General features: G+C 43.0%; 4 protein-coding genes across 7 annotated transcripts in view; 1 reads left to right on the forward strand and 3 right to left on the reverse strand.

Moving 5' to 3' along the window:
- Positions 1-4,131: 4,131 nt before the first annotated feature.
- LOC310783287 (kinetochore protein NDC80 homolog) lies at positions 4,132-18,516 on the reverse strand. Its single transcript, XM_083644113.1, has 17 exons — positions 18,429-18,516; positions 17,916-18,008; positions 17,130-17,213; positions 16,707-16,833; positions 15,968-16,134; positions 15,496-15,598; positions 15,250-15,342; positions 14,760-14,853; positions 13,683-13,783; positions 12,655-12,799; positions 10,651-10,856; positions 9,968-10,123; positions 7,597-7,674; positions 7,383-7,475; positions 6,806-6,936; positions 6,011-6,113; positions 4,132-4,848 (listed from the first exon to the last, which is right to left on the reverse strand). Exons 1-17 carry the CDS (start codon positions 18,434-18,436, stop codon positions 4,723-4,725), a joined length of 1,908 nt encoding a protein of 635 aa, XP_083500239.1. The 5' UTR covers positions 18,437-18,516; the 3' UTR covers positions 4,132-4,722.
- Positions 18,517-19,774: 1,258 nt separating this feature from the next.
- On the reverse strand, positions 19,775-85,404 carry LOC310783402 (nipped-B-like protein B). 4 transcript variants are annotated; one of them, XM_083644263.1, is made up of 49 exons: positions 85,164-85,404; positions 72,541-72,611; positions 65,889-66,041; positions 65,116-65,281; positions 64,199-64,299; positions 63,885-63,996; positions 63,287-63,450; positions 62,222-62,370; positions 61,408-61,498; positions 60,909-61,130; positions 60,298-60,555; positions 59,995-60,170; positions 58,233-58,443; positions 55,749-55,925; positions 49,671-49,847; positions 49,220-49,381; positions 48,899-48,999; positions 48,677-48,763; positions 45,045-45,276; positions 44,659-44,810; positions 44,399-44,479; positions 44,088-44,188; positions 43,025-43,154; positions 41,741-41,823; positions 41,223-41,355; positions 39,626-39,769; positions 39,224-39,310; positions 38,567-38,787; positions 38,254-38,356; positions 37,965-38,063; positions 37,470-37,616; positions 36,811-36,945; positions 35,194-35,292; positions 34,966-35,019; positions 34,759-34,867; positions 33,968-34,098; positions 32,748-32,888; positions 30,077-30,170; positions 29,040-29,194; positions 28,578-28,668; positions 27,896-28,069; positions 27,273-27,463; positions 25,371-25,478; positions 24,903-25,103; positions 22,909-23,055; positions 22,339-22,721; positions 21,984-22,158; positions 21,169-21,366; positions 19,775-21,052 (listed from the first exon to the last, which is right to left on the reverse strand). In XM_083644263.1, the coding sequence occupies exons 3-49, from the start codon at positions 65,950-65,952 to the stop codon at positions 20,690-20,692; spliced, it is 7,080 nt and encodes a 2,359-aa protein (XP_083500389.1). In that variant the 5' UTR covers positions 65,953-66,041; positions 72,541-72,611; positions 85,164-85,404; the 3' UTR covers positions 19,775-20,689. The 4 variants fall into 4 exon arrangements, with proteins under 4 accessions (XP_083500389.1, XP_083500387.1, XP_083500388.1 ...); XM_083644261.1 differs by having other exon boundaries at positions 59,410-60,170; XM_083644262.1 differs by having other exon boundaries at positions 63,885-63,999.
- A 3,936-nt stretch (positions 85,405-89,340) lies between these two features.
- LOC310783097 (excitatory amino acid transporter 1-like) lies at positions 89,341-112,046 on the reverse strand (the record flags this gene model as incomplete). The annotated part of the gene is made up of 9 exons (XM_083643887.1): positions 89,341-89,548; positions 91,096-91,230; positions 91,760-91,954; positions 92,836-93,069; positions 94,097-94,365; positions 96,651-96,693; positions 97,330-97,534; positions 110,320-110,457; positions 111,863-112,046. The coding sequence occupies 9 exons, from the start codon at positions 112,044-112,046 to the stop codon at positions 89,341-89,343; spliced, it is 1,611 nt and encodes a 536-aa protein (XP_083500013.1).
- A 20,358-nt stretch (positions 112,047-132,404) lies between these two features.
- Positions 132,405-144,179, forward strand: part of LOC310784253 (G-protein coupled receptor-associated protein LMBRD2B-like) — a 13,252-nt gene continuing 1,477 nt past the window's right edge. The window contains exons 1-15 of the mRNA XM_083645270.1: positions 132,405-132,604; positions 133,583-133,680; positions 134,796-134,894; positions 136,256-136,423; positions 137,309-137,519; positions 137,853-137,927; positions 138,103-138,216; positions 138,726-138,909; positions 140,598-140,779; positions 141,741-141,874; positions 142,124-142,229; positions 142,443-142,540; positions 142,918-143,021; positions 143,491-143,537; positions 143,750-143,858. Coding sequence (XP_083501396.1) covers positions 132,431-132,604; positions 133,583-133,680; positions 134,796-134,894; positions 136,256-136,423; positions 137,309-137,519; positions 137,853-137,927; positions 138,103-138,216; positions 138,726-138,909; positions 140,598-140,779; positions 141,741-141,874; positions 142,124-142,229; positions 142,443-142,540; positions 142,918-143,021; positions 143,491-143,537; positions 143,750-143,858 — 1,903 coding nt within the window. The 5' untranslated portion in view covers positions 132,405-132,430. The remainder of the gene's footprint in view (positions 132,605-133,582; positions 133,681-134,795; positions 134,895-136,255; positions 136,424-137,308; positions 137,520-137,852; positions 137,928-138,102; positions 138,217-138,725; positions 138,910-140,597; positions 140,780-141,740; positions 141,875-142,123; positions 142,230-142,442; positions 142,541-142,917; positions 143,022-143,490; positions 143,538-143,749; positions 143,859-144,179) is intronic.

A 144,179-nucleotide genomic window follows, 5' to 3' on the forward strand; every position in this document is an offset into this window, starting at 1 on the left:
GCAGGCACTTCAAGGCTCTGTAGATTTAGAAAACAGTCCCCAGAGGAAAAAAATGAATACATTAACAGAGGCAACTCAGGTCAGCTGTGTTTCCTGGAACACACTACACCGGCAGTTGTTGATGCTGTTTTTGTGCTGGTCCACATGCTACACACTGAGACACAGATGTGTTTTTGTCCTGGTCCACATGCTACACACTGAGACACAGATGTGTTTTTGTGCTGGTCCACATGCTACACACTGAGACACAGATGTGTTTTTGTGCTGGTCCACATGCTACACACTGAGACACAGATGTGTTTTTGTGCTGGTCCACATGCTACACACTGAGACACAGATGTGTTTTTGTGCTGGTCCACATGCTACACACTGAGACACAGATGTGTTTTTGTGCTGGTCCACATGCTACACACTGAGACACAGATGTGTTTTTGTCCTGGTCCACATGCTACACACTGAGACACAGATGTGTTTTTGTGCTGGTCCACATGCTACACACTGAGACACAGATGTGTTTTTGTGCTGGTCCACATGCTACACACTGAGACACAGATGTGTTTTTGTGCTGGTCCACATGCTACACACTGAGACACAGATGTGTTTTTGTGCTGGTCCACATGCTACACACTGAGACACAGATGTGTTTTTGTGCTGGTCCACATGCTACACACTGAGACACATATGTGTTTTTGTGCTGGTCCACATGCTACACACTGAGACACAGATGTGTTTTTGTGCTGGTCCACATGCTACACACTGAGACACAGATGTGTTTTTGTGCTGGTCCACATGCTACACACTGAGACACAGATGTGTTTTTGTGCTGGGACACAGATGTGTTTTTGTGCTGGTCCACATGCTACACACTGAGACACATATGTGTTTTTGTGCTGGGACACAGATGTGTTTTTGTGCTGGTCCACATGCTACACACTGAGACACATATGTGTTTTTGTGCTGGTCCACATGCTACACACTGAGACACAGATGTGTTTTTGTGCTGGTCCACATGCTACACATTGAGACACAGATGTGTTTTTGTGCTGGTCCACATGCTACACACTGAGACACATTATGTGTTTTTGTGCTGGTCCACATGCTACACACTGAGACACAGATGTGTTTTTGTGCTGGTCCACATGCTACACATTGAGACACAGATGCTTTCAAACGTTTTGCTTCATTTGCTGTGGGTGAGCCCTAAGTGACATTTTTGTATATAAGCCTACTGTTCACGAACAAAGATCTTTCACTGGAACTACAAACAAGATTATTACGCTGCTGTTTTGCATTTGAGAAATTGGCAATCGTCTCCTGTTCACGCTTGTTATTTAATTGTAGCGTTAGTTTTCTTTAGCCTATTGATAGCGCTACTACAAAACCCATGTAAAAGTTAAAATAAACATATTGAGTTCACAGTCAGTCTCATGTTTCCTACAGACATAATTCTTTGGACAGGTCTGTGCATAGCTAGCTCTATGGCTCCGTCATAACACTCTAAAAAGGCAAATCTACCTTATGTCTAGCCTAGGGCCCCCAGACATTCACATTTCTGTACATTTGTAATACATCAGTGACATCATCAGTGATGTCACATGAAACAGTATGCTGACTTTTTTCCTCAGAATTCTGACTTGAATCTGAGAATTCTGACTTTAATCCCAGAATTCTGACATTAACCTCTGAATTCTGAGTTTAATCTGATCATTCTCTTTTTTCATAAAAATTCTGACATTAAACTCAGAATCCTGACTTTAATCTCAGAATTCTGACATTAAACTTAGAATTCTAACTTTATTTTCAGAATGTTGACTTGAACTCGGAACTCAAATTTGTCACATTGTGGCCCTAATCCTCTTCGGTAGTTTTAAATTGTGTGTGGTGTAAAATAATAATAATAATCCCAGGCCACTGTACTAATGGGTACAAAGATATAGCCTAATGGCAAATAGCTATTTGATATTTCTCTCTTTCTCTGTCTATTCAACCAACCAGTGACCTGAACACTCATTATGCCAGTCAGTGGTGTGCTGTCCTCTAGTGGTCTCAGTACAGCTGGACGGTCAGTAACCAATATACAGGATGTGATGTAACTAACCCTTAGAGCTTATCCGCTCTACTAACAGTCAAATGATAGCCACAGCCAGTGAGCTCATCTGTATATGGTAAAGCACCATATTGACAGCATGGGAATGGGAATACTATGAATACATTTGAGATCACTTGTTACGGGTCACGGGTTCACACAGGGTCTTGGGTTCTAAAATGGCCTAAATAACAGAAAATGTATCAGGCACATTCATTACATACTTACTGGACAATGTAAACAAGTAAAGGTAGACGACCACTTGTCACAGAAGCCCTAATATGGTCAACTGCACCCATCTGTTTGCAGCTTATCACAGTTTACATTCTCATCAAATATTTTCTACATATTCTTCATGTCTGCTCTACCATGAGCTGCGGATTATTTGCTTCTCACACACTGCTTCCATAAATATCTCAAGACATCTGGTTCACTTTAGTGCATCTGATGGATAGGAAACTTCATTAGACCTGGAGCTGATGACACCTTGCATGAGATTTTGCACCTCTTTCCAACTTTCATGATAGAGGGCCACAAAAAAAAAAATCTCGCTACCAGAGGGCCAGATTATGACCGTGCACTTCCACCAGTAACCTACTGTAACACATCGCTCCCAATTATAGCTACTAATTTGATGAAAAGGACTGGTAAGCAAAGTTTATTATACCAACATTTATATTTTTCATATTGAATTGAGTAATTCTTCCATTCAGATGACACCAGAAACCTTGCTCTAGCTTTAAAACAATCCACTACAGCAATTTGATGGGGTACATCACCCAAATATGTCATATTAACCAGATTAGTAATGTTGCATGTGCAATGTGCATCCAGGAAAGTTTGTTACAATAGTGTTAGCTCAAATGCTAACGTTAAATATGTGGATGGACAATGCTAACGCCATTGTGGCATGTTCTGGGATGTACAGTAAAATAAAAACAGATTTGGGTGGTCTAACCTAACCAAAAACATCCGCCTTGTATTGTTTTTGTTGGGGGGGGGGGGGGGGGGGGGAGTTGACCCAGGGGCCACACATGAGTTGCCACCCACCCCAGAAGTAGAGGAACAGCTTTCCCGTATTAGCTGTGCTTAGGTAAAGACAAATCTTAGACAGGGATGCAATGTATAGTGAAAAAGGTGACATACCAGGGCAGATACAAAGCCAGTCAGAAATCCTTCACTTAACTGTTATTTTAGGTTGAAAAAGGTGACTAGTTTGCATCGCTCCCTGCTTGGAAGACCTATAGTCCAAAGGGAAGGGGGGATATCATGTACAGTGAGTTAATGTTCCTTTGTTCCAGCTTTACATGAGACTATCACAACACCCACATCATCTTGGCACACTGCAAACAGTTAAATGCTTAGCTATTTTCAAAATGTGTTCAGACCAGTCAATAGATCCCATCTTGCATGTCAGTCGCTACACTACAATCATCTCAAAAAACTTTTGATCAAATATAAAAGTGCAAAACATGCAGTTCCGTGATCTTTTCTCTGGTTACTTTTCTTTCCACCATTGGCTCACAGACGTTATGCATTTTAAATAAACGGACAATGTATGATTTCATTTGACAACCTACACATTTTATTTTCACAGAACTTGAGCAAAACATTTTTTTTATTAAACAAAAAGGCAGATGCATAACCACATCACAGCTGGTCATATCACTTGAATTTCCTGCCTCAAGACTTATCAGTTATCACCGATGCAACACTCTTTGTATTCACAAAACACATGGCTGCTGTATTTCAAAAATGATAAATTGTATACAGTACATTAAAACAAAATTGCTGTGTGTAAAGGAAAAGTTTGTCTCTTGTAAAAAACCTTTAGTAGAGTAGAAGGAGCAAACTTAAAAAATTCCACAGCGACACTGCTGTTTTGGTAGAGAAATGTTAAAAAGCCTTTATTTGGACAGAAAAAACACAAAAAAAAAAAACACGTTGTGCCGGTGAAACTCATCGCTCTCATGTGAAAATAAACGGCTGGCGACTGTGTATTGAGGAATCATGTGCTAGTCTACAACTCTCCCCAGATCGGCAGAGGGGGTGGCGCAATGACCGGGACAGCAGGAGGAATTGGCCAAGTACAATTTGGGGTGGGGGGAAAGGGGAGAAAAATACTTTAAAAAATCATTTAAAAAAAGTAGTAATGAAAAGTATCTCGGGTATTTGGTGCATAGAGGATGTTTGGGCAACTTTCTATCTATTACAGAAAAGAATACATCACATCTGTGGGTTTGAGGCTGTCAATGAGGTGAACAGGGGGACTACCATACCAGTTTGATTTTCCAGCCTAAAATTGTAGCTCCCTAGAGACTGAAGATGGGGGATCCACAGTCTGTATAGTGCAAGAGCGCTTTTGATGACATTAAGACCTACAGTAATTATCACTTTATTTGAATGTGATCTTAGCTCCCTCCTTGATTGGCTGTCTTAATTTCTTCTATGGATAATACAGTAGGTTAGCAGTACCTGGCCTGCTAAAGCGTCAGCAACTGAACCATTAGCAAGCAAAGCTTACAGAATATATAGGAAAGAAGCACTGCTTATACAACAATGTGCATTATAGCAGTCCATACAAAACTAATAGATGAAGTAGTCAGAAGTGTGTTATCTGAGGTTATCTGTCGAGTTCAGGTCTGCATCATATCATTGAAGGTCTGCAGCATATCGCGGAGCTTTTCGATAGCCGCCTGGTCGTCCTCCGTTGCCTTCATGCAGATACGTTGCACTCTGCTGTGCAGATCTTCCAGGCACTTCTGTTATGGGAACAAGAACCAAAAGGTGAGACAAAAGGAGGGAGAATCCCTACGTGCTGACTCAGCCTGGAATTGTGTTTTTTTTTTCTTTTCTTTGACCTTTACCGAAATTCATATATCAATCAACAGGGAATCAATACAATACTATACAGTACATGGCATGCAACACCTGGTAAATATTCAGAACAATCTGTGAAGATAAATGAACGAGCACTAATTATTTTTGGTTAGTCTGAATAAAGACAAAAGCACACCTATTGTGCTTTGAAACATTTTTTATCTAATCATATTTAATTTGATACAATCAGACTTTCAAACAAACTTTTGTGCAGGAAGATTGAGACACCGGAGATGTTTAATGGCAGGAGCAGACTACCGTACACAATATTTTGTCTTTCACGATGTCACCATGTCAGATTAGGCAATCATACTGCCGTAAATGTGTCTTTGCCGGGAAACTGGCAACACTACAAGTCTGACCCCGACCAGGGCTGCAAACGCTCACGCAGAACACTGGTAACGACACGCACGCCAGAAATCCATTTTCTCATGCAGTGAAAAACGAAATCATAATTGATAACCTCATGAAGCAAAAAAAAAAAGGGCTGAACGTACTCCCCAACGATGTGTTCTTATCAACCCTGTACTTAACTTGTGACGGGAAACAAGTACGGTACAGATCCTATACAGACGCCCCCCGACACGCATTGTTCAATTTTGTGCACAAACGCTGCGATGCACAATTATCTAATTCCACTAACATAAGGTGAGAACGTTACCTACCTTTAAAGTTTATAGGACAGTAGAAAAGCTGTTATTGTTTACAAATCCCATTACTACTAACACAGGTGAGCTAGGAGCAAATTGTGGAATGTTAAAGGGATAGTTCTAATTATTTGACGAGGGGTTGTATGAGCAATTTATCGATAGTCAGTATTACCTGCAGTAGAGCCCTGTCAGTGTGGGTGATCGACCAGTGACAGTGTAAGAGCGCATGATACCCAGCAACGAGGTTAACCACATCTCACTAAAATAAAAGTTTATCTCCAGTTCCTATTGCTAGAAATGTTTAGGCTAAGTTAAGAGGTCTCTTGGCATATTCTCAACATGTTTTTGAATCCATGTTTTAGTCAATAAATGTGCAAGTTAGACAAATTCATACCTCGATATTCCCCAGTTGAGTGGCAGCAGTGGTGAAGATTGATGTCAGATTGTTGGCTACCGTTCGCCTCTCTTCGTTGGTCTCCTCCAACACCAGGTGGTACCTGGGGAAGAGAGATCACAAGTCAATCTCTTTGTTGAAATTAGAGCCCGCCCCGACTGATATACGATAACTGATATTTCAGTATCGGCTGATAGTTTGGCAGATATTTTTTATATGATAAGTTATAGACTGCATGTTGTGTATATTTGATCCTTTTTCTTAACTCAAATTATGTATATTTGTTCCATTTGTGTTTTTGTATTTCAAGCTATTTATCTATCCATCTATAAAATTGAGTATGTGGGCTCGGTTTGTTTCAAGTTCTGTGTTCGGCCACAGCTATGGCGTTTTACATGCAATTGGGCTGAAAGCTTCAGGGTGTGTAAAGCGTACACGTTAATTAGGCTAATTAGCTAATGATGTGATGTCATAAGGGCGCACACGCACGCAAGGAGGCATTGTGACAAGACTGATCAGTGATCTCACACAAGACTGATCAATGATGTCATAGGGGGGGCACACACACGCACTGATGTCATCAGTGATATAATGGGGCACACACACAAGGAGGCATTGTGACATCACTGATGTAATAACATTTAGTGAGCAACACACACACCCGTGCCAATAGGGCAGGCGAGGCCACGCAGCAGCCGAGCTACGTGCGAGGCCGCGCAGCAGAGCTACTTTTATTCTGCCGGGTCCATGGCAAAACAAAAACAAAAAAATCAGTAACAACAAAAAACCACTAACTGCTGATGCATTGTCGTATGTTGTTTCAGAGCTTCATCGTATCCGTGGTTAACCTTCTTCTCGAGAAGCTTCTTGTGGTTTTCGACAGACTCCACCTCTGCTTGCCACTTCTGTTCCTCATGTGCTTGCTCCTACACACACAAAATAAAGTATGCATAATAGTGCACTATTTAGCTAATATTTGTGTGTACACAATGTAAAGAACACACACACTTGCTTCTATAGTGTATTAGCTTTCTTTGTGAACAGAATGGAGCGTTTTTGCTATATTTAGTGGTAGACAAGACTGATTTAACATGCACTTAAAAAACAACTAAAACTACAACTAAAATCATTGCCAGTTGAACAGTGAATTTCATTCCACGTTGTCTCGGGCCTACCTCTCTTGTAGATATTATAAGCAGGTATATTTAATGCAGCAGATAGCGAGTTGTGTACTGCATGCATACACAAATAGCCTGCACAATCTGTGTTTTGTCAACAATACGCATCACTATGGTATCTACTACTAGTGCACTAGGGCCAGTAATGTGGGAGGCCAATGCAAATGGATTCGACTGTACTACATGTACTATACCTGCATGTCATGATCAAGTTGCTCATCCAGCCTGCGAATCTGCTCTTTCAGCTGCTTCAGGTCATTGGTCTTGTCCAAGAAGTTAGAATTCACCTGGAAAATACATTTTACATGCCACAATGCAACCAGACTCAAATGCAGTTGCTGTATTATTATTATTATTTTTACTTATCCTAGATGTAATACAGTTTAGCAGTAATCCCAAGATCGTTACCTGTTCACTAGACTCATCCAGACTGAGCTTCGTCATGGCCAGTCGACGGTTTTCCTCCTCCACATTAGTGATCAATTTCTAAACATGAGAATGGACTAGACTTAAATGGAATAACAAAATCAATCCATCTTCAGATGCAACAGGATGACACATTTTTGTACGCCTCCGATGGAATAAACATTTGAATATAGGCTACAGTATGCATCAATACAATTATATGCAAGACCAAAGCCATAGATCGCTCAATGAAGTCGAATAATGCCCATAATCAAGATGAACAATAGTAATAAAAATGGAAGTATTGTCTTTTGCCAAAAAGATGGGCATCAAGGCATCAACTCTCATAATTACACTATAGACTACCGTAAATTCCGGACTATAAGCCGCGGCTTTTTTCCCGTTTTTTGGCCCCTGCGGCTTATATAACGGTGCGTCTTATCTATGGATTTTTTCAGAAAAAAAAAAAAAAAAAAAAAATCTCTCTTTTTTAGCACTCTTTCTAACTATAAATCCACTTCTGTTTTAATTTCCTCTCTTGCCCTCTTTTCACCACACCGCGGACACTGTGTGCACTGTAAAAATAAACAACGGTGGTGTTGTGTTATGTTGTTTTGTTGAAATGTTACGGTAATACGGTAAATGGGAGCTTCCTCAAACAGCCATCTCTTTCCCGACAATCCCCTCTGTGCGTGACCACTTACATATGGTAATTACGGTAAGCAAACGGCCACAAGCCCATCAACTCCCTCCCCCGACTACCAGGAGAAAATCACAAACTTCGGCGAATTCACACAAAGGAAGATCAAGGAATATTCCATCGAACCGGAGCAGATCATAAATATGGATGAAGTGCCTTTGACGTTCGACCTGCCACTCACTCGGACTGTTAACAAGAAGCGCCCTGGAGGATTCTTTCACCAAAAAAAAGCTTTGCTCGTTCTCGACAGCATGAGAACGAGCAGTAGATGATCATGAGGTGGTTTTTCAGACGTGTCGATATAGCAGTTTATCGCAAAAGTGTAATGGAAACACATTTTTCGCATTTGCACGTCATGTGACCCATATTATCCCTTGGAAAAGGAGCGGAAAATAAGTTTGGTAAGTAAGGTTCGATAGCCGTGTCAAAACCTCCGCAGCAAGTGGAAAACTTTGAAGCAACGCTACCTAGCAGAAAGACGAGTGTTGTGCAAAAGCGTAGCCGGGCAAATTAGATAATGTTTAATGGCAGAAATCGGTCCATGGTGACAGCAGGCTGCCTGTGTGCGCGCATTTGGCACAGCGGCGAGATGAGAGGATGAAAAGCACACACTGGTGCGGTGGTGCTGTCTGAAGTGAATACAGTGACTGTGAGTAGGCTAATACATTGCACACGTTTCAGGTGCAATTATAGAACCAAATCAGCCTTTTCCCCCCTCCATCTCTAAATCGGACCAGTTGTAGGCTATTAGGCTACCTTTTTTCCTCTGCCTGTCGCGCTGACTGCATTCACGCAGCCAGCAACATTTTGCGACTCATTTTCTTTTGAATTGATAATCAGGCTCGTTTATATGCATTGTAACTTCATGTTGGGATTTCCATTGACCATTGGTTGGATTTGAGCATGCAGGGGACGGGATATGGGGCAGATCCCCGTGCGTAATCACTGTGGCAGCTGCTGCAACGGGGAATCACTCAAACGCAACTTCAATGGAAACGCCTACAAGTCGCAATTGTACATTGTCGAAGTTGTAGAAATATCGCAATTCTTTTGCGAAAAACTGTAATGGAATCACAGCTATAGATGAAGAGGAGTTCGTTGGTTTTGAGTGACAATGAAGGAGAGAGGAGAGTGGTTGACGAAGCCACCCTGAACCTGTTCGTTTCCGACACTGAAGATGAGGACTTTGGTGGTTTCAGTACGCAGGAAGAAGAGGAAGACGAGCATTAGTGACTTGACTTCTCTGGTTACAGGTTTGCTGCACATATAGCCTATTGTTGTGTGATTTTGTCTGGGGATTAGTGACCTGACTTTTGTTTTGTTTTGTTGAAATGTTAATAAATGGGAGCTTCCCCAAACAGCCATCGCTTTCCCGACATTCCTCTCTGTGCACGAACCCTTTCATATGGTAATTAAACATCAAAACACCCGCGGCTTATAGACCGGTGCGGCTTATAGAAGAAAAAAATAGTCAATTTTGGTCCCGCGGCTTATACACCGGTGCGTCTTATAGTCCGGAATTTACGGTACACCTAAAACAAAAGTATTAAATATATTGGGACTCAAACTGCATTGGCAGATGAAGAACTGTTATGTATATGTTCTTAATTGTATTAGTTATTATATTCAATCTCTTACTCCGAAGCATGAATGTTTATGGAGAGTTTTAACTACCTGCATCTGCGTTTTATGTGGAACGATGGTGGCGGGTCTAAAGAGTTCAGAGGTGGCCCTGATCTCAAAATCATAGCCGCAGGCGTTCTCCGCAGACACTGGTATCAGCTTCAACTGGCGTGCTAGCTTGTGGTACTCTACTAGCTTCGCCTCCAGCTGGGATAGTGAGGGATGACAGGGATGACATGCAGTACAAGGGAGAAAATAAGTCAAAGGTCAGGATGTGCATCATTGAATTGAAGATTATACTGCAAATATAGATTGACTATGCTTAAACTGATTATCACACAAAAAAGCTGATCCACCATATTGCAATTTCATGATCAAATGAATCATTTTCCATTTAAAGCCCAAAACATGGCGCATCATATGACACGTCATGTGCTGCAGTGTGGGGGTTGTACATAGAAAAAAGTAGGGGCAGCTATTGTTGATGTGCACTGTATGGTTGGTGTACTTGCTCTTTAAATGGAAAATGATTAATTTCTCATCCTCGTGAAATTACATTATTCTGGATCAGCTTTTTTTGGGGTGATCCTTCTTCCCTTCATATTAAGGAAGAAATTAGCTTAATGTAGACTCATTCCATCACATGATGATATGATCCGAGCATATCATTAGACTCCTAACCAAACACCATTATCAATGTGGCTCCTCCTTGCACACCAAGGAGGAGTACAAACCTTCTCTTTCACTTTGGCCAGGTCCATCTCTTCATTCCACACAAGCTTCTCCGATTCCTCGAGGGTCTTGGTGAGCCTGGTAATGGTCTGCTGGAGTTCCCTCTTCTCCCGGTTGATCCTCTCCACATCAGCCGGGGTGAACTTCTGCTTCTGCAGGAGCTGCTGCAGTCTGGTCTGCTCCAGCTTCAGAGTCTCCACACGATGGGCTATGGAAGGAGAGATAGAAAGAAAGACATACAACATACAGTATCTGCAGTTTCAGTATGCATGTTGCTGGGCAATTCTCAAAGCTGTTGTAAAAACAATAACAAAAATATCTTAAGACCATTATTAAAATGAATTTGACACAAGAACTTGAGATTAATAGCCCTCCGCTTCTCTACCCTCCCCCTTATTTGTAGTAATTCATGTATGCAAGGTGTGCACCCATGCACCTCTTTTATTGAAAACTCAAAAACAATTCGGGTAGGCTACCGTATATGTTTAAAGGTACTTCACTGTATAAAACATGTCTCATGGGTCTTTTAGAAACAGGTTATGAATTCTGTTGGGATGGGGGGGGGGGGGGGGGATGAAATGCAGCCTGTGGGACTTCTCTATAAACTATGCACTGTTTTGACAAGATAAGATGGTAAGATGATCTGTTGGGATCTCTTTGGTGCAGTGGATTTGTTTTCTGTTTTGCTGTAAGGTTTGTTCTTCCACATTCAGGTGGTGAGGTGGTGCTGTAAGCAGGCAAATTAAATGAGTGTTACTTTGTGATATCACAAAATCACAGAAGTCAAAATGGCTCATTTGGAAGCACTTTTTCCTTACATGGCTGGTGTGGATTTATCTGGGAACCATGTGTTTTGAGAATTCCATTGTGTTTATATATCACGCCCAAGTCCTTTATAAGCAAATAAATCTAGTTTTACACAAGATGGGACCTTTAAAATGACTACGGTAATATGAATCTACTGTGCTACAAATATGGCTCTGCAGTACACCCGTGCAGTGTATCGAGTGTAAATGTTGCATTCTCTGCACGCCAAACCCGTATGGACTGTATACTAGTAGGCTGGCCAGAGCAGCGGGCCGGGGACAGACATTTCTGCGTTGGGTGTGTTTCCAAGGCCATAAATGTAATTTAAAATAGTTCACCAACAGATACAAAAACATGAGCTTTGATTATACATGTACATACAAAGAACGGCCACGATTGGATTTGGGAAACACGGATAAAAACAAATGCCTCTCCTTGGAGCTCCAGGTCTCCCCCTGACAGCTCCTCAATTGCAGCCTGACTGCGGACACTCCGCCCCGGGGAATTGGCGCGGTGGAGGCTGCGCAGCCATTGTGCAGCATGGCCAAGTTCGACCATTAAGACAGTTAACGACAGTTAATCCTCTCTAATTAGCTAATTAAATAATCCACCTCCATTAGGTCACCCACAGGGGGTGCTCTTTAGAGTTCCTGAAAGATTCCGCGTGATCGCATGTAAAATGGCATAGCTGTGGCTGAACACAATTCTGCTCGCCTCACATATTTGGCATCCTTATTATAGGACTTGAAATAAATAAACCTGCTGTTGTAAAAAAAACAAAAAACAAGATACACGCATCATCTGTGACCATATGCAGTTAAATTAAGTACAGTAGCAAAGGGCTGAGCAAAAGCTACTTGTGTGTTGCTTATATGACATTTAGCTACAGGTTTTAGAACCATGTTGCTTGACGGAAGGTAACCATGCAAGTATTGTATAAGATGTATTGAACATTATGCACTCCACATCATGCCAAACAATGCTTCTTAGCTCAGGACACGAGTCCCATTAACCTATATTAACCAGTAGTAGTCGAACAGATTAAAACATGTAGTTTAAGCACAGAAGACATAACTGTAACTTTCAGATCCCCAAGTTATCAGATTCCCACAGGAATCTGTGTGTTCTGCCAAAGAAAAGACTGACTCCATTGGTAGAATGAGCTCTTAGTTCCCCCCCCCCCCCCCCCCCCCATTTACCAGCGGCCTCCTCGTCTTCCTTGAGTTGTGAGGCTTTGCTCTCCAGGGTGGCTAAGTGGACCTCCTGGTCGCTGTGATAAGACTGGAGTTTGTTGAGATCTGTCTGCACTGTCAGCTTCTGCCTCCTCTTGGTCATCAGAGGGTCCTATGAAGGAGGAGATGTTAGCTGTCGGTAAACCTGTCTTAATACATTTACCGTAAATTCCGCACTATAAGCCGCACCGGAGTATAAGCCGCAGCAGCAAAATTGCCTGTTTGTTACATATATAAGCCGCACCGGACTATAAGCCGCAGGGATTTTAATATATATATATTTTTTTTGTGTTTTAATATTTAATTACCATATGTAAGGGTTCATGCACAGAGGGGATTGTCGGGAAAGAGATGGCTGTTTGAGGAAGCTCCCATTTATTAACATTTCAACAAAACAACATAACACAACACCACCTGTGTTTTTTTTTTACAGTGCACACAGTGTCCGCGGTGTGGTGAAAAGAGGGCAAGAGAGGAAATTAAAACAGAAGTGGATTTATAGTTAGAAAGAGTGCTAAAAAAGAGAATATTATTTTATTTTTTTTGAAAAAATCCATAGATAAGCCGCACCGTTATATAAGCCGCAGGGCCAAAAAACGGGGGAAAAGCCGCGGCTTATAGTCCGAAATTTACGGTAGTTGTCGCATACACTGAAAACATATGTTTAATGTTCGTGATACAACTCAAGAGTGGAACCTAGTACACACCCTGCTGTAGCCTGAGGGCTGATAATATTTTGATCACAGCTAAAAAGCAGTGCACTTCAAATAGTCATAATGATGTCTCCTTTTCTTCTCCTTGGCAGTTTCTCTCGCAGCAGTGGAGCATTGATTGAGTAAATGAAGGCAAGAGACTATAAAAGTGGCAAAGACTTGTTGCTTGCTAATAATGACAGCAGTATGCTGATGTTTCCGTGTGAGTAATAGCTGATGTTTCTAAGATATTATTCTTGTATGGGGTGTAGAATGTGTCAATATAAAAATTATGCTTCTGACCTTTTGGCTCTCTTTCTCCAGCTGTTCCACCTGAGCACTTAGCATTCTGTGCTCCTCCCTAAGCGAAGCCACCTGGGCCTCGTCAACATTGTAAAGCTTCTCTATGGAAGATGGACATACAAAGTGATCAATACTTATTTCTTGTTCCACACATTTCTAGCCTGGTATCCCGACCCATATGAACCGCAGTTGTCAGCACTCTTCAATATGGGTCTGGACCCAAGCCCATCCACTGGCGATTATTCAGGAGTCAGCCGGCAGGACTAATCTAACATTACCGATGACGTAGCATTACAGAGTGCTGCAACATGTATGTTAAATAGCTGTTAGCTTAGCTACATTAGCTAAGCCCACTACCACTGCTGCTGTAACCACTTCACCGGGCTCAAAACACCAACGTTTTGCTTGTTAACCAGGTTGAGTCAGTCATTCTCTTTCCAGTAAGCTCATCAGCTTTGAAATGCATTGGCCGGTTGTTCAGCTGCTTGTGGCTTGCAGCTAAAATTAACGTTAACAGTTGCCGGTATAGGTACCCGGATGTAGCAGACAAGGAGTATTGAAGGCAAGAGACGAAGCTTGTGCTTTTTTTGACAACAGCGCTCCCACCTTGATGTTGCAGCGGAACAACCTATTGGCCTTTAGTTCTGATCAATTTAAGTTCTTTGTCGCAGAATCATCAAAGTTGTCCTGCTTTGCTACTGCGATTGGTCAAAGAGTTTGATGATTGATGATTTTGAACAGACAGCAACCAATCAGTTGGGGCTGAAAAATACATCACCGAATCAAGTGGCGGATCGGCTTGAGTTCAGACCCTTAATGAAGGATTCATTGGGGCTGGTTACCAGGCTAACACATTTCAGCAATATCATGATGTACGGTATTCATTTTTTCGTTAAAAAGTGAAATACATTCCCTCCTTATGTCAGGGCTCTTGAAAAGAAAATAACAATTATACTTTTTTTCCCATTCAGATGAACTTTGTGACATTGATTTAAAATAGATTGGCATGAAACTTAACAAAAACACAAATGCATCGATACATGGCACCTATTTTCAGAGATGTAGTGAAATACTTACTTAATTTAGATAGGAATGCATGGTCATCAGCTTCATATGTGTCGGCTCCCTGCAGAAACTTGGCGTATGTCTCGGCTGTGTACTCTAGGAAGAGCTGCAGGAACAAAGTCAAAGAGAATAAGACGAGACAAAGTGAGACATGGATATGTACAGAAGAGCAAAAATGAGAAAGGGTGCAAATACAGTATAATCTTAATTTTATACAGAACACTGCCTGCTTTGGCAGTGTGATCATTAAACAGCGAAGCAGGAGTGTGGAAAACATGGGTGTAGAACTGTAGATCCAGACATAATAGTACAGAGAAGATCAGCTCATAACTAGGTCTCAGGTTGGATCCCAGTGACAAACATATACTGTTGACATGTCCAAGCACTCCCGTTGTCTCAAGAATCAGCTAAAAGAAGACAATTTCCAAGTAAATATATATTGCCAATGCCTATAGTATTCTATGCTTTTATATTGCTGATTATAACACTGCTGCCACTGTACCTTGTTGAATTCGGCCCCTTCCTCGATATTGAGATTTTCTTCAGAGTCAAAGTCAGTGAACAGCAGCTCCTGCTGACCCATAACCCTGGAAATCTGACACAGAAACACAACATGGATCCACAGGAATTGCATAGAATGCTTCAGTCTGCCCAGGTCTTCTCCAGTCACTTCTTTATGGTGTCAAATCACACCACACTGAGACAATATTGAGGAGGCTTTCTGGATCATTTGTCGTTTGCTCCTCACCATGACAGTGTCAATTAGCCAGATGACAGCACCCAGGACTTGGGGCCAGGTGTGTGGAGCTCCAACAGAATACATCAAGCTCTTAGAGAGGACAAATGGATACCTAGAGAGAGAAATAGAGAGTCAGCCACCCAGACTATTTTATTGTGAGATGGGACTATGGGAGAGGCTCCCAAGTGAAGGCTAATGGAGCTTGTTTCTGATGAGTCCCCACATGACAAGACTGCTAGTATGTTTTAATGAGCCTAGTCTCTAGGTGGTGATTTTTTTTAATCTCAATTGGATCGTGATGAAATAGTCATTAAAAAGCATACATGTCAATTCTGTTTCATAACAATAAAATAAATATTTACGTAATATATTAAATTGATTGGGCAAGTGGACAAAAATGATGTTGTATTGATGTGTGAAAGACCCCCCCCCCCCCCCCCCCCCAAAGAAAATAAAGAAAGAAATAAACAAATAAACATACCCCAGGTCTTTCAGGATACGTGGCACCTCCTCTTCTCCTTTTGATGTTGGCATCTGAAAGGTTTCGTCCAGCTGGCTATAGATGAACTCAAACATCTTAAAAAACTCCTTGGTGGAGGGAGACTGGAGCATTTTGGTTGTCACTTGGAAACCGTTCTCTGTCAGGAACTACAAGAAGCAAAAAAGATCACGTCAGGCTCGATAGATCCAAAAGAATGGAAATTGCAATACAATTGCACAAGATTTTTCTTTCTCCATAAACAGTGGCAAGAAATGCTACACACTTGACAAAAGGCAAAAGAGTAGATCTAAGCAGCTGCGTTGACACGGTCCATTTTCGTCTCAACCCATGCGAGCAAACATTCTTGGCAATGGGACATATCAAAACAATAAGCACAACAGACTGATGGAAATCTCAGTGCTGAACTGAGATGTGCCTGTGCTTTGCTATAGACGGTTTTAACTCGACAACAAAAACATTCTAAATTTCTAGCAGGGGGGAAAAAAAATGGGAGATTTAATTCCAAATAAATTGCTCAAGCTCCAAGCACTTTATACATCAGACACCGGTGTAGACCAGACAGGTAGAGACCACATGAATGAAATCCCGATAAATACACCGATAAATACAGAGTAAATTTGCTAGTTTACTCGCCTAACAAAAAAGTTTGGGCAACATTAAATTCGACAAAGTGAACACAGTGTGTATATACAGAGAACGAGAAAGAAAGCCTTCATACCTCACGCAACTGTCTAATACACTGCTGCACAAAGCCCTTATCATGCAGAGGTCTGACATCCTTGAGCTTCTCAGCTCCTCCAAAGCCTCCAAAAGTACTGTGGCGAGACATGCCGGCTCCACTAGTCCTGCATTCAAAAGTTCACAATAAATATATATCGAAGATGCTGGATTGATGACATCAAGGAGTCGTCTGGCATGAGAATGAGGTGCTGATTAGGGTGGCTGGCAACAGGCAGGCGATGCGTTTGTGATGTGTTCGACACCAACGGGCAGTAGCCCATGGAGATTGAGTGAGTGAAGTACATACACAGGTTATGCAGCTACTTGGTAACTTCTGTAGAGTACTCAAAATGATAAATAATTAATGAATGAGACAACTATCATCGCTTGTCTGCTTTCCGTTTCATGGAACTTTACATACCGGGGACCAAAGAAGCTAGTCCGCCTTTCCGAGGTCACAGAATGAGGTTTGGGTATGTTGAGCTTTCCAAACAAAGGCTGCTTACTGGAAAGAAATAAAACCATACTTCATGGTCAATAGTCATAGGTACAAATACACACATAATGGGAGCAGTGTGTGACTGCATGAATGTTTCATAGCTCTTAAATTCAGCTGTTGCAGGTGACAACATGTTCCGATTGTTTCTGTCTTTCTAGCTGAACAAATCTCTTCAAAAATCATCCAATTCAACTGCCATCACAATTACTGGCTTGTTTCATTGGTCAACATATCTTGATAATCACAAATGTTTGTAAATATACAATTTGTGCAGTATGTATAGTTTTACCTTGGGCGAAAAAAGACATGTATTGGGCACTGAAATTGAACTATGGATCTCATGTCATAACAGGGCTAAAGTATCATTTTCTTTGAAGACAGTCATTGGTGATAAAATGGCATATTAGAGTGGCCTTTTGTTGTGGATTTAAACAATGTGTGAACACAATTTGAGAGGAATAAGCCTTTTGTGCACATAGCACATAGTCAGGTTTTATTTCAAAACCTGAATGATGGGAGCAAAAACAAGTACTGCGTTTATTTTTGGTTCTGTTCTGTACAGCGCACACACACACACACACACACACACACACACACACACACACACACACACACACACACACACACAGCAGTGTCTCGGCTACATTGTCTGAATCTAATGGTACAAAATAGTGTAAAGTTTACACAAAGTATACACTGTAAACCAACCTCTGAGGCGTAGTATACATGCTCGTCCTGTTTGTGTCCGTCACCCGCATAGGCATGTCCGACAGTCTGCTGGTGGCTGCTCTCTTCCTCCCACTGAACATAAGTCACACAACAACAAACATGCCTCCAGTAAGTTAGCTAGCGTTACATTGCACATCACCAGTTTGAATTTCACTTGGCCACAGCTGTGGCTGTCAGAACACTTTAATATAGCGTTACGTTAGTTTAACTTTACAACAATGAATTGAGGCGCAGAGTCACATTTTCGACGTGCTGCACGTGCTACGCTGAGAGGACGCCCAGCTGCGGCGACCCCCTCGGCACAATCAACGCTAGTATGTGCTTGGTCAAAGTACAACGCTTAATTTGTAAGTAATGTAATGTTAGCTAACGCCAAGCTAACCGAGGACGGAGGGCTAGCAATGCTAAACAAAACACAATACTGCGAATTAGCTACGTTACGTTAGTTTCCGTCAAACTATAATGCCTTTGACGTTTCATTTCAAAACTTACCGATCCATTTCTGTCGAATGTTGAAAGTAAAATACTCAGACGACAATGTACGTTCTTCTTTTAAGAGACATTCATAAAAACCGCCAACCAACCGATGAAGGGCAGATACGGAAAGTCGCTTGGACCAAGCCACTTTTATTCTTCTTCTTCTATTGTTTTATGGCGGTTGGCAAACAGCTTTTTGTGCATTACCGCCACCTACTGGATGTTGATGTCTTCTTCATAGTGGAATCTATTTACAGTGTAGACAATCATGTATCCACCCATAGTGCTCCCATTCACGATATATATGTCCATTCTACGACTCAGTCGGCGGGAACTCATCCCTCAGCGCCTTCTCGATCTCCTCTCCGGAAATGTCCGGAAACAACATTCAAGAACCTTCTAGCTGCATCCATCATCATTTTAATCTTTTCCTTTTTTCCCTTGATCTGCTCAGCTCTGCACAATTACCGGTAATCACCATGGCCATGAATGTCAAAAATCCTTTTTTGTCCACACAAATGATTTGTTCAACTCCCTTCTGTTTCTTCTCTGGTTCCTTTTCAATTTCTTCCATTTTATCGCTCTCATTCTCCACTCTTTTAACAGCTTCAGCATATGACATACCCTTCTCTTTTACCTTAATCTGATTCACTTTCACAAATTTTACTCTCCTTGGGCACTGACCTTAAAAACATATTTGACTACTACGATTGAAAATTCAAACTACTAGTGTCAGTTTCATTACAGTGTCCAACCAAATTGCTCACCTTCACCCAATTGTGGCTTTCAAGTACATCAACTCATTTTTAGCTCTTACAAACTGACATTCCATGTAAGAGCTCTGTCAGAGCTAGAAGTTAAATCAAAATGTAAAAAGATGGCTGTGCGATGATTACAAGAATATGAATTGGTAATAATTAAGAGTAACTTGCAATTATGGCCACACTTGAGGGTTGGCACTTTTTTGATAAATAAATAAATGCATGGGATGGGGGTATATCTCTCCATCTCTTCATGCGAGAGACACAGAAATGATCTACTGGTTTTGAGTGATAATATCAGTTAATTTCCAAGCCATCTAACTCGAGGCAAGTTATTCAAGCACTGTTGTCTTGTTATTTGACATTGATCAGAGACCGAAATAACCCCAACGAAGTTCCTTGCTTTTCATCGCAGCCCAACTTGAAACAATTTGTCCATCTTTGTCTGGTGGGGTGGAACCTGTTTATACCTGGTTTAGAACAGTTGAATTTGATCAATAGCTTACTATTGTTATTGCACCTGCATTAGGTACAACATCTTATGATACTATTGCATTACTTGTTAACGAAAATATCAGATTGACACTTTGAGCAGACAAGTGACAAAGAGAAGTAAAAAATTTATTGCAGTATTTGTTCCACAAAGGGGGTCTGAATCCCCTTTCCTCTTATTACTAGGGTGACCTAATACAACAAAATCTACATTTACAAAATATCCTCCTGCAATAGGCCACATACTGCATGCGTAGTTCGAAATAGAATAAATTATATCCAGAGGACTCTGCCATTGTACAGCATGGACAAATAAAAGTGAACAAAAATAAAAATTCTTGTTTTTTTTCTTTTTGTTTTTTCTCCAAAGGTCTAAATGCTAAAAGGAAAAACCATCAGGGTGCTAGTAGTATAATAAACTCCAAAAACACTTTTTAATAAGAACATCAAAAAGACTAATTTCCAACATTCACTTAAGGTTTTATTCTTTTTTTACAGCTTTTTTGTCTTCAGAGATATAAACATTTTAGTTTTTGTCGTGTTAAACTATGATACAGTGGGAGTAGAAATGAGCGACTAGAATCTGCTGCACAACAGCGAAGGAGCTCCCACAACAATGTTGACAAAACATTTCCCTCCAGGTCTCTTCTCCGATAGCCTTTTGCAAGGGATAATTTGCGTGAATTATTCCTTTAATGCCTTCTGGATTCTATCCTCTGCACTTGTACACAAACAAAACGAGCAGTCTCTCTAATAAGTCATATTATGTTTTTGTTTCATTTTCATTTCTGCAAGAATAACGCATGTAAAAGTATGTAGTGTCAAATATTCTTGCCCTCTTGTGTTTTCTTACAAAAATGAGGAAGGAGAGGAGGAGGGTAGGAATCCAGTGAAGTTTGGCTGTGTTGTTGGAGGTGGCAGGTTGAGGCAGAGCAGGAGCGGGGAGGAGCAGGTGTCTGATAGATAAAGTAGAAATGGGGCAGGGGACCAAAACAAAAAAACAAAACAACAAAACAGGGGCCATTAGCTAGCCCCTCCCTCCCGCGCTGCATACATCGAGCGTAAAGTCTGCACTACTTTGTTGCTCAGTTTGTGGTTGCTGGTCAAGGCAATCTTTTTGAAGATGATGTCCGACTCCTTAATAGTGTCCACCCAAGGCACCACTTTGCGGCCATCCCGTTTCTTGGCCTCCGCCCAGGGTCCCGAGTACGAGCCGGCCATCCAGTGGATGCTGTATCCATTGGAGGTCTTCTGGATGACCCGAGCTATCTGTGGTCGGTCCTTGTACTTGGGGCAGCTGAGGGCAATCACATCCATAGCATCCACTGTCTCACTCATACGCCCCGGGTCCGAGGAGTCGCCCAATCGCTTTGACCTTCGAGAGGACTGGAGAGAGGGGGAAAAGTTACATGAACATCTTAAAAAACTCAAGGAAAATAACATTTCATTTTTGTTCTCCGCAAATGTAAATGTATTCCATGAATACAGTGTGTCCAACTCACCCCGGGGTTCCTCTCATCGCCATCACTGTAATCATCATCCGTCTCTGGTCCTGCCTGATTGCGTGGACTGGGTCCTGACATGGGCCCGGAGCCTCCCAGCAGCGCATTTATGGCTTTGTTTCTGATGTTAGCAATAACAGACGCTTCTCCTTCCTCATCCTCCTCGTCTGGGTCCAGATGTTCCATCAGAATCTTGAACTGTGGAGTGAAAAGAGGAGGAATTAACAATTAGAGTAAGACTTTGACCTCATTTGACAATTCAGTGAGATCAGGCAGGACCCCGCGGCAGTTAACTAGCATGAGTTGTGCCAAACAAATGTTAATATCTCAAAAAGTATCACATCGCTTATATTTTGACATTCTGAGTGAGAGCAGAATTAGCTCAAGAGTTTGATGTATAATATGCATGTCGTGTTAAAGTTGTGTGAACTGTCGCAGTTTTTATATTGAAAACACGGTCAGCCGGCTAGAGTCAGACGCTCAAACTCAGGCTCCATAGGGTTCCATTGCCGTTGCCACCCAGTGACGCGGTTTGTTTACCAAAATGCTGCTCGGCTGATCCCTCGTATAGGCCTACAGTTTATAGCAGCATATATTGTTTTATATTATTGATTATGATGAATCCAAGAAGTGTGATGTGACTGAAATATGTGACCAAAGTTTTGAACCAAATTCAAGGAAGCGTTCCTTCTTTAATAGCCAAACCAAGTGAGTGATGAGAGGAAAGAAAATATTGGGAAGATGAATTGGCAATCTGTAATTCTGTGAATTAAATATTGGCAGGGCATCAAAACTGGTTAGGCCCTATTACTTACATCTAGGTACTGTTTGACAATCCGCCTTTTGACGTCATCGGTGAGTGAGGCGTGAGCCATGTTGTTGGAGATGAAGTCGATGGTCTGTCGGGGGTGGAATTGAACGTTGCTTTTTCTGTTCACTGCCTTTTCGTACACCTTGGCTGACTCCGTGGGAGAATACTTCTGAATTTTACTGTTGGGGGTTGGGAGGAGAGGGGAAAAAAGTGTCAGTGACGGGGGATAGAATTTCTTATATGTTTTACAAATAAATAGTTGAATGAATGAATGAATGAATGAATACAAGTAATCTATATTGAAAAGTTACGGTATCCTTTTAGATAAAGCTTATGATAATATAATTCGTAGATCTTACCTGTCGGAAAATCCGTATTGGTGCTTCAGATGCTGTTTGAGCACCAGCAGCAACAGGATGCCCTGCACAGCGTTGGCAAAGTCCAGGAGAGCTGCGGGATTCTCGGGGAGGCGCCTCAACACTTTTTCTGCATCGTCCGCGTTCAAATCCTCCAGATCGGACTCGGACTCTGAGCTCTCGGAGGCCGCCACGGGTTTTCGGGCCTTTTTGGGCCGCCGTACCACTTCTTCATCCTCACTGTTGCTGTTGCTGTTTCTACCATCGTCACTACCGGCAGAGTCGCTGCTCATCTTCTCCTCTTCATCCTCCCCATCTGATGTATTCTTCCACTCCTTCTCCTTCTTCACCTTTTTCTCCTTGCGCCTCGGTTCCTTTAGCAGAAGCTAGGACAGGAAAGAAGCCAAACTGAATTCAAATCTTTAAACGGGCTCCATTAACCCAACATGTATTACTACTACACGTTTTTTTCTAACGTATGCTCTTAAAAATTCTTCAACTGCATATGCTGTTGGGAAGCAACCCCAACCTGCAACCTTTAGATGTGAGCAACTTTCAGTAATGGTTTCCTACCTCTTTGAAGGTTTGCAACAAGTTGCTGCCAGACACAGACAGGGTGATGTCTATGTGGTGCATGATGTAGAGAGGCTCCTCCTGGCTTTGGTATGGGAAACAGGCCAGGTTGTCAGCTATAAACAGCAACATGTTCACTTCTGACTTCTGCAGAGACAAAATAAGAAGAAAGAGCGGGAGAGTGTGATTAGGAGATGGTAGAAAGCACGTTTGGGTTGGGTAACTGTAATGACCCATCGCTCACATGGCAAAGTTCAGTTGTAAGCATTTTTAAGCTTGGCAGCATACTGCGGGCAACCGTAAAGCAGAGTGTGAGGTAAATATTGAAACTATGATGGCATGTTCAACTCTGCTCAGTGTTTTTGTGTCATGAGAATAGCAGTTTCCAGTTTGATAGATCAGGTTTTAGAGGTCTGAAGAGGTTAATAGAATATGCCAATATGTAGTAGGGATGCACCGGCACGTGACCGGAAATGGCCGATTTTCAGCTGATCGGCCTCGACCGGTGACGGTCAGTCCACATAGCCGATACTGTGCGCCAGTCAGCTTTCCCCTTTTTTTGTTTGGTCAATTATCTGCAGCTGCACGATGCACGCGTTCACGTGACGTGCGCACACCCCAAGCAGCCAAAAGGAAACACACGCCAGCATGTCCTCCTCATTGTGGAAATTTTACAGTTTGTCACACATGCAAGTCGAAAATAAGCCGCGGAGGGGCAGGGTACGTTGCCGAGTCCCGCTCGGCTGGAGTCCACTCCAGTCTGAGCGGCTCGCTTCACCTCACCAGCCCCTCTCTCTCCCCGGCCACAGCGCAACACAGCCGGCTTGGCGAAGTGAAGGTACTATGGAGCCCTGTGTCCAGTATATGGTTACATTCCCCGACCAGCTGCAGTCCGCATCACCGCTGCCTGCTGCAGATCAGCTGCTGCTGCTATCTGTCAGTCACGACTCACGTTGAAACGTCGATACAGGAGAGGACTATTTGTTTCGTATTGCGAATAGAACGATGAACATAATAATAAAACGAATCAGACCAGTGTGCAAGGTTTTCTGTGCGTGATGATTTTTTTTTCTCGGATGGCGGATAAAAAAAAAAACTGTGTAAACTCTGATATTCAAACTGAGTCAACTCAAACTCATTTCCTCATCTACTCAAGAACAGCTAAATCCACAACTGTAGAGTGGGCATGGCTTCGAAGGTCTGGGCTCCAGACCTATAGGCTATAAACTCCTTGTCCATGGATAACATTTTGATGTTTATTTATTTTATTTTATTAGTTTATTTGGCAGGGACATATACAAAAAAATCATTAAACCCCATAGGGGAAGAGATGCTTTGTAACAGATTTAGCCATAGGCTACTTTCCATCTGGAGCCCCTGTTCTGTTGCACCTTTTTTCTTTTGGAAAAGTAAATGCATGATAGCTGTGGGATATACTGGAATTAATTGTTTTATATTCATTGTATTTACACAAAAAAGAAAAGCTCTGTCCAGTAACCTGGAACACTTTTATTTTGAGATGTTTTTGAGTGAGATCGTCCTACCTCATGCAAATGATAAGAAATGTGACATGAATCTTAATTTTCTATTAAAGCAAAGTAAAAAAAAAAAAACGTCAAAAAATAACCCGTCAATTATTGTTCTTCGAAAGAAAATCGGAATCGGCCAAAATCGGTATCGGCAAGTCAGACTATTCAAAAATTGGAAATCGGAACCGGCCAAGAAAATGGCAATCGGTGCATCTCTAATATGTAGTTGAAACTTTTGTTTGTTTGTAATTCGTCTTGAAAATATCTATATATTATACTATTATACTATACACGCCAAACCCTTTGTCGTCTCAATAAAAGGTGTTGCTAAAAATCAGGTGTTGATTCTTACTCCATCGATTTACTCCAAGACACTCACAGTTGGGAAACATGTTAACAAACACTACGTTTATTTTCACAAGCATGTGTTTTAACGGCTGCAAAAAAGAGTGCAGGATAACTCACAGAACTGTCATCGAAGAGGTTGAGCAGTGAGATGAGGAAGGCCCTCCGGTGCTGCCGGTTCCCCCTAACCATACTGAAGAGGTGGGCGCAGAGTGCTGTGTGAGTCTCATCATGTCGGAAACCTCTTATGATGGTCTTACGGGACGAGACGATGGCCTGCTGCACCTGGTATGACATCTTCATCCCAGCTACTGCCTTCATCTGAGAAAGATAAGAAGTAAGGTTAGACTGGCACATCTTGGGCATGCCATCTCTTCAAGAGCCAAGATGTTGCGAGCTTGGTTGAGTGATCACCTGATGGTCACTTAGTATTGAGAGCTGATAGAGAAGATCTGATAATTACGGTAACCATTCCGTCAATTTGTAACTAACTTTTTAGGTACAACTGACTTGCGTAAATCAAGTCCTCAAGTAGCAAAGGGAGTTATTCATTTAGAAAGTGGACATGACTGAGAGACTCAAACTCACATGGATGAATCCGGTGTACTTCTTGTCAATCTCCACCAGTTGCTGGTCAGCTTTGTTCCTCATGAAGGGGTCTGGGTCTGTTCCCATGGCGATGAGGTAGGGGACACACTGCAAACATAGGACAAAAAATAAGATCTCAGTTGGGATGCATTTGATGTTTACATAACAATAGGGGTGGGCAATATGACGATCTTAGATCATAAACGATTATAATGGCTCCACGATTTGCCTTTCCAGACAGATCATTAGTATTGTGCTACATGCAGTGCACATTCCATTTGTTTGAGTTTGGGTCCCAGGGAGACACAAAATGTATCTTTTGGGTCCCAAGATGAAAAAGTTTGGGAACCCCTGGGCCTGAAGATGAATTATTGTAAACTCGGCGTAAAAATGAATGACATGAAAATATTTATGAAACTAATTTCCATGACTTTTCCAAAACAAAAAAAAATCCAGGGCCTGGAAATTGTATTTTAAATTACCGTAAATTCCGGACTATAAGCCGCACCTTTTTTCCCGTTTTTTGGGCTTTTTTGGCCCCTGCGGCTTATATAACGGTGCAGCTTATCTATGGATTTTTTCAAAAAAAAAAAAAAAAAAAAAAAAAAATCTCTCTTTTTTAGCACTCTTTCTAACTATAAATCCACTTCTGTTTTAATTTCCTCTCTTGCCCTCTTTTCACCACACTGTATGACACTGTATGACACTGTGTGCACTGTAAAAAACAACACAGGTGGTGTTGTGTTATGTTGTTTTGTTGAAATGTTAATAAATGGGAGCTTCCTCAAACAGCCATCTCTTTCCCGACAATCCCCTCTGTGCATGAACCCTTACATATGGTAATTAAACATAAAAAAAAAAAAAAAAAAAAACATTAAAACACCCGCGGCTTATAGTCCGGTGCGGCTTATATATGTAAAAAATAGTCAACTTTGCAGGTGCGGCTTATACACCGGTGCGGCTTATAGTCCGGAATTTACGGTAGACTTTTCCAGGTTTTTCATGACCGTACGGACTCTGGAATTAGTTTGGATGTACTTGTACTGTTCATTAACTTGCAAAATAGTCTTAAAAACCAAGATGAAAAAGAATCGTGATCATGCATGGTAAAAAATCTTGATATATTTTTGCCATATCGCCCACCCCTACATAACAATCTGCATACATGTATATGCGTTATGGGTTAAAGGGGAAATAATAGATTGTTTTTCTGCCATAATGTCTCTATAGGGCAGTGCTGACCAATTTGGGGCCCGCGGGCCAAATTTGGTCACGCTCCGTTTGTTTTGGCACACCACGGATTTGGGCAAAAAAATGTTTTTTTATCCAGAATGCAACACGGGCAAGTTATCAGATATCTGCACTGATTGCAAAGGGTGGATGAGCTTTTTCATGTGGTGACTTTGTGAAACAGTGTCTGAATGTGGCTGCGGATACTGTGTTCACTCCTGAGATTGCATCCCTGCAAATTGTCATGGCAAATTGTTTACAAAAGATGGACAATAAAGCTGATTTTCAAAGTACCTTGAGGATTTTTCAAGTTGTGAATTAAGTCAAATTTTGATTACAAAGGTGGAAAATACAACTGTTTTTAACTGCGTGTTTACTGATTAAATGTTTAAGCTCCCCACAAATGCAGATGTTTTTTTAAATATATATAACCAATTGCAAATTATTACAATTACCAAACAGATAAAAAGTAGATTATTATATTGAAATGTTATTTTAGATTTAGAATGTTAATTTTCTATAAAACACAATACATTTTAATGTAATTCCACAACGTTTATTTTTGGCCCTCGGCCCTCCACCCAGATTGAGTTTTGGCCCTTCATGGGAAAGAATTTGGGCACCCCTGCTGTAGGGAATTATTACAAGTATAAAATCTGCCTCCCTTCTTACCTGTACTGGATGGATGAGACCCTGGTTGAGTGTGAGAGCAATCACACTGAGAGCGAAGTTACGTACACTGGAGTGGGTGTGGAAGAATGCCTCCAGCACCTGCTTGAGATAGAGCTGCATGATGGAGCTGCTCATCCCTGAAGAGATGTCCCCCATCTCCTTCAGATCCTCCTGCTTTGACAGTTTCTTCCCTGCAGGCACACACAAGTTTATAAAAATTATTCTGTGACACTCAGAATAAAACAAAATAAAAGGGGAAAACCTGCACGGATATAATTGTTTACACTACGGAATGATTTGTAGCTGGATGGTCTTAAACTGAACTAACAGCAGGATGCAGTGCGTTACCACTTATAGACAAGTTCACAGCAACACAATAGAAGTAGAAAAAGAATGTAGGCATCCAAATTAAATCAGATTAATAGCTGCAGAAATAAACAACCAATTAATTATTGCGTGTAAAACCGTTTCAGAGCCAACATAATTGTGTCACCAAAATGTCTGCTGGTGCCACCAACAAAGGCTATAAGCAATAGTCTGGAGCCCTGCGGATGTCAAATGGGAGCATCACTGCTACTACTACTACTACGACTACGGCTGTGAGCAGGCCTTCGTGTCCGTACATTCTCTGTCAGCTTCCTGCATGCGCGAGTCCTCCTCCTGCAGGTATGTCTGGAGGTTTCTGAGGATCTGCATCTTGAGGTTGATGGACGAGGTGCTGTCAGCCAGGACACCATTGTACATGTTCTTCACGTCTGGAACAAACATCTGGCTGGGATGCATGATCACAAGGAAGCCTGAGAGAAGAGAATGGCATGGAGCAAAGACATGTTAGAATAAGCTAAATGAAACATGTCATCCCCCACAGACAGACAGCAGTGGCTTGGCTAAGTAATCAGTAACAAAACCACTACCTTGTTTTGAGCTGACACACTAGACAAACTGATTTGGAAAACACATGGCACACACGACACATTTCACACACATATTTTTCTCTCAGTCATACATTATGCTCACACTGCAAGATTAGGACAGGGTATCACACATTTATCCATTCATCCCACTGAGTCCTAATAAAACACTGACATCACAAGGCTGGAACCAAGCCAACCAGTGACCTACTGAATCGGGAGTGACCATCAAACATTTCACTTAAGAAAACTTCAAAAAATAAGAAGCACTTTTTTCATTGCTTTTCTTTTTGTTTGTTTGTTTTCTACACTCAGTCGCTCCTTCTTTTCTATGTGCAAACAATATGGTGACCGTTAAAACTTCTCAGATACAATCTAAGCACTGTCTTCTTACCTAAGCCACTGATGGCTTTGGTTTTGACCTCTTCATCCTCGTGTTTGGTGAAGTACAGCAGCAGCTCCAGCACTTTCTCCTTAATCACGACCTGCACACAGACATACACACATGGTCAATAAAGCTGTGTGAGAGACAGTGTATCCTTATTTGTTGTAGCAGAAGTGGTATGGCAACAATGCATTTGGTCCTGGCTCCCACTTAGGATGTAGTGCTTAAACTATTCTAATCCATGCCACTATATTCTAATTTATTTAGTTTTAAATTATTTTCAACAGCGGCTGTTTTCTTTTGCTGTGGTGTCGGAGACACGGTATTAAATTTGACTTAATATGAGTAATGTCTGTGTTTGGACAACATCCGTAAAAAGAAAAATCAGAAAGAATTTACACAACAGGCAAAACATAAAAAAGAATATTGCTCAGGTAAAATATAAATAATAAATATCAGTTGCCATCCTGCCTTGGTGGTGCCCTTAAACTCCTCCACATCAAAATCAAAGTGTCGTCCCAGGGCGCCCACAGTGAAGAGCGATCGCAGCAGGAAAGGCTTGCTGGCTGCCAGCGTGGTGCTGTTAGGATCCTCCTGATGCTGAAACTTCAACTTGTTAAGCGCAGCTGGAGTAAAAAAGAAAGAAAATAAAACATTCTTAATTACAGAGCCATACATCACTTACGTTTCCTAGTTGTTACCTCTGCCAACGAGTTGGACATGGTGTGTTTGTCTGTTGGGTTAAAACGTTATGAATGGATTTGCACCAAACATGATTTTTTTAAACCTTTATTTATCCAGGGTAATCCCATTGAGATGTCCATCTCTTTTTCAAGTGGACCCTGTTCACATTCACACACATATTCACACCTGGATGCTGACCAGTGAAACCACAGTCTGATCTGTTGGCCACTGAGCAGCTTCACTGGGGTTGGGGTTAGGGGCCTTGCTCAAAGGCACCTCAGTGGTGGTAAGGAGGGGCTGCTTTTTCACTTTCCCCACCCAGATTTATCCTGCCAGTCATGGGGATCGAACAGACGACCTTCTGGTCATAAGCTCACTTCTCTAACCTTTAGGCCACCACTGACTGCCCCAACTGTGTGGAAAGGTTGGTCAGAGAATAAGGAAGAACTGATTCACTTTTCAGTCAATTGGCTAAAGGGGGGATGACAGTGGCTAAGCTAGGACATTTGGTTTCTTACATTAACATTTTTAAGTTATATTCCCTGCCTTTCAATGTGAGAAATGTGTCAATTCAAAGTACAATATTGCAGACTGACGTGTAACACTTGCAAAAACTATATGTACTGAGTGTATGGGGTCTCTAAGTTGCTATACGTGCATCTCTAAACTATATGTACTGAGTGTATGGGGTCTATAAGTTGCTATATGTGCATCTCTAAACTATATGTACTGAGTGTATGGGGTCTCTACGTTGCTATATGTGCATCTCTAAACTATATGTACTGAGTGTATGGGGTCTCTACGTTGCTATACGTGCATCTCACCATAGAACTTGTGGAAGCAAGCCCAGACAAACTTGTAGTTGTGGGTGACTTTGTTAACAACAGCTCCTAGACAGCTCACACAGTGCTGGACCACCTAGGAGGAAGACAGAAATGTAAGTATTGAAAACCAACATTTCATCTATATACTGTAACTGTGTTGGATTACACTTTACATTTTAAAACCAAGACTCAAGCTACACTGGTGTTCTGCCCTAAACTGCAACTCAAAAGTGAGGGAAGATTAAAATGAAGGACCAGCCACATTTCTTGGCTGTTATATTGCCAAAGGGTCACTGCCTCACTATGGCAGTGATAATGACAATCCAGAATATTTTTGCCAAATATTGTGATCCGTTTCAAAGCAAAGTCTTGTTTTCACTACTACTGTCAATTACTCTTAATCTTATGGTGGTCCTTATATAGAAACAATTACCGTAAATTCCGGACTATAAGACGCACCGGTGTATAAGCCGCGGGACCAAAATTGACTATTTTTTTCTTCTATAAGCCGCACCGGTCTATAAGCCGCGGGTGTTTTGATGTTTAATTACCATATGAAAGGGTTCGTGCACAGAGAGGAATGTCGGGAAAGCGATGGCTGTTTGGGGAAGCTCCCATTTATTAACATTTCAACAAAACAAAACAAAAGTCAGGTCACTAATCCCCAGACAAAATCACACAACAATAGGCTATATGTGCAGCAAACCTGTAACCAGAGAAGTCAAGTCACTAATGCTCGTCTTCCTCTTCTTCCTGCGTACTGAAACCACCAAAGTCCTCATCTTCAGTGTCGGAAACGAACAGGTTCAGGGTGGCTTCGTCAACCACTCTCCTCTCTCCTTCATTGTCACTCAAAACCAACGAACTCCTCTTCATCTATAGCTGTGTTTCCATTACAGTTTTTCGCAAAAGAATTGCGATATTTCTACAACTTCGACAATGTACAATTGCGACTTGTAGGCGTTTCCATTGAAGTTGCGTTTGAGTGATTCCCCGTTGCAGCAGCTGCCACAGTGATTACGCACGGGGATCTGCCCCATATCCCGTCCCCTGCATGCTCAAATCCAACCAATGGTCAATGGAAATCCCAACATGAAGTTACAATGCATATAAACGAGCCTGATTATCAATTCAAAAGAAAATGAGTCGCAAAATGTTGCTGGCTGCGTGAATGCAGTCAGCGCGACAGGCAGAGGAAAAAAGGTAGCCTAATAGCCTACAACTGGTCCGATTTAGAGATGGAGGGGGGAAAAGGCTGATTTGGTTCTATAATTGCACCTGAAACGTGTGCAATGTATTAGCCTACTCACAGTCACTGTATTCACTTCAGACAGCACCACCGCACCAGTGTGTGCTTTTCATCCTCTCATCTCGCCGCTGTGCCAAATGCGCGCACACAGGCAGCCTGCTGTCACCATGGACCGATTTCTGCCATTAAACATTATCTAATTTGCCCGGCTACGCTTTTGCACAACACTCGTCTTTCTGCTAGGTAGCGTTGCTTCAAAGTTTTCCACTTGCTGCGGAGGTTTTGACACGGCTATCGAACCTTACTTACCAAACTTATTTTCCGCTCCTTTTCCAAGGGATAATATGGGTCACATGACGTGCAAATGCGAAAAATGTGTTTCCATTACACTTTTGCGATAAACTGCTATATCGACACGTCTGAAAAACCACCTCATGATCATCTACTGCTCGTTCTCATGCTGTCGAGAACGAGCAAAGCTTTTTTTTGGTGAAAGAATCCTCCAGGGCGCTTCTTGTTAACAGTCCGAGTGAGTGGCAGGTCGAACGTCAAAGGCACTTCATCCATATTTATGATCTGCTCCGGTTCGATGGAATATTCCTTGATCTTCCTTTGTGTGAATTCGCCGAAGTTTGTGATTTTCTCCTGGTAGTCGGGGGAGGGAGTTGATGGGCTTGTGGCCGTTTGCTTACCGTAATTACCATATGTAAGTGGTCACGCACAGAGGGGATTGTCGGGAAAGAGATGGCTGTTTGAGGAAGCTCCCATTTACCGTATTACCGTAACATTTCAACAAAACAACATAACACAACACCACCGTTGTTTATTTTTACAGTGCACACAGTGTCCGCGGTGTGGTGAAAAGAGGGCAAGAGAGGAAATTAAAACAGAAGTGGATTTATAGTTAGAAAGAGTGCTAAAAAAGAGAGATTTTTTTTTTTTTTTTTTTTTTCTGAAAAAATCCATAGATAAGACGCACCGTTATATAAGCCGCAGGGGCCAAAAAACGGGAAAAAAGCCGCGGCTTATAGTCCGGAATTTACGGTAAATAAATAATCACTACTTTATTACCACACCTTAGGGACACAACCCTAAGGCAAACCTTGCACAGAATCTGTATGACAGAAACTTTTAGACTCGAGAGAAGGATTTCCACGTCCAACATTGGGCCAATCCATTCTTTTCCAACTTGGCTCACCACTAGATCCCCCCCCCCCCCCCCCCCCCAAACATTACCTATGTAACAATTACAAACACTTCAATATTGCCAAAATTAAAATCATGAGATACGGATGATCTACGATTAAGAGTTCAGCCATATGCCAAATAATAATACCCTGCAAAATCAAAATCAATAATTTCACAAGAAGAATTATTTTGTACATAATACATATCCGTTCCTAGAAATCCACTTCCACATACCGTCATGCCATATTTGATGATGAGCTTCATGAGGTCTTCTTCTATGGTGGCAAGGAAGGTCTCACTTGGGTGCTCCATCAGAGGAACCACAAGCTCCAAGATCTTCGCCACATTACAGATGACTATGAAGTCATTGGCAGTCTGCAATAGATGCAATATAACACCAATTATTATAATGAAATCCTAACAGTTCACAATGAAGTCCAGTGGCAAGACAACCACAACATTTAACCTACTGACCATATGTTATTAATTGTAACAACACATCTGTTGTTCACGTACTGTAATTAGTTACTCCCACTGCCATTTCATTGCCTTTCATCATGCCGCCGCTCTCGCTGCAACCAGAGCCATGTATATAGAAGAGTCGCGACATCTCCATTCACTCCAATGAACCAGTTTTTTACTCTCAAGAGTTCCAGGAAGTAAGGTCCTGGATTAAGCAGCACTGTCGAGTTGCAGCAAAATGGACAATTTGTGTTGTACTTTGAAAGTTTTTTTTTTTTTTTTTGAATCAAATTGTACATTATCAACTTTATTTTAGCATTCAAAAGTAGCACGAGACCCCTTCCTGGGTGTTCATTGGCTAATGAGTCACGCATTTTGGTCCTCCGCTGACGGCACTCTCTCTCTAAATTGCTCTCGCTGCAACAAGCTTTGCAGCGCCGTATTTCCTCCTCTGCTCCTTGGGCATTTCAGGTGTCGCGCCGCGGGTCACAACCATGACCATGCTCCTCGGCTCATCAGCTGATCCCCATAGTAGTAAACAATAGTGCCGCTCACAACAATAAAAGTACTCAGATAGCGAGAAAAGCAAAAAAAGAACGTGTGAAGCCACACAGTTTTAAGCCAAATAATGTGGCGTACTACTTTGATTAACAATAAAACTATAAAAAGTAAATAGATACAGAAAAGAGTGACAAAGTCAAAAGATAAAGAATGGGAGCTCTACAGGCTGCTTGCCTCAATCCACGTGACGACTCATCGACGTATCCCGATATGCGTCGACGTGTTGATGAGTCGACGCAACCCCTAATGTGCGTCAGGTTCCATGTCATGTGACCTTCCGGTGTTAATTATGACTAATGATTCATTTTCATTGAGACCTGTAAAGGCAGCATCTTCCTATTCCTTTTGTGGATCCATGTTTTCAACCCATTAAGACCGCCTGCAGCGTTGGCGTGTATATGAAAATGGATTCGATGACAAAGACGACTTACGTTGCACTTGGTGGTCAGGTAGGGTTGCATGGTCATGGCGTGTTTGACCATGAGCTGGGCCCTGATCTTGCTGAACAAGTACAAGGTGGTGATACAGGCTACCAGCCGCGTCGAGTTTACACCCTTGTTCTCTACAGAGCAGAAGGAAAAGAATTTTGAAGAAAATCTTAACTGTCAACTTCAACCGGTGCTCTGACCATAAAGTGCTGTCAGAAGTGTAAAACCATGCTCATAGGTTTTTATTATTATTAATTGCAAGCATTTGTACCAAATGTACTATAGGAAAAATGTTTGACCAACTGAAGAGTAGAAAATCAGCATGCACCTAAAATCTGATCTGTGTGAATTTTGAGGTATGGTTGGTTGGCTACTGGTTGTTTGATCAACTTCCGACCCATTTATAAATGTATCTAAATGCCCCTTCCCCCCATCTTGTCCATTTATGCAAATGGCCATGAAAAGGATCACTGCACACACACTGGTTGAAAACAGCTGGGCAGCAGCAGTCATTCCTGCAGTCTGGGATGGGCCTTTTTCACAGCAGCCATTTCTACAGTCTGGAATTATTTTAAATTGGCAAGTGAAAGCTAATCGTAATGTTTGCAATGCAAGTGTTCCAAGGGGTGGCAGCAGCAGAGCTAATCATAAAACTAGGAATTTAATCGTCCACTTAAAGAAACAACATTCAAAGGAGTATAACATGTTCCTAGGAGAAAGGGTAGTTTCGGAAGGGGGGGGGGGGGTTGAATTGCCATCGTGTGACACTATTCAAACTAGACAGAACTACATACCTGCAAGAGACTCTTCATATTTGAGGATGTGCTCCACCAGATTGTCGACTAGCTGAACACAGGCCTTTTTGGCTGGCTTATAAGCCGCATCCTCTTCAGACTTCAGCAGCTGGAATAAGAGAGAGAAAATTCTGGTTTAAAAGGCAGAGACTTGACACAACCATGTTCCCCACCGGGGGGAGCCCCGACACAACTCTAAACACTTACATTCTGAAGAAGCTGTTCAAACCAGTCATAGCCAGTGTCTTTACATGCTGCCACCTGAAGAGGACATGAGAATTAAAGACACAATGGGCAACATTCAGCATTACACAAACATGAGATAGGATGAAGATGCTGCCTATTTGTGAACGTTGAATATGGGAAATTGGCACGTCAAGATTTTTTGACTGGGAAGAGCATAATGCCAATGGATGCGACGACTACTCCACTCACCACATCAGTGATGTTGAGGATCTTCCTCGTCATGCTCTCCTTGTCATGGGCTGGAGTCGGCGTAAACCACAGCTTCTGGAATGTTTCATTCACCAGTTTCTGGAAAGAATACAAGTATATGCAGAAGTTAGGTTTAGTGAGGAATCTTCAGCAATGCTCTGCTGCATGCCAACTCTGTGAATGAGGCCTGACTAAATCAGTGGTTCTCAAATTCTTTCACATTTCACCCCTAAACTGACAAAGATTAGACCACGGACCCCCATTTGATAGGATTTTATCCCACGGTCCCCCATATCATAATAAGATTGATGCTTTTAGAGGTTATATTACAGAAAGTGTATAAAACCCATGACCAAAATAGTCTTGTTACTTATGAATGGAATTACAGCGAAAATAAATTACCGTAAATTCCGGACTATAAGCCGCACCTTTTTTCCCGTTTTTTGGGCTTTTTTGGCCCCTGCGGCTTATATAACGGTGCGGCTTATCTATGGATTTTTTCAAAAAAAAAAAAAAAAAAAAAAAAAATCTCTCTTTTTTAGCACTCTTTCTAACTATAAATCCTATATAACTATAATAAGTTTTAATTTCCTCTCTTGCCCTCTTTTCACCACACTGTATGACACTGTATGACACTGTGTGCACTGTAAAAAACAACACAGGTGGTGTTGTGTTATGTTGTTTTGTTGAAATGTTAATAAATGGGAGCTTCCTCAAACAGCCATCTCTTTCCCAACAATCCCCTCTGTGCATGAACCCTTACATATGGTAATTAGACATTAAAACACAATAAAAAAAAAAAACAAACAAAAAAAAATACCATTAAAACACCCGCGGCTTATAGTCCGGTGCGGCTTATATAAGAAAAAAATAGTCAACTTTGCAGGTGCGGCTTATACACCGGTGCGGCTTATAGTCCGGAATTTACGGTACCCCCCTTTTGGCTGGGGACCCCCTGGAACCCCCTCAAGGACCCCCATTTGAGAACCACTGAACTAAATGACAGGTATTCCGCTAATCTTAATGAGAAATGATGAATGGGAGTACCGTAAATTCCGGACTATAAGCCCCCGTTTTTTGGGCTTTTTTGGCCCCTGCGGCTTATATAACGGTGCGGCTTATCTATGGATTTTTTCAGCAAAAATAAAAATAAAAAACGGAATTCTCTCTTCTTTAGCACTCTTTCTAACTATAAATCCACTTCTGTTTTAATTTCCTCTCTTGCCCTCTTTTCACCACACCGCAGACACTGTGTGCACTGTAAAAAAAAACACAGGTGGTGTTGTGTTATGTTGTTTTGTTGAAATGTTAATAAATGGGAGCTTCCTCAAACAGCCATCTCTTTCCCGACAATCCCCTCTGTGCACGAACCCTTACATATGGTAATTAAACATTAAAACACAATAAAAAAAAAACAATTAAAAAAAAAAAAAAAAACATTAAAACACCCGCGGCTTATAGTCCGGTGCGGCTTATATATGTAACAAACAGTCAATTTTGCAGCTGCGGCTTATAGTCCGGTGCGGCTTATAGTGCGGAATTTACGGTAATGTCTAAAACAAAAAAGAAAACGTGAAGATAAAAAGCTAATTTGCTGATTACTTGATGCATGCATACCTTGATACCCTCTTCATCATTGACCCTGCGGATCATCCGTACACACATCTCAGTAACCTTGCTGAAGGTTGGCTGCTCCAGACAGATGTCTCTCAGGATCTTGATCACTCGCTTCCTCACGCTGATACCAGTGTCCTGTTGAGCGAGAAAAACGCTTGTACTTTGGATTCATAAAGGGTGTACGTACGCAATGTTGTGCAAACAAAAACACAGCCTTTGGTTTCGATTCTCAAAAACCTACACAGCATTAGGTGCAATAGCCTTATTCTGTCAATAGGTGGCAGTATGAGACCATACAATTGGCAGAGTGAACTTTTTGTGAACCCTCCAAACCATTTCCATGACAACAGGCGCAACAATTCCAATGCGTTTACTCCTACGACTGAGTACAAAGACTGAATATAAAGCTTTTTTTGTGTATTGTTGGGGATTGCGTTTCTAAATTAATAGCATATTTACCATAGCCACAATGACCTGCATTACCATATACTGCACAGTATATTAAAATGTATGCACTTTTTAAAATTGACACTTAATTTAATTACTTTGGTTACCTAAAATGTGTATTTCAATTTGCACAATGTAGTTTTCTGCTCTTCAACCCCTCATCTCTCATGGGAAAAACACAATATTAAAATGTGTCTGTGTGGGCCATTTACCAGTATCCTCTCTATAAGCATGTCATAGTACTGCTCCGTGAGTTGGGGTCTGCTGAGCACAAATCGGCCCAGCAGTTCTACAGCTGCCTCTCTCACACTGGTGGAGTTGTCCATCAACCGACCGTGGACACCGCGCTGCATGTCCGACTGCAGAGAGAGGAGAGGATCAGTATACAGCAGGACATAGTAGAAGAAGAAAAGACAGGAGGGAAACTTCCAACCACAGCCGCCACCACCTCAGACATACAGACAGAAACACACGTACCCTTGCCAGTATGCTGGGGTCCACAGCCACCACCTCAGACATACAGACAGAAACACACATACCCTTGCCAGTATGCTGGGGTCCACAGCCACAACCTCAGACAGAAACACACATACCCTTGCCAGTATGCTGGGGTCCACCACCTCAGACATACAGAAACACACGTACCCTTGCCAGTATGCTGGGGTCCACAGCCACAACCTCAGACATACAGACAGAAACACACGTACCCTTGCCAGTATGCTGGGGTCCACAGCCACCACCTCAGACAAACATTTCATGGCTTTAGTCCTGACAGCAATGGCACTTTCCCCAAGGACCCGCAGGATCTGAAAACAAAACATTGAGTTAAGGATATGAGGGTCGAAAGAAATTGATTGAAATGACTTATTTATTTCCCATTTTTGTAGCAATTGTCAAATTACAATTATGGTGTACTCCTGATGACCTTTGATGAATGAATAGGGCTGATACATATGGAAGTAATATTAATAATTATATTAATATATAAAATCTTACCTGTGTTAAATAAATATCAAAGCTATGGGCAAACGGCCTCATGGAGGCCAAATAACGCACGATCAGACACGAGTCCTCATAGTCCACAGTGTCAGAGTTCATTCTGGAAAGGATCAAAAAGGAGGAAACATTTTAAGGTGATATAAAAGCAACTGACCATAACACCGTCAGTGACAAGCAGTTTTGGCAGCAAGAGAAAAACAGACGGCAGGCTATCAGAAACAAATAAGATATACAGAATGTTAATGGTGTATTGTAGCAATACAATGGAAGAGTTTGTGTTAACTGTGATGAAGTGAATCCCTGCTCTTACTTCAGTGTGGTGAACTGAGCTGGCGTGGTCTTAATGATGTTGCGCAAGAACTTCTTGCGCTTCTCGGCACGCTGCATAATTTCGCCGGTGGTTTCCATCTCCTTGGCATGGTGCGGCCCATCCGACGAGTCGTCATCCTTCTGATTCTGGTTCCGCATGGACTTCTCAGCCTCCGTGGTGGCGTCCCGGAACCACTGGGCAATGTAGAACTTTCTGGCAAACTGAAGGAGAAAGAGTCTCAGGTTCAGATTAAGCTTACTCCCAAGAATAACATTATTCCTTTAAAATTTAGATCAGTGGAAAACTGCAATTAAGTCAAAGTCTGTTACTGGTTTCTTTGTTTTGCCTGTGGATCCTAGCAAGAGTGAAAGGGTATGTTAAAGTGGGCATTCTCAGTTGTGCAATTTGGTGGAGGATTATAGCATGTGTTGTATAGCAGGTTTCAGATGGATGTTTTCAGTGATACACCTATCTGGGGTATGCATGTTACTAATTAGAAGAAACCTTAAATGACTTGTGAGGCTGAATAACCAGATTCAATTAAATGTAATTAATAAAGGACACCAAGACACTCAGAACAGGCATATAGACTTGAGGATTTTCAAAGCTCCACCGGTGTTTGTGACCACCTGTGAGTTCAGTCTGCAGTAAACTCACCACCAGTGAGGCGTCATTCTCAGCGTTTTCTTCCAGGTAGTCCAGTAGGGCCTTCTGCAGCTGCTGGGTCTCATCAGTACCTGGGGTCTATAGGAATGTAAATGTGCCATTCACAGTATTAATGTGGAATCCAAACTTTATTTTCTTCTCAAGGTGGTTAGGCAGAGGTCCAGCATAGCATGAGCCACAATTCAATGTTATGCAGTCGCCACTCTGTAGTATACAATTATAACAGATCGTTGATTGTACAGGTTGTACCGAATCTTTTCCTAATTCTGCGATATCAACAATTTTCATGTAGGCGGATCAGGGTTTTGAAGGAATATGGATCAGTGATGAAAAACTATGAAGTAATGATGGAACATAAAATAATGGCCAAGTGAGGTGAAGGCCTTCTTCTACCTCTGCCAGGATGCGGTCAATTGATCTCTGGTCCATCTTGCTGGTGACTCCATCCTTCCTTAGACGGGCAGCCACCGTGCCCAGGTAGTCGAGAGACGCCACTCTGAGAGCCATTTCGGTCTGCTTGTTACTGAACTGGTGCACCTGGGGGAGCAGAGACACAGATAAGACACGGAGAACAGAAGAATAGAGGTCTGCAACCAAGACACTGTTGTCCCATAGTTACAATATCACGCTACATATACATAGACGTTCAATGGCATGCTTAAAAAGATAGTAAAATGCGAGCCACACTGATACTATCACTGCACCATGCTCTCAAGTTGAACTTACTTTAGTGCAGTGCTGACCAATTTGGGCCCCGTTTGTTTTGGCCGGCCACGGATTTAGGAAAAAAAACATTTTTTTTGTTTCGTTTTTTATTCCCCCCCCCGTTTTTTTTTATCCAGAATGCAACTCAGGCAAGTTATCAGATATCTGCACTGATTGCAAAGGGTGGACGAGCTTTTTCATGTGGTGACTTTGTGAAACAGTGTCTGAATGTGGCTGCGGATACTGTGTTAACTCCTGAGATTGCATCCCTGCAAATTGTCATGGCAAATTGTTTACAAAAGATGGACAATAAAGCTGATTTTCAAAGTACCTTGAGGATTTTTCAAGTTGTGAATTAAGTAAAATTTCTCTCTTGATTACAAAGGTGGAAAATACAACTGCTCCCCACAAATGCAGATGTTTTTTTTTATATATATAACCAATTGCAAATTATTACAATTACCAAACAGATAAAAAGTAATTATATTGAAATGTTATTTTAGGTGCGCATTGTAACCTGACGTGCAAATCAACCGATCCAGTTTCATGGTGTTACGTGAATCTGTTTGGAAGTTCGATGCCTTTTTGTCATTGAACACACCCATTGCCACACCCCCTTTTGGCAAGAGAATTTTAGTTTACTTAGTTATAGTTTATTTATTTGCACTGATAGTAAAATCAAGAACAAACAAAAGGAAACAAGTGGATAAAAAGATTGTGCAGGTAGAGACAGTTAATCACTTCTAAGTTGGCCCTTGACCTGTGCAAATCCATTCATAACTTTTTGAGATATCTTGCTGACAAACAGACATACAGACAAACAGGTGCGAAAACATAACCCCTTTGCCCGGCCAACTCTGTGGCGGAGGTAATGATAAAAAAACACTGTTTAGGCCAGTTTATTTCAATATTTCACAAAGTAATGCTGTTGCACTTGGAAGACTTTAGTATGTGTAGAATAAAACTTAAAAAAAAGCACAACATGAAAAATGCCCTTAGTGGCTACTTAAGGAACTACAACAACAATGCTTAAATTGCACTGAATGCACAAAAGAAGAGGATCACTTTCCAAATATTGAGCTGGAAACCATTTCAAAAAGTCCCATGTCTCTCAAGATTAGAAAAATATATGAAATCTTTCCTCCTCCCTTCATAACGAGAGTATGGTCTTCTAATTAAACTGCCCTTCATAACGAGAGTTATGGTCTTCTAAGTAAACTGCCTGGTGCAAACACTTTAATATACATGGTCACAGTTAGCAAAGCTCTGAGACTGCCACACTAACCAGTAGTCTGCCGAGCAGACTGAGCAGCAGCTCTGCAGCGGGCCACTCTGGTTTGTTAACTGTAGACAGCAGGTCCTGGACAAAGTTCTCAAACAGCGGCCGGTAGTCTTCTTCTGCCTGCTTACTGCCACACCTGGGATAGGGGAAGGGGAAAGGGCGGAGGAGGAGGAGGAAAAAACAGACAATGTGGTGAGTAGATATGGTGGATGGGAGGGGCAAGAAACAGACATTGTGCGACAGGGAAAAGGCCCTGGGAGCTGCATATTGTAGCAAAACATGACGGAAACAGCCTCTATGAGTAACTTAAAGCTTTAGTTTGGAAGTAACAGACTTAATCATCAATTGTAAAGGAAAGGAAAAAATACACCGTCTCTCTAATGATGAGACATAATTGTGGTACTATAGCACTGATGAATCCAGTTTAAGTGGCACAGCAGAGTTTTGCTACATTGAAGCATCATAATCAAACGGTGTATATGTAGCATATTTAAAGGCAGCATGCACATGGAGGTTATTACTTCTTGAGGAAGACAGAGAGGAAGTTTTGTGCTGTCCTCATGGCCGTCTCATAGGAGTTGGTTATCAACAAATCTTGATCTACCTGGAAAACAGCAACAAAGGATTCACTGAATTAGCCTCAGCCCATGTGGATGTGCTTGTGTTTGTAAATGGTATATCTGAGTGTATGCATGTTTGTGTATGTGAGCACGAGCTTGTATTTGTATGTGGCGTATCGGAGTGTGTGTGTGTGTGTGTGTGTGTGTGTGTGTGTGTGTGTGTGTGTGTGTCAGTGTTGTAGTCAAGTCACTATATCTCGAGTCCGAGTGGAGTCTCGAGTCCCCAGTGGTTGAGTCCAAGTCCGAGTAACCAAAGACGAGTCTGAGTCGAGTCCAAATTACCGGAGTCGAGTCCGAGTCATCCAAGTTGAGTCTGCACACTTGGAATTTCGTCATTCTAGGGGCAGGGGGGGAGGTGTGACCTTCTTATCCCGTAGCTAGGGATAAGAATGTCGTAGAGAGTCCTAATTCCAGGGGTGGGTAGGGGGAGTGGCTAGGGCGATGTGGGTGTGTCAGGTTTGACTCACAACATTTGCATATCATAGCAGACTGGAGTATTGGCCTTGGCAGACGTCTGCACTTTCCAAGTGCACTTCTAGTTATTATAGAAATTAGACTTATTCTAGAAATGATAGGCTACATGTATTAAAGCAACGAATAAGAAATGTTACAGTACAGTTACTGGAATTATTGCATGATCATAGAAAGGTTGCATTTGAGAGAGAGACCCCTATATTGAAAACCAGCAAAGAAACTCGCCTTTTCGTAACTTGCGACGGCAAGAAAGGCGCAGACTGGAGCAGGCCAGTGCGTTCTCAATATTACCATAAGGACATATGACTTTCTGATTGGACATTCGCGCACACAGGAAAAAGAGGAGAAGTAAAATAATCAAAGGAAAAGTCCATTGAAACTCGCAGTGGTGACGAACATCAGCGCACTCGCTCCCATCTGATGCTTAATTGCTCAGGTGAGCGCGTGCACGCGACAGAGTGGAGAAGTCCGCCTAACCAAGCAGGGACTTTATTACAACTACTAACAAAACAAAACTTCTATAAAAAAGTCTTTATTATGAGCAAGTCTGAGTCCTGGTCTCCAACTTCTGAGTCCGAATGCATCAACGCTCGAGTCCACGTCCAAGTCATCCAGTGTCCAAGTGGAGTCACGACGCCTGAAAACTGGACAGGAGTCTGAGTCCTGGATTGGAGTACTACAACACTGGTGTGTGTTTGCTTGTGGTCCTACCTTGCTGTCATACTCGTCTAACGTGTCCCTGTCGTTGGGGAGGTGAACCACACACTGGATGAGCTGCAGTACCAGGGCTGTCACCATCTGGATGTACATGGGCTCTCCGTCATTGTCCGAGCTGTTCAGCCTGAGGACACCATAGGTCATTGTTTTAGATGATACATTCTTATTATGGCTAGTGGTGACTATGAATATAGTTTTTACTGGGCAGTAGAGTGGCATTGATCTTTATGGCCGATGGGTGAAAAGAAAGACTGGACACAACATTGGGAGTGTAGTCTCACTTGAGGGGAAATAAGTAATTTGTGAAAAAGTAGAGTCTGCATACTGCGTAGAGACTTGCTCCTAGTAGATGTATGTTTGAAAGGAAATTGGCGGAAAAGATCATAGGTGATCCACTGCACCCCCTATGGTCTGAGTATGCACTCTTACCTTCAGGGCGAAGGTACTGTATGCCCAGGATGAAAACCAAACGAGGCATTACATCCTTCGTCCCACGCAGCATTCAGCTGCTTAACAAGCTTTAGCTCATAGCTGATTTCTTAGCACTTTGAATTTGCACCTTGCACCTTGTGCCTTATTGATCATGCAATTTTATGCTTTTTTATGATGTATGTATTCTATGCTTATATATTTTTATTTTTATATGTTGTGCTTTATGTGTGCCTGTGTTCTTTTTGGGCTCTCCCTGTGCATAACAAATTCCCTGAGGGGCAATAAAGGTTTCATTCATTCATTCATTCATTCATGTGTGTTTATGTTTCGGTCAGTGCAACCTTCATCAGAAACATAAACATACAATAACTCTCCTGGGAGCAAGTCTCTACACAGTGTGAGGACTTTTATTTGAAATAAGTAACTTGAACATATTGGAGAAGACCCAATTTATAATATTAATAATGATAATATGATGATATTAATAATAATAATAATAATAATAATAATAATAATAATAATAATAATAAATAGTAAGGTCATACTTTAAGCATCTCCACTTAGGCCCATTGCTTGCAAAACCCCAAAAACCATGCAAATACATACGGTAAATAAAACAGAATACCTGAAGTTCCTGAGGGAGCGTTTGCTGGTGGGCAGCCTGGCCAGGGAGGTGAAGATCTCCTCCAGGATCAGCTGCCGATGCTTCTCATAACGCGAGAACACCTGGAGAAGGTCAATAATAGGAAGGTTAGTTTTTCCCTTAAGCGTTTTGTGCAGAAGCTGGAACAGAAAATCATGCCAGTATTTAATTATCACAAAAACGATTCTGTGTATGCTACCCACACAGTGGATTTCAAGAAGGCATCTTCAATCAAACACTGACTGAATTAGCATTCTAACCCTTGTAGATGTTTTAGATAGGTAAAAGCTTACCGCTGTAACCAGTTTGATGGCACACAGCTGCAGCTCACTGACGTTCTCCACAAAGAATGGAGTAATTCCCATGGAAGAAACCTGAGGAAACGAGGGGAAGATGAGCGCAAAGAGATGAGGAATGAGAGAAAGAAGGGGGAGGGAATGGGGAGTGTGAAAGACAGAGGTGGGGAAGTTGGCTCCCACTCAAACTATTTCCTCTTTCTAAGCAATTATTTGCCTTGTTAAAAAGGCAACAGAAGAATATCTTTGGTTATTACCTGGAGGATGGTGGTGTCTGTGAGCAGTTGGATCTCCAGGAGCTCGGAGATGTTGCTGACAATGTCGCACACCTTGTTATACAACATGACAATGACACGCTGCTTGTGTGTGGAGCATTTCGCCCGCTTCGCCTTGGAGCTCAACAAGCCGCCTATATGGAAAAGATTAGACAGGGAGAGGCTATACAGACAGTAATGGAGAAAGTTGTATTTGGGAAAGAGAGCCCTGTCATTTCCAGACATCGGGGATCATTTCCTGTTTGCTGGGATCTTAGTTCCCCTCATATCCCCGGGCAGAGCTGGCAGGGTTCTTAAAAAAACACATCTGCCAGAGACCCAAGCTGAATCAATTTAGTTTCAGTCAGGTTTTCTTGCGTTCTCCTCACCTCCATGTGGGTCCACCCTGTAGACGGGGTCATATTGTGGATACAGTGTGTTCTGAAGATGAAACTTGGTGTATTGTAGCACCCTCTCTATGACGTCTTCTATGTAGACAGCCTTGGGCATGCGCATTGAGGTCATGATGTTGAGGGCTGTCAGGCAGGCATCTGCCGACTTTGTGACTCTCTCCATGATCAGGTCTCTCCACAGCCTCTCCTCATCTTCGGCATCGTGGTCCTGCGGGTAAAAAGGAAAATCACTTAGATTTGTTTTTTCTTTACAGCAAGGAGTCGTTAACATCTGCAATCTGGGAACCACCTTAGATCTTTTTTTTTAAGTCACTCTAGCAAAGAAACACTTGTGCAGTGTTTTTAATGAGAGCTTCTTTAGCTTTTGAGAGCATTATTTGATCACTTACTTTAGCTAACACAAAAGAAATATAAATCCAACATTGCCAAGGATGCAAGAAATGATTGATTCATAATTATTTTGATACCGTACCAACAATTTCCATTTGTCTGCCAGTGTTATCAGACAGAAATCCTTAAATTTGTTGTATGGATATGAATCTCTGAAGAAGTCCACACAACAGTCTCATGTTGACTAAGTGATGTAAAACACTAGACTGGCATCGCCAGAACAATTCACATTTCACTGCATTTGCAAATGCGAATTGGTCTGGAATCTCTCCGTTAAATTTCTATGTCCAGGAGGCGTTACCAACGGGCACAGTCCAAAACAAAGAATTTACATTGATAAGAAGTGACAACATTGTTCCATTGCTACAACAGCGCACAACAAATCCGCCATTTTGGCCTGGAGGAGGAGATTACATCTGATTGGCTTTCATGGTTTGATGAACATTCTGATGTTCTCTCATTGGTGCAAGGTGGTGTTTTTTCCTGCCAAAATAGTAGTAGCACTGTTGTCAAAAAAGCACCAGTGTGGACTCTTGCCTTCAATACTCTTTGGCTAAAATGCCTCAACCAACCAGAGCAACGAAACGTGTGGTACAGCGCAGAGCGACTGAAACACATGTAAAGAGACTAACGTTACTGATCAGCTGGTTTGCCAACCGCCATGAGATCTGTTACAGCGTGCCCGTCAGCGTTAGCAATGGTCTGCTAGCCACAGTTTGCCATACAGAAATAATAGACGTAGAGAATGCTGTGATTGACCAAGCAGATGAGTATTAAACAAAGCTGTGTAATCTAGGGATATCGAAAATCATAATTTTTCTTGACCGACAACCGACACTCATTAGCCGACAACTGTCGGTTAACCGAGAAGATTAAAATGCGCTATTTGACTGTCTGTGCCCCATTAAACAATTACCACAACAAATGCTTGATTTTTTTCATTAGAAAGCGTTTATTTTTTACATCTACAAGCAGAAAAAAACAAGTTGAAGCCTCCAGCCATCTAAACAAAAACATTCCTCCGATAGGCTATACTTTAGAGCTGCATGCATTGCATATTATAGGCACGTCAATTGACACGCAGCTGCCCGGTGAAGTAGTGTTTGAGCGGACGACAGCCCAGGCTGCAGGGCGCACTGACAAAGTGCGCAGCATCACTACAGTATCTTCTCCTCACTAATCCCACAGTGGTTTACCTGCTTTTGGTCTCACCCCTTATTCCTCTCTCTTCACACACGCGACGAGGGCTCTGCTCTGTGTGTACCGTAAATTCCGGACTATAAGGCGCACCGGTGTATAAGCCGCACCTTCAAAGTTGACTATTTTTTTCTTATATAAGCCGCACCGGACTATAAGCCGCGGGTGTTTTAATGGTATTTTTTGTTTTTTTTTACAGTGCACACAGTGTCCGCGGTGTGGTGAAAAGAGGGCAAGAGAGGAAATTAAAACAGAAGTGGATTTATAGTTAGAAAGAGTGCTAAAGAAGAGAGAATTCCGTTTTTTATTTTTTTATTTTAGTTACTCACAGTACTATTGACCAGTCCAACTCAAAAGATATTCGGCAGTTTCACTTTGAGCTCTTGTTCCGCCGCTGTCCATCAATGGTTATGACGAGTCTCGCTGGGTACAGTACGCCAAAGCGATATCCATTGACTTTAACCTTTTCGATGATGCTGTTGTATGTTGCGCGTTTCTGTTGCACCAACGCGGAGAGGTCCTGCCGGACGAAAAAGCGCGTACCCTCCCAGGTGAGGGGCTTCTTCCCCGCAGCCTGGAGGATGAGTTGACGGTCGGGCCAGCGGAGTAGGCAGATGAAGATGGCCCTCGGTGGCAGGCCGGGGTCTGGACGTGGCCGAGGCGCCCGGTGTGCCCTGTCCACCTCTGGTGGTTTCTCGCCTTCCTTCAGGTCCAGGATGTAACACAGGATTTTGCCACGAAAGCGTCCATGTCACCAATCTCAGCTCCCTCTTTTACATTGATCAGGCGAATGTTATTTCTTTTACTCCTGCTGATTAAGTCATCAACCTGCGTGTGCAGGGTTTCGATTTGTTTTTGCATTTTATCCACTTTCGGACTCACTGTGTTGTTTTTGTCCTCCAGTGCGCTGATGCGCTTTTCCGCATTAGAAACTCTGTTCACGCCACGGTTGCCTTATTTTCTTTAGTGATTGAGTGGATGGACTTCTGCACGTTTTCAAACTTGTTTTCAAGCTGCTCAAACCTCTGAGCGATGTCGGACTTAATCGATAGTGTTTCACGGAGTAAAAGTTTAGCCCAAGCCGTGTATCTCCAGCCTCCAGCAGGTGAGTCATTTCCTCATTCATGGCGGTGATTGCTTCGTCTTTTTCTTTCTGCTTACCTGTGTTGTGTTATGTTATGTTATGTTGTTAAAAGAGGGCAAGAGAGGAAATTAAAACAGAAGTGGATTTATAGTTAGAAAGAGTGCTAAAAAAAGAGAGATTTTTTTTTTTTTTTTTTTTAAATCCATAGATAAGCCGCACCGTTATATAAGCCGCAGGGGCCAAAAAAGGCCAAAAAACGGGAAAAAAGCCGCGGCTTATAGTCCGGAATTTACGGTACATTATGAAGACGAGTCGCACGCAGCTGTCAGTAGCCGCTTTCACACCGGCCTTGAAAGTGTCAATGAATACAGTCTACAAACAATCCGTCTCTGTCCCGTTCTGAAACAATTTCTCCGAACTGCGATGTGTTGGACAGTAAAGACTAACGTTAATTGTTACTTTTCAATCGTCAATTAGACCGCTTCATGTCTGCATCTTTAGGACACGGTAAAAACTACTGTTTGATCAGTGCGCGCTGAACGCTGTGAGATTAGCAAGGTGTCGGGTTTCAGGCCATGCTCTCTCTCTCTCTCTCTCTCTCTCTCTCTCTCTCTCTCTCTCTCTCTCTCTCTCTCTCTCTCTCTCTCTCTCTCTCTCTCTGCATGTGTTTAGGAGACGTGATTTTTTTTTTTAACCGTTTAACTGATAGTATTAATCGGTTAATGTTCTAACGGTCGATTATCGGTTAAACGGTTATCGGTTGACATCCCTAGTGTAATCAAAGGGCTGTGATTGGCTCGGCCATTTTCAGGCCGGGTGGAAATGTGTCTAAAACAGGAAGGCGGCCAGACGCAGCTGCCACAGCAAATGATACAAGCTTCAGGTTCCCAGGCTGGTAAAACACCATTTTTAACACGTGAATTGTAAGAGAGCTCACATGGTTCATCAAGGTGGTGAGCTTGGAACCGTCCTGAATGTTCTTCTCCAGGATGTTCAGCAGCTTCACCAGCTTGTCTGAAGGGATCTGGGATAACAGAGAACAATGACACTTAGACCTACATCTGAAGCAGCAATGCTGGACAAGGGGCAACAAACACCCAAAACAGTTCAACTGTACTGGGCCAGATACAAATATTGATATATATGATGTATATAGTACCCTGCTGGAGATGCCCATGGCCTTAATCTTGGCGGACTCACTGCCCAGCTCATTCAGCTGGTGTTTACCCAGCAGTAGCTCCTGAGGGATCTCATCATCATCTGCCATTAGAAAACAAATATACAGTGAAAATATTAAGTTACCGTAAGTCAATAATGTTTTGGGGAGAAAAAACAACTATGGCCAATGGTGAAGAAAAAATAGGCTCACATCATCATCAACAACATACAACATAATTCAGGAAAATCTAGAACCAATATTTAATATATACCAACATTTGATTATGGTGGCAGTGGAAGGTCAATCAGATTAGATACTTACCCATAGTAGTGAAGTCCACATCCTCCAGATTCTCCAGTATGTTGTCAATGCTGTTTAAGAACCTCTTGAATGTTGATGAGTCCATCAGCTCTTCTTGGGTCAGCTTAGGTTCATAGGCTTTCCTTTTCTTCTGCTTCTCCTTCATCTTAATTTTTCTGGCAACTGAGGAAGACAATTTGTATCTTCAGTGTTTATTCTTTGTTTTGTTTATTTTTTACTTTTGGATCATGTTGTTTTTATCTTCTGTGCCAGAGCAAGTGCTATAGGGTTAGTAGGGCCCTATGATTTCCACAATGCAGAAAATGCAGATGGAATCATGGAATTCGGTAATAAAAATGGAATAAAGTGTAAAACATGGAATATTCCAGAATTCGACTGAAATTGATAAAAAGTAAATGCATAAAGTGGGCCTAATTATTGTTGCTAAATTGTACAATGGCGTTAAATAGACCTTCACTCATGCTGGGAGGTGGTGAATCTTCCTCGGACGAGTCCCGGTAGCGACTCCCTGAGCCTCGCCGACTGTCCCGCTGCCCCCCACTTCTCCGAAGTTCGCCTGAACCCCGGCGTTCCCTCTCCTCCAAGTCCCAGGCCTTGTCTTTTTCTCGCCGCTGTCGCTTTCTTGTAGCTGTAGGCATAAGAAAAAAGTCAGATAAAAAGCAAATTCCAAACAAATGGACCCAAGGAATCTAATAATAAAACCGTTAAGACAGCTACTAACTCACATCTACAGTGAGTTGGTGACCAGAAATGAAACCATCTCAATTGCCATCCAAATTCATTGAAATTAGTCAGCAGTTCAAATAGAGGACCGCAGGAATGAGTCCGGATTCTCTGGAAGTATCATGTTGGTGCTTCAGGGGAAAAGTGAATGGGGTTTTAGAATGGGGATTTCACATAAATGCATAAAATAAGGTCTGTGGTTAACAAAAGTTTATGGGAGGGGTAATTTGTGTTCAGCAGGATAATCTTCACAAAGGTGAATCAGGTGTATGATTTATAAACTGTGAATCAGTTTATGATTTTTTTAAATCACACCACAGACCTTATTTTATGCACTTAAGCGAAATCCCCATTCTAAAACCCCAGTCACTTTTCCCCTGAAACAAAAACATGTCCAGGACTTCCGCCTTCAAAAATATGCAAGATTGTATTGTAGATGTTTTTGTTGTTGTAGAAAATAGTATGAGCAGTATTCTAAACTAGGAATAAACAAATACCGTAAGCGCCTCGCGGTTGTTTGCTTCCAACAACAAATCAAGTTGCAGTCTACATCCATGTCTGTCCAGAATCATAGAAGTACCAATACCCTGAAGCCCACAGCGCAGTGGTGTGGGCATTCAGACTTATGGCACCTTTAGGCAATGTTTGGGGGTACCTCAACAACACGGCTAATATTAGTATTATATAGTAACATAGAAAATGGTCCTACCGCTACACCAAAAACATCTCCCCAGCCACTCCCCCTACCCACCCCTCGACTCTCTATGACCTTCCTATCCCTAACTATGGCCCCTTTCCCCTAACCACACCCCGTTCCCACCACCTACATCCCACTAGCCTCTCCCCCTACCCACCCTTCATACCCCGACTCTCTACAAGCTTCCTATCCCTAGCTACAGCCCATTTTGCCTAGCCCTGCCCCCTCACTGCTCAGGCCGCCTCCCACCACCCACATCCCCCTAGCCCACCCCTCGAATCCAGACTCTCTACGACCTTCCTATCCCTAGCTACAGCCTCTTTTCCCCTAGTCTCTCAAGCCAGACGGTCTCTTCTACATTCTGTGAATGCATCATATACATACAGTGTCATGCCCACAGAGCCTGGGCAAAGGAAGTAGGCGGGACATCCGCTCGTATTTCTCCAATCACCTGCCTTTAGGCGGGACATCCGGGACATCCCCCTATCATCATTATTCTCATTATTTTTCCCGAGTTTCCCTTTCCGCGTCGGCCAAGTTTTCCCCGCTTGAAGTACAGACGTGTAGGCGGAAGCATTTGAAAATTGCGGGAGCCAACTGGTCTATTTTAAGAGACTGTGGAATGATGTCTGGATCCACTGTATGTTTATTGCAATACTCCAGCTATACACATTACATGCTATGCATTGCTTGTTACCGTAACCCGGCTAACCATGTCAACCACCAACCCGGAAACCCGCGTACTTAAATGCGGCGAGGCCTGCTTACTCTCATCTCTTAAAGGGCCTGCGGGCAATAAGGTGAATGTCTTTCATTGTCTCTGCTTTGGGACCACCACACATGCCCCCCCCCCCCCCCCCCCCAGAATTCACCTTAACCCCAACAACAGTCAACAGCATGGAGGGCGGATAATCCGACTGTAACAGCTCAAAGGAACAGTCCCACGGTCCTAAACAGTGGCCGAGAGGGGTCAGGAGGAGACCCGGCGGGGGGTGGGACTGAAGGGGGTAGCACCACCTACACCAGTTTGTCTAAGTCCAAATGGGCCGGCTTGAGGCGGTCCACCGAAGCCTGCTCTGATTTCCCCCCGATGTCCACCACAAAGTACTTGGCCCCCACCTCCAAAACACAGAAGGCGCCATCGTAAAGGGGCTGCAGGGGCGGTCGATGTGCGTCGTGCTGGATGAAAACATAATTCACTGACAGCAGGTCCGAAGGGACGTGGACCTGAGCCACATCGTGCCTCGAAGTAGGGACGGGGACAAAGGTCTTGGCCAGGCTCAGAAGTGCAGCCCGCTTGCAGGTGGCGGACCAGGGAGTCGCAGCGTTAGTAATGACGTCCGCCGGAACCCGCAGTGGCTGGCCGTAGACCAAACTCAGCAGGTGAAGCTAGCCACTGTCCGTGAGGCTGGCCCGAAGGGCGGCCTTCATGGAACGATGAAACCGCTCGCACAGTCCATTAGCCAGTGCGTGGTATGGCGTGGTACAATGGAGCTTCGTGCCTAGCCCCTCTGCCATGGCGTTCGAGTTCAGACCAGAACTGCGGGGCCCGGTCGGAGGTGAGGTCGGCTGGTGTGCCGAACCGGGCGACCCAGGACCTGATGAAGGCCTTGGCCACCTCTGCAGATGTAGTCAATGACAACGGAACAGCCTCCGGCCACCGGGTGGTCCTGTCCACCATGGTGAGGAGATGGGTGAACCCGTGGGAGGGGGGAAGGGGTCCCACCAAGTCCACGTTGACATGGTCGAAACGCCTCTCAGGAACTAGGAACGGGGCCAAGAGGGCCTTGGTGTGATGATGGGACGTTAGCACGCTGGCAGGCCACACACAACCTAGCCCAGTCCTTTACGACCTTCTTTAGTCCAGGCCAGATGAACTTCGCAGCCACCAGCTTTGCAGACGACTTCCCACCTGGGTGTGAAAGGCCATGGATGGTGTCGAAATCCCACCGGCGCCACCCGATGGGAACCATGGGCCTTACCTGACGCGTAGAGACGTCACACTTTCCCCCAGCCCCGCTCCCTTCCTTGACTCTCCACCCCCTCCCATCCCCCTAGCCACTCCTACCCACTCCTTCTACCCACCCCTTGAACCCAGACTCTCTTGAACCTTCCTATCCTTAGCTATGGCCCCTTTTACCTAGCCTCGCCCCCTTCCTTGATGGAAGGGACTGATATATGGTCACAGTGAGCTTAGTCTCATGAAACAGATGCATTGGCTCACGCAATTTTCAAATGCTTCTGCCTACTCGTCTGTACTTCATGCAGGGGAAAGTTGGTCAAAACGGAAAGGGAAAATAATGACCAATAATAGGGGGTTGTCCCACCTAAAGGCAGGTGATTGGAGAAATACGAGCGGACGTCCGCTTGTATTTCTCCAATCACCGGCATTGTAGGGATGCCACGGTGTGGACATTTTCACACCAGGTCATAAACACGTGAGAACACCGGTTTTATCGGTGACATCGTATAAAGGTTAAAAAAGAAGAAGCTCCAGAGCTCCTCAACTGTCCTCACGGTCCGGATTTCTAATTTAGTCTCTCAGTCCGACAGCCCTCAAGGTAGTCACCAATACAAGCGTGGTAGTGATGTCAGGTTAACCACCGAGAATAGTTTTGAGCTGTTACGCTTGTCGGTCTATAAATTACTCTGCATACAGTCCTTTCTCCTCCAGTCAGTCAGGCCCTCCCCTCCCCTGCTCCAACAACACTGCACCGACTGGGTCTGTCTGGCTCTGCCTCACATAAGGTTATGGACACCTTTTCTTTCAGACCCTCCTAGAGAAAAGAGACTAACGTCGTTAGCGACAAAAAAAAAATTCTGGCCATGGAATTAACATTACTAGCAAGCAGCAGTAAGCCAGGTAATGACGATAGCTGAGTAGCATGTGCTTCTATCACAGCTAAGTCTGATAGCATCAATGCTAACTATACTTACTATCAATGTTAGCGGAGTTTTAGCTCTGGTATTAGCATCAACGCTAGCGGACATTTAGCTGTGGTTAGTCTCGCTAACCCCCCCCCCCCGGCTTCCTTTGACCAGGCTCTGTGGGTGTGAAGTACAGACTGTATCTATTGGAAGAATGTAGAAGAGACCAGACATCCCGGTTTGACCGGGACAGTCCCAATTTCAGGATGGCCATCCAGAGTCCCGACAAATATCTCTCTGGACAATGAAAGGTTCCGTTCTCAACACACACTACCAAATTGTCCCGGTTTCCACCAAGAAAAAAAAAAAAAAAGTACTACATAGACATTTATCATGTTCTGTCATGTGGAATGAAGCTCCAAATTAAAAACGTGCACCTGTGAGAAGCAGAGGGCAGCCAGGACCAGGCAGCAGCGCAACAAAATGCGGCCAAATTCAAAGCTGTACAGATCCTGACAAGAGGTCTCAGTCTGGCCCTAAAAGAAAGATCCTTTTTTCCAGTAGGTATGCTGTAAAGTACTCTATCTTCTGCAAATCATTCCACTGACGTTTTGGCCCTGAAAGGTGTGAGCAGAGCAGAGCATCTTGTGTGTGCGTGAGAGAGAAAGACAGACAGAGAGAACTGATGTTGTCCGCACCAAAGGCTTTTATCTGCCATTCATTTTTCCATATACAGTACATTTCATAAAATGCTTATAAAAATAGTTTAAAGGTATACTACGCAACTATTTCATTAAAAAACATTACATACGTACACTCATACAAAAGTTTCCCCTCTAAATCACTGCCCCTTGCCTGTAGTTTCATATTGTTTTGCTCTGTTTGGGACGTTTCTGGGCTGCAACATGTTCAGAGCCCAACGTGGGGGTGTGTAGCACCCAGCCAATAACATCAGCTCAGAGCGGATCACCTCAGCAGAATGGAGTCTGTGGACTGGAACAAGGAATTGCGGTTCCTTCCCAGAGGATTTTGCGAGCTGTTTGGAGGTATGTGTGTGTTTATTTATGCTAAAGCTATGAGAAAAAAGTTTAATCCCTGCATTTCACCAAATTTGCGCCGTTCGCTCTCCCCATTTATTGTCAACCTCGCTCGGCCAGATAACACAGAAGTTGCAGAACACATCAAAACAATGTAGAAACATGAAAATACACACAGTGGGGGCAGCGTCTCTGCACATAAACACACCACCACACAATTCTATGGGTCAGAAGTAATGATTTTGAGGGGAAAACTTTTGTATGAGTGTATATAGTGTTTTTTAATTGCATAGTATACCTTTAATTTGGTCAAACCAAGTGAGTCAGCTATATTTAGAATCAGTAGAGACCATAGAACATCTCACTTGGACCAAAACTAAAACAAAAAATAATAATCTGGTCAGACTGGCAGACTATGTGGTGAATGAAGTCAGCTGCAGGAGGCAGCTATTTTCACAAACTTTTAAGGCCTTGATTTCTTTTTTCAAATTCACATACTTTCAATGATCTCAAGGACCCGTGGGAACCCTGTATATACTTTCATAAGCACATCTATCCTTAACATTCACAGACTTTTCAACTCTGTACAACTCTGTCCTCCTAATCTGTCACAAACTGTCCTGATGTCAGCAATGTAACTGTCTCATCACACAACATGTAATCTCTGTACCACAGCTTACTGTACTGTACAATGTAACAGCACTAACTTATTATCTAGTATGTCAGCTCTCGGTGCGTCATTGCGCCACATCAAGACCGTATAAATCTCTTCCTCTTCAAAGAACTGTATCATCCATGCATGCACCCTTGATGCTTCCTCTTCCTCTCATGAAACATTACAGCATATTAAATATTCAAGTAAGCTGAACCCTCTGACTCAAGAACTTTTACTTTCATTATTTTACAATTATAATAATTTGAGTCCAAGTGGACGCTTGAGCCAAATTTGAAGAAATTCCGTGAAGGCATTCCTTGATATCACGCTAACGAGCATCGGACGGACAGACAAGCCGAAAACGTAATGCCTCCGGCCACGGCTATCGCCGGTGGAGGGATTCAAAAGATTTCACTTGGAGGCATAACAAATATTTCACTTGTGCTTTCAGCTTTATTATGCTTTCAACTGTAACAAAAGTTGGACAGTATTTTAACCATTTTCACTACTAAACTCTGGAAGAGAACTAAGTCTTATCCAAAAACTCACATTCTCCATTGGCGTCATAGTCTTCATCCGAGCTGACCTCGGCATACTTGGGCTTATCGTTGACAGTGCTTCGTTTCCTCTTGTTCATCTTGACCCTTTCGCACAGCGGCATGGTAGACTCTATTTCCGCCAGCAGCTCCGGAGGCAGCTCATTCAGAACTGACGGGTCCATGCCACCTGAAGGAATGACACGTGGCATCTTTGGTAAACATACAAACACAATGTTGGTTGGCATAACTGTTTATAGAGAGTTACTTGTGGTTAGGAAAAGAATGTCACTGAAAAGTAATCAACATATCAAACAACAAGACAAGGAAAACAAAGCCGGAAGCTGAGCAGGTCTGGCTGTGGTTAGTGCTTGGATGGGACTGGAAGTGGTGTTGGAGGACCAGTAGGAGGTGCTCTTCCCTCTCGAGGTCCTGACTCTCTTTGGTCATTGAACTTCCCATCGGCACTCTTCGCAAGAGTAGGGGTGTAACTCCAGTTTTTTTATTTATTATTATTTTATTGTTGTTATTATTATTTTTCTATTGCAAATCACGTCCGTCTTGCCTTGGCTAACAAGCGTGCAAATCATGTTGTCACATGTGAGTAACTTTCTGTGATGCACTTTCTCAGTCTGGAATCACAATATAATATAATATAATATAATATAGCGTAATTTCCGCACTATAAGCCGCACCGGAGTATAAGCCGCAGCAGCAAAATTGCCTGTTTGTTACATATATAAGCTGCACCGGACTATAAGCCGCAGGTGTTTTAATGTTTTTTTTTATTGTGTTTTAATGTTTAATTACCATATGTAAGGGTTCATGCACAGAGGGGATTGTCGGGAAAGAGATGGCTGTTTGAGGAAGCTCCCATTTATTAACATTTCAACAAAACAACATAACACAACACCACCTGTGTTTTTTTTTACAGTGCACACAGTGTCCGCGGTGTGGTGAAAAGAGGGCAAGAGAGGAAATTAAAACAGAAGTGGATTTATAGTTAGAAAGAGTGCTAAAAAAGAGAGAATTCCGTTTTTTTTTGTTTTTTTCCCGAAAAAATCCATAGATAAGCCGCACCGTTATATAAGCCGCAGGGCCAAAAAACGGGGGAAAAGCCGCGGCTTATAGTCCGAAATTTACGGTAATATAATATAATATAATATAATGCTTTGCAGTAGTCTGCCAGAGTATCTCCCTGCACCGGGAGCACAAGTAGCAGGTTACAACGGGACATTTGAGTGGTTGGACTGCCCTCTAGTGGACAGAACGGTACATAACAACAACATGCTGATTAGGCTTTATATAAGTCTATAGGTAAAATTAAAAATTCATTAAAAGATGATTAAAAATCGAATATTAAAATAATAAAAGGACTGAAAATCGAATTGGATTATTGAGGAAGATTGACAGCCCTAAACTCCAGTGCCCTGGCTAGATTCCCACAAATCAATCATAGAGAAACTGCATAAAGTAGCCATTGAGAATTGGCGAGAAGAAAAATGTGGATCTAGCTGTCAAGGAAGTAAGTTGGAGTGTTCATCTTCCATATTATATGATCTTTGTGTGCAACATGTGTCATAGGAGAACGCCAGGATTGGTGGGGGAGTTTTTGTTTCCCCCCGTTTTGGGCGTGGTTTCTGAATGATGACGCCCTGGTCACTAGTACTGTACTGTCACAGGAAGTGTAAACACAACAGGAAGTAACTGGCTGACCCCTGTGTTGGAACATAAGGTGAATACACCAAGGAAATACGGCCAGAAAAACAGCGCAAGTTAGGTGGAAACAGCATTCCTCCGTAGCATAGCTGCAAGGAATAGCCCCATAATTGCTGAGATATCAACAACCGGCCAACAGATTTCAAACCTGATGCCTCTGTTGGAAAGAGCATGACTTGTAAAGGTTAACAAGCTAATGATTTGGCCACTCAGTGGAGTTTTGAGCCCGGCTAACGTGGTTACAGCAGCAGGCTTAGCTAACGAGCTAACAGCTAGCTAACTAGTTAGCATGTCAGCTCGTCCTCACTCAGAATCAAATTGTCATACGTACGACTATAGCGTTCCATTGAGTCATACGTCATCGTTCCACTGTAGCACCTAAATTAACTTTTTGAACTTGAGCACAAAATTAAGTTATTTGTAGAAAAATATTTGGCGAACAGTGTGACTAAGTACACTGTCGGGACATGATTCAGAAAGTTTCTCAATCATGTTACGACAGTGTTATGAAATCTCTAAAACATTACTAAATAAACTGGAGGGGGGGCTTTAGCTGGCAGTCAATCCTCTACTCTCCACCGTGATAACTGATATGTGGTGAGCGTTCTGGTGCTAACTCACTAGTGGGGCGCCAGTTAGTCAGTCAGTGATAGACATTCACTTTTATAAGGTTGGCCCCGCTGTTCCAAGTGCATGAGAGAGACACAAGAGTGACAAGAGTCAAAAAGGTCTGTAATAGAAGTGGCAAGAAATGAGCAAAATTGAACCTTGTCCTTACCTTTGCTGGACTTCACTGAGAACCTGTTCCTGCCAGACTTGCTGTGTCGGATGATCCTCTGGACCTGGTCAATGGAGAGCTTCTTCAGCACCACCACAGGCTTAGGTCTCTTCTCAAAGTCCTGCACCAAACCCAACCTCTCCAGTTTCACCTTGGGCTGGCCCCACATTTGCCCTTCTGTTGACCCACTGCCATCCTTATCACGTTTTACCTGAAAGAAGGGGGAAAGGGGTGAGGAGAGGATTCGGGGGGTATTTTCTGACAATGCTCACACTTCAAAGTTTTGGGCTTTTAAAGATATGAGCTTTGATTCCAAACCAGAAAAGAACTAAGGTAATAAACAACTGTGTAAACATTGGGTCAAACTGATATCATGACGCTCTCAGGGGGGGGCAAAATCTGATTAGTACACTGCGTATAAGGGCCATTATAGGTAAAAAAAAAAAAAAAAAAATAGATGGGAAGAGGGTAATATTGTGAGAGAGAAACTCGATTTCCTAGATTAAAATCGTAAATTTACAAGAAATAACATCAGATATTCTATGAGATTAAAGTGGTAAATATACAAGAAAAAACCCACAAATTGACAAGAAAAAAATTGGATTGTTAGATTTTAAAGCGGCAGAGCTACGGTAAGGCAGGGCACAGTGCCACACAGGCCAGGTAGCCTAGCCCCACACACAGTATGTGTATATATATATATTGTTATATATATATATAAATTGTTGTGACTGTCAGAGGATTTCTGCATTTTTTTCTCACAAATGTATGACTTTAAAATCTCAGAGAAAATTCTGAGTATGTTTGTTTTACCTTTAATGGCCCTAATACCCCATAATAGATTAGTGATTATGTTACTGTAGTATACAACATCTTTTTGGTTACAAAGAGCTAAGGATCTTGCTTTTGGCTATAATCAGTAGGACTTACAATTTAACAAATACAATTAAACCATTTCCATCTATTACAAACAGATGTTGAGTTATAATTCTAATGTATTCATTAAATAATTATAAAAACCATCCCTGGGATAACCAAAAGGCTTACAGATGGCAATGATTCAAAATAAAAACAAGCAAGTGAGCAGTGGTGTGATTTGGTTTTGTGAAATTTCAGGTAGTGACGGTTGAATGATTGGTAGGTGGGTAGGTATTGGGTTTGGGTCAGTCCAGATCACCTTAGGGATCTGGAAGTTCTTCAGCGTGCCACTCTGCCCTCCCAGGAGATGAGCAGGGAAGGAGTCCGGAATCTTGGGACCAGAAGCAGAGGAAGCTGGTTTGGACACATCTTGTCTGCTGCTACTCCGACCAGGATCTCCAGTGGAAGAAGATCGGAACCCAGACTTGTCTCTGTCACTTCGGCAGCGTGGATCGGGTGAGTGTGGGTCCCGACCTCCAGTCTCACTCCGATGCCTCCTCTCTCGGTCAGAGTCTCTGTCCCTGTCTCGTCCATGCTCGGTTGATGTGCGGTTTGACGACTTTGGTGTCTCTCCCCGTCGGTCGGAGGAAGGTTTCCCATCATGTCGGTGCTTTGTTGACTCCCGACCTTCTCGCCTGCCATCGTGTTTATCCACCCGGTTCTTGATCACTTCCGGCCGGCCGTCTGGGTTCAACCGCAAAACAGTGTCAGAACCTTCCACTGCAGCAGGTCCACTAGCTGGGTCTTCGGGCCAGCGTTGGGCCTCGAGTGCTGGAATAGGGGCGGCCAGACAGGGGTCTAGCTGGCCGTCAGCTCTGCCTGCCTGCTGGAGGTCGATGCTCACCATGAGGGGAGGGCGGCTGGCTCCGTTCCCAGCCGCGGTGGCCTCTTGCGGGGTCAGCTTGCCGGCGTTGCCCCCTCCTGCTGATCCACTACCTGGAGCTCCTGTGGGGGCGCCTGGCCCACCTGCACCTGGTTCCAGGGGGAAAGAGTCCTGCTTTCGCTTTTTTAAGGGCTTGTCTGGAAAGAGAATTGGGAGATAAAAACAGAGGTAAAACCACAAATTCATACACAAGGAAAACCTCTGAATTTCTACATGCAGCAGTTACAGTTCAGTTTCTTAGCCCCATATGCATTTCTTACACACCTTTGTCTTGCACCTCCTTAGAACACTTTTCGCTGGCCGCCTCTCGTTCTATCCTTTCAATTTCAGCCAGGGCATCTAGTTCTGCTTCATCGTAAGGGGAGGAGGGAGGCTGGAGGCCACTGGCGCCACCTGTCTGCTGGGATGGCTGCTGCTGCTGCTGGCGGGCTCCCAGGTTCTGCTGGAGAACAGGCACATGCTGGAAGCCCAGTTCTGCTTCCATGTTGTCAGAGTTCTGGTCCATGCCTGGCACCATGTCGCCTGGTGTATTAAAAAATAAAGGAAAAAAAGGGGGTTAAAATGTTGTTTTAAAGGCATTTCTTAGTTTAGACAATAAATAGAGACAATCAATGGAAGGTTAGATGGTGACATTCAAGGGATTCAAGGGTTCTGAATGACAAGGCTCTATCTTTGTTTTCTATTTGTTGTCTTTTCTTTTTTTATGACCATGTCATTTACTAAGTACGTATAATTTAATAGGTACTTATGAGAAATGTGAAACTTGAGGCGTAGGAACCCAATGGAAAATGTTGATAGATTATAGCTATGGACATCAGTTCAAAATTCAAAATCTTCATTACACCCATTCACATTCAGTTTAGCAAGCACCTTACCTGGGGGGTCGGACTCGTTGGACTTGACCCTGGACAGCTTGAGGGTGAGTTTGGTGGAGTCCTTGTTGGGAGAGCTGACAATGTCGTACATATCTTTCTCCTCTTTCACCGCCAGGCCTTTCTTCCTTTGCTGAAGCTGCTGTTTGTGGTCAGGTGCACCCTCCCGCGGTGAGGCCGCATAGGGAGGTGGCGACTGCAGCATCAGCGGCGGACGAGAGCCCGCTGAGAGGAAGCAAAGAGAAAAGAAATTGGTCTTACAAGGCATGAAAAAAATGTGGATGAACCCAGGTCTAACACTGTGATGACGTCTGAACTGAAAGCATTCCACTCTAATTCTCTGCCATCTTTTCCTAAAGGAAGAAGGCCCCTAAATGATCAACGGCAGTACTTGGCCTGATAGCATCAAACTACTTTGTTGTTGTGAAATGCAGACTGTGAGGCTTACAGCACAAGAGGCTATGCAATCTAGTCCCATTTTCCGCCCCCCCTGTCTCCTTACATTTGGGTGTACCTTCACTCCCTGCTGGGGAGCAGCCGGACTGGGGAGACCTCAGAGAGAAGGATGCGTTCCTCATGGCGGAGTCACCCTCCTGGACACACATACAAAACCGAGGTTAGCTACCAAGCATGAGCCTTAAACTCAAATTTCACCAAAGTTTTGCTGCAAAAAATTCTTTACAGAACTAACAGGCAGGCCATTGAACTTGGTGAAAACAGTCAACAGTCTTTGAAAATACTTGTCACTTTTTAGCCACCTCAATAGATGATTCAGGCAACAGTGTCATGTGTGATGGTAATCCAGCAATAAAAGAGCTACTTAATGAACATAATGTGAAAATGTACTAAATGTTTGTTCCCCAGCATTTCATTGTTGTGCACATTGACAGGCTTGGAAGGGTTATGGAGCGGGATGTGAATGCTTTTCTTTGTTTCTCATTCTTACCTTGTTGGCAAGTAGGGCTGTCAAAATTGGCCCAAAAACATATTTGAATATTCCCGCTAAACAAAACCTATTTGATCGAAGATATTCAAATACTATTTATTTAATTTAATTTTTCAAGTCAAACCAATACATCCAGAAAGAGCTTATATAACTACTACTACTATAACTACTACCGGTACTTAACTACTATTTGAACATTAAAAAAAAATCTTATTTTAACATAAACATTGTTTCCTCCCCCATATTTATCCAGTCAGCATTACAGTAGTAGCCTACACTTTTGTAATGTTTTTCTTTGACAGCCCTATTGGCAAGTTTAGGTAGTATATTTATCATGTATTCATTCATTTCTACAGTATGACGGTCTTACCTCATTGCCCAGTCGATGTACTATGTTCATGTAGTCCTCAGTGCCATGTCTCTCTGGGTGGTGGTTGGCAGTGTTGGCCATCTGACCCGACACCTTGCCCTCATGGATGTTCCTGATGCCACCTGGAACCATGGGGCTCGCCACAGACACTGCCGGGTCAAGTGTAGAAGATGCCACATGAAAGCATCCATTCATCAAAATGGATGGGAGTAAAAAGAAGGGAAAAAAATCAGGAAATGATTAGATCCATTTGCTTCATCAAAAGAGATCATCAAGCACGTACTTGACACAGAGTGTTATTAGAGAATTTTGTTCTGACTACTCTCAACCCTAGATTTTCTTTGCCCAATATGAAATGATGTATGTACGTAAGCTTTATCCAATTGTATCTATTTTGTTCTACAACAGTAAAGGTTTACAATAAATGCTTAACCCATCCATTTGATTTTTATTTTGCCAAGACTGTCGGTGAACTTTTCCTAATGGAAAGTGCTATTATCTTTGGAACACAGCATAAGCTGGTGTTTAAACTCGACATTTCTCACCAATGTAGTTTTCATTCTGTCAAGCAGTTTGCACCTATGATGCACATGCAGTGCATAGTGTTGTTCAGAGAGACGTCAAGTCAGGCTGCAGGTGCTGACACAAACTCAGAGGAAGAGTTTACGTTAGCCTAATATACGATGTGATGATGGGGTAACCATTTATAATTGCTTTGCAAACCTAGCAGTAATCAGATGGGAGTACTCAGTTTTCCCATGATCTCACATTCATTTCCTACCAATATGGCACTTTACAATACACACAGCTCATTGGCTGTCTTTGTCATTTGATTGTAATCACCTGTTATTGTCCTACGAAGATAGCCAAGTGATGATGTAACAGAATACTATGAATAACAGTCAGCTAACGGTGCGAAGTTAGCCAATGCTTTTCTCATTAGATTAAATAGCGTACGATAATTTAACACCTGAACAAAGCAACTGAGCTCGCCGCTGACTAAATGAAATGCCTGGGAAACAGTGATCAATGTTCAACACACAGACACACACTCCTGACTGTCACCTTGCTGTATCTGTTGGTGCTGGTTATAGCTGGGGGGTTGTTGGTGGGGATACTGCTGCATGTAGCCAGTGGCAGGGCTTTGAGGAGTGTAGGGGCTGGGCACTGGGCTGTTCTGCTGGCCCATATACCGGCTACTGGAACCAGACTGGGACGACACAAAACGGCTAGGAGAGGTGGAGGAGAGCACAGGGGAGGATGTGAGCATGATATGGGCGAAATAGAGAGAGAGAGATAGAGCAGGGGGGAGAGTAGAGGGAAGTTGCATGGTGGACAATAAGGAAAAAAGTATGCAGTTAGTGTTTTGATACAGTACCATGATATAGCATAGTGATAGTGCCCTTTCTATTTCACTATTTTTCAATTAATCTAAAATATAGAGACACTATGCAATGAGATTTGTGCTCCGACAAGACCATACATACATAATGTTATCCACAAAACTATATACTATAATGCCAAATCATGTGGTGTGATCAAGAAATAGAGATATAATCGGCAAACAAAAAGGTAAATAATGTGGGGGAAACGGGAAAGACCATTATAAATGATACCACTTGATGCTATCCCATTATGAATTCCATTTCCCACCCCTACCTACCTTGATGGGTTGGGAGATATGGCTGCCTGCTGGAAGTTTCCAGACTGGGCAGGGCTATGCATGGAATTCTGGGAAATCTTGTACTGTGGTACCATTGGCTGCTGCATAACATCTGCTTAGGAATAGAAAAGATAATGTTGAGATGTTGTCATTATGTTACAATTACAAAGGAGGGTAACAGGTATTGAAAAACTACAGAATTATATAAATGTATTTAGTTTAGAAATGTCTGTGTGTCTGTATGATTGTAAGTGTGTAAGTACATCTGTATGTGCCTTCATATCACAATATGCTACATGTGTGTGTCCCCATACTTTTCTCCCTGAAGATGCCAGGGTTCCTGGCCAGCATGGTCTGCAGCAGCAGTGGTGCATCTCCCTCTGGCTCATCGCTACCCAGGTTGTCCTTCAGCTCTCTGGAAGCAGACACAGGCAGAGAGAACGGGCTCTGACACATTATAATACACAGGCACTATGATGGATAGGTCACACACAAAAAAATCAAGTTCAAGTGGTATGTCCTGATCCTCAACAACAAGTGCTAGAAAGAATACATCCTATAAAAAAGAGCCTTCAACTGTATTCTGCTCGGAAGGAGTATTTTGAATAACAGGCAAAACTATTAAAATAGTACCAGAATGCTGCCTGCAAGTGATGCATTTTTGGTTGACCATCATATGGACAAAGACAAGTAATGTGTTGGTGCTACTGCTCTTTCAAATTCAACATCTGCATAGAGAAGCAATTGCGCATGCAGAAAATATATACTGGGAACTTAAAATAATTTCAGAGATAATTTAAATCCATATTATTCCAAATGCATCAGCTAAGATTTTGACTGGTACAAACAAGACAAAGCTGCATCACTGCAGTTCTGGCTTCTGCTTGTTGGTTTAGAATCAATTTTAAGATTGCACAGGTCATTTTTAAAGCAGAATTACATCTGGCTCCAAGCTCTCTCCGGGCTAACAAACTTTTCAGTTTGCAGCCTCAGATCCACAGGCTGTTCCAAGGCCTACGCTTAATAGACTCATTTCACAGCAGCCGTTTTGAGGTGGTATAGCAGGAAGTAAAGCAGGTGTAACAAATGTTACACACATTTCCTGTAGGTGTTCCAGTGCCCTCGTTAATGTAATTGGTTACGCCTGCTTTACCACCTCAAAACGGTTGCTGTGAAAAGGGCCTATACTTAAAGTTAGCGGGTCCTCTGCGACGCATGCACTCCGACTCACATGTGCTCTGTGGAGACCTGGTTGAGGCCATGGGCTAGCTGGGAGGCCAGATTCTCATCCCGACAGGCCAGCAGGCAGGTGACATCCTCTGCAATCCTCCCATTGTATAGTAGGCTCTTAGTGGTGGTGGCCGGGAGAGGGGAGGGCAGAGGCAGCTGGTTCAACACTGAAACAAGAGAGAGAGAGAGAGAGAGAGAGAGAGAGAGAGAGAGAGAGAGAGAGAGAGAGAGAGACAGAGAGAGAGAGAGGCCGAGATAGAGAGACAGAGACAGAGGAAGCAAAGGTGGCAGGGAGGTAAGGAAAGATGGAAGGACGGAGGGAGAAGAGGCAAGCAAGAAAGGAGACATGGTGGTAGAAAAATAGGGAGAGGTAGACAAAGCAAGAGAAACCAGAAATACAATCACAGTGGGAATATTAACAGCTATTAAGACCCAACTTTTCAGCTGGTAATCTAAACCAGTGGTTCTCAAAGTGGGGTCCCCAGCAAAAAGGGGAATCGTGTACTTTCACTTATAATTCCATCCCTAAGTAATACAAGAATGAAGAATGTACGACTATTTTGGTCATGGGTTTCATACACTTTTGGTAATAAAACACGAAAAACCTTATCAGATGGGGACCCCGGGACAAAATCTTATCAAATGGGGGTCTGTGGTCTTAATTTGTGTCAGTTTACGGGTCCTTGACGTGAGAAAGTTTGAGAACCACTGATCTAAACTACAGGAGAGAGAACACAAAACGGTGTGTTTGTAACAGGGCTGTGTGTCACTCACAGTCTGTGAGGCTAGCGATCCCAGCAAGAGTGGTGATGGGAACATGAGGCATATCCCCATTCATGCTGAAGGTCAGGGTGGGGGAGTGTGTCGATACACAGGTAGATCAGCGGGGCCGATGGACGACACACCCGTCCTCACATCTCTTGACACCTGGGAGAAGAAGAGGTTAGTGGGTGAGGAGACATTGAGAAGGAAAGAGAGACGAGGGAGAGGAAAGGGAACGCATGTCCCGCAAGGCTTTCCCAGAGGAGAGGAAAAGTCTGAGCTGGCGTTACGTTAAACCAAACCTGGCGAGGACACAGCGGATTTGTTTAGCATTAATGTTAGCGGTTATGGCTAGCGAACGTTAGCTGACTAACGTTATCGGTCCAGGCAGCGCAGCAGCGGTGTTCGCACAATCCGTGTAAGCACTCCCCAAACCGCTTGTTGTGGCAAACATCCATGCATTGAAAGCCCTTCATACTCCCAGACTTGGTGTAATCCATAAAACCTCTCATGCTTTACCCGAAATAAAACTACCCGCTAACTACTAACAGGGCGCTAACGTTCTATTGAAGTGAATGGAGTGGGTAGCGAATTAGCTTTGGACCAAACATGGACTTGTCATTGAGAAAAGTTTTGCCTTTTACATTATCTGCAAGCCACCAATCAAACGACTGCCATCAGATATTAGCTATCCACCTTATTTCTAGCTGCCATGATGCCTTAGGTGAAATATGGGTGCTTCTTCCGGTGTAATACCCCCAGCCCCCTCCCCCGTTACGTGGCTGACACAGACACAGCTTAGCCCGTCTGTAAACGACAGCTGTAGGCGAACGGAGCAAATCACATCCAGCTTGGCAAAAATCTCATTGATAAATATCTCGAGTTGTTCAAAGAGCAACAGAAATAGGCAGATGTGATGATAGATACAATTATTACATTCCCTAAAATAAGTTGTCAAACGAGTGTCATTTATTGTGACAAGCAACTTTTATTTCCAGCGTCTGAGTTTTAACGAGGAAATGTGCCAGCTGCAACAATCAGTCACGTTCTAGACCGGACCTTGCACCCATAATTATTTTAAGCGGGGCATTCAAAAATAAGGTGTATAGCCTATGATATTCAGAGTTTGACCTGTTAGCCTATCTGTTCTGATGCTTGTCAGAAAGGTTTTGCCTTTTACATCATCTGTAAGCCACCAATCAATGTGTCCTAGTACATCTTCTCAGCTAAGAAAAAAATGCCATGTTATTGACTAGGGATGTTCATCAATTATCGAAAATCGATAATTGATCGTTAAGGATTGGAATCGATCCTGTGGCATTTGGATCGATTTTTTAATTATTAAAAAAAAAAAAAAAAAAAAAATTGACTAGGTTTGGGTGGAATTCGTTCCTCCTCGCACCACTCCATTGCACAGCCGACTAACGTGAGGTGGAGCTTCATATAGTCTCTAGTTTTCTGGCTGGGCACGGGCCTTTGTGCCAACAAAACTGTTTTAAACATGGAAAATATGCGCCGGGGACAGCAGTGTTGGAGGAGACACATTGAAATAAAGAGTTCATTGAGGAGAACACGTTGTCTTTCGTATTTTCTGCCATAGGCATTCATTTTGTAAAAAGAAAAAAAAATTGATGCTTGCCATAGGCATTCATTTTGTTAAAAAAAAAAAAAAAAAAATGAAAAAAAAATGAAAAAAAAATGAAAATTTTCTAAGTATTAATATGATCGATAATCGATAATTGATCGTTAATTTTCACCAATTATCGATTTTGGAAAATTTTCAAAATGAACATCCCTATTATTGACCATCTCTTAATGCACAATCTTATTGTTTTCACTCACACATCTAGTAAACTAGTACTTTCATATACTGATAAGCAGGTGGGACATTCTCTGTGCTCTTTACTTGTTGCACAAGGTCAGCCAGCTAGTGTGTTGCTCCTCCAGCAGGGGGAGGTAAGGTGTCTTACTCAAGGATACCTCAACAGGTATGGCTGCACAGGGATCAAACTACTATTCTTATACTACAGAAACAGCCATGCAGTTTTTGTTTGTTTGTTTGTTAAGAAAATCACAAAAATGATTGTAATTTAAAGTTCTGTTTATAAAAAATATATACTTATTTTGAGTTATGTGCTCCTCAGCTTCTCATGGCCGAGGCGAAGGCTTTGCCATGGGGATGAGAACAGTCTGACATAACGTAACGTTAACGTTACTTTCTTCTCGTCAGAAACCACTCCGATTTGCATGTTAAAACAAGTTTGCAGCCTAGGAATAACTGGAAAACATTTTATTGATCTATTCACGTCAGAGGAAGCCAGGATTAAACAAAACGATATCAGAAATACACAGCACGTCTGCCGTGTGACTTTTCCGGGTTTAGTGACAAATAACGAGATGAACCGCTTGCACGAAAAAACAATGGCATTTGAGAAAAAGAGGACAACCATGTCAGGGGAAACAGACCTACTCGTAAACTATGGACTATTTCAGAACGAACAAACAGCGTGCTCCGAGACAACAGCCGTGGCTCAAGGGTGTGTACTTTCATTTGAGATTGGTGAATGTAGGAAGAAGAAGTAAGACCGCAGACTGTGCGGAATTTCCTGATTACAGCGGTAGGCGAGCCCCTTTATAGTTGTGCGTCGCGGCTAACTGCAAAGTATGCATATTAGATTTCTAATGTAAGTGGACGAGGCGAAGTGCGTCTGAACTGCACGCGGAAACTCCGCGTATGTATTCCACGAGAAAACACCCGGAGGTCATACATACGCAGCCCATGAGATCGGGTTGGAGAGAGAGAGGGGCGGGCCAAGGCCGCCTCTGGGCCTTTTGGGGCCCCATGCAAGATCTTAGAGTGGGGGCCCCAAACCACTGTCATCATAGTATCCCTGAATGAACATGAATGAGAGGCATAGGCTACTTCATTAGCAACCAAAAGCTCCTGCCAGGTTGCCACTCCGGCACCACTTTTAAAAGTTAACGTCGAGCCCTGGCTTTGTTGAAATATTGTATCTGTTCTGTCCTTTGTATGTCTGTCTATCAACTGCTGGCAAACAGCATGCAGATGCAGAAATAAGTAACAGAAATGCTGTTTTGGAGGGAACAGTGTCCTGGTTGTCCCTGTCATGGATAACGGGCTTTCAGTGTGACATCTCTGAACAATAGGGGGGGGGGGGGGGGGTCAATATCATCAGGGTATATGCAGCAATCCTGAAGTTAAATAATTCAATGCTTTTCAAGACCCTTCCAATAAATTTCCATCCATGTCTGTCCAGACTTTGACGTTTGAGCCAAATGTGAAGAAATTCTGTCAAGGTGTTACTGAGATATGGCACTACGAGCTTGAAAATGACGTTTGTGAGGTCACAGTGACCTTGACCTTTGACCACCAAAATGTAATCAGTTCATCGTTAAGTCCAAGTGGATGTTTGAGCCAAATGTGCCGAAATTCCGTATAGGCGTTCCTGAGATATTGCGTTAACGAGCTAGAAAATGGCGTTCCTGAGGTCACAGTGAACTTGACCTTCTTTGACAACCAAAATCTAATCAGTTCATCCTTGAGTCCAAGTCGATGTTTGAGGCAAATTTGATGAAATTCCGTCAAGGTGTTCCTTAGATATCGCGTTAACGAACATCAGAGGGACGGACAGGACAAACCAAAACTATAATGCCTCCAGCCTAGCTATCGCCGGCGGAGGCATAAACACGGGTGGTAGTGAGTTGCGAGTGTAACGTTTCCGTTTGAATAAATGTTTTGTTACATTTTGCTGTGTGTTGTCGGGGTAACGTTATGTATGCAGCCACAGAGTTAACTAAATTATACAAACATGGGTTCATGATTAAAAGTAACCATTGCCCTAGCTAATTGTTAAACTATTTGTGTGTTCATAAATTCAATCTGAAATGGTCAGAGCACCATCAGAAATGCAGTTTCAGAGTGCTCAGAGCAGGAGGGGGGGGAGGATTTAGTGATTTGGGGGATACCGCTAAAGTCTGTCCTGCTTTATTTTCACCGTTTCTCTGACTGAATGTTGGTATTGGCGGTGAAGGAGCTTTTAATTCTTATATAATGCTAGATAGTTTGATGAATAATAATGCATCATATTTTATTTATATTTTGTGAGTAAAAGCTGTGACGCTCTATCCAGAGTACTCTTATCTGAGACCAACTTGTCAGATTGATGAACATGTTAAAGATTTTGAAACTTTTTTGTTAACACGTTCACTGCCATTGACGAGATATCTCGGCTTACCGAATCCAACGGTTCACTGCCAATGACGAGTTATCTCGGCTTAAAAAAAAAAAAAAAAAATTTGACGGTGGGACGTGGATCAACGCTCCCCACGTCTCCTATAAAAATATTGGAGTCAGCGAACGTGTACAACCCATTCCACGGACCCACTAAGTGGCGACAGTGCTCTCCACACTAGGAAAAGCAGAGCCAAAACTGTAGGGTAACGCGCGAGGAAACCATTCTCTACTGTAAAATGGATTGGCGAAAACGCTTTCACTTTCGCGCATTATCGCGCTGGGAGCTGGCGGTGGGGGATTCCAAAAATAGACTGGGTGGAAAACACACTTTGAAACACGCAGCATAAAGCCTAGAATCGCACAAAGCTTCATCAAAGCTCTCAAACCCAAGAAACAAGTGAGCCCTATCCACACTCGCTGCCAGGGAGGGAGGCTGCTCAAACTCGCAGCAGCAGCAGCAGAACACTCGCTTGTGACAAACGCAGGCTGAAAGCCACCAGACACGCCCACGGAGGGAGGAGTTTGAAGGAGAGGGCGTTCAGAACTATATTGTTTAGATGTCTGATCTCTCACTGATGCCAAAAATAAATGGTTAAAGTGACTGTTCTGCCTGTTTGATTGAATTTCACAAAACTGCGATTATCTCAGCTTTCACTCTCAGACGCTGAAACCATGCTGTACTCAACGGCTAATATCTACATAACTACTAACTCTACAAACTAACTCTTTTAGACAGAGAAAGCACACATTCTATTAGTACTTTTGTGAACTTTGTGTTCACAAAGTCCAAGCAGAAAATAATCCTCGACTCTTGTAAAATGAGCCAGAATCCTCAAAAAAAACCTCTGGCAGAACCTACCTACAGTAAAAAAAAAAAAAAGGCTGGCAGTGAATGTGTTAAATAAAGCAATGTATATATTAGGGATGGGCATTTCTACCAAAAACACTGTTCGAAATTCACTGGGCCAAAGTCGACTTTTCGTCGAAATTCGCCCGCCCCTTAAAAAAAGGGCGAGTCAAATGTTATATGGTCTCCCCTGATTCTAAGTATAGTTGAAACGCTTGGTTTGACCAAGTACGTAAAACAATTTTTATAAGCATTTTATGCAAGGTCTATGGAAAAATGAATGGCGGATAAAATCCCATGGAGAGGGAAAGGGGGTGACTTTGGCACACTATTGATGTTCACAGACCCAGACTACATTAGCCACGTTAGCTTAGCTTCCCAAACGAAGCCGAGATAGCCCATGGAACAGAGTATCAGCTTTTCTTCATGCAGTAATGAGCCTTGAAACCTTTTCCTTGTGGCTGAGTGTTGATGTAATGTAGACACCATTTCTACTACATTTCTATCAAGGAGCTGCTGGGGGCTACTGTCGCTAATGCTCCTTGCGTGAGTGAGTGCACAGCCAGCTGCTACGCCAACGTCACATGGACAAACTTGCTGCTCTTAAAGAGACAGGCACCGGTAAAAACAATGGAAAACGTACTTTTTAAGCCAACATAGTCAATAAACGATTTTCGACTTTCAATAATAAAAGCCGATCTAGATAATAAAAGCGATTATTTGAACATTTCAAATTCACTGCCCATCCATATTAAATATGACCAATGAATTTTGCCCAATAAAGCATGCGTTTAACAAACATTTGGTACAAACATTTTCTTTGAACATTTTCTACTGAGATTTTTGGCTTACTAGCAGCATTAGTGCCACCACCTAATAAAGTCAGCGTGCAGCCCTGTTTAAAGTATTTTCCCTTCAATTCTCAGATAATGTACCTGCTACATTTACTTAGTTTACATTAGCAAAAAAAGAAAAAAAATGGCAGTAAACTGCCCTGGAGCTTTCAATTACTACCATGAAAGTCCAATCTCATGCACGGATTTCAAACATAGGCTTGAATTTGCCATGAGCTTACACTTCCCTCAAGGCATAGCATGTTTTGAAATCCATGTGACATAGGTGGATGAGCTAGGGCCGTATGGTGCTTCCAAAATGTCTGAAATCCACATCCTTCCTTGTAAGATGTCCTTGACCTCTCAAGCAAAACTTTAAGAGAAATCAAGGAAAAGGGGAGGGGCTAAAGCCAGCTGCAATTGTTCAGAATATCTAAAAGCAGCCCACGCTTCACGGATAAGAGTCATTGCTATAATAATACGCAAGAAGGCCAGTTCAAGGCTCTCTTGTGATCTACATAATTGATTTTTCCGCAAATCAAAGTTTTTGTGATTTATCTTACATCTAGACATCAACACTGATGGCATGCAGACACAGCATATTTTCAAATCTCTTCCAACATGTTAAAAACATTCTAAATTGAGGCAAGAATGACTATGGATGGACTGTTTCGGAAATCTTAAGCTACTCAAAACAAGCCAACCAAGCCACTGCCTGCTGGTAAATACCTTTTTGAAGAACTCTGTTCAGTCTCGGTTGGAACCACTGACATTTCAGAGAAAAGTCCCACTCCTACAATCTGTTGAAAGAAAAAAATGTCACTACATACAATCAGACTTGGTGACAGACAACTGACAAATGCTGCATATCATGCTTCCTTCATACAATCCGTGAGCTTAGAATTATACGGTTCTATCTGCCTTCAGGATAGTGAGATATTGCGCTTCAAAGTTTTCAGCATCCATTGAGTTAAATGGAGATGGGTCCTATTGTTTTTGAAATTAGACTCAAAAATCATTATTTTCAAAAAAATAACACCACACATATATCAACAGTAGAATACTCGTAGAATAGGTTCTAGGGATGTCGAAAATTAAACAAATAATTGACCGACAACGGACCCTCATTAAGCGATCATTAATTGGTTAACCGAGACGATTAAAATGCGCTATTTGACTGTCTGTGACCCATTAAACAATTACCATAAAACAATCCTTTATTTTTTCACTAGAAAGTAGTGTTGTCACGATGCCAAGATTTTACCCTGCGATACTATACCAGTCAAAGAATCACGATACCGGGTAGTATCACGATACCACAGAGAAATCTATATATTTCTTGTTTTATGAATGTGCAATGTATTTACCTCCACAAATTATAATGTATAAAACCTTAGGCAAAAATACAATGGTTTCACAGTATCTCAGGCACCTCTAAAATGTGTTATGTAAGGGATCATGTATATTGAGGCGGTGATTACGGGGGAAATAATGACCGACAGGTGGATTGAGCCCGACGCGCCAGCGGAGGGCTTAATCGTTCACCTGAAGGTCATTATTTCCCAGTAATCACCGCCTCAATATACGGTACATTATCCCGCTTAGAACACGCCTACAACTAAATCATTCAATAATCTGACAAAAATAATTATTCAAATAGATTTTTTAATAGCGTTTTCAACGACAAAGCGGTTTCATTCGTAATTGGCACACAAGACACCACAGCTGCAACTGGTTGGCCTAATTAGTAGTGTCTTGCTGACAAAAAGCTCTTATCAACTGATTAATCCAGGTGTGGCAGAGCAGCGGTCGGTTGTCGAGAAATAATGACCGGTGAATATTGTTGATTGACCAATCAGAATCGAGTATTCAAGAGAGCCGTGTTCTAATGTAAAATATGTGCTCTCTCTCTCTCTTTCTCTCTCTCACACACACACATATATAAGCAGATATTTTAAAATAACACATAGATACAGGGCTCGACATTAACTCATTGAGTGCCATGGACGAGTATGTTCGTCAATTGGTTTAGTAACGTAGAGTGCCAAGGACGAGTATGTTCGTCAATTGCGTTTTTTGACGGTGGGACGTGCATCAAAGCCAGATCCATCTCCTGTGAAAGTATGGTGGCTGTTGAATGTGTAAAAGCTATTTTAGGGACCCATTAGGTGGCGACAGTGCTCTCCAGATTACAGAAAGGCGAGGAAAAAAGAGAGAAGAAGTCGTTGGGGAAACGGAAATCGCATCGCATCCATATGCATCGATATGCATGAAGCATGACGTTAGCTGTGCCTGCAGCAGCCAATCTGCTGCCACAATTGAGCACCTCCGTGTCCGCTGCGATAGCCCATCCGCATGATTTTGTTATTAGTTGTTATTATTCTCAACTGGAAGCATGGGAGCCGGTGACAGATACACGCGGAACGCTGTAAAAAAGCTAGATGTAGCGGACTTTTCAGTGCAGAGCAAACGCAGCAGAAAGCCCCAGAGACACTCCCATACGGAGGAGGAGTGTGCAGTTGAGGGGGGGGGGGGGGGGGGGGCACGCAGAGCAGCACACAACACTGACCCAGACAGACCCAGACAGCAGGACAGGATTGGCAAATGCAAGCCAGAATATCTGATGCCCACCAGCAGCAAATCAAGACCAGCAAGAAGCTGCAACCAGCAGCGCACGCAGGGGCCAGCGCTGCTGGTTGCAGCTAAAAAATATTGTTTTGCCAAACAAAATTCCTTGGTTTTCGCTGTTCTATTGAAGGAAATTATTTTTGAGGTGCGACTACATCAGAAAATATTAGCTTCAGTCAGTGATGTGCATGAAATGTTTAATTTCACAAAAGGCTCTTTATCTCAGCTTCTAGAAAAAAACGGCTGTTTTTGGTTAAATCAAGCTCTCTTCTCCGGCTGATAACTAAAGAACGGAAAATGGTATCAATAAACTTTTTTTTGCTGCTGATACAATAGAGTCTCATCGTTCTTTGTGCGTGTTCGGTGTTTACATAGTAATATCACACAATATTCTGTGGGCCTCGAGAAATCACTAAAAACGCTCTGAAACTCTGGCACTGGGAGCGTCCGTTCTCCAAAAGTGGCTGGCACTCAATGAGTTAACGGATGCCTGGTTGCCCCAGGCAACCAAAAAAAACAGCAACCATTTCTTGGCCTTTGGTTGCCACAGTGGCAACCACGTTTTAACATGCAATACAGCAGCAAACAGCAAAATATACACCAAATAAATATGTTTTAATACTTGTGAGTGACATACATGTGACATTTTATTGCTGCTACAATCGGAAAGATGTTACTAATTACCAGTCGGAAACCTACGCCGTGTGTTTAACGAGTAGCCTACTCGGACAGGTGGGTGCTCGCTCGCACACAATCACACCGGCTGCAAGACGAGCCGTGAAGATGTCAAATCAGATGAAGTCTGGCTGGGTCAAAGCCCCGACTAATAATGCTACTAGGGGTGCACCGATCACGTTTTTTGCCACCGATCACCGATTGCCTATGGGAAATATCTGCCCAACCGATCATCGACCAATCACCGATCACGATATATAAACTCCTCAAAAAAGGTTTGGAAACGTTATTTCGGTCGATTACCGTAAATTCCGGACTATAAGACGCACCGGTCTATAAGCCGCACCTTCAAAGGTGACTATTTTTTTCTTCTATAAGCCGCACCGGTCTATAAGCCGCGGGTGTTTTGATGTTTAATTACCATATGAAAGGGTTCGTGCACAGAGAGGAATGTCGGGAAAGAGATCGCTGTTTGGGGAAGCTCCCATTTATTAACATTTCAACAAAACAAAAGTCAGGTCACTAATCCCCAGACAAAATCACACATTGTGGTATTTTTTGTTTTTTTTACAGTGCACACAGTGTCCGCGGTGTGGTGAAAAGAGGGCAAGAGAGGAAATTAAAACAGAAGTGGATTTATAGTTAGAAAGAGTGCTAAAGAAGAGAGAATTCCGTTTTTTATTTTTTTATTTTAGTTACTCACAGTACTATTGACCAGTCCAACTCAAAAGATATTCGGCAGTTTCACTTTGAGCTCTTGTTCCGCCGCTGGGCACACAGTGTCCGCGGTGTGGTGAAAAGAGGGCAAGAGAGGAAATTAAAACAGAAGTGGATTTATAGTTAGAAAGAGTGCTAAAGATAGTCCGGTCTGGTTATGATGAGTCTCGCTGGGTACAGTACGCCAAAGCGATATCCATTGACTCGATGATGCTGTTGTATGTTGCGCGTTTCTGTTGCACCAACGCGGAGAGGTCCTGCCCGGACGAAAAAGCGCGTACCCTCCCAGGTGAGGGGCTTCTTCCCCGCAGCCTGGAGGATGAGTTGACGGTCGGGCCAGCGGAGTAGGCAGATGAAGATGGCCCTCGGTGGCAGGCCGGGGTCTGGACGTGGCCGAGGCGCCCGGTGTGCCCTGTCCACCTCTGGTGGTTTCTCGCCTTCCTTCAGGTCCAGGATGTAACACAGGATTTTGCCACGAAAGCGTCCATGTCACCGATCTCAGCTCCTCTTTTACATTGATCAGGCGAATGTTATTTCTTTTACTATTATAAACTCTGTTCACGGTTGCCTTAGTTTCTTTAGTGAGTGAGTGGATGGACTTCTGCACGTTTTCAAACTTGTTTTCAAGCTGCTCAAAACCTCTGAGCGATGTCGGACTTAATCGATAGTGTTTCACGGAGTAAAAGTTTAGCCCAAGCGTGTATCTCCAGCCTCCAGCAGGTGAGTCATTTCCTCATTCATGGCGTGATTGCTTCGTCTTTTTCTTTCTGCTTACCTGTGTTGTGTTATGTTATGTTATGTTATGTTGTTAAAAGAGGGCAAGAGAGGAAATTAAAACAGAAGTGGATTTATAGTTAGAAAGAGTGCTAAAAAAAGAGAGGTTTTGTTTGTTTTTTTGGAAAAAATCCATAGATAAGACGCACCGTTATATAAGCCGCAGGGGGCAAAAAAGGCCAAAAAACGGGAAAAAAGCCGCGGCTTATAGTCCGGAATTTACGGTATTTCTCCCCTTTAATAATACCAATTGGCATTGTATTTTATATCGTTGGAAAGCCTGATTAGTGATAGGGCTTTTTTTTATATAAAAAAATATCGGCAATCAGCCGAAATATCGGCAATAAGCCGATCGCATATTTGAGGTCAAAATCGGCCGATGCAGATTGCTTGCTGATCGATTGGTGCACCCCTAAATGCTACCCTGTGTCAGCATCAACATCACAAATCGAGTTTCAATATGATAATTCAAGCAACAAGGAACAAGACCCACCCGCATAGAAACAAAAGACAAGGGATTTTGTCAAGTCATGGGAGTGGTAAATACCCCGGCCGCCGGCGTCTTTGAACGTGACGGAAAACGACTGGCAAGCATGTAGCCTACAACAGACACCTCGACCAGGACATCCTTAAAAAAACTTTTTACCACCCCGTAATATGTGCTGTGAAATGAGGAACGCTTTCCATCCCTGCCTCGTCTGCTGCTGGAGCGATCAAGTAAAGAACGGATCAGATCAGGCATGCAAGAGGTAGGGCTGTTCGATTTTGCCTAAAACTAAAATTGACGATTTTTTCTCTCAAAACTCGATTTTCGATTTAGATTTTTTTATACTATTATACTTCTCTAAACATTTGTTGCCCGGCAGAGCTCTTTTTCCCCGTTTTTTTCACAAGTGACAATTTACGCTTTTACTCTGAAGGCAGAACAACCCAACTTCCTGTTTTAGCTTGCCGCTGCTATGCCTAACTTCCTGGCTGTTGCTTGCTAACCTGCAGTCCAGGGATTGCGCTAGACATTTTCCCAGACGGCCAGTGCAGCCGGTAACGTTACAAAATTCCGGCCCTATCGAATATTTACCGGCCACTATTAAAAAAAGGATGTTATAAAATAATTGTTTCCTAAATAAACAAATCCATTTATTTCTCTATAGTCTATTCTTTATAGCCTCTATAGTCGATCATATTTATTCCAGTGTTGTCATTAAGAGGCCGATTTCGCAGCAAGAATATTGAATTGGTCGGCACGTCGTTCTCGGTAAGGACGCTTTCGTTATTGAAACAGACAAGATGCATGCATGCTCCTATAGCCTATCTATCTGCATTTGCAGACACTCATGAACCCATATCTTCTGGACATTGCTTTGATGAAAAAACAACGTAGCGTTAGCTAAAAGTAATAAGTGCAACAGTGTCAGTGCAGAGTGCAGACAGCACACAACTTGAATCTCCAGCAATAGGCTACGCGCCTTATCTCTCCCACTCCAGACTCCACACCTGGCGGCACCTGCGTCAGCTCTCCTGCACTCGTTCTCGGCTCCCATGTGGCTTTATTTGTGGTAAGCATTTTGATTAATCTCATCATACGAGCGTCAGGCAACAAGCACGAGCCATTGATTGATTGATTGATTCGGCCGACGTAGGTAAAAAGGCTTTTTACCTCAGCTAAATTGACAGCCTACGTCGGGTCGCTTTCGCTTTTGACGGCGGCAATCACGCTTCTGTTTATTCCCTGCCGTCTTGCTGGCCTCGGCTGAAGTAGGCTACTTGTTGCATGATCTCGATTAAAAAAAGGACTGGCCTAGCAAGGGATGTCTGTTTTGACATTTCGGTTTCCTCCTGTGTTTCCTCACAGCGGGTCCAGCGCTGGCCGGCGGGACTGATGCTGCTTGTGTGGCTTTTAAACGGCGCTCAACAGTAAAGAAAGCGTCTGCTATATTTTTCTTTTTCACCAACACTCAACATACAGGGGGCGGAAAACATATGATGTAATACATCTCTATTTAAGTCGTAGCTTATAGTCTAAGTTATCACTTAGGTTATAGGCCACACAATATTAGGCTATTTTATATAAGGAATTTATTTATCTGGTGTATTTTCAGCCGGCCACTTGAGCCGGTGACCTTTTAATTTGCCGGCCCACGGCAACATATACCGGCTAAAAGCCGGCAATTGCCGGCTAACGGAATCCCTGCTGCAGTCATTTGACACTGGTGGATTTGATCGAGCAGTCGGTGCTCTGTTGGAGGGATACTCTTGGTCCGATGACTCTTGCCTGTAGCGTGTGCCTCCGTGACATAATTATATTAGCAGTGTCTAAGCGACCACCCGTGCTCGGAGTTATATCTGTACTAGAATAACACAAAGTCACAACAGGTATGAGGGGAACTGCGATAGCAGTTAGGGGGAAATTCAGACACACAGTGAGTCAGCTGAGGCTGGTAACTTACAGCCATGAAGCAGCAGAAGCAGAATCTATCAGTACTCGGTGGCCTCACGTGTTGGTTTGTTGTTATGGGAACTATAAAGGCAACATTTCATCGTCCGGTGATAAGGTCTGTGTTCGTGTGTTGTGGCAATCGTTATCTTGTAGGCTACAGCCCGCAGTGCAACACGCTGCGCTCAGTGCTCACACTGGTGTTGAAATAAGTCCATTGCGCTGCTGTATTTAGTAGCCAGTAGTCACAGCCTCCAGAGAGACTTTACAGCGGGGAGAAGGGACGCGTACATGAGAGAGCCGCCCCGACATAACGTAATTACCTTAGTTAAAGTATAAATCGATTTTACGATTTTCAATTTTTTAACATCGTCCTAAGTAATTAATTCGATTACGATTCAAAATCGATTTATCGAGCAGCCCTAGCAAGAGGTATGCCTACGTCTGCTCTAACGTTATTAATTAATTTGAGAAAAGAGGTGGGGCTAGGGTTGTGCGATATACCCGAAATACCCATCGTGATTGTTTCACAGTCAAACATCGTGATTGACGATGGCATCGTGCCACCCGCCGCTGCAATGCACGTTAACGCAGGACAGCTGAGCTCTTCATGAGACCCACAGGCAGGCTACTACTGCACACAGCCAGGCGACTCAAGCAGTAGCAGCTACTGCTTTAACAGCTAGCAGTAGCTGCTGCTGCTGTATTTCTTTCTCAACTCTCTCCAGTCTCCTCAACTCTCTCTCATTAGGTTCAAAAGCCTACACGAATCTAACGTTATATCCGCCAGTAATTCTGTCAAGTTTTCTGCCAGCTAGTTAAATTCAACACACACACACACACACACACACGTACGTTGTTGGTCAGGATCTGTAATGTTAACGTTATTTGTTTTGCGCCGTTCAATATTGCTGGTAGTGCTGTATCGTATGTAATGGAGCGACTTCAACTTTCACTTTGGAAACAGGCGAGTTAAATTCACAGTTGAAGACTTGTACTCACTTTGGGTTGAAAACAGGAAAGAACGTGAAGTTTCTTCTTTGTCTTAAAAGTTTTCACAACAAAACAACTGACTTCTCACGCGCGGGGGATGTCCCGGCGACATTAAACAAGTGCACCCAGTTCAAAGAAGCACTAGAGTGGAGGAGGGGGAGGGGAGGCTTCTCTGAGTCTGAACTGGGTGCGCTCGTTTAATGCCGCCGGCGCCCCCCCCCCCCACGCGTCACGCTAAGTGGACTTGGTATTTTTTATTATTAAAACGGCAAAATTTTAATTTGAACAGATAATTAATTACAATGATCCGATGTAGACGGCTCAGAGGTCGATGGGGGGTCGGCCCATCACGATGGACGATGCCATCGTCCATCGTGCCAACCCTAGTGGGGGAAAATACTATTAGTTTTGCCCCCCACTTGTATATTCCTCTACTAGTTCCCTTGCCTGTCACATACGATACGGGGTGAGAGAAAGAGGGATTGCGGCGGGGACAGGGCCGCTTCTGGGCTTTTTGGGGCCGCATGCAACATCTTAGAGTGGGGGCCCCAAACCACTGTCATCATAGTATCCCTGAATGAGAGACATAGGCTACTTCATTAACGCTTTTAATTAATAAATTAAGCACAATATGAATAACTTAAAAAATATATGAAAATGAAAGTTCACAAATATTAGTTAAACAAATCCTTTCAGTGCAAATGCATTATAAAAACAAAAAATAACTCAGATTTGTTTAGAAAACGAAATTACAAACATTTATTATTATTATTATTGTTATTATTATTATTACTACTACTAAACCCGGTGCGCGCACTGAATAGGCTTATTATACTATATACTATAGACGATTATACTTACTTATACTTTTCTGTCACATCGTCATTATTAAGCCGGCTTATGACTGCATAGTATCTTAATTACTCAAAATATAAGGCGACTAAAAATAGCAACCATATTTTTATTCGGGCAACCAAGAACTCCTGCCAGGTTGCCACTCCGGCAACCACTTTTAAAAGTTAACGTCAAGCCCTGAGATAGATAGATAGATAGATAGATAGATAGATAGATAGATAGATAGATAGATAGATAGATAGATAGATAGATAGATAGATTTAAGGCTGGACAGTGTGTGCTGTGTTTATACTATTTTACTTTTTTGCTGATATACTTCTCTAACCATTTGTTGCACTGCACAGCTCAAAAAAAACTTTTCTCTCATAAGTGACACAATTTATGCTTTTACTCTGAAGGCACCCTAGCCCAACTTCCTGGCAGACCTTGGCCCAGCTATACCTAACTTCCGGTCTGTTGTTTGCTAACTCGCAGTATCTTGACACTGGTAACTGCGGAGAATAAGAGACAGAGCGAGGCTGTTATCGTTAACGTTAACGTTACAGTCACTCAGCGGTCCCACGTGTTGTTTTGTTGTGACAATGTGCCCTAAACACAAGATTTAACCGTGCGGTGATAACGTTTCTGTCTTTGAAACGCATGTGTGTGTCTGTCTCAAGACTCCTGTCAGCTGAGCCAGAGATCGGCTGAGCTAACTACAAGTAGCGACCTGTATGCTAATGGAGCTGGGCTCCACATCTAAAGTTATATTTTCCCTGTTGTTGCTTCCAGAGGAGCCACATAGAAACATACAGGTGGTGTTGTTTCCAGAAGATGGTGCACTAATGTCAATATAGGATTATGAATGCAGCCAGAAACCAATGAATTTGGGAATGGAGGTAAAGCATTGCTGCTGCTGGCACATCATTCCACAGAAGTATAGTGTCTCACAGTAGTAGCGTGTCTCGCGGTAGTAGCGTCATTTAAAACAGCTGGTATAATAGGCACTGTGACGCTCAGGCACCGCGGTAGACGGTAGGAACCGGTAGACCGTGCAACACTATTAGAAAGCGTTTATTTTTACATCTGCAAGCACACATTAACTATCAAAAACACATTAACAAAATGAAAACACAAGTTGAATCCTCCAGCACACTAAACAAAAGCATGCCTTCAATAGGCTTACTGCTTAAGAGCTGCGTGCATTGAGGGTGGAAACGCTGGCAGGAAAAAAATCAATACTCACAATTCTCAAACAAATTATTGAATTAAACATGTCAGATTTAGTGTTAAAAATCAGCAGAAACGAATTTTAAAAGCTCAGAACGAAAATGTGTTACTGGTAAACAAATTTCCACTTTCTAGAGTGCATCACTCAACCACCCATACAGCGTGTTTCAGCGGATGACAGTCACCAGGCTGCTGCAGGGCGTACTGATGACGTAGGCCAGGAATACTCAACAAACAATAATAATATAACATTTTCTGTAGCGGATTGTAGTTTTTTGGGGGTGTCATTTGGAGTTTAGTCTGACAATTTTGTGCACACAGGATAGTTACTGTATTAGTTAGGGTAAGTTAGTTCAGTAAATATAAGTGTCTGAGCGGAGAGCAGGCGGCAATATTTGACAATTTAGCTGGAGCCCAGTCAAACTTTATTTAACATTAGTTTTCATTGTGAATTAGAAAATTATTGGGTGGCCACTCGGCACCCTACCGCGGGCCGCAAGAGTATCACTGACGTAGGCTACATGCTCTCTGTATGTCTGTCTGCACAAAGTGCACATGACGATGAGCGCAGCGAGGCCCCGCCGGTCCGCAGTTAATCAATACATAGCCTACAAATGGATCTGGTTCTGAATGTGTGCATATCATGTCTGTCATTTGGCGGTGCAGCACTCACCCTGACAGACAATCTGGCTCTCGTTGTGAAACAATTTATCCGAACTGGCAAGTGTTGACGGTAAAGAGTAACGTTATACCTTTTAATCGTCAATTAGACAGCTTCATGTCTGCATCTTTGGAACACCGTAAAAACTAAATTGTTTCGCACATTTCATCATTCAGTGCACGCGTATGCACGATGAACATGCAGGTACAGGGAGGGAGAGAGAGAGCCAGTGAAGAAAAAGTAATGTTTTACTATCAACCACAAAGATTAATGCACTAATGTACCCGCACCTGAGGATCAGAGGGAAACAACAACATGATTATCAGGCACTCGTCCCGTGAAAATTTTACTTGCATTTGCGCCGTCCACTCACATCGCATGGCACGTGTTTTAAAGGGCACGTGCAACAGACTATTTTTTTTACATTTTAACTGATAGTATTAAATCGGTTAATATTGAAACGGTCGGTTATCGGTTAAACGGTTATCGGTTGACATCCCTAATAAGTTAATGTGACTAAGACTAACTCAGTTTTGACAAAAAAGGCAGATAGAACCTTATAATAGAGGTCACGCATTACAGATGTCCTGCCAATGGCAGCTAGGCTAAAAACCTGCACAGAAAACAGGGTTTTCCATAAGCGCCAGCTGCCAGCTAAATGGCCAGACATGGCAAGCAACCGCCACAACCATGCTGTGTTACACTGTGTAATTCAGAGGTGTCACTTCATGAGATGGCCTCTAGTTTCCCGGCCGGGCGATGTTTGGACCTTCAGGACAATCACCATGCTTGAACGTGGCAAAAAGTGTTGAATCACATCACAGTGCTTGCCATACACAGCGCAGCCACCCTCCCTCCACTACGAGCGGAGACTGTAGTTATTGATGTGCAAATTGGCATATGACATCGGTCCCCCATACGGGCCGGCTACTATTTTGACCCAGCTGGATATTGTATGCACTATCGGAAAACCCTGAGAAAAGCATAATACTGGAAGACATCACATCACAATATTCAATGTCACACATTGACATAGCTTACATTGATTTAATGGTCTCTTTATCATTTTTTCAATGGTCTCTTTATCACCACACATTTCTCAAGACTGATGAACAAAATTATAATGTAACAATGTGAAGCTCTCTTCTAATATTCTTCACGTTCAAATAACTTCTACATTATACTGATGGCATGTAAATCTGTCAACACAATATTGCTACAATTGGAAATGTGTGAATTTGAAATAGGTTCTGCATGACATGATATACAGCGAGTCTATAGATGGAAAATGTAAACACCACCAGCTACTGTAACGTTAGCTGTCGCACGCTGTGTCTATGCCCTCTCTCTAGGCAGGGGCTTGGCTGACAGCTGTGAGACTGACAGGCAGGAGGCAGCACAAAGGAACAGATGCACTGTGATGGTGGCGGCGGTAATGGAGGGGGGCTGCATCCTCCTGTAGCTAACAGTTACCGTTTGCTTTTAGCAAGCTGGCTAACATTAATGCAGACGGCAATCAAAGAGTTTGTTATGGTGAAGACGCAAGCATATAGAGCTACGATACCCACTAATCATAACAACTTATCTACCAGACGCCGATAGCTGAGATATCTTGTGCTCAGTCAGTAGGTCAACACATTTCAAAACAGGACACCAATCAAAACTAACGTTAGCCCTGCAAACCAGTCTGGGAAGCCAAAACAGAAAGTCTGGGATCAGTCAAGCGATAGAAAATAGCATTAGCCCACATCAAGTTAGCCATTCAGATAACTGTTCGTCTCAGTCAGCTCGATATGTGAGTTGCTATCCGCTATTTGCCAACAAAACCATTAACGTTAACTTCCAATGGCATGAAGTTACCTGCCTTGATAGCTTTCGAGCCAACAGCGTAGCTAAAGTTAAGCTCACTAACGTTAGCTGCCTATCGTTCGCTAACAACAACAATAACGTTAGTCGCGCTTTAATGGCTAGCTGGTTAAGCTAAGGAGCTATAACTGTTGTTAGTTAGCAACACTGCTCCGTCAAAATAAACCAGAGCTCATTAAAATAAACTATTATCAGCCGCCAATCGCGTCAATTAACGTTAACCAAACAGGTGTGAGCTTGAGAAAATGTGAAGGAATCGGACAACAAGATGTGAACGCAACGGCACAGATTCAATTCCGTGGCAACGGCCCAATCCTCGGGCTCGACAAATGACATCCAGTTGAGGCCGTGCGCCTCAGCAGAGCAAAAACACACCTAACACTAGCTAGCTGCTTGGCTAGTTTGTTAGCTTCCGTTACCTCTCGGTCAACGATTATCGACGCTATCGGTGGTATGCAGCAGCAGATCATTTATTTAGCATTTTATTAATCGCAATTTGGAAAGTTCACTTAATCAAGATGGGGAACTGAGTATATTTACCTTCGGATGTTGCGTTCAACGGGAGGGGAATGTTTTAGCTTGGTTTATGTCCGTGTCCGTATCTCTAGCTCCCCCTTTCTTCTCTCTTTCGCAGCTCCTCCAAAAGGAACTCGGTTGGCTTGCCAGCTAGCTGGTTAGCTAGCTTGCTAGCTATCAACAATAATCCGGGTCGGACTGATTCGTTCTTCTTCCGTCACTCAAGGGTGAATGTTCCAACGTAAATTTATGGGGAAACATTCGTTCTTCGGTGTTTCAGTCGGTCTGCACCGACATAAATAGAGAGCGTAGTCAATTTCGACAGTAAACGAGAAATATGACGATTGTTGCGATGATCAAGAGGCTCTCCTCTCGTAGAACAAAATGCCGACCGGAAGTTCTGCCGTCTGACTGACCAAAGATCTCAAGACTGACTCCCTCCATCGGCGCCAAACGACATGCCATGCAACATGTCACACTACAGCCACTAGAGGGCGCTACAAGACAAGTTTCTACTCCTAAAATCCATACCTTGCTGTATTTTTATAGTTTCCTAAATAAAACTATACAAATTCAGCAAGGCTATAAATCACCATATGAATATTATAGTGGTAATGCAACAACAAATAAAATACCACAAATTTAAAAAAAAAATACCACAAAGTATAATAGTGTAGCATAAACCACTACTGTGTTATGTACATGGACCTATTATAACTCAATGGTTATGTAGTGTACAACAGACAGACACACTCTAAAATAAATCCATAGGCTACTGTAAGAATAGTATGATGAATATATTATAGTGATGCAATCGGAGATAAAACAATCCTATCAATTATGAAAAGGTCACCATTGATTATTTGATATTGTCTGACATGTTTGGAGGTGTATATGCTGTTCTTTCTCTTATGATACTGTATATAGTGTCTTATAAGCCCATGCGGGCTGGGTACCTTTGGTGCATGACACTTTGGAAAAATCAATTACTTACCACTACTAGTACCATGGCACATTAAGTCCCAAGCAAATTATTATATACAGTAAATATTTTAATGTTACATGGAAGATACACAAAATACCATAAATATAGTTGCTATAAACACATCAGTAGGCCCTATCACCAACAAACAATACGTTCCAATAGAAATATTATAGTAATTTGATGATCAAATCACTATAATATTTCTATTGGAATGGGGTGAAGATGATGTCGATGATGATTGTTGTTGTTGTTGTTATTGTTGTCGTTGTTATTGTTATTATTATTATTATTATTATTATACGTGTGTAGCCGTTTAGGCATAGCTGTGAGGATAAGAGTATTCTAAGGTGATAAAACATCCTCAACACCAGGGTTGCCTATGTTTTTCTGCCCAGAGCAACAAAAAAAAAGATATGACCTGTTGTTAACTGTAATTTGCAAATGGAGCCAAATTTAGAGAAAATAGTGTATTTTTCATATCATGTCAGTTTTCTGTGCACACTACTTTTTCACTTTGCAGGAGATGAGATCAATATATTTGACCTCAAGGTGTCAGCACATGAGCACTTGTTGAATATCACAGGAGTCTATGATGATCTCAAATTTGTCTTATAATTGACTATGAGGAAATATTTTCTATATATATGCAAAATATGTTTGTGTGTGTGTTCTCTCTCTCTCTCTCTCTCTCTCTCTCTCTCTGTCTGTTTTGGCCTGAAGGTGAGGGAAGCGAGATTATGAATGGAGCTGGGTTGAATGCTATTTCCAGCTTGGTGGGGGGAGGAGAATGAGTAATGCTGTCCTCTCCATTAACAACAGCCACTGATGTGACCTTGAGCGAGGTGCTGAAGCTCCACCTGCACTCAGTGAGCTGTTTAGTGGCTTACCAGCAAGTGATTGTGCTAACACTGCAGCTACGAGCTATGAATATGAGCTTCATTTCATTCCCAACAACTAATCCCTATAGCAACTGCTGTAAATAAGAATGTGTCGACTTATAAGGATTTAAAAAGTTTGTATCTATTAATCAATTTTTGTCTACTGAGCTGTACTTTGTGTTGATCTGTCAGTTCACCTTAATTTCCTTAGAGGCTTCTTACATATCTATCTTTCGGATGCTCAAGATTAATACACAGCCACTGATTCAAACTTTTTTTTTTTATTATTCAAAAAAATTCTATACAAGAAAAAATCTACCCTTATTCAGGTGTGTGTGTGTGTGTGTGTGTGTGTGTGTGTGTGTGTGTGTGTGTGTGTGTGTGTGTGTGTGTGTGTGTGTGTGTGTGTGTGTGTGTGTGTGTGTGTGTGTGTGTCCATGAAGGAAATGGTCATATCAAGAAGGACATCAGCAATTGTAAACAAAGGAACCATTACATTTCCTCATGTGTAGAAGAAAACAGTTGGTCCTTTAAATCAGCCAGCAATGCATTTGTAAAAGGAAGTGAAGAGATTGTTAGTTTGGTTCTCAGGTTCTAAAGGAGCGTGGTTACAGCATCTTCACAAAATCCTCAAGTAACCTTTTACAATTCAAATCTACAATTAATGTACACACATATCTACATTTCTCTATATAAATATTTCTGAGGAATCTTCTATACAAAGCAATTTCTAGCAGAGAATGAGAGTTAGATTTGTTATTTAGAATGAATTAGTTCAAAATTTCAAATAGGCATAGCACTTAAGATGTTAAACCATTTGAAATAAGCACTACACTTTTTTTCTTGCTTTTTTACTTTTTTTTTACCAGTGAACTGGAAAAACTCAAGACTAGAATTTACTCAAGTTCAATTTAAAAATCGCCATGGCCCAAACAGTGAAAAATGATTGAAACTAAAATTGCCAACCTCCTAAATCTATCATGTCACCAAGGAAACAGAAAGTTAATGCTAACTTTACAAGAAACTATAAAACATTGGTATGCGAAGTGACAAAGAATGTTTCAACCTCATTATTTAGAGTCTCATGGTCATGTAGGGTCCGCCTCAATTAAGAGCTTAGTGTTGTGAGGCAACAGACTCACGATCACCATTATTTACTATTCATTAGAAATAAAATACTTACTAGTTTCCCATTGAACTGTACTGTTGTGTGTTAAGTGTGCTCTTTACAAAAATAAAACATGCAGAGAATTTGGTTGATGATTTTGCTGCATTTTTGGTCAAAGTATGATGCTGATCCCATTATGGACAGTTCAAATTCTCTTGGTAGTTTATCAGGTAAGTGTAAACTGATTTTATTTTTAAACTTTCAACGCTGAGAAAATTCACAATTAAAACCTTGGTTGAGTTATTTTGGTTTGACAGCCCTAATGATTGGTTTGAGGAACACACAAACACATTTGAACTGAAGACAACATTGATCAATCAGTCAGACAAAATGTGAAATTAAGAGCTCTTGACAACTATTGCCAAGATATTCCGAGAGCTTTTTTGTGTGCCTAATAATAGCATTTACCGACCTTAGACAGTTATGATGAGGACAAAACCATGTCTGCTTCATAGCATTCAAAAACATCATTCTGTCAGTGTGTATACCTGTACAAAAAACACCAAATCAAATCACACATGCAAAATAACGCCAAGTGTCTGTACAGTCTTTTAAAAAGAGAACCCTTCTCTCCAAAACAGTTAGCCTGGTCACCCCAGTGTATGGTTGTGCATGATATCCAACTCTTCTCTATCACTATGCAATTTGACTACATCTTCACTGCCATTTAGCACATTTATCACATCATCGCGCATTCTAAAAGAAGGCAAAAGAAAAAAGTGTGTGGTCCAGAGACTCACAGGAATACTGGCCTATATAGGGTGAGATAACAGTTGTGAGAGGAGTTGGATAGCATGCAGATAGACCGCAGACCACCAGGCTCTCCAGACTATTTCTTTCTCAATAGTAAACAACTGCCACCCTATGGCAGACATACATATTGTACACAGACCCTTAGAAAAAACAGTGCTCCAGTCTGCATGGCATCAGGAAGGCTTCTACATTGGGCAACCTAAACTGGTTGGAACTCCTCTTGGCTAATGTATTAATAATAAAAAATAGATTCTATCTGTTGATCCACGCCATGGGAACCCTCCCATCTCATGAGGGGCAGGTTCGCACAGTGATAAATGAAATAGAGCTTTCTCGTGCAGAAAATGGTTCAGTGAGTGCACGCAAGTGTTTGTTCCCCCACCCCCACCCTAACCACAGAGAATATCCTCCCCCTCTCTACATCTTGGTCTCGCTGTCAGCGGGCTTCTCGTTCTCGTACTCGTTCTCCTGGCAGATGAGCTGGTATGGCTTCTTGTCAGTCTCCTCCACCACCGAGTTGCACACCTCTGGGTCCTTGCTCTGCAACTCGTGGCGAGACAGGTGCTCCACGATACCGGCACCGATGGAGTCCCCGAGAACGTTGGTGGTGGTGCGCAATCGGTCCCTGAGGGGAGAGGAGAGGAGTGGAGATTAAAGGGGGAGAGGAGAGGAGTGGAGAGGAGATGAGAGGTAGAGAAGAGAAGAGAGGAGGAGAGCAGAGGAGTGGAGAGGAGATGAGAGGAGGAGAGGAGATGAGAGGAGAGGAGAGGAGTGGAGTGGAGTGGAGAGGAGAGGATAGGAGATGAGGAGAGGAGAGGAGTGGAGTGGAGTGGAGAGGAGAGGAGAGGAGAGGAGGAGAGGAGATGAGAGAGAGGAGAGGAGTGGAGTGGAGAGGAGAGGAGAGGAGATGAGGAGAGGAGAGGAGAGGAGAGGAGAGGAGATGAGAGGAGGAGAGGAGATGAGAGGAGATGAGAGGAGAGGAGAGGAGAGGAGAGGAGTGGAGAGGAGAGGAGTGGAGAGGAGGAGAGGAGTGGAGAGGAGATGAGAGGTAGAGAAGAGAGGAGAGGAGAGGAGGAGAGCAGAGGAGTGGAGAGGAGAGGAGAGGAGAGGAGAGGAGAGGAGAGGAGAGGAGAGGAGAGGAGAGGAGAGGAGAGGAGAGGAGAGGAGAGGTGGAGAAGAGAAGAGAAGAGAGGAGAGCAGAGGAGTGGAGAGGAGATGAGAGGTGAAGAGGAGAGCAGATGAGAGGTGAAGAGGAGAGGAGAGGAGTGGAGAGGAGATGAGGAGTGGAGTGGAGAGGAGGAGAGGAGTGGAGAGGAGAGGAAGAGGAGATGACAGGAGAGGAAATGAGAGGAGAGGACAGGAGAGGAGAGGAGGTGAGGAGTTTATGCTTACATTTGTACTTTAGTACTTTAGAAACTTTAGACAAAGTTCATTGTGTACAATACTGTAAAACATTCGTTCTCAGTACTTCTCTGATGTGCTCATAAGTTTGGAGCCTCGTTCTTATTGGCTGACAAGACTTTCCATTCACAACCTTACGTGTGCTATTAAAAGATGCATTATGTTACTCAATGTATTTACAGAATGCATAGAAGAAATATTAAACATTTCCACTGAATACATCACAAATGGAAACCGCACAGAGCGTATAAACAAATATATGCACGTGAAGATATTGTGTATAATGAACCTCATTGAATGCACATGTCAGACTGCTGGAGGTATATTTTCAATAGCTCCAGGCAATTATCAAACCACATGACGCACCACAGCCGTTAAGATAGGAGGTAGTAGACCTTCTTGGTGGAATTAAGATGTGGACAGAATCAGAAGCAGATGGATTGAGGGATGTGGAATGTGAGGGGAGTGTCTCTAACCTCCTCTGCAACCCACTCAAGAGCATCAAAAAAAATGCTGGGATATGTTTGAACTCACAGCGCACTATCTTTGACAGTATTTTCCTCGTGAGGAAACGACTGCAGGCCTCTTTATGGCCTGCTTAACCCAAAACTCTCCAATGCCTCCAGCTTGTACATGATGCAGAATTTTAACTGGTGCAAAACAGGAGAAATCACAATGTCTTCATGCAATAATTAAGAGGAAATGAAGAAGAAAGAAGTGGTGAACAGTCACGTTAGTACTTTTCAGAGTCATTATCGAGGCAATACTTACAGGAACCAATCAACAGCGATGATAAGTGAGATGTCATCAGTGGGCAAGCCTACGGACGTTAGCACTATCACCATGGTGACCAATCCAGCCTGAGGGATTCCAGCTGCTCCGATACTGGCTGCTGTGGCTGTGATACTGGGGGCCAAGTGCAAAGGAAGACAGATCCAAACCAGTCAGACCTCGGCTGTGTTTTAAAACGTGTACAAATCATTCATTAGGGTGTCACTTTTACTCTTGCAAACAGAGGGGGGGGGGGGGGGGGGACAGACATGCCCTTTGATTGATCTCTCAACGAGTTTATCCCTGGGACACAGCACTGCAGAGTAGAACAATTAAATCAGTTTCCTTGGTCGAAGAACGATCCAACTACTAATTCAAAATAGCTGGACTGGTGGCGACGCCAAACTATAAAGCTGGCACTTGTGGTTTTGAGACTTGGAGAAGGTTCATTCTGGTTTGAGGCAGTAATTGTTGTTGTCATGAAAGACTTAATGTAACACAAATATTCTACTGTGTATCCTTCTCCAAGACCGACCCGTGTCCGACTCACACAGCAGGGAGAAGCAGTCAAACCCTTTCAGCTTCCCCTGGGCTACGGTGAAAAAGGATTTTTCAAGGAGGGCAAGGTGAAGCACATTTTGAAAGTACCCTGTGCATTGCCTACCTGATGGTGAGAATCTGTCCGAAGTTAAGGTCGTAATCGTTGACCTGGGCGATAAAGATGGCCGCCAGGGCTTCGTACAGGGCCGTGCCGTCCATGTTTATGGTGGCGCCCACAGGGAGCACGAAACGGGTCACACGCTTATCCACTTTGTTGTTCTCCTCCAGGCATTTAAAGGTGATGGGCAACGTGGCAGAACTGAGAGAGAGAGTGGGGGATGAATCAATAAGGAAAGTAAAACAGGCTTCCTTATGAAAAGTTTTAATAAGAGGGATAATAGTGTTACTCATTGTCATGAGAGTAATCTATCTCACTACTATAATGAGAGGAGGGTGTGCGATATTTCTATTCTCTCTAATTATATATCAGTTCACAGTATTTTAGGGTTTGTTGTGAAATCAAGGAGATAGGGATGCTACTGCTGAAGTTACATCATTCAGTTCAGCGCATGGGAGTTAGAACAATATTTTATAGTAGTAGTAGTAGTAGTAGTAGTACGACCCCAGTTAACATCACTGATGACGCGTCCCAGCGCATGCTGAAGCATTGTATCTTGAACCGTATTTTATGAAATCCAGGGAGGCTGATGACATACTAAGGTTTAGAAATCATTTGCTTCAAACCAAGAATTGTACATAAAAATATTTACATAAAAAAATGCATACATTCTTTTTCACTATGGTATAAATTATTTGGGGACCAAGCAGGCACACTGGTACTGGCTGTTCCCTTGACAGTCTGTGAATTTGGACTTGAAGGGCCAATTTGTGCTGTTTTCAAAAAAAAATTGCAACCATCATCTTACCATCATCGTAATTATCATTACGAAATCAGTAGTAGCTATATGCAAATGAACAATGTTGAACTTCCCTCCATCTTGCCTGGACCAAGAGCTCCTCGTTCATTCACATAACTTCCTGGTCCTAATGACGTCACACAGTCACAATGATGATGTTATCTGAAGCAGTTTCACCATGGTGATGCTATTACTATCACTATCACTATGATTATTGCTCTCTCAACCTTCATTTGCAGAACTTCCTGGACCAAAAGTAAATACTCAACCTGTAGTTGCATACCTAGAGGACGTCCCCAGGGCGGTGATGAGCGCCTGCAGCAGCCCGGCGATGAAGACAAAGGGGTTCTTCCTGGTGACAAGGAAGTAGAGCGTGGGCAGGACGATGAAGGCGTGGATGGAGAGGCCACAGATGACCGTCACTGTGTACATGCCCAGCTGGCCACCCATGGATGAGATGTCATCCATCTCCACGATCTTACCGGCAATCAGGAACAGGATACCGATAGGGGCGTACCTGAGGACGGGAGAGGGTCCGATAAGACAAACGATGCTAAGCAATGTTGCAATGCTGAGTTTCTGTACACCATTGGGAGTCTCATATATTTATGTTGCTCTTTTTCTCTGCCAGGGCTGAAATTGTCAGATGTGCAAACTTTATTTGGTTATATTTGCCAAGATCCAATCATTTATATTCAATTATCTTATTTTCCCCACGCTGTCAGTATGCTGGCAGGCAGCATGGGCAAATTCAGGTGAGACATCAAGAACATTAACTGGGGGGGGCTTCATCACATGGCCTGTAGAGGGCGGCATTGACTAAGGGTCTTGACCATCGACATATCTCAATGGTCTTGACTGAGAGATGACTTGCCCAGCGCGCGCGCACGCACGCACGCACGCACGCACGCACGCACGCACGCACGCACGCACGCACACGCACACACACACACACACACACACACACACACACACACACACACACACACACACACACACACACAGGTTGCAACACGCAGCGTGGGCTTGTACACTACAGGATCTGTGCTTGTTCCTTTTCCTTTATTCTTATTTTTTTTAACAGAGCTACTATGATCCTAATAATGTTCCATCGTATCATATCGATTGGAGTGTAGCCAAGCAGCAACCTCAGGCTTGGACAGATGAAGCCAATGTGGAAGTGCCAAAAACAATATTCCTGTTCCTCAAAAGGCCACTTGAGGCTGGCTCCAAAAGGGAGTCAATCCCCATTCACCTAAAAATGCCCAACATTACAGCATAAGTAAACATGTTTAGTCCACAGACCAATGCTTGACATCATGGTGGCTATGTCCATATTTTATACAGTCTATAAGTGTATCTTATTGTTTTGTATCGATTACTTTTATTGAAACATATGTTTCATATTCGCAAATCTAGTCAATCATTTATCTATATAAACATACATACGACCCATCCTCCCTCACTCACTGCCACCATTTCTCCCTCCCTACATCCATCCATCTATCTATCCCTCCCTCCCTCCTCTCCCACCTTGGACTCACCACATGATGATGGCGACCAGCTTCATGATGGCTTCGTTGAGACAGTCGAAGAAGTCCTTCAGCGGCTTGCCCTGCTCCCTCATGCTGCTGATGATCAGACCGAAGCAGATGGAGAAGACCACCAGGCCCAGAGCATTGACTCCGTTAACCGAGCCGGGAATGGGGATCACCTCCTCCCGCGCAATCTCCTGGCTGCCGTTCAGCGTGAATAACGTGTCGTTCACCGTCAGCTTCACATGGACCACTCTCTTGCCATACTGCGTCTTGAACTGGTTTTAATACAGAGAGAAAGACCATCCCTTACAGAAAAACCACATGAACTTCACATGTGCAAAGTCACATGTGGTCGCATGTGATCACATGTGAAATTTAACATGTTTCACATCTGAAAAATGTGGAACACATGTGAAACATGTGCTTTGCCCATGGGAAGCATGTGGTTTTGGAACATTTTCACATGTGAAATGTGTGAAACCCATGTAAATTCCCATGTGATTACTGATCACATGATCACATGATTACTGATCTGAAACCTATGTGATTACACGTGAAACCCATGTAAATGTTGCTAAACAACATGTGGCAAAACATGTGATAACATGTTATAACATGTGATAACATGCTTTCCACATGTGCAAATGTTCCAAAACCACACGCTTCCCATGGGTTTTATGTGTTCCACATGTTTTCACATGTGAAATTTAACATGTGTCCACATGTTTCACCACATGTGGACACATGTGAACCTCATGTGTTTTTTTCTGTAAGGGATGGGTTAAAAGGCCAATGCTGTGTCAACATTGTTTGTTTGTTTGTTTTATTTCACATAAGAATAGTGTTGGTGTTGGGGTGAGGTTCATGGTTAATAACAAGCCACACAGTTATAGTTATTAAACAAGAGTAAAACATATGTCTCCAGATCATTTTAAGATTTCCACACTAATTTATTACATTTCACTACTTTAATGTATCCAATATGTATAAAATGTATAAAATCAACAGTTCTGTTGTGGTTGTTTCTTTTTTCTTTTATTCATTCAGGGGGAGTTCACTGCAAGCAATGCTCTCTATTTCAGGAGCGCCCTATTCACATTCACATTCACACACACATTCACACCTGGAAGCTGACCAGTACAACCACGGTCCGATCTGTTGGCCACTGAGCAGCTGCACTGGAGAGGTAGGAGTCATGGAGTCTTCTTGCTCAAGGGCACCTCAGTGGTGGTAATGAGGGTGGCAAAAGCACTGCTTTTTCCACTTTCCCCGACCTGATTTATCCTGCCGGTCCGAGGGATCAAACCGATGACACGCTCGCTGCACTTCTGATTAAGCTTTACATGGAATGGGAGGTAATTGACACAGAAGCTCAGTGAATGAGTCACTAGAGGCCATCATCACCATCCCCTGTGTTCCTGTTCTGTGAAACCATCTGGTGCTCAAAATTTCACAATCCTGCCAGTTACATACCCACTTTATAATGCATAAATTGTCCATAAGAATGAGGAAGTGAAATTGGCATCAGGGAAAAAGCATCTTGGCTGGCACATAAATATATGCCTATGCCAGGAGCAAGTGGCAAGCATGAGCAGGTAATGATTCAAATCAATGTGTGGGGGAAGTCACATAGATAAATATGTTGAATTAACATTCAACTCAGTCAAGGATATGTGACTTTTTGTTGCCATCCTCATATTGCAACTGTGGGAGGAGACACAACATGATTCTTTATAGGTTGAGGCGATGTCTCGTCATAGACGCTGGGTTAGCTGGCTGGGGGCGTGGTCAGGGTGGGGTAAATCCCCCTCTTCTCTCCATACAGCATAATCAGCATTTAGCTGCTAGCCCAGCCCAGGCAGACCCGATCGGGGATTTAACCCCCGCAGTAAACGCACATCTGAACAGACGTCTTGCGTTCTGCTCTAGAATCCCCAATCCTGTACTGTAGAGCCACAGCACTGTCCTTTGGTGAGTCAGCCCATTGAGATATATGTGGCGGTTTCACCCCACTCGCGCGCCAGCCGTATAACATTTTGTGGGTGCTCCCACACAGATCGACTGTCTCTATGGTACTTCATAACACAATTTACCTTTTTCACAGCAGCCATTCTGTGTCTAAAGGCAGGGTAAACACACCATTAATGATGGTTTCCAACTTCCAATCCATTTAGGTGTTCCAATGCTGGGGCCCTCATTGGTTGCAAAATAGCTGCTGCGAAAAAGGCCTATTGTGTGCTGCAAAACCCAAGTTAGATTGACAGGTTTCAAAAGTCTGATATTAAAAACAAATGAAAACTGATGTGATTAATGATGACACACTGTGGGAGACTGGGAGCGGCTGTCATTGGAACGTGAGAAAGTAAAACAAGACTTTATTTGAGAAGCTTTATGCTTTAAGATAATTATCCTAATGAACACTCAGGCTTGTATAATAAAATGCTCAACTAAGACAACCTGAAGAAGCCTTCAGGGCTCAATTTGATACAATTGGGCACTGAAAGAGATGAAGAGAATAGAGGCATCAGGAGAACGTGAGTGAGGATCAGGAGGGAGTTACCTGTTTAGTGCAGGCTTCCACAAGATTAGGAGGAAACATGTTTCTGGAATACAGAAAAAAAGCAATGCAATGTTATTACCGTAGGATAAATACATCTAATTATTTGCATACAAATGCACTTTCCCCCGCAAAACCCAGCAAAAATACACTGAATGTACACAATATTAGAGATATCTTCCTGATATTGAGTCGTAGCCCCTTTTGCACAATCCGAATTTAAATTGCCTGAAAGCATAAAAGTCCTTCGCTAACTCCTTTTCTTAGTTTGAGGGCACGGTGGTCTGCATGTTCTTCCCTGGGGTTTCCTCCATATAACACCCCACTAAAAACATGCAGAAGATCGTCATCACCAGCGGTGGTTGGAAGAAGTTGGTCCCCGGGCACTCCACTGCAGCTGCTCACCGATAATTGCAATTACCTTGATTGACCTCATCAGTGTACCTCATGAAAAGATTAGTGTCCCTAATCTCCCTAGATTGAGATTAAATGTGGCTAATATTTTGTACATTTAGTGTGTGTGTGTGTGTGTGTGTGTGTGTGTGTGTGTGTGTGTGTGTGTGTGTGTGTGTGTGTGTGTGTGTGTGTGTGTGTGTGTGTGTGAGTGAGTGAGTGAGAGAGAGAGAGAGAGAGAGAGAGAGAGAGAGAGAGAGAGACAGAGAGAGAGAGAGAGAGAGAGTACCTGATAAGGTCCAGGAAGGCATCTGCAGGGCTGACCTGCTCTATCTGCTGCTGCTTGCCGAACTCATCCTTGGATCCTTTTCCGGGGTGAATGATGAGCACCATGACGATGCCGATGAACACAGCGATGACGGTAGTGGTGGTGTAGTAAACCACCGCCCGCATCCCCATCTTACCCGACGCACGGCTGTCTAGAGCAGCCATACCTGGAGAGGAAACACACCAGTCATCATTACATACATTACACACACATTCTGTATACAGAAGACTACCCAATTCCTCTGTCAAACCCTGGTTGGATTTCCCAAATAACAATCCATTCATTCATTCATTCATTCATTCATTCATTCATTCATTCATCCATTCATTCATTTTCAGTAACAGGTGACAACAAAAATTTACAAAACAAAATGACAAAAGAGAAACACATTTACAGCATGAAGAAAGTGAGGATGCAGCATTTTCCTTAACATGCAAGAATCTGTGAATTAAATTGCCAATGTTTACATGCACAACACATTTGAATCTGTGTGAACTTCACACTCCTATTCGTGTATATTCTATATATTTTGACTGCACTTGCAATGTTGTGATTTTGTCTTTTAGATATTTTCCTATTTTCCTTTTATCTCTGAATATTGATATGACGGCTACACTGCATCCTTACTGTACACTAAGACAAATTCCTCGTATGTATGTAATCTTGCATATTGTGGCAATAAAAGTGAATGTGATTCTGATGCTTAGATGTAGTTGTTTTGCAGCGAGGGACAGTAAAAAGTAAAAGAAAGAAAATAAGAGCCTAAGACCCTAGCCTGGGAACAGGTGTTGTGTAATGATTGGTGGAATAGCCTACACCCGTCTGGATTATCTGCCTATCTATGACAACAAAGAGGAGCGGCCTCAGAGGGGGAAACACAATCTGAGTCGGACCTTTCCTGCTGGGAAAACAACACCTAAACCTGGGGGCAGGTCTAATGTAGAAGATCTGTGTATATATACTGTATATCAGGGCTTCTCAAAGTGCACCCCGCGGGCCAATTGCGGCCCTCAGGAACATTTCTGGTGGCCCGCGATGAGTTAGGTCAGTGGTTCTCTAGCCCCAAAGTGACCCTACTACTGTACTTTGTATACTATTCTACACTCGTGCACACTCAGCTCCATAAGGCAATAGGGGGGAATGGCTGTTCAAAACGCTCTCGCTCCTACCCGTCTCCGACGTCCGATTGCAGATCCGAAGATATAATAGTCCTCCTACGGAAGCCAGTAATTTAGCCGGGGCGGTTAAAATGATACTGCTGTGTGAAACAACCATTTAAAAGCAGTCTTTCCACAGCCTGTGCCTTATTTAGGAGAGGAGGAGCTTCCTCGTGCCAGCAGGAAACTTGGAGTTTTGTATTTGACATGTTTTGCTTCCCAGGTGCGCACAGGCTGTGGAAAGACTGCTTTTAAACGGTTGTTTCACACAGCAGTATCATTTTAACCGCACCGGCTAAATTAAAAAATGACTTCCAGAGGAGGACTATCATATCTTCGGATCTGCAATCGGACGTCGGAGACGGGTAGGAGAGCTTTTTTGAACAGACGTTCCCCCCCTATTGCCTTATGGACCTGAGTGTGACGCTAGTACGAGAGTGCTAGCGTCCCTTATGGGGCAATGGTTCTCAAACTTTTTGAGCCGCGACCCCCAAAAACCTTTAGGCTGGGGTTCGTGGGCCCCCATTCCCACCGCTGCCCAATCAAACCAACGACTTCCCAGTGCACACACATTCACACGCTGATCTCACTCACTCTGAAATCTGAGTCTGACCTCAGCGGAATCATGAATGTTTCTATCATGGAGCAAAAAGATCTCTGTTCATTGTAGCTTTATTATATCATTGACTGTAAAGGGAACAAACAAGGTCACTAGCTTGTGTTTTATGATACAACAGAATATACTGTGACAATGATTCCACAGACAAATCATATACCTCCGCCTGCGTTTTAGCCTTGGCCTTTCAGTCATCGCAAAGTCTCAATTAAGAGCAGCACGTCTTGCTGCTGACATAGCATTCCAACGTTCCTGCAAGATCGTTTTTGGTTCTGTCACATTTTCAATAATGTCAAATACGCCGCCAGCGTTAGTAGACAGGCATGCACCCTAACCCACAAAGTCAGTTATGGGTTGCAAGAATTTAGTTATTTATTTATTGTGAAATGTGGCTTCCCGGTTAAAGATTGCTAAACCACTACTAGCCTACAGCAAACAGAAAAGTTTCATGCAAGCCAGATTGAAGTTTCAGAAGGTCACAGAGCCTGAAGCTGAGCCTCTTCTACAGCCTGAACAACATCAAACACAGGCAGCTTGGAAGAATGAAGAAATATGGCCGTTGAGAAAGGGGGGATTTGAAAAGGGACAATAAGCTGTTTGAATGGCAGGACGTTACAGCGTAGTATTTTCAAAGTGTCAGGTCCTATTATGGCCATTATCTCCATTCAGAGCTGTACAAGCCAAAGCAGGCTTTGTGCAGTGGGAGATGTATGTGGTCCTTTCAGATGTGGCACTTTGACTCAGAGCGCATGTGTGCGTGTGTGTGTGTGTGTGTGTGTGTGTGTGTGTGTGTGTGTGTGTGTGTGTGTGTGTGTGTGTGTGTGTGTGTGTGTGCGCGTCTGTGTGTGTGTGTGTGTGTGTGTGTGTGTGTGTGTGTGCGCGTCTGTGTGTGTGTGTGTGTGTGTGTGTGTGTGTGTGTGTGTGTGTGTGTGCATTGTGTGTGTGTGCCCCCTGTTTGGCCCTCTGTGTTCTCTTGTCTCAACATGCCCAGGGCCTGGGTCATTATCCATTTCTTTTTGATCCTCCTCCCCCTCTCCTCCCTCATTCTCTTTCCCCAAATTCTTCACCTCCTCTCCCCTACCACCCCTCCATCTACACCTCTTGTTTCAGAGCGCCCCTGGTCCTCCTCCTCTCCTCTTCCTCTCCCCCCCCTGTTCTCTCTCTTTTACTTACTTACTTACTTGATCTTATTGCTTCAGCCCTCTTTCAGTGCCCCCTCTTGCCCCCGCCAGTCCCCCTTTCTGCTGCTCTCCTCCTCTTCCTTCTCTGACAGCCCTGGGAAAACTTGTTGACTTTAGCCGGCCTCGCGCCGACAATGCTCCCCGGCCTGTTGTCCGGGCGACAACAGATGCAGCCTCACCAATTCCATCCTTTCAAAAGACGGAGTTGAAGGAGAGACTCGGAGAGAGAAGGACTTTTCTTCTCATATGGGTGATGTTCACCAGACACTAAAGTGCTGCAGGGGGAAAAGGTTGACTTTCGGGACAGAGCAACCGCTAGAGGTCTGTGTTTCGACCAATTAACATTCACTCCTGCTCAGCAAACAATGACCCTTCAGTTCTCACAAGGCTTTACCTGGAGGGCAATTAGCCTTTTTCACCTCAGCTATTTTGTGCCTAAAAGGCAGTAACACAGGTGCAAGCACATTAACGAGGACGAGCACTGGAACACCTAAATGGATTGGAAGTTGCAAACCCTCGTTAAGGTTTGTTTGCACCTGCGTTACTTACTGCCTTTTAGACGCAAAATGGCTGCTGGTTAAAAAAGGCCCATTTAGACCACGTGCCAAGATTAGGTATGGAGATAGCCTACTGACCAGCACATGCTAACGCTTTAGCATACAGCGTCAGTTACAGTAGCCTACAGTAATCGTAGGCAATAATTAGCCTATTCAAAGTAGTCGTTTCAGTGCAAATTCAAAGTTATTGGTTTTTATTTCTATGGCCATAACTGCTGAAAACAAAATCTCAATTATCATTGTTCGTTAAGTCCAATGAAAATTGTTAGCTAACTTCACTCATTTCCAGTGTAAACAACAATTTACTCAATTTCCCCTCAGAGATGAATAAAGTTATTCTGGTTCTGATTTACTGTATGCTCAAAGATCTTCTGCCTTTAAAAGTACATCCTTTTTGTCAAATTTTAAATCTATTTTACTAATTCTTTACACAAGTCTGCAGGTTTAGACTCGGTTTAGATCAATTAAATGGACCAGAACTGCAGACAAGCCATAGTGTCGCTGTGGCTCCAAGAAAATGTCAACATGGCAGCCATCCATCCATCTATCTATCTATCTATCTATCTATCTATCTATCTATCTATCTATCTAACTGTATCTATCTATCTAACTGTATCTATCTATCTATCTATCTATCTATCTATCTATCTACGGTATCTATATATCTATCTATCTATCTATCTATCTATCGGCTATCTATCTATCTATCTATCCATATATCTATCTATCCATCCATCTATCTATCTATCTGTCAATATATCTAATATCTATCTATCTATCTATCTATCTATCTATCTATCTATCTATCTATCTATCTATCAATCTACTATCTATCTCACAGTGATTCTCAAACTTTTTTTTCACGTCAAGAACCCCTAAGCTGACGCAAGTTAAACTGCAGACCCCATTTGATACAATTTTGTCCCAGGGTCCCCCATCTGATAAGATTTTAGCTTTTAGATGTTTTATTACCGAAAGATATGAAACCCATGACCAAAACAGTCATTTATTATGTCATTGTGTTACTTATGGATGGATAGCCCAGTGTAAATTGATTATCCCCACTTTTGCTGGGGACCCCCTGGAACCCCATGAAGGACAGCCGGGGGGCCCCGTGCCCCACTTTGAGAACCACAGATCTACCAGGTGCACAGAGATGATTTTGATGCCAGTCCTCTCATCTACTGGGTAAGATGACTGGGCCAAACTCTCAAAGAATCAGTGCATCATCCTTTCCATTTTCCCCTGTTGCTTTCCCCCCTTGTGTCCCTCCATAGTCCTCCTCCTTTCCCCCTTTTGCCTCCCACATGATCTCTATCTCGTTCCTCCATGGGCTTATAAATTTCCTTTCTGCGGTCCTCTCTCTTGCCTGAAGACAATCTTTGGCGGCAAACACATAGAGAGTGGTTAGTGTTGGCGAGGGGTTTTGAGAAAGAGGTGTGTGTGTGTGTGTGTGTGTGTGTGTGTGTGTGTGTGTGTGTGTGTGTGTGTGTGTGTGTGTGTGTGTGTGTGTGTGTGTATGAGAGCAAGAGCGAGAGCGAGAGAAAGAGAGAGAGGGACGGACAGACAGAAACAGTGAATCAGGGATAAAGAGAGGTGGAGCTATAGATGGAGAAGCAGATCAAGGGGCCTCTAGGGTTTTATCCTTTTCACTGGGTCAGCTGCACTCTCTCTCTCTCTCTCTCTCTCTCTCTGTCTCTCTTCCTCGCTCTCTCTCTTTCTCTCTCTCTCTCTTTCTCACAATCCTCCATTCTCCCGCCTGGCTGTCCGTCCATTTCTGTCTCTCAGTTCTGGATTCAACTCTAACTTTCTGATTTCTGATTCAGCCTTAAGTTCAAAGCGAAGGCCCTCAGGAAACCCATTTTTCCACGCAGCCATTTCACATAGAGGCACAATTCAGCCTTGCAAGCGTGAAAGTGTGTTTGCACTGCATGGGGCCACGTGTCTGCAGTGCAGAAGTCACTGGAGCTTAGTAGCACTCTTATGTTCTAAAATATGTTTTGCTCATAGTTTAATACGTTCCCAGTAACAAGAAAATCTTTGCTCCACAGGTGTCTCTGAAATAGCATTTATTTAGACTGTGCGACGTTCTTCATTGAAACCAACAGGAATTCAATTATTTTAGGTGGGGTGTGTGGTGAGAATTTAGAAGTTGTTGTAATACCTCTTCCTATGCATAGAGGGCGCTATCTGCAGTAAGCCGCTCTCTACCTACATAGGACTTCCTGTGAAAAGTTATATAGAGGTCTGAATGGTGTGATTCTGGGTCAGTCATTAGGAGCAAGAGGTGATAGGTGGCTGTCCAGAGAGTCCTGTAGGCTTTGTTTTTGTAAATAAATAATTTTATAATTTTTAAATTCTGGTTTATTGGTCTTTATTAAGTTAGAAATAGTAATGTTACCACAGGGAAACACTGATGTAGATGTAGTACTGTATAGCCTTATGTGTAGCCTTATTCTGTCAAACTGCTCTTCAAGTATATAGAGACAGGTGTGTCCTTATAACAACAGGGCCAGTCACATAACTTCTCACTCGAGGTTATAGATTCACTGGAAAAATATGTTTTTTTTTGTTGTTGAAAGAATTAAGGGTATAACCATGTAAATCATTACATTATGTCATTTAGCAGACGCTTTTATCCAAAGCGACTTACAGTACAATAGACCTTTAATAAACTCTACTGCAGCCTTGATGCCTTTTGCAGGTGTTCGGAAATGTTGTCATCGAATACGCCAGCCAGAAGATATTATGTAATAGCTCAGATGGACCTCCACATAGTATATAGGGCAATCCTCAGAATCAATTGGTTTATTATGTTATTCTTTTAAACTCAAAATAATTGAAATTCCTTAAAGATGAGCAATGTGTGTGTGTGTGTGTGTGTGTGTGTGTGTGTGTGTGCGTGCGTGCGTGCGTGCGTGCGTGCGTGCGTGTGTGTGTGTGTGTTTACTGAAACAGTTCCGTTTCACAGCCTCGGCCAGAGAAAGCCTCTTTTGTTGCTGCCGTTGCGCATATCCCTGCATGGTTACCGCAACCTCTGACCCCGCTCTACTCTAAACGTCTGATTGGCCGCCGATGACAACAACACAGGAAGTGCAGCAACACGTAGTCCTTATCATTACTGGTGAGAAATGTGTTCAAATTTCACAGATGGGATGGTGAGCGTGTCTATTGTAAACAGAGAGTCCAAAACGAGACAGACGGCCACTTCCCTTCGTTCCTCTGAACTCTGCTTGTGTTCATTCCTCTTGTGACCTTTGACCTTCCTCATCTTCTCTTCGTAAACCCCCGCTCCACTTTAGCTCCTCCTTCCTCCTCCAGCTTCCCCTGTCCTTTCCCATCATTTCATCTCCCTCCTTACAGGCCCGTAGCCAGGGTTTGCGAAATACCGAGGTCATTTTAGCGTGGCGTGGGGGGCCCAGGCTGTGCCTCCCCGGTTAGAAAATGTTGTCCATTTTAAAGTAAAATGCTTCAATCTGGTGCACTTTGAGAGCAAAATTAAGAGGCTAGATCTATAAAGAACTACAGACATCATGTTAGATTAATATCCTCTTTACTGTGCTGTTGCTTTAAAATGAAACAAAAAATAAATGTCTCCCCATATAATATAATTTTTATTCTGCATACAGGTCACATGGCAGAATACTGCTCAATTAAATACAATGGCCTATCTACACAAACATCACTTACAGGGGAGTTACTTACCCATTCACTTCAATAGAACTGTCCCCAAAGTCTAGCCCCAATACAAAATTTGAACGTTGTGGTGAGTTATGTCTCTTCCTTCTATAGCACACAGAGAGGAAGCAAATTGTTGCATTTCTGATCAACTGTCATATATCATGTTATTTATGAGGGCTTTAAAACATCAATGACAGATGAATAGATCTGGGGGCCGGGGCTATTAAAAAAAAAAAAAAAAAAAAAAAAAAAAGAAAATACCGAGATCATGACCTCAGTGTCCTCAATGGTAGCTACGGGCCTGCCTCCTTATTCCTACTCTGTTCTTCTTCCCAGTTCTTCATTGAGTTTCTCTCTTTTCCTTCCATCTATCTACACCATGCTCTCATTTAGTGAAGTCCACCACTCAATTCATTTCTCACAACTCATTCACAACCCATTTCAACCTCGGGTTTTTCTTATTTAAATGTGGCCCGGATAGAAATTCAAACCACAAAAATGCCATTTAATGAGAATCACCTGCTTTTTGATTAAAATAAGTTGCGAACAAGATTTCTACAAATCATCAAATACTATTCATTTCCCTCGAAATTTTGCATTTTCCTGGTTCTACCTCAACAATTTTGCCCTAACCTCTCCTTAAAACACATCCTCGGACATCCTTGGGTCTGTCCGAGTCCCGAGATCAAACACACACACACACACACACACGCACGCACGCACGCACGCACGCACGCACGCACTCACGCACTCACACTTTACTCAGTGTCAGTTCAATTGTACCTCCATGTAATAGTATGAGATGAGACTCAGATTGTGATCATTTATCGTGGTGTAGTTTGGATGTAGTTGAACTATTTGTTGAAAGTAGTTTTAGTTAGACAATATACATTTTCTGACTCATCTTCAGGTGAAGGCCACCAATCAGCTCTTGGCTATAGAACAAGATTACTTCTCCTATATATTTATCTTCATTGATACAGTACGTTTAGATTGAATTGAAGCCTTCACATTTGACTTGGCTAGCACTACTACTGTCATGTGGGAGTCAATTTGCATTCAATCTGCTTACATTCTTGCAGGGTGTAACCAGGTCACGCCAACCCAAAATCCCATGCTGCACTGACATAAACGTTGTTGTGTAAACGCAAGATGAATCAGGCAGTATTAGCAAATCATTTACAGTAAGTTGTCAGTGACAGAGAAATGACTAATTGACTGTCAAGTACTTTCCTATTATTCTTTGTCCTGTGTGTACACGTATTGTTCTAAACCCCAATCATCTGGCATCTAAGTGAACTAAAACAGACCATAAAAAGTGCAAATACTAATAAATGTCCAAAACGATTTGACTCTGATCTTGTATCAAACCATGGCTCTAGCTGAGAATTGATTACATAGACTTTGAATAATGCTCTGTGGTTTTAGGCTAAATAACTCACAGACTGGACTGAGAGAGGATTATTATAAATAATAATATATAATTATTAACGTAAAACATTATTCATGTTTATCATCACTGGTGTTCATTTTGCCATATCAACTAGATTTAATAAGTGTTCAAACACAGAAGACAATTGTCGTTTGAAATGATCAAAATGAGTGAAGTGTAGGAGTAGATTCCCTGCCTACGAACACAAGGGTCGCAGGTTCGCGCCCCCGTGTTACCTCCGGCTTTGTCGGACGTCCACACAGGCACAATTCGCTGGTGTCCTGCGGGTGGGAAGCCGGACTAGGGGTATGTGTCCTGGTCGCTGCACTAGCGCCTCCTCTGGTCGATCGGTCGGGGCACCTGTTCGGGGGGGAAGGGAGCTGGTGGGAATAGCGTGATCCTCCCATGTGCTATGTCCTGCCGGTGAAGTTTCCCGCTGTCAGGTGAAAGAAGCGGCTGGCAACTGCACATGTGTCAGAGGAAGCATGGTGCTTGTACACAGCTCTCCCCACATCTCCTCAGATCGGCAGAGGGTGGAGCAGCGACCGGGGCAGCAGGGGGAAATTGGCCAAGTACAATTGGGGGGAATATGGAGCTTCTCCCTTTTTATTTTTGTAGTTGAATACAAACTTAACTTAATTTTTCTGATCCTAATCATCATTGTTAAATATGAAGAGATCAGCCTCTGGTTATATGGACATGTCTTCAGTATGCAGTGTATTTGATGATAATTGATTCTAATGATTTTATCCAGCAGATAACATCATATCTGAGAGGAGAGAATAAACGTGCATCTCTCTCTCTCTCTCTCTCTCTCTCTCTCTCTCTCTCTCTCTCTCTCTCTCTCTTCTCTCTCTCTCTCTCTCCTCTCTCTCTCTCTCTCTCTTCTCTCTCTCTCTCCTCTCTCTCTCTCACACTCTCTCACACACTCTCACACACACACACACACACACACACACACAAACACAAGAGGAGATGTGGCTGATATCTTGACGACAGAACAGCACTCTTTGTTGGCTTCCACATGTTGTAGCTGCTGTCATGTGACATGATGTCAGAGGATGCTGATGCTACGCCCCACTGCAGGCACAAAGCAGGTTATTATCGGACATTGTGTCTGACTGTCATCATCCCTCATTGGCTCCTGGCCCTGTCAATCACTGATTCACTGCACCACAACTGGACACAAGCCCAGCCTATATACTTTCCATCAACCCCTGTGTTATCTGACACTCACATGTTCCATGATCCCACCTTTCAAAAACAAGCAGAAGCTCTGCTCAGAAGCAAACCGCTGTGCTTTGCCCCGGAGAAGAAAACACTGAATGGATTGACTATGCAGGACAGAAGTGATGAATGGACTACCGTACTTCGCATGCCTTGATTGGAACTGCCAAGCTCGATGTCACAGGTTTGAGTTCCTCTGAGTTTCAGGCCTACAGTAAATGTGTGTGGGTCCACTACAACTGTCAACTAAATGTGAATCACTCGGGAGCAGAAGCATTTTTTGCACACCTGCTGCACCTTTGCTCTGAAACCATACATTCTATTATGAAACTTAAATAAGACGTCGGCTGTCATCATCACTGTTCGAGTGGAAACCTTATGCAAACCTTGGGTAGGTCTCTATGTACTAAAAACACTCATTTGCTCACTTAACACACAATAATGGTTCCAAATGCACAAGGCACGTTGTCACAGCAATTGAACACAAGCATGTGATGTGACTGAGACCAATAACTTCAAAGCATCTCTCTCTCTCTCTCTCTCTCTCTCTCTCTCTCTCTCTCTCTCTCTCTCTCTCTCTCTCTCTCTCTCTCTCTCTCTCTCTCTCTCTCTCTCTCTCTCTCTCTCTCTCTCTCTCTCTCTCTCTCTCTCTCTCTCTCATGTGAGGTCATCTAATCGCCATCCACCGCTGGGCCCAAAACCAACAGACAGCGTGGGCTGAATAAACAGCTGGCCCACTGTCTGCCACCTAATGTACTTGAGGGACAGTGGCGTAACAAAACATGGAGTTCGGAATAAACAGCAGCCACAGTCAGAGAGACAGAGTGAGAAAGATTGTCAAGTTTGCATATGTGTGTGTGTGTGTGTGTGTGTGTGTGTGTGTGTGTGTGTGTGTGTGTGTGTGTGTGTGTGTGTGTGTGTGTTAGCATTAGGACACAACTATGGAGGGTGTCATGTTGATGACATGACACCTGTCGTGAACATGAAGAAGGCGTTATGAATGTTTATGACTGTTGTCATTAAGCGTCATTTGGTAGATTATGTCATTGTTAAAGTCGAGCTGAACCCAAAAATGACTTTTCTTTTCTTTTAGATCAAATACAGTACCTGGGTATGCAGTGCACCTATTTAATAATGTATGCAAACAAAATCACAACAATCAAATTTCTTTAGTTTTTTACACTTTTTCACATCAAAAGTTAATTTTTCAAGATTTCATTGATAACAGTAATGTACAGTTTGCTGATGTCACCTAGTACTATCACATTTCTACTCCATTTCAACCAATCATATCACGACATGCAGCTGTCAATCAAAAAAAATCATTTCAGGATAATTTTCTCTTCCAAATGAAGTCGAAAATGGCGCCTAGTGCCTGTCGCTCGGCAACACGAAGGCAGCTGGCTGCCTGCGGCTCCACTCAGCCACTAACCTCCCGTCAAAAGGCTCTTCCCGAGGGGAGCGCCACAACACACTGAATCCCACTCGATTTGGAGGCGGAACCCCCCAGGATTGGCCAAAGCCCAATCCAGTCCCCAGAATTGTCAAATAAGATCATCGACATGATACTATGACCCGCATCTCAACCTGTCATCTTAGACAAACTATGTTTTCAGTCTGAAACGGACTCATTATGCACGTGACGAACAGGTTCAGTTCGACTTTAATATAATGTTGACATTGTTTGAGATGTCTTCATTATGGCAACTTGACATAACCAAGACAACATAAACAGGACATTGCAGGTATTAAGATGTCATTAAGTGCAATTACATTTTCAAATCCATTTATAACGGTGTCATTACTATTTTCCTTGACCTTAACTACAGTAGTTCAATTTGAACTTTTCATTACACTGTCTAGGATAATGTCAAGTTGTCATAACAAAGACATTGACAGGTTATGCTGTCTTGGTTATTGTCAAGTTGTCATAACGAAGACATCTCAAACAATTTCAACAATGACATAGGCTAATTTATCGAGTGACACTTTATGTCAACAGTCAACAGTCATAAACATTCATAACGTCTTCTTCATGTTCATGACCTGTGTCATATCATGGTTATGACAGTGTCATGTCAGTTCATATTCATCCTCAAGTAAAGTGTTGTGTGTGCACGCGCGTGCGTGCGTGCGTGCGTGTGTGTGTGTATGTGCGTGCGTGTGATATTAGCATAAGGACACAGAACTGTGTTCATGTGTGTGAGATGTTGGATATACATTTAGGACAAGACAATGTTTGACACCCTGGACCTGGAATGTCCAACACGCTTAGTCAAGCGCCTTCGGCGACCTCGGTAAAGCTCAGCGGAGCCTGGAGCGTTTTATGGAACGCAGCACTCCGCACCTGTGGGTTCAGGGAAGGTTCAAGCGCTCGTCGTCCACAACGAGTTGGGAAGTACGATAGTATCACCCAGGGGATGGTAGTATCCCCGGGCGGGGGGGATAGCCTTAGGCATTGGGTAGGTGGTCTTTAGGTTTAGGCATTGGGTGGTTGTGGTTAGGGTTATGGTCTCCAGGGGAGGCCGGGGGGTCTTCAAGCCCCAAGCCCAAGCCCCTAACCCAAAACCAGGGTGGTACTACAGTACCATCCCCTGGGTGGTACTACCATATTTCCCAACTTGTCCTGTATGAAGAGCCCGTCGGCGTGCTTGAACTTTCCTTGAACTCGCAGCTGCGGAGTGCTTTTTGATGGTCCGCCCGTGCTGCATTAAACGCTATAGGCTCCATGGAGCATTACAGAGTTTCGCCAAAGGCTGTTTGAACTAAAAAACAGCCAATGATAGCTAGACCCTGATAAACCTGTCCTGTGATAGGGTTGCAACCAACTGCTAATCAGGCAAAGCACAACTATGTGTAAGCATTATGTGTGTGCAACATTGTGATATTTATATTATAACAATTAATTGTTCTAATAGTTCAATTATTATCAGTTGATTTCAAGAATTTATGTAGACTGTAAATCAGTGACTGTTGCCATAATGCGTATAAAGGTTTGGGTTCAAACAAAAATATATCAAAAGCAAAGACTTATACCAGAATCAAACTTATTTCTGTCTGATTGCCGACCTCTGGTCTTCTGGCTGTGTGGTGAGCATACCTGTGATGAGACTGGAAACCAGCAGGGGCAGCACCAGCATCTGAAGCATTCTCATCAGCAGTTCTCCAGGGAAAGAGAAGAACTTCATCTCGCGGTAAGTCAGTTTGTACGGCCGCACGGCGAATCCCAGGATTATGCCTGCGGGAAGGAATAGAATTGTAAGAAAAGTGTGTATTTTTATTTTATTTTTATTTATTTTTGTGCTTTGCCTTTCAATATGTATTACTATAAGAGTCCCAGAATTAACATCTGTAGTGGTATACTATCATGTCTGAATTCCCTCACTTCTTCCCTCACAGTCTGGCAGCGCTGGTCACCATTGTGGAATTGCAATCGGCGGCACTTAACGGCAGTGGAAAATAGTTTCCAACAATCCAATTTGCCTTTTCAGCGTGTAGCAACGAGCTAGCGTGTAGGTTTCTGGCGTTAGCTTGGTAGCTAGTTAGCATTGTTGCTTTCACTGCGGCGGCAGGGGGCTATTTACAGCGACACACAGGGAGGAGGGAGTGGAAGCCGCTCTGATTGACATGGCCGGAGCCAATGACAGAGCTTGTAAGCGCGGGGAGCGGAAATGCCGGCAGCGACTGAAATGGTCGCCGCCAATGGGAGAGCAGCTGTAGAGCAGGGGAGGGCTTATGCCAGCAGCCAGACTCCTCTAACGGGAGTGAGAGGAGTCTGGCAAGCGAGACTAATAATTGGGTAGAGGTGGTATTTAACGATATATGAGAATCCCAAAATCACATTTCGTGCACACAAATCTCCAACACCGGGGTGAAAGTCTAACTTTTTCCCACAACACTCCCTGACCTAAAACTAGCCGGGAAATGTGCCAGAAAGAGTTGATCCACAATAACATTTTCACAAATGAAAGTGCTCCAGTGATGCAGGAGAGGGAGTGTGCTATCCTGAGGCCTGTGATCACATCTTCATAGCTGGGAAAAGTATCAACATGCCAGGATTATATCCACTAAAGACTCAATTGAACCTGGCTAAAGTGTAAGATAGTGGCCTGGGGGAACTGGATGCCCAGTTCAAACACAGGAGGAGCACATAGACTAAATGTAACTAGCTGTTCCTTTCGTCAACACCACTGAAGCCCATTCAAAAAGCTGTTGTTTGTTGCGATACTAATCCACCAATGGGCCCAGGTGGCTGACCCAGAGGCCCGGAGTGAAGTGAATAACCTGAATTCAGCAATCAATCAAATGAGTCTTTCTTGGCGCTGTGTGTAATACTATCAGGCCTGCAGATGTGGAAGCAGTGGGTGGGCCCTGGCTCACTTCCTACTGGGTGAGGTTCAGGGGTTAATGCCTGCGTGTCAAGGGTCAGCTGCAGGGTCAGATAAAAGGCCAGTCTGCTGAGTTCATCTGAGTTTTCCTCCATTCTCTGATCCTGTGAGTTGGTTTCTATTCTATTCCTTCTTCCGTCCCGTGGGAGGGGGGTCGTCACACCACAATGACAGATTGTCGGGAGTGATGGAGACAATCTGGAGCCCTCTTACAAAAAGAAGGAGAGACTAAAATCAGCACTTTAACTCACTCACCAATAATAACAGCAGCGACGGTGAAGATCACAAAGGCGTTTCTCATGAAGAATCCTTTGACGTCATCTTTGCTGATGTTCTCCACTGTCTTCTTGGCCCTCAGCGAGCGGGACTGGATCCCGTCCCGGATCTGGCGGAGACCGCTCCGGCTCCGCTGTGGGTTCTCCCCGTTACTTTGAGTCATGGCTGCTGCTGGTGCTGCTGGGATGGGTACAACTGGAATCTTGAGATCCATTTACGAAACGTGTGGGAACCTGCGCTCCACGCCACTTAATTCTGACATTAACTTAGATGGTGAAGCAGATTGTGTTGTTACCTGGTGCTCGTCTCTCTCTCTCTCTCTCTCTCTCTCTCTCTCTCTCTCTCTCTCCTCTCCCTCCCTGTTTGGTTTGAAGCTTGCACGTTGCCTGTTAGGGAGGATGAGGGGAGGGAGGTAATGTGGGAGTAAGCATTCGATAGAGAGAAGATCAAAAACGAATTATAAAAAGCAGTCATACTTTCACCACTCACACCTTATCAGTAATTTTTTCTGAGAATGTATGGTGTTTGCATGGTGTAGTCAGCATCTATAAACTCTACATTGTCATGCCCCCTGCCTCCTAGTCTCTCTCTTTCTTTCTGTGTGTGTGTGTGTGTGGTGTGTAATAGACCCTTCTCACGGGGGCCATTTTGTGCCGAAAAGGCAGATTAAACACAGGTGCAAGCAAAACACTAATGAGGGTTTCCAACTTCCATGATTGGAATTTGGAAACCCTCATTAGTGTTCTGCTTGCACCTGTGTTTGCCCTGCCTTTTCGGCACGAAATGGCCCCCGTGAGAAGGGTCTATTGCAGGATTGGAGCCTGGTGTGCTGGAGGCTGGAGATGGCAGCACAGCTGCACACAATCGCCAATCAACCCTGCCTATATAAACTCCAGCTCCACACTCAGTCTTCGCCGGATTATAGATTTGTCTCAACGTCAGTCGCGGCGCTCCAGCTTGTCTAGCAATAGACTACATGCACAACTTTTTTACTTCCTGAAATTAGTACAGCTTCTTTATTTCCTGTCCTACACTATTGGATGAACTGATTAATCAGGTGTGCCTGATCATTGTTGTGACTGCAGCACACCTGACATTAATCAGTTCATCCAATAGTGATGACAGGAAATAAAGAAGCTGTACTAATTTCAGGAAGTAGTGGAGTTGTGCATGTAGCCCATTGTTGCTTTCTGCTCAGTTTTGGAAACTAACTTTCTCTTGATCTCCTTGCCCAGGATCTCCTGCCTGCCTGCCTGCCTGCCTGAGCCTCTGGACTCCTGCCAAGCCTGCAGACCTGCCACTCTAAAATAAACACCTGTTCTTCCTGCTAAAACTGCCTGCCTTGCTTCTCTGCCTTTGAGGTCCAAACTCTTACACCGGGTCTTAACATACATGAACACACTATATTCTCACTCACATCAAATATCTCATTCAAAGTGGATTTGGAAAAGGTTCCGATTCAGAATAACCAAAAGATCAACATAGAATTTGCAATAAACTCAAAACAATGAATGGAATGTTGAATATTTGTATAATGACAAATTGTCCTCCACATATAGAAGCTGTTTATGATATGGGACCATGAAAACCTAATAGAATGCATGGTAAAATGTCAGAAATACACAGCGGAGGACTCCTTACAAGATCACTTTTCTCACTCTCTCACACACACTCTCTCTCTCTCACACACACACACACACACACAAAGCAGACTTCCTCATACAGTAGAGGGCTGCCTGCCCTGCGCCACATGGACATTTGGATTCTCTACTGGCCACACTGAACACTGATTCCACAGAGCTAGTCACAACATGCTTTGAGTAGCCTACACGCACACGCACACGCACACACACACACGCACGCACACACACACACACACACACACACACACACACACACACACACACACATGTCAAATGGTAAAAAAGCAAAACATGCAAAGACACATGAAATGGTAAAATGCTAAAAGAGGAGGTGTTCCTGTACCTTTAGACTTGAGCAATAACTTCTTGTAAAGTCTAATTTCTCAGTTTCTGCAGGGGCTCATTCAGCTCTAAATCCTTGGTGAGTGTAAAACGGGCAGACGGGATCTTTGGCTGTGAGCTGGTTGGTCTGAGCAACCAGCACTGAAGACAGAGAGCGGAGAGGAGAGGAGAGAGGAGAGAGAGAGGAGAGGAGGGGGAGAGGGAATGAAAGAGCCAGTGAGAGAATGGAGGCGGTGCATAGTAGAAGAAAAAGCTAGTCACACACACACAGTATGGGCCTGTGGAGAGGGGGAGGCGGGGACTCAAAAGTAAAGTAAGGAGGGGGGGGGGGGGGACCTGCTTTTCAGACAGAGGGGAGGCTTGAAGAATAATGAGCTTTCCAAGCAGGAAGAAGAGAAAGGACCTTCTTGTTTTCTCCTCTCCCCCTCACTCTTCTTTTCAAATGGTTTGTTCACGGTTGATGAGTTCGGCCTGATTGGGGATTCCGACAGAGAGTGAATCGACTGGGAAATGAAAGTCCCCCCATCCATCAAAACAATATGGAAGTGGATTTATCCATTCATACGTTGACTTTGGCAGGACTCCAGCAGACACAGTCATCAATCAACCTCAGTTCATCCTTCATGGCGTGATGTGGCTTCTTTTGGCTGCATTGTAGTGCATGTTACACAGAAAGTGCACGTGCACACTTGACTCAAAGTCCACTTTTTCCACCTGGAAGGCCGTGAAGTCCTTTAGTTTGTCAAGCTAAACCGAGCGGGTAAATATTGACCATGACGGCGGCACGACTGGTACCCTGCAACTATTGGCTGTGAAAGAAACAATCTGTGTAAACATGAACATGAACATGCACACAGGGGTTTACTTTGAAAGGAAAATTATTTTGGCTGCTCACCAGGGCCGATTTTACACTTCATGGGCCCCTGGGCTATTCATCTCTGCAGGGCCCCCCCTCAAGCGGAAGGGGGGGCTTCGGTGGCGCCCAACGGGCGCCGCCGAAAAAAAATTTGAGTGTTTTTTTTTAACCTTTTTTAGCCGTATTTAAAGGAATATCTCATTTTAAATCAACATTAGGATTATACTGTTGTGATGTCATTATTCAGTATCTTCTCCTTTTCTCACTAACTTTCATGTCACCACCTGCTCTCCTGTCAGCATTCTAACTTACAAACACAAACTGTAGGTTTAGCCATCATGTTCTTTCATAAACAGCCTGATTGGAAAGAAAACATTGCCACTGAGATGTCACAACAAGCACTTTTATTATTATTATTTAGTATTTATTATTGCTGTTATTATTACAGTGCACACACACATTCTCACAATTATTGCACAAATCAATCAAGCAGTATTCAAGTCTGTTCGTACCTGAAATGTCTTCTTCCTGACTTTTGCCGTGGCAAAGCGTTTGACTAGAGTGGTGAAGTCCAATGTTCTAACAATGTCACTTTCCAATGACATCAATGTCAAGTGGGTGAGCCTTTCTTGTCCCATTGTAGACCGTATCCTGTTCTTGACAAGCCCAAGTTTTGAAAAGGAGCGCTCTCCAGAGGCATTTGTTACAGGGAGAGTTAAGTAAATCCTGAAGGCAATATCCACATTTGGAAAAACTGATGACAGGTTCCTCTTCCTTATTATTTGAAGCACTTTCATTGTCTTTGTTTTTGATGAATTCTTTGAATTGCACTATATTTCATCTACAAATTCGGGAGCCCTCTCACAGGGTTCCATGTCGTTGTTTCCGACCTCTCGCTGTTCCGACCTCCCCTCTCCCAGCCCCATGCCTAAACCTAACCTCCCCCAGACCCTAACCCAAAACCTAACCTCTCCCCCACGCCTAAACCTAAGGTCGGCATTGCGAGTGGTCGGCATAGCGGGTGGACACCCTCTCACAGTGGATGTTATTACTCTGCAAAAAAATTTGAATGCCGTCAGTAAAAAAAATTTTTTTTGCGAAGACCCTGGACAGGGGGCCCAAAAAAAAAACATCAAGGGTCCCCAAAAAAAAAAAAAAAAAAAAAATTTTTTTTTTTTTTTTTTTTTTTTTTGGGGCCCCTTGATGTCCCGGGGCCCGGGCTTCAGCCCGGGTGAGCCCGTTGGTAAAATCGGCCCTGCTGCTCACAGTTGCAAGGTTATAGTGGAGTGAATTTTATCTCAGGGAAGCTTTGCAGGGTTTGGCTTGTGCAATGCGATTGACTGTGAGTGTGAGTGTGTGTGGGCGTGTGTGTGTGTGTGTGTGTGTGTGTGTGTGTGTGTGTGTGTGAGTCAGTTTTGGGTCTGAGTGTGTGAGAGAGATATAGAGAGGGGGAGAGGAGAGGGGGCAGAGGAGGGCATCCTTTGTGACTCATACTATGGGAATCCGTGTGTGTCACTCAGCACACACACCCTATCGACCCTGCCTCCCTATACTTAAATGACCTTTGTGACATCATGGCCTCACCCCGTCACTCACCCATCTTTCCTGTCATTATGCAGGACGCTGAACTGTCTAAGAAAGAAGAAATACCTTTAAAAAAGCACACCCAGGTGAGAAGTAAGCGGGGCAGGTTTTGCAGGTCAGGTTATCAGTGATGTCATAGACATTGTGGACATCATCATCACCACTGGCCCACTCGATGATTGTGGGACACATGACATCATCAGTCACATCCCCACGATGATTGTGGGGCATGACATCTGGCCACCACTTGACATGAGAATGACATCATCGCTCCGGCCTCCAATCGGCGAATGTGGGGCTGGGGCCCACAGGAAAGACAGACGGTCCATGCCATAATGGACGGAAGGACGGTCCGTGCCATAGAAGGACAGAAGGAAGGATGCAAGGAAGGACGCAAGGAAGGATAGAAGGAAGGACAGGCGGATGTACACATAAAGTCACTTATAGATGCGGCTGCACCGTTTAAAAATACTTTCAAATATTTAATTTAGCATTCACTCATTTTACCTCTGTAATGAATAAATAATGCCTTGATCTCTGGCAGTAAAAAGGTTGGTAAACCAAACATAATCTAGACAGCCCACCACCAGATGAACAAATGACAAAAGAAATATTCAAAATAAAAGATCTGATGATTTTAAAAAGTTATAATAGCCCTACTAGTTGTAGTGGTGGATTCAACATCCCGACATGTGGGCACGCTGCAGGTCGAGGCCTTTGCAAGAGCATAGACATAGAGAATCCTTGAGGCTGTCCGCTAAAAACATCATTCATAATATTACTGAGCGACAAAGAGAAGCATCAGATTGTTATAGCGATATAATGGTTCCTCAGAGATGCTTAGATAACCATCATTAGCCTTGGACAAATAGGCAGTTAAGGACTGAATAGCAGAGAAAGGGAATCCCCACTCTGTTATGGTCTTCCTCTGTCTTCCCCTGGGCTGCAGAAACACTGGACAGCTCCACTCAACACTTAGGCTTAAGACTGGGCCAGAGCCACTGACATAGTGTGCACACACACACACACACACACACACACACACACACACACACACACACACTGGCTACTTCATGTCTGACTGCATGCCGTCCATGTTCCATGTCCATGTCCATCATTACATTTAGATTCTCATTCTTGGAGTGTTGAGTTTCTGACCTTGGTGATGTTATGTTGGGAACACGAGGATTATAGATGTATTTGCAGACACATTGTAGTTTAGACAATAATTGAAAAACAGCTGGATTTAGAACATTGATTGATTGATTGAAGTGTTTATTTCGAATATGAAAGCAAAATAATAAATAAAAGCCATTTCAAAAACAAAGAAAAATAGAATATATACATATTCGAAAAGGAGTGGGAAGAAGTAAAACTTATTAACTCCCACCCCTTCTCCATAAATAATAAATAATAACAAGCTTCCTGGTCTAACCCTGTCTATATACTACTGTGTAATATTTACTAGTAATTCTGTTTCAGATTATATAATAATATGAAAATATAAATATAATATATACACATCATACAATAACATGTATACATATATACATATTAATATACACACACATTCATATATTTATCTAAATATATGACTACAATACTCATTATATACGCATATTTACACACTCACACACATGGAAAAGCAACAAGAAAATAACCCCCAAAAAATAAAAATAAAATAACCAGTACCCTTATAACACCTAGTGATACCCAACACCTCCCTCATCCCTATAACTTGTGAAGATTGTGTCTTTATACCTACTTTTAAACTGTTTTATGTTTGGACATTGTTTTAATTCCACAGTGCACCTGTTCCATAGTCTCACCCCGCTGACTGAAACACAAAAACTTTTCCTGGTTGTTCTAATAAGTTGAAAATTAAAATTAAATTTCCCTCTCAAATTATAAACCCCCTCGTGCATGCTGAATAATGATTGTATATTTACATGTCCGCACAGGTGCCTACATAACTGAAAATACCTCAGGAAAACACCCATCCTATTGACATGACAGTAATGTTGGAAAATACATATTAAATATCTAGGCGAGGTACAGGAAAAATGTGCAGGGAGTGCTTGGATGTGATACACGAGGAATAATCCTATTGCAATGGGATAAGCAACAAGTAGCAACATATTCTGACGATCCCTGCCAAGCAGCCCTTCCTACAGTAACCCCCCCCCCCCCTTCTCTCTATGTTTCTTATTAGGAGGCATCTGCTATGATTCAAGCCACGTTCACTATTAGCTCACCTCTTAGCCTCTGGTGCCTGTCTGTCTGACTGCCTCTGCTCCTCTGCCACAGATAGCCTGAGCCATCTCCATCTGGCTACAACCTCCAAGCCACTGCCTTATATGGTTCTCGCCTGGTTCCACGCTCAAAGCCAACTCTGCCATTCAATCCATGCTTTTGCACCACCAGTAAACACCCTTGAACTGTCTCTCCTGTCTCAGCGTCTGCTTGTAGGTTTAGCCGGTCTGGGATCATTGTTCATGACTGAATGCTCTGACCATTACCCAAGCCTGTAGATGCCGAATCCACCCAGCTGTTCGCCTGATGTCAGACTGAATTGTCAACTCGTTACACAACTGTTATTTCCATCTTCTAGTCCGAGATTGGCTAATCCTTGGTCCCCCTCTGCGCTCATTGGCTAATAATTCTGTCAACCGAGGAAAATACATTTGTTTATCATGATGCCAGCCAGACCAGAAGCAGCCAAAACTCAACTCCGTGAAGTGGGCAGATTCGAAGGTCTGGCCCCAGGCAACCCACCTGTCTCTCCCCAGGAAGATGACGAACCCAGCAGAGAGACGTCACGCCTTTTCTCCTACCAGGAAGATGACGAACCCAGCAGAGAGATGTCACGCCTTTCCTCCTAAAAGTTTCATCGTTTCATTGCCTCTCCCCCACTTCAACAAACGCCATTCCTGGAGGAAATCTCACCCTAGCAGCGCTAGTTTAAGGAGGGGCCGTGGGTGAGTCACTTTGTTCCCCATCTGGATGTCGTACGTGAGAGGCTTATAGCATTTCCGGCAGACCGGTCCCTACCATGGCCAGACATGGATATAGATGACATGCAGACCGGTCCCCGCAGACACCATGGCCAGACATGGATATAGATGACATGCAAAAGGAGGTGAGCGACTTTCTGCCTACTGCCAAGAGACCTCCAGTATTGAGCAGAAGAATGCAGCTTTTTCTCTTGCATCTGCTTGTTCGTCCAAGCTGCATGTGGCTGTTTGAACTTTTGCCTAATATTAAAGTCATTATGAACATTTACATTGCTGATACGGGTTTGTCTCTGGCTGATGCCCTGCCTGTACAGTATGTTGTGCATATATGATCTGCCCTGCCCCTTGACTGGACCCCCTGTCCATGTGGAGCTGCAACAGTCCCCTGTGGCCCCGCCTTCTGAGTCTGCAGCATCCCCTGTGGCCCCGCCTTCTGAGTCTGCAGCATCCCCTGTGGCCCCGCCTTCTGAGTCTGCAGCATCCCCTGTGGCCCCGCCTTCTGAGTCTGCAGCATCCCCTGTGGCCCCGCCTTCTGAGTCTGCAGGATCCCCTGTGGCCCCGCCTTCTGAGTCTGCAGCATGAACGGGCATTGCACTAGTCCAGTGATACTCAACCCGCGATATGGTGCAGAGTGGCCCCCCGACCAACTTCTAATTCACAATGAAAACTAACATGAAATCAAGTTTGACTGAACTCCAGTTAAATTGTCAAATACTGCCATCTGCTCGCCACCCAGGCACTTAACTTAACTAACTAACCTAACCTAACCTAACCTAACCTAACTAACTTAACGTAACCTAACTAACTTTACTTAACCTAACTAACTTAACTTAACCTAACTAACTATCCTGTGTGCACAAAATTGGCCCCCAAAACCTACAATCTACTACAGAAAAATGTATGTTAATGTTTATTAACTGGCCCCTGGCCTTACAAAAGTGGCCCTCGGACAAAGCAAGTTGAGTTGCATGCACTAGTCTATCTAATAAAGACGATTCTGTCTGTATGTCTGTATGTCCTTCGCATATCCTGAGAACCGTTTGTTGGATCGACTTCAAACTCCATGAGTTCGGTCGGGAGTGCGCTTAGGGAGACCAGACGGGAGTGCAGTGGCAAAGTAATACTGGCAACACAAAAAGCAGTTTATCTCGAGAACCGTTCATCCGTTCAACTTCAAACTTTTTTTATTTTATTTTTTACTGGACATTTTGCCTTTATTTGATAGGACAGTAAGCATGCAACATAATGTCAATGCTTCACCATAGCCCACAGGTCAATGTGACGGCATGCAGATGAACCGCTACTGCTCCTTTTAGTCACACTTTGTCACCCTCCTCATTGTCAAACAGTGTGTGTGTTGTCAGCCTGAACAATATCATCCAAATGTGTGTTTAAATGTGCCCATTTGGGTCTGGCCTTCTATCAGTCAGAGGGTTTCAGACCAGAGACTATAGCAGCTGTTTCCTCTGAGTATCTATAGCTTCTAGGAACTGTTGACCTCTTGACCTTTTTGCCCTGAAGGTGCATTTTGGTATCCACACACTGATTTGAAAATAGAGTTGAGAAAACACACTTGCTGACTGGTAAAAAAAAATGCACATGCTGCTGACTGAACACAATACAAACTGTTATTTTGGTGTGTTACAATATCCATACATCTGTTTGCTGAATACATGGCCTTATTTAGAGGAAGATATTATTTTGGACCCAATGCAGAATGCTATGCAGACCCTGGACCAGATGAGAGCCTTCAGGAGAGACACCTCACCCCGCCGCGGTCTCTCCTCCTGGGTTGACAATAGTAGCCTATGTTGCCTCCAGTATAATTTGTTAAATGGTGTCATGCTTGTTCTGTGAACAAACTAAGTTGTTTCTTGTAATTGGCAAATGATCAAGTAAACTTTAATTTGATTGGAAAATCTTAAACACCTGTCTGGACATTAAATTATTATCATTTGAGTCAATCATTGGTTTATTAATTGTTTATTAATTGTTTTGGTATTGCTTCATCCCACCGTCATTTCTCCATGACATGTCACAAACCATTCAATAAAAGAACTAATAATACAAATAATGTTATAAGAGATTATTTCTCTTCAATGTGTGTGTGTGTGTGTGTGTGTGTGTGTGTGTGTGTGTGTGTGTGTGTGTGTGTGTGTGTGTGCGTGCGTGCGTGCGTGTGTGCGTGCGTGCGTGCGTGCAACCAATTCTTCAGTGACCCCAAGCCAAACAGAAGGACACATTCCTGGTTTTCCGCTCATTAAACCTCAGCTCATCTGGAAGGCGTTGAATCCCAGACTCCACCATTCTTCAGCCTCACCACAGCGAGCCATGGCATCCGTCCCACAGCTATCCCAACAAGCAACAACACACTGCTTTGTGTTCACCAGGCACTGCAGGGACCGGCTGCAGAGGACAGCTTGTAAAGTCAGGAAAGGAAGAGCGAGGGACAAAGAGAGAGAGAGAGACAGAGTCAACTGACTGACAAACAGGTGGATGCCATCAGAATTTGTCGCCTTTGGAGCGACAATGTGTGTGTGTGTGTGTGTGTGTGTGTGTGTGTGTGTGTGTTTGTGTGTGTGTGTGCGTGTGTGTGTGTGTGTGTGTGTGTTTGTGTGTGTGTGTGTGTGTTTGTGTGTGTGTGTGTGTGTGTGTGTGAGAGTGTGTGTATGTGTGTGTGTGTGTGTGTGTGTGTGTGTTTGCTTGTGTGAATGACCCCAGAATTGTTCAAACATGAACACAGCTGGCAAAGACAAACCTTTATCATCTCTGAAGATACTTTCATGAATAAACTTGCAACTGCAAATGTTACGATTTTGACCAAATCTGTCTGTCTGCCTGCCTGCCTGCCTGTCTGTCTGTCTGTCTGTCTGTCTATGTCTGTCTGTCTGTCTGTCTGTCTGTCTGTCTGTCTGTCTATGTCTGTCTGTCTGTCTGTCTGTCTGTCTGTCTATCTATGTGCAGCACAATGGGTTTGTCGGATCACCCCCCCCCCCCCCCCCATCTCCAATCCTTCCAATACAAAGTCATGAAAATACAGAAAGACACAAGTTCACTGCACTTGCCAAAGGAGCAGCAGGGCGAGGAGATTCCTGGAACTCATTTCTAGGAATACTGAATACTTGAGCTGGAAGTCTGGTTTCAACTCTGCTAAATAGATTACAGGGGGAATGTGGAACAGAATCAATGGGTTTGTGTTTTTCCACGCTGACGTGATGATCTGTTGATCATGCCTCGTCAGCAATGGGAGCCTGCATGTGTCTATTGGTGTCACATGTTCTGTGGGGATTTTAAAGGGATCAAAGATGTGGACTCGGACCCAATTGTGTTATAGCTGTAATGGCAAAAGCATGAGCCAGTATGGAAAACCAGCTGCTTTTCTGCTCGTTAATGTTTTGTTTTAGGCTTTGTTGTTGCCTAAAACAGGAAACGGGCTTATGGGTTGACTTTGATTTTCAGTTTGTTTGAAAAATCAATCATTTGCAGAAAGAGGTAAGGCATCTTTCTTTTCCTGTACACAGTGTGGTCAGAAATGCTGGCCAACTTCGTCATCCCATCCCAGCTGATTTTGCCGTGCAACTACAGTATGTGATGTCATCAGCAACCTATCATTCAATCAACCTGGATTCTAGGTGACACACACACACACACACACACACACACACACACACACAGGCCTTGCCCTCAATCTCAGCGTGGTTGAGTGTGTGTAACTCTAGCTGGCCCAGGCGGCCCAGCAGGCCAGTAGATTCAGATGGGAGTGGCCCCCTCCCAGGGGGGTGATGTATCCAGGACAGGTTATAGGATCTGCAGTCTACGGTGGCCCTCTGGGGACACACAGAACTGGGTCCACATTGTTCACCGGCATCATTGTGCACCAGGGTTTCCCATGGATCAAATGTTATGGACTTCAAACCCGGGGGTCTCGGCGTACTCGTAGCCGTTGTTCAATGGGCACGCTGGGAGACGAGGCTGTTCGCACACACACAGGCTGTTTCTCACTGATCTGAATAAGGCCACACTGGAGAAGGTCCCACTGACTAACTCTGCATCTGGCTGTGGACAAGGAGGGAGGGGAGCAAGGCAGAGGAGATGCTAGATGGCTAGGGAGACGGGGAGGCAGAACAGCAAGGAGAGAGAGAAAGAGACTTAGCATCTAGAGGAAGCGGAAGAGGCAGATGAAGTCTAGACACTTGGTAAACATAGCAGACTGGGTTCAGAAACAGGGTTTCCCACAAAAATAAAATGTCCACCAGTAAAGGAATCCTCCTGGTCCTGGGACATTTTTAGGGTTTTATCAAGGTAATTTTGCTGTAGCTACTAGAGATGAGGAAACATCAATATAGGACACCCGGAGCATTGAGAAACCTGGAGCTGGACCTAAAGGGATGAAAGAATCAGGATAAGCAATGATAAACTATAAACTCTAACTTGAAACAAGTTAAGAATTACGTATTCACAAATGCCTGTTACCCATTAAGACCTAAGGCGCTCTCTAAAAAAGCGTTCTAAAACTTAAGGCATTGTAACCTTGCGAGGCAGCTGGATTCGCACGAGATCATGAGATCATGAGATCATGAGATCACGATCACATGACAAATCCATCTTGCCATGCTCCAATCTATTGGTTTGAATCTGAACCACCAGTGGTTTGCACCAATCAGCGTCCTATGAGGCAGCTATGGGCGGGCTTTGGTGTGACGACAACGAGAAGCGATGGCGTGATAGAAGTGATGGACAAATGGTTCATCCAATCACCTGCCACGTTTTTCTCTTGTGTGCGCTTGCCCTTTGAAATGGTTTCCTGAGCGACTCGTCCCCAGATGCTTCTGTGAAAACCCACCATCTGGCAGCGTCAAGTTACTGTAGCATCAAGGTTTTCTGAAAAAGTTGACAGACTTGTCAATGTTCACTAAGACATTTCTCAACCTCTATAGCAGAAACAAGCAATAAAAACCCAGAGCCGAGGACATAAAACATTTGATCATATGACTCTATAGTTCATTTGCATTTCACGTCAGACAAGACAGGACACTGCTTTCAAATCTGGAATTTACCTCGATTTGCTAGAAAGATGAACAACATTTCACCTTTTCGCCAACTAGGGCACTGCTAGATGATGTCAAGTGGTTTCCTGAAGGATGTGTGAGTTAACCTGTGCCTGCTTTGTAGCATTTTGGTTGTGTGCAAGTGTATCTTTGTGTTGTGCTGGTGTGGCCAGGTCAGCACAGTGCTTTGTCTGGGAACACGTGTGCTACCTTGCTTTGTACTTGATTGTGCAGCGTTTTGGGTGACTGCTAGGTCATGGTGCTTTTTGTGTTTGCCACAGTGACAGTAGGAGTAATTCCCAGTGGTTCCAATATGGAGTTGATTTGGAGGTGAGTGTCCTACTTTGGATGCAATCCGGTTGATGCACTAGAGACTAGAGTACACTTTCAGCAATTTCCGGTAATAAGAGTGGGGGTTGCAGACAGTCAATAAGGTTGAGCAGGATACCGCGGTTTGGAATGTCTGGGTCTGCCTGTTAACCTAGCAGAGTTCAGAGAACATTGTTGCTGACACCTTCTCCCGCAGGTGATGGTGTGAGTGGGTGGGAGCAGGTTGTATGATCAGCTGTGGCAGCAAAGCTTTTGAGATGCATACTCCATGATTGCCTTGTTCATATCATAACCTCAACGTTAAAGGAGGGATAGGTCAGTGGTAGTGGTCATGTTGCTCCTGCCCTGACGCCTAAATGTCCTTGTCTCTGCTCCATGTTTTCCTGTGCCATTTTTACCTTCCTCTTAAATGCTGCCTAAGTAGCAAGGTCTGCTGTGGAAGGGGCTAGGAGCTGGCCAGGAGTAGAGCCGCACAAAAGTCTGCTTTTGTTAATTTATTTGTGTTTGAGGGTTCCCGGTGGGACCCTTTTTATCAAGGGTGTGACGACCCTCCCTTTACTCTCTTGGTTTGGGTCATTGGTCATTGTGCACTTGGGTGCAGCTTTTTTGTTTTGTTCTTTTGCTTTGTAGTAGTTTGTGTTTAGTTCTTAGGTAATAAATTGTTATAACTCACTTTAACAGCCATGGTCTGCTCTGGTGGTGCTGCCACTATTTGTAATTTCTACAACTGACGTGAATGAAGGACAGTGCAAAAAGTCTATGTTGTGAGATCATCATTTCTGTCCACCATGTGAAATTTGATTTTGTAAAAGTATATCTGATTTTACATACTTTTACAAAATCGTAAAATAAACAGTGTACTTTTCAAATGATGCTGTGTAACTTAAAGCATTGGTTGTCAAGATTATAACACTTTCACATACTAAATCCTTTATGTTTTAGAAATATTGAATGGTGAACTTTCCCATGAATACTGTATAAAGCATTTTGTAATTGAACTTCAGTTTATTTCTCGAGACCTTGTTGTGTGACAGTGGTACAAGTCAGTTCAAGTCAGTACAAGTCAAGTTCAGTCAGCAACACAGGGACTTGGTGCAAGGTTTGATTTTCTTTCCTCGGTAATCTGTGCCCTATGGTGCCAACTAGGGGAGTGACCAGAAACCCGACCGTGTCTTTGTTAGCGGTGTGTTTAAGGTTCCCTCTCAAAGAATAAAACACGACACTCATCTTTATTGTCCGGTAAACAGCTGTTGTAAGCAGCCCGTCATTTTGAATATGAATAAAAGATGAAAGTATGACAATAAGAAGAAAGAGGGATAATAAGTGAAGGCGAAATTGAGCTGTGTATTTAAACAAGTGAGTGGGTGCGTTCAGACAAGACTATCTCAGCTCATCAGTGATGCTGCGATTGTTTGGTTTCAGTCTCAGCACCGTAATACCCATTTCAATTAAACTGGAGGCTTACAAGGAGGGAAGCAGAAGGGAGCTGTAACACAAAACGAGAGAAAATAAACAGACCTTTTATGCAGTGCAAATTATTTATTTTGTACATTTTTTTAGAAAATGCAGTTTTGCAAGCATTACTGTGCATGTGGCTCAGTTTGTGTGCTAGGCCATCATGAACTGCCACTATTATATGACGTATTTTGGCTCATTTCAATATTGAAATATATTAAAAGGCGTGGATGCATGTAGGGATAATGGATTCCAGCAAGTTTTGTATAATGGTAATAAGAGCTTTAACTGGATGATCCCTGCTTGGCTCTGTCTCTCAAAATGTGTTCTTTCAAATGTTAACTCTCCATTGCACTGTGTTGAACTGTGTTGTTTCACTCGACTGGTAGATTTGGTTTTATGTTTCAAGAAATCACAGTGAAAAAGATTTGATCGTTATCAACGTAAAGACTCAGATGCACTACATGCTTTTGACTTGTTACAAAAAAGGATTAAGACCAAAAACAATAACTTGTTCAGATGTGATTGCAAGTCCTATTTGTTCTCTCTCTCTCTCTCTCTCTCTCTCTCTCTCTCTCTCTCTCTCTCTCTCTCTCTCTCTCTCTCTTTCTTGGCATTATTCCAGCTTTCACTCATACAATTACCAAGCTCTGAGGTCGCCTTGGATGCATAACTTGCAATTCCTTCTATTTTTTTCTGCACACTACACAGATTGCACAAGTGTTCTTATTGTTTTCTTGCAAGAGACGTATTTGAGTGTCTGGAGTTGTGACTTGACAGTGCTTGACTGAACAAGACCGAATGAAATGAGATTCTGAGGTAATTTGATAAGAATTCAAGACATTATTTTAGTTTTACAGTATTAGGATTAGCTGCAAGTTGGCACTGCAGAAGTAACTCGTCTCTTTGTGGTCCAGAAAACAAACAACTAACACAAAATATGTATGTTCATGTTAAGAAGATTATAGATTATTAGAAGATTATATATATATATATATATATATAAGATGTGGAAGAATGATGTAATTTCCATCAAATTATTCCAAAAATATTGCAAAGAAGTGTGTTGCATTAAATAATATTTTTTTTTACAATACAGATCCCATCCATCCTGCTCTCATCCCCTCACAATTGTCCCTTCCCTTTCCCCCTGTATGTCATATAAATATAATGAGATGTAGAGTAGTAAGATAATTCATTAGCTCCATCTAGTGGTGGCAACTGGAAACTACATTTTCATCTGGAAACTACTCAAGCGAGACTATTTGGAAACTGACTGCTGACAACAGGTGAGAGGCATTCCAGCGTAACAACAACCCCACCAGTTAGTTAACTATTTATCTCACGGACTAGCTATGGTTATCAATGTGAATTTTCATCACAGTAATAAATAACAGTAGCCGACTGTATCATGCTCACCTGAGTTGCAGAATGGCTCTCAGTCTCTATTAACAACTAATTCTATACAGACTAGTACTACACATTCACACTGTCGGCTCACATCAAGAAGCTCCTGGGTTCAAATCTTAGCCCCGGTCTTGTGCAGAGTTTGCATGTTTGCATGCTCTAGTCCAGTGGTCTCAAAGTGGGGTCCGGGGCCCCCCAGGGGTCCTTGAGGAGGTTGCAGGGGGTCCTCAGCAAAAAGGGGGATAGTTAATTTCCACTATAATACCATCCATAAGTAACACAATGACCAAATGTATGACTATTTTAGTCATGGGTTTCGTACACTTTCTGTAATAAAATATCAGCAAAAGTATTATCAGATGGGGGACCCTGCATGGATAAGATCTTATCAAATGGGGGTCTGTGGTGTAATTTGGGTCAGTATAGGGGTCCTTGATGTGAGAAAGTTTGAGAACCACTGCTCTAGTCTAGTTTCCTCCCCCTTCAAAGACATGCAGATCAGGGTGTTTCCCTACCGTCTGTACAGTGCATGTTAGGATAGGCTCCAGCCTCCTGTGACCATAAGCTAGTATAGAGAATGGATGAATGAATGAATACATCTACTGAGTGCAAACACTTAGTGCTACCACACTGTCAACAGCAGTCACAAAATTGTCCAATCCAGCAGAATAATGTTTTTTACCCTCAATAAATCCATGGTGGTCTGTCTGTCTCACACCCATGGTGTCTCCCCCATATTCTTTCAGCAGGAGAAAATTAATAGTTGAATGCATGAATGAATGAATGAATGAATGAACATGCAGGTGAACTAAGAGGTGTATGCACAAGAATAAAGTACTGAGCGCATAAAGGCATAAGGGCCTGAATGACTGATATATAGGCTAGATGGAGAGAGAGAGAGAGAGAGGTTAAGGTGAAGACATAGGCTGACAGATGGCTTCACTAAGCTGGTGCTGAGAGCACGTTCTGACACTGCCACACCACAGCATGGATCAGGACTATTAGCCCACTGCAGGAAGAGAGACACAGCCAAAACGGCAGAAAGTACGAGAGGAGTAACGCAAAAGAGTCCAGAAAAGGACCAAAGGAACTAGGAATGGATTAGCCTACTAATCTACACTGGCCTGGATTATGTTGGCCTACACAACGGAGTTACAGGATTTATTTGGTTACTGATGTGAACTCTATAAATAACCATATCAACCAGATGGAGCTGGTGGACATACTGGACAATCTTCTAGACGACTTGCCGGGGTCTCTGGACATGTTTGGTTCAGTGTGGATGGATGCACTGGGTGGGTCCTGCGCCATTGAGGACTGGTCCATTTGTCTAAACCTTGTGGAACACCTGCGTCTGGACCTGTTGGGCCAGATGGTGTTCCTGCTGGACCACCGGGCCGTGTGCTTTGATCTTATGGGCCCCCTGAACGCCGATGACCCCTATGTGTGGATGTTCCTCTGTAGCTAAAATGGGTTGAGCCGAGCGTGGGGACTTTCATTTGTTCCTTTTACTTTTTGCATTTTCTCTGTGACATTTTTAGTTGGGTGGAAAGGCCTACAGCAGCTACAAAACCACAAGATGAAAGCAAAACTCTCCACTGGAACAATGTGATTTTTTTCTTTTTTTCAAGAGTGCAGCTGATTTACTTGATGGGATCCTCCTAGCCCTTTCAGGGGAAATACAAATGGTTTCATCAGATGCTTCTTTAACGGACGGTTAACAGGAAACATTGTTCCTATAAATAATACAGTGGTTGACTGTAGATTTTAGGAGGAAATGTGAAAGGAAACAAGTTACCTCCACAGCATCACCCATTGTTGAATTTTAACAAAATGATCTGCAAATTTTTTACTGGACATTGCATACTGAAGAACTGAGCTGATGGGACCAAACCGCAACCTTTTTCTTTTCTGCACCTTGCTGCACTGCACAACAAAACATGAAGACATTTTGCTGGAGTGACTTTGAAGAGAACTAACCCGCTGAGCACAAGACACTGCAACAACTTATGAGACACAATTGAGCATGGGTATGGCCATCATAGACAACAAGTTCCATCACAATGTTTTAAGCCCTTATACACTCTAAACTTTCAACATTTGAATAGATGCCTAACAAAACCACAAAGTTTATTACAGATTATGACTAGAAAAACTTGACACACAGTGGTGAGTTGCATCTCAAATTAATTTTCTTCTATGTAGCATGGTGTTGACCTTATTAACCTATCATCATTAATAGAATATTTTTTTTACAGTGTACTCAATGGGGTTATTTTTCTTTTTATTGTTTTTGGCAAACATTAGACATCCAGAGAGCCTCCTTATATTAAAGCTTTGAATGGGTCTTTTGGGTTCTGGAGTTGTGTGGTTACAGCAGTTACGCACGGTTGGCGTGGCCTGTGGTGATGGGACCCAATGTGATATATTTTCATGTGGCACAAAATCCCCCCTGTGACATCAGTCCACAACTTAACTCAAATCAACTCTCAATAACTGTCAAACTAAATGAATGCCAGCAAAACTGTTTACAGTTTCATAATGTGTGAGTGAGATCACGTGCAAAATATATCAGCATTGTTTTTCGATGGAGTGTCCCTTTAAGTAGGCTAACGCATTCTAAATCATTTTGATTACTTTTGGAATACATGTAGGCCTACTTCAAAATCATCTTGCTGAGCCCATGGTCACTCTGAATGTTATGTCAGATGAATTTTAGAGCAAATAAAACAAAACAAACAAAAGTAAATCCCTTAATAAAGTAGCCTAACCTATTTTTAAAGACAGTATAGGCCTAACTGTATTCAGAATACCACCAATTTTAACTGTAACTGTAATGGATTACAGTAGGCCTACTCATATTTTGTATTTTAAATACTGTATTTTAAATAGGTAGCCTACACGTTTACGTTACTCCCCCATTGATAAAATAACAATGAAAATGTAGCTACTATTCCTCATTTTTCTTTGGACAGCACCCGAGCAACCATTATATCGCCTACAATACCCAGAATTCCGATGAGGCGCCTGTCGCGCTGTATGCGCGTCGTTACGCATTGCGTAATGATGTTTCAAAGGTTGTGTACACTTTGTGACTCCACGTTTCGGGAACACAGTGTGACTGGTTGGTTTATGAAGAGAAAACGGGTGGATTTCAGCTGCCTGCCGAGGAGAAACTCCTACGGTAAGAATACGCTATTTAAGCCAAATCATAAATCAGAAACTCTCGAACACAAGATATTACACATCACATGCCTGCCCTGCACTGCAGAGTAGGCTATGAACAACGAGCGTCAGTTTGACCAATTATTTCACATAACCCAAATAATGCCTGATATGATGGGCATAACTCGTTCAAGTTCACAATATTGTCTTTGTGTACACAACTTAACGTTACAAAAAGAAAATAAAAAAATATAGCCTACACGATAGGGGGACTAACGGTTGATAATGATAAAAATAAAGAAAATGAATATTGAATGAATAGCTTGTATAGCTTGAAATAGCCTACAATTCGCAATCACCTTGCTAGAACGATAACAATAAAGTTCAATCTGTGTGTGTGTGTGTGTGTGTGTGTGTGTGTGTGTGTGTGTGTGTGTGTGTGTGTGTGTGTGTGTGTGTGTGGAATGCAGATATTTGGCAAGAATTTGTTAGAGGCTGCTGAGCTCAAGTCTATCACTGTATTTAGTGCAATGATCCTGTTTTACACTTTTCAAACCGGGGTTTCAGGCTTGATACTGGGCCACTCAAGTCATGCTCAGTGTTGTGAGTGTGTGTTTTCACATAGTCATTTTTAAACGAAACAAACTCATTCCTCTGGTCCTCTTATTACGTGGACCAACAGAAAAAGGGAGTCAGTTCTTAATTTATTTTTGCATTCACATTGTCAGTTTTTGGTCCACTTCGATCAGCTTTGATGGGGCCTCATCCTTAATGTTATGTTGTACATAGTACTAGTTCCACTGGAGCTCAGACCTTTACTGCTTTGGATTATGGGTAGTTTTCACTTGGAACAAGATGGCTGTTATACTTGTCTTGTACTATTGGATAAAGAAACATCTTTCAAAACCTTGTTGTAGCATGCTTTATTGCTATATTGGAATGTAAAATGTCAACCAACGTAGGAATGTTAAGTTCTGTTACCAACACAGAGTTACCTTACTTCAACATTAGGCCTATATCAGTAAACAGCAAATGAGCACATAACTCAGGTTATCACTGAAATAGTTACGAGCAAAGAGCCAACATGGAGCGCTTATTCAATGTGTTCACACTGCACAGGTGAATCGAACCACAACACGGACTCAAAGTGAACCGAACTCAGACCACCTCCTGAGGAGGTGAATTATTCACATATGAGCAAAAAATGCAGACGAATATGTCCGAGTTCACTTGGAGGGCTGCCTGAAAGGGACCAGTGTGAACACACCCTGCGAGGCAACAGCAGAAAAGCCGATCTCACAGAGATAGGATAAGCCTTATCCTAAGGTGAAGGGAAGCAGAATGTCCACAGCCCTCAGTCTGCACTTTGTCTTGTTTGTCTCAGAAGTATCGCAGGTTTGTCTTATCATCCCTGTCTCTCTCCCCATTGTGCAAACTTACAGACTCTGTCACTTGAATGAACACCATTGCTAACATGAAAGCATCAAGTGCGGGTTTGCTTATTCTTCCACTGTGACAAAGACCTCACAACATTAGTTCCTCACTACATTCCCCTACTCTCAGCTTCTTTTCACTAGGCCTCTGCTCTCTCTCTCTCTCTCTTCCAGAAGATAAGAGCTGATTCTCTCTCTCTCTCTCTCTGTATATCTCCCCCCAGTCTGCCGTCATGACCTCCTGACGCCCGTGCATTCCTCCCTGTCACTATGAGTGCTGCTGCCCTGGCCGTTGTGGTGGTGGTGGTCTTCTTCTTGGCCCTCTACCTCCTGCAGCGCTATGGAGACCTGCAGAAGCAGCAGCGGATGGTGCTGCTGGGAACACTGCTGTCCTGGTTCCTCTGCTTCCTCATCGTCTTCATCCTGCCGCTCGACGTCAGCACGGTATGAAACTATTGGAACGATTTAGTGTGTGTGTGTGTGTGTGTGTGTGTGTGTGTGTGTGTGTGTGTGTGTGTGTGTGTGTGTGTGTGTGTTGCATACATGAGAGTATGGCATGGCATGGAAGATTTATTGCCCTATAGTAAAGTTGTCAAAGGTATCGATAGTATCCATAAGTATCCATACCAAAAAAAAGATACAATACTCATTTGCAACAGTATCGATACCAACAACGTTTTCTCTTAATGAAAATTCAAACATACTACAGATTTTTCCCTCCCTATCATTGGTGGGCATATTTGCTTCAACAAGCTAAAAGTGTTGTGATAGGCTGATGACTAGAGCAGTGGCAGAGCCATTTATATAGAAGAGTCGCGACATCTCTATTCACTCCAATGGACCAGTTTTTACTCTTAAGAGTTCCAGGAAGTAAGGTCCTGGATTAAGCAGCACTGTCGAGCAGCAAAATGGACAGTTTGTGTTGTACTTTTAAAGTTTTTTTTATCAAATTGTACATTATCAGCTTTATTTTAGCATTCAAAAGTAGTGCGAGACCCCTTCCTGGCTGTTCATTGGCTAATGAGTCACGCATTTTGGTCCCCCGCTGACGCCACTCTCTCTCTAGAGGACACTTGCAGTGGTAATCTGCTGTGTAAGTGCAAAGTTTTTAATGAGTTTTATTGGACCTAATGTTAGATTATGGAGAAGTGTGCGTCTGTCCGTCCATTTGTCTTCCTTTATTTTCATGCCTCTTGATGTGTTGTCACCCCCCCCTCCCTTCCCGGTATCAAAAATGGTATCAGTATCAAAGTTAGAAATTCTAGTATCGTGACAACCCTTACCTGAACCATATGACCAACCATCTTCTATTTCATTCTGTGTGTGTGTGTGTGTGTGTGTGTGTGTGTGTGTGTGTGTGTGTGTGTGTGTGTGCGTGCGTGCGTGTGTGTATGTGGTGTGTGTCCTCCGCTGCTTTTCTAGACCATCTACAAGCAGTGTAAGCACGATAACGGAGAGCATCATCCTCCACTGAGCGGAGCGAGACACACTAATCAGACAACTGTTGATCCAACTGCCAGGTAAATGGATCTCTGCTTTGATTGGCGCTGAACATGCAGTTTCTTGAAATTCACACAAGAAAGATATGGATAAAATGACTGAAAATAATCTGTTAATACAGCCTCTGGGAATACAGTTGTTATATACATCCAAGCTATAAATTGGACATTCGGTAGACGAGCCTCATTTTTATTGATCCATCTCGCTTCCTGGTGACAGTTCGGTGTTTCAATGCTTTAAATCTTATGAGTTCTTCATGATGTTACACTTCTCAGCAGGTTATACATGTAATGTATTTAATACAGCATAGCCTAGCTTGCAGGTTGATGTTCTAGGGATTGAACTACACAATACTAGTTTGACTTAATCAGGTAAAGCAGATAGATCATTAAAAAATTGCCACACCAAGAAAAGCCTTGAAAAGAGCAGTCTCTGTCTGTTGTCTTATCTGAACGAATGGCCCCTGACGCACTCAGTGTCTGTTGTTCAACAGTCCCTGTCATACTACCAGTGTCTGTTGTTTAACAGTCCCTGTCATACGTCTGTTGTTTAACAGTCCCTGTCATACTATCAGTGTCTGTTGTTTAAGAGTCCCTGTCATACTATCAGTGTCTGTTGTTTAACAGTCCCTGTCATACTATCAGTGCTGTTGTTTAACAGTCCCTGTCATACTTTGACTGTCTCACACAAAATGTTTTTGCTGGTGGCAGTAAAAGTGTGTAACAGTTTGTGAAATGCCATGGATTTCAAACTTTCATCGGTTTTGCAGGAAACTGGGTTAGATAATTATGGCAGCATAGCATAATGAATTTGTTCAGAATAATTAATCTTCCTAAAAACAGCAGTAAATGTAACTGGTTAATAATAATAAGTGTGTCATAATTGCACTGTGGTTGGAGGTTTCTGTTTCACTTTCACAACAGCCAATAAAGTGATGTCATCATCGGTATATCATGATGTAAAAATGTTACATTGAACTGTTTGTCTTAAAGGTGTAAGCATCCTGTACAGTGTGTTGTAAATGGTATAATTTCATTGTTTGCGTTGTGAAACTTTACTACGAGAGCGTGCACACACGTTTTTCTCACACTTGCCTGTGTGTGTGTGTGTGTGTGTGTGTGTGTGTGCGTTTCAGTGTACCCAAGGTATGTGAGGAGCCTTGGAGTTACATCCCAGATGGCGTGCTACCCGTGTTCTGGAGAGTGGTGTACTGGACGTCCCAGTTTCTCACCTGGTGAGATTCTGCCACTCATAGTCCATTCCATTTGCATTGGGAATAGGGATGTCAACGGTTAACCGTTAATCGATTAACCGTCGCTAACGTCGTTGTTCGGTTATTGCTGTCGGTCTATCAGTTAATATATATATTTTTTTTTGTCTATTTACTCAATGAGCTCATGCCCAAACAAGGCGTGTCTATTTAGATGCTGAAATGTTAATGCTTTTTGTGTTAGAATTATGCCTTTATTTTTTGTTGGCTTTGCTGAAATTTATAAGTTTATTGCCACATTTTGATCAGGTAATCATTCCAAAATCATTCTGGCTCTTATATGGATGACAAGGAAATATATTTTTGAGAGCTTTATTTCCTGTTTATGTAAACATTAAGTTGTAATGTTTACATAAACAGGAAATAAAGCTCTCAAAAATATATTTCCTTGTCATCCATATAAGAGCCAGAATGATTTTGGAATGATTACCTGATCAAAATGTGGCAATAAACTTATAAATTTCAGCAAAGCCAACAAAAAATAAAGGCATAATTCTAACACAAAAAGCATTAACATTTCAGCATCTAAATAGACACGCCTTGTTTGGGCATGAGCTCATTGAGTAAATAGACAAAAAAAAAAATAATAATAATAATAATATAAAAAAATTATGAATTAACCGATAGGTTAATCGATTATTAGCGTCGGTTAATCGAAAGTGAAATTAACCGAAAATTGACATCCCTAATTGGGAACTAGGAATATTTGCAGTTGAGTGACGCCACACCCGAGTTCCATTCCGGCGTTCCATTTAAAAACAGTCGGGAAACAAACACTGTAGCAACATGTCCACAGAGTCCACAAGTGCTAATAAACAGTATTTACTACAATTTTAACTACGGTTGAAGGGCAGAGCTGCCATCTTGGATTTTTGAGATCGGCAGAGAGAATCCGAGGGTGGAGAATCCGAGGGTAGGTGATATCACATGGGGTGTTCCTAACATTTGAACCGTGAAATCCATACCTCCCAATACAAACGGAATGGAGTACACACACACACACACACACACACACACACACACACACACACACACACACACACACACACACACACACACACACACACACACACACACACACACACACACACTCAAACACAGGAGCTATCACTTTCCACCTTTTTTGTCATTTGGCATATTCACTGTCTGTAAATGCTGTGTGTGTGTGTGTGTGTGTGTGTGTGTGTGTGTGTGTGTGTGTGTGTGTGTGTGTGTGTGTGTGTGTGTGTGTGTGTGTGCACGCATGCCCTCGTGCATGTGTGCATGCATGCCTGTGTGTGTGTGTGTGTGTGTGTGTGTGTGTGCATTTGCGTGTGCGTGCGCAGGCTGCTGCTACCCTTCATGCAGTCCTATGCACGGTCAGGGGCTTTCTCCAGGGTTGGGAAGATGAAGACAGCTCTGATTGAAAACGCCATCTACTACGGCACCTACCTCCTCATCTTCATCTCTCTACTCATCTACCTCGCTGCTCACCCGCAGTGGCACTTCACATGGTAAGTCAAGTACACTGAGCAGCATCCATCATACCTTTGCACTGTGGGATTTTCCATACAGTTCTTCTTGGGGCAGAACAGTAGGACGTCAGTAAGTAAAGTTTATTCATGTAGCTCCTTTCACAGAGCAAAATCACAAGCAAAATAGTTAAAATAAGACCATAAAACCGTAAAAAAAAAAGTCCAATGGAAGAGCATTTCACAGTTTAGGCTTGATCATCACATGTATGAGTCAGTGACTTAATATGTTGTTCAAAGTACATAGCCTGATCAAAAATAAAGAGTTGTTGAGGAAAGGAACCCAATACACTGAGCAATCTTAGAAATTATACTCTGAAGCAATAATAAGAACCTCAGTCTTGTCTGCGTTAAGCTGTAGAAAGTTGTTAGCCATCCAGTCCATCAATCCAGCAATCAGACAATTGTGCAAAACAATTTGACCGTCTTTTTTAGTAACAAGCAAACTAGCAAACCTTCATCATAACACATACCTTTGTCTTTAGCTCGCTTCTCCTCTTCATATTTTCTTCTTCTTCTTCTTTTTTTTTTACTAAACTGCACACCTGATGCACAGCACAGGAACAGGAAACAACACACAACTGACCGTACATCTGTATTTTTCTTCAACTACCTCCCAACCCCTGGGATGTCATATTATCTTTCATTACTAAGTGCAGTCCAATAACAGTTCAGCCAAGAGATTCAGGGACACACTTCTTTTTAAACATCAAAGAAAAGAACAGAAAATTAAAGGGGGGGGGGGCGGGTAACACCAGTGAGGTCACACGAATGAGCCTTGCTTCTGAAGTAGCACTGTGTGGCAGTGTTGTCCTGCTGGCGCCACGCCAGTGCAGTGATTTGTTTGCCTTTGCAAAACCTGAACAGGACGGAGCTCCAGACCATCGGCATCACAGCAGCCAACACCTGGGGCCTCTTCCTTCTGGTGCTGTTGCTAGGCTACGGCCTGGTGGAGATCCCGCGCTCCTATTGGCTCTCATCTTGCCAAGGTTACCTGCTGGCCAAGACCTACTTCAAGGCAGCCAAAATGGCCACTGAGAAGGCCGAGGCAGAGGAGAACTTGGCAGATGTCATGGAGGTGAGAGGACTGAAAAATGTGTCTGTGTCAAGCTTTTCTCAGTAGCTGTGTGATACAGAAGATTCTCCTCCATCTTGGATACTGCGTTAATATGGAAAAAACATATCTTGAGGGTGGAGCAACAGGGCAGCAGCAGTGCTGTAAAAATGAATCTAAAAGGTTCATTACCTACTTTTTTTTGCAGAACAGAATCAAAACACCAATTTTTCAGTTGTACAGGGATCAGTGTCTTTATCAGAATCATGGCCCAATCAACCTTGATATTACAACACAAATTCAATACAATGTTGTTAAAAAAATAAAAATAAATAAAAATATTTATATTTTTATCAGGAGGTGGCAACTGCCCATGAATCTGTAAGGTACAGCCATTGTCTCAGGGAGTATGTGGACACGATTTTGAGAAAGGTGAGAAAACCCTTCATTACTACATCTACTAACTTTACTACGTGCCTATTTGTGTCACATTTTACAGTCAAGGTTTTGTGACCCCCTCCCCCCTGATAATCTTGTCCTATTTATATATTCTATTGGCATTCCTTGTTCTATGGGACTATGTTCACTGTCTGTCGTCTCATTTCAGTGTCCTGCTGAGTACCAGGAGCAGATGGGGAGGGACGTGGAATGCCGTGCTGCTGGTGACAGCCAACAAAACATCCTTCCCACCAAGAGGAGCCTCGTCAAGCTTCATAAACAAGTAACTGTTTATGACTGTTTTATAACTGTTATTTAACATAGTACTGTGATCTGGAGAGAAACACTGCAAAAAAATGCTGTGATTGAATAATGATGTCTATTAGGGGTGGGAATCACCAGATGTCCCACGATACGATATTATCACGATACGATAGTATTGCGATATGCTAGTATTGGGATATATTCGCCCGATATGTCCCTGAAGGAAAACTTTGTCAACATCTATTAATCTGTTATCCATGATCAGATTTCCTGTCTGTTCATCTCACTTCAATCATTTTTATTGCAGCAAAATTGTCAAGCAGACAGACTGACCAACACTGCCATAAAAAACATAAATGTCATAAATGTTGCATGCAGCTGACAATTTATATAATAAAATATTGCGATACTCGGCAATCGTGCAATACTACATATTGCCACACAAAATATACTATGCTGTATCGATCCCCCCACCACCCCTAATGTCTATTGGCTGTGCGTGCGTGCGTGACGTGCGTGTGTCTTCAGGTGATCTCTGCAGTGCAGAGGCAGGGTCAGACTCAGGTCCAGTGGTCCATCCTATTAGAGCAGGCCCTCCATCTAGAAGACGCAGCTAAGAGCCAGAACAGCCCGGCCCGCCAGTTCATCCACAGCTTCCCCTCAGCTCAGCACCACGGCTGGCTGCGCAGGTTCATCTACACTCCTTCTGTAGGTGAGTTCACATCAGACTGCAGGTTCATCTACACTCCTTCTGTAGGTGAGTTCACATCAGACTACCCAAATGACACATTTAGCATCCTACACTAAGGGAATGTGGAAAGCCATGTCTTCGACCCAGCCACAGCAGCGGGTGAAATGAGTATTTCATCCCCAACCAGCTGATTTAATGTCCTAGCTACCAAAGTATTTTGTCAAAAAAGAGATAAGACATCTTCAACACATGTTTTCTGTCAAAGCGGTGAGTCAAAACGACACCACTGGTCATTTTCTTTGACCACCTTTTGTCTAGCTAGCATTCATTTGTATTCAGATGCTCTCAGAAGTACAACATCAAATACATATTTGATGCACACTGTTGACCTGCAAGCATCTACTGTAGCAGTGGTTCTCAAACCTTTTCACGTCAAGGACTCCTAAAGTGACACAGATTAGACCACAGACCCCCATTGATAAGATTTTGTCCCAGGGTCCCCATCTGATAAGATTTTTGCTTTTAGATGTTGTATTACAGGAGGTGTATGAAACCCATGACCAAAATAGTGATACATTCTGTCATTGTGTTACTTATGGATGGAATTATAGTTAAAATAATGTATTTCCCTTTTTGCTGGGGACCCCCTGGAACCCCCTCACCCCTGTGGATCCCTGAACCCCACTTTGAGAACCACTGTACTATACTACACATGTTACCTGTTTCAAAATGCCCTCATCAGTGCATTGTCTGAAAATCCTGTCAGCAGGATTCATGCACTCTGCTGCCACCTAGCGTCTACAGGTATCAACTGCAGCCTGTATTTGAGGGCGTTTTGAAACGGGTAACATCTGTACAAAAACACAGATAAATGCCAAATGATATATGATATGATAACATAGTGTGCAGCATGTTGTAATGGGCATAACATAATACTGCATACTGAAGAGTAACAATCACAGTCCCTGTAAATATGTATGCAATATGCAACTATGAAACCTACATACATGGGATAATGTAAGATGATTTAACACAACAACACATATCAGCAGCTTCAATACAAAAATATTGATATTGATATTAGCCTTCAAAAACCCTTGATAGAATAGTACGGAAGTGCGGTACTCATACAATTAAAATCCATAGAAAGGATCTTACTTGTGTAACCTTTTGTGTTTGTACGACCTGTGCACACATGCATGCACATGTCATGGGGAAAAAGTGTAGAAAACCATTGTTTCACTAGAGGATAGCGTATAGAGACACTGCGGAGCGCGTCATCATTCAGAAACCACGCCCAGAACGGGCATCGCATGCATGGTCACGTGTTGCAAACAAAGATCGTATATACGGAACATGAACACTCCAACTTACTTTACTGACAGCTAGATCCACATTTTTCTTCTCGCCAATTCTCAATTGTTGTCTGCGCAGCCCACCACACAACAGCTTTTAGCTATGTTTAATTCAAGGAAAATGACGCTGGTGTGTGGATGTGAACGGAGAGCTTTCCCCTGTGATGGGTGTGGCCTATTTCATGCAGTGTCTCTATGAGACAATTTGATACTGTGTGGCGGTAATATAACCCGCTTTGATTTTGAGTGTGTTTGTGTGTGGCTCCATACCTGTGTGTATCATCATGCGTGGACCCTTACTGTATGTGTATGTAGACTCATGCGTGTGTGTGGGTGTGTGTGTGTCCTCCTCAGAGTGGTACTGGGAGTGTGTGTTGCGGCAGGGTTTCTGCAGGGTGCTGGCGTTGCTGCTGGCTCTCCTCTCAGCAGCGGTGGTTTGGTCGGAGTGCACCTTCTTCAGCACACGCCCCGTCCTCTCCCTCTTTGCTGTCTTCCTTCAGATGGCTGAGAAGCAGCACAGCTACATCTGTATCGAGGTGGGCACATACAGTACACATGGAGGCACACTGAAACACACACACATACACATACACACACACACACACACCTACTGTACATATACATACAAACACACACACATACACATACACATGGAGGCACACTGAAGCACACAGACGGACAAAGTCCTGATTTGTGGGGGCTTTCGGGTCTTATTGAAGAGGCGGATGGTGGTTGGGAAGAAGCTGTCCCTGTGTCGAGAGGTTCAGGTACTGCCAGACTGACTGGGGAGTCACCCAGGGTGATGGGGAAAGGTGGGGCTGTGTTCTTCCTGTAGTCCTCAACCATCTCCACTGTATTTTTAAGCATTGAGCTCCAGGTTGTTTTGACTGCACCAGGTCATCAGGTGGTCGATCTCCTACCTGTAGTACGCAGACTCATCACCATTAGAGATGAGCCATATGAGAGTGGTGTCATCTGTGAACTTAGGGAGCTTGATAGACTGATGGCTGGAGGTGCAGGTGTTAGTGTACAGGGAGAAGAAGTATTGAGAGAGGACAGCGCCCTGGGCAGAGTCCTAAAAGTGGTTACTCGCTTAATGTGTAAATGGAGTGTCTAGCTTAAAGTATGAAGGAGCAGTTAGAGTTCAAAGAGTTCACATTGAACTGCGGCAGTTGCCCATAGAAGCTGTCGAAGCCGTTTGTTTACAACCCTGATCCCTCGTACCAGGCCCAGACGCACCATATGGTACACGTGCCTGGGCAAAGTACATGGCCAGCTGTTTCAGCAGCTGTGTTAAAAGTGTGTTAGAATGGATTTAACCAGAAACCAAAGATACATTTAAAAGTGTAAAAAAAAATTGCTTCTTATCCCTTTAACTCAGATATGAAAATACATCTTTGTCACTAGGGCAAACGAGCCTGTATACTTACTCAATTGTAATGAATCCAGCTAACCTGCCTCCTCTTTCTGCCTGTTATGTTGTTTCCTCTCCACCAGATGGCGTGCTTTGTCAGCATCTTCTTCCTCTGTGTGTGTGTCTACTCCACAGTGTTCAGGATACGAGTTTTCAACTACTTTTACCTGGTGCCACATCAGCAAACTGACGCTTACAGCCTGCAGTTCAGCGGCATGTATGTCCCTACTATCATTTATAATGATTATTAATAATTGATCATTATTATTTGCAGACTTAAACATCAGCATGCAGGAGTTGTGATAATGTTGTAATAATGTAAAGGCTGGGGGAAGTTTTACAATACACAGTTGGACAAATGAGAGGAATACAATGTTAGGAGGCGCAATTTGGAAGGTGGAAGCTGAATGTGGTGTGACTTTGACCCTGTTTGGTCACATCACCAGATGCTCTTCTTTGTGTTCAGGCTGTTTTGTCGCCTCACTCCTCCCTTGTGCCTCAACTTCCTGGGTCTGATTCACATGGACTCAGCCATCTCCCATCAAGACAGAATACAGACCTCCTACACTTCGGTAGGTTACACACACACACACACACACACACACACACACATGCACGCACGCATGCATATGCACGAAATATCTCCATCATGGCCCTTATCCCTCCCTCGCTCTCTCTCTGTCTCTCTCCTCTCTCACTTCAACGCAATTCAATTTGCTTGATTTTGCATGTTTTGAATGCTATTAGGATGTTAATGTTACTCTCTCTCGCTGTCTCTCTGTCAGATCATGGGCTCTATGCGTCTGCTCTCCTTCATATCCGATGGATTCTACATCTATTACCCCATGCTGGTGTTGCTGCTCTGCTTTGCCACTTTTTACAAGTAAGACATTGTACAATGGTGTGTATTAATTCTATACAATAAATTATCAACACAAATTAGATTGCTGTGATGAGTTGAACGAGCTGGTCAGTCTCCCCTTCAGCTTCAGCAACGAGTTGGTGTGTATGTCTGCATGTGTGCATCTATCAAAAATTAGGAATTGACACATGCAATTGAAACATTGTTTTTTCACCGTTTTTTATGTGTTAAGCAGGATTTGACCCATGTATCCGTTTACCAATACTGGCCATGTCACCCACCTCTGTGTGTGTCTGTGTGCGTGCTTTGCGTGTGTTCGTGTGTGTGTGTGTGTGTGTGTGTGTGTGTGTGTGTGTATGTGTGTGTGTGTGTGTGCACGTGTGTGTGCGCGTGCGCAGCCTGGGCTCTCGCTGTTTGAACCTCCTGGGCTTCCAGCAGTACATTACCAACGATGACTTGACCTCTGACTTGGTGGATGAAGGCAGGGAACTCCTCAGAAGAGGCACGTTCAATCACTCGCTTCTTTCTAATAGTTCTGTTTGTGTATGCTAGGCTCATTCAGTTGTTGTTCAGTTGCAGACTTGTTCATGATTTCGCTAGTTATTTCGCTAGCAGGTTATTTCACTCATTCATCGGCTCACTCTTTTATATTAATTTGTTTACAATCCAGTACAATTAATTTGCTGTACTTGTCGAAGCATTCTTTCATTTATTTGTTAATTAATTATTAGTTATTGCGAGGAAGAGTGCAGCATGCATGTAAAAAAAATGTGGACCATACAGTACGTTTCAAAAGTAGGCAGGCAATTTTTATTTTTAATTTAGTCATTGTTATCAAAATATTCAACATTCAATAGCCCAATACGTGTGCCTGGAAACAGTAACAATACAGAATAATAGAGTGAGTATTAACAATGTAATAAGAATGTATCTACGTTTGAAATACTCAGTAATTTGTGCTTTCTCTGTAGAGAGGAGAAAACGACAGAAGACAGAGGATGGGGGGAATCGCAGATGGGTTAGAAGAGTTAACTCTATAATTTCTCTGTCAATTTAACAGTTAATTAACTATCATTTCTCTGTCACTTTTCTCAGAAGCCAACATTACTAACATACTAACATAAACCTGTTGGCTCACTGTGTGTGTGTGTGTGTGTGTGTGTGTGTGTGTGTGTGTGTGTGTGTGTGTGTGTGTGTGTGTGTGTGTGTGTGTGTGCGTGTGTGTGTCAGGCCTGGAGGGAGCGGTACGGGGTCCAGGGGGCCACAGGACGCACTAGAAGGGGTTACTCTGAGTTAAAGGACGATGACAGCGGCCCTTTAGCCGAGTCCAAGACCAGTGGTAAACTAATACCAAAGCATTAAATAATTCACTGTATTGCATATGCATTTATGTGAGTTTTTGATTGATTGATTGATTGATTGATTGATTGATTTTTGAAAAATGAATTTTTTTAATAACCACCTGTATTGGTGGCTATTAAAAAAATCCCCTGTGGAGCAGAATACCTTTAACAAACTAGATTCAGTATCTCATGCAGCAAACCAACGCTGAGGCTTAAGGCCTATGTCCACCGACTGCGGTACGGCTGCAGCACAGCTGCCGGAACAGACCCACACCAATATAATCTGTCAGACGCATGCGGGATCCGACAAAAATAGA

This window comes from Poromitra crassiceps (genome assembly GCF_964638095.1).
Source record: "Poromitra crassiceps genome assembly, chromosome: 10".
Lineage (NCBI taxonomy): Eukaryota > Metazoa > Chordata > Actinopteri > Beryciformes > Melamphaidae > Poromitra > Poromitra crassiceps.

What these genes read in the sequence shown, in the direction of transcription:
- LOC310783287 (XM_083644113.1), bottom strand. An exon ending in GTATTAGACAGTTGCGTGAG is followed by an intron (nt 16,135 to 16,706) that starts GTATGAAGGCTT and finishes TGCTTCTTGTAG; the next exon opens with TTCCTGACAGAGAACGGTTT. An exon ending in AACTTGATCATGACATGCAG is followed by an intron (nt 6,937 to 7,382) that starts GTATAGTACATG and finishes TTGTGTGTGTAG; the next exon opens with GAGCAAGCACATGAGGAACA.
- LOC310783402 (XM_083644260.1), bottom strand. Translation starts at nt 65,952, where the DNA reads ATGAATGGGGATATGCCTCATGTTCCCATCACCACTCTTGCTGGGATC. An exon ending in ACCTCTTCGATGACAGTTCT is followed by an intron (nt 23,056 to 24,902) that starts GTGAGTTATCCT and finishes TTGTCTCTGCAG; the next exon opens with AAGTCAGAAGTGAACATGTT. An exon ending in TGTTGCAAACCTTCAAAGAG is followed by an intron (nt 22,722 to 22,908) that starts GTAGGAAACCAT and finishes TTCCTGTCCTAG; the next exon opens with CTTCTGCTAAAGGAACCGAG.